At 42.4% G+C, this 102594-nt stretch overlaps 2 protein-coding genes and 1 pseudogene across 2 annotated transcripts; 1 reads left to right on the top strand and 2 right to left on the bottom strand.

Annotated features, from left to right (window-relative positions):
• Positions 1–6473: 6473 nt before the first annotated feature.
• LOC135526021 (mitogen-activated protein kinase kinase kinase 7-like) lies at positions 6474–23591 on the bottom strand. The gene is made up of 15 exons (XM_064954041.1): positions 23327–23591; positions 23126–23220; positions 22638–22748; positions 22309–22374; positions 22031–22076; positions 19427–19565; positions 19025–19153; positions 18734–18858; positions 16836–16966; positions 11943–12030; positions 11625–11752; positions 9938–10088; positions 9710–9771; positions 9351–9466; positions 6474–9049 (listed from the first exon to the last, which is right to left on the bottom strand). The coding sequence occupies exons 2-15, from the start codon at positions 23189–23191 to the stop codon at positions 8881–8883; spliced, it is 1527 nt and encodes a 508-aa protein (XP_064810113.1). The 5' UTR covers positions 23192–23220; positions 23327–23591; the 3' UTR covers positions 6474–8880.
• Positions 23592–30322: 6731 nt separating this feature from the next.
• Positions 30323–60771, top strand: LOC135526019 (rab3 GTPase-activating protein non-catalytic subunit-like). The gene is given in 35 exon segments (XM_064954040.1): positions 30323–31258; positions 32089–32171; positions 36139–36259; positions 36383–36464; positions 36699–36746; positions 36844–36919; positions 37013–37114; positions 37224–37323; positions 38321–38419; positions 39682–39830; positions 39995–40074; positions 40366–40455; positions 40626–40765; positions 40934–41123; positions 41201–41344; positions 41478–41560; positions 41666–41730; positions 41833–41923; positions 42006–42133; positions 44444–44657; positions 45075–45172; positions 45433–45538; positions 45849–45881; positions 45884–46008; positions 46078–46252; positions 54588–54755; positions 54845–54951; positions 55220–55286; positions 55363–55433; positions 55812–55847; positions 55974–56048; positions 57113–57328; positions 57414–57716; positions 57859–58023; positions 58188–60771. Coding segments are annotated over 35 exon segments (4092 nt in total). The 5' UTR covers positions 30323–31149; the 3' UTR covers positions 58341–60771.
• A 39-nt stretch (positions 60772–60810) lies between these two features.
• Positions 60811–70158, bottom strand: LOC135527201 (isoleucine--tRNA ligase, mitochondrial-like; annotated as a pseudogene).
• Between the last annotated feature and the right edge of the window lie 32436 nt (positions 70159–102594).

Below are 102594 nucleotides of genomic sequence, written 5' to 3'. Positions count from 1 at the left end.
ATATTTACGGAAGGCATATGACCCTCTATGTGTCTGAGCATGCAGCTAAAGGTGAGAATGCCACAGGCAGGAAACAGTGGGCTTTGACATGATACATGCTTGTTAGTCGCCTACACAGAAATCCTATTTCAAGATCATTGTTTCAGGCTGTAACACAGAATGTGTGTGAAATATCATGGCAAATCTCTCCACTGGACAAAAAAAACCTACCTACATTTCATTTGAATGATCAATTCTAGACAATAATCATCAACAGCCATTTGTTACATAATTAGACAAATACAATTCAGAGGTTACAGCAGACACGAGACTGTCCACTCCTCTGCATTATGCAGAAACATATTGGTTCAGTATGGAGGCCACTCTAATATAGGTTGAACAAGGCAGCAATCGTCAGGCAGAGAGAGTGTGTTTTCTAATATAGAGACAGCGTATCCCCAAGGAGCTTTGCACGCTATAACGTTTTATCAGGTTGTCACAGACTTGCTGCTCCTGGAGCCCATTTATTTTCCCTGTGTGGCATGGGCTGGCTAGGACAAGAATTCGGCCCAGGCATTTTATCCACACCAGCCGACATCAATGCGCACGCTGCCAACTCATATGCTCAGTGTGGTGGAAAGAGGAGTGTCTTTGTAGTGTATATCTTTGCTTGTATGTGTGTGTGTGGCAGGGGGGGGGGGCTTAAGGGTAGGCCTTGTCAAAGAGATTGGGCTGGCTTTAGAAAGGACTGAAAGTTGGGGATGGACTCAGAGTCACAGAGGGAGGGAGTTCCGGAGCCTAGGAGCAACCCTGGAGAAGGCCATGTCGCCGAAGCTCTGGAGCTTTGTCCTGGGGATGACAAGGTGGCCTGCTGTGGTGGAACAGAGTGCACGTGTGGGTTGGTAAGGGAAAAAAAGGTCTGAGAGGTAAAAGGGGGGCAAGATCGTGAAGGGCTTTGTAGGTCAGAAGGAGGGTCTTGTAATCAATGTGTTGGGAGACAGATAGCCAGTGGAGTTCACAAAGGAAAGGGGTGATGTGCTGCCAGGACTTAGCGTGGGTGAGGAGTCGGGCTGCAGAGTTTTGAACCATTTGGATCTCATGGAGAGAGCTTGAGTTGTTTGCCGGAGAGTACTGAGTTGCAGTGGTCAATAAGACGGGAAGAGATGAGTGCATATATGAGGATTTCAGCGACAGGATGGGAGAAGATGGGAGAGGGTGGACCTGACTTTGGCAATGTTGCAGAGGTGGAAGAATGAAGAAGACAGTCTGTCTCATGTGGTGGTCAAAGGAGAGGGTGGAGTCCAGGATGACGCCAGGGTTGTGTGTGTGGGTGGGGAGAGGAAGAGACTTGGGGAGAGGAAGAGACAGGGGTGTCAATGGTGAGGTTGCCAGTTTTGAGGAGGTTGGATTTGGTGCCTATGAGGAGGAGTTCTGTTTTATCACTGAGACCTTGAGTAAGTTTTGTTGCATCCATGTTTTTATTGTAGAGAGGCAGGATTCAGTGTGGGTCGGAGGAGGGATTTGGTGCTGTTGTAGAACTGGGTGTCATCGGCATAGTAATGGAAGTCAAGGTTGAAGTAACGGAGGATCTGACCAAGGGGGCTGATGTAGATGATGAAGAGTAAGGGACTTAGCACAGAGCCCTTGGGAACACCCTGTGTAACTGCAGCTGAATCTGAGGTGTGGACATTGAGGGAGATGTAGTGGGTCCGGTTTCTGAGGTATGATTGTAGCCAGGACAGTACAGATCCCTCAACACCTAGACCCTCAAGCCTGATGAGGAGGATCTGATCGCTCACTGTGTCAAACGCGGCACTCAGGTCGAGGAGAATCAGAATGTTTACGGCACCAGCATCAGCAGAGGTGAGGAGGTCATTGACAACTTTTGAGGGGGCGAAAGCAGACTGGAGGGACCCTACACACCCTACTTAGACACAGGCAGTCGTGCTGACCCATAACATTGGCAGGACAGTACAGCATTTCTCAACCTTTCCTGTACCAGTGACTGGCGAGACATGGTCCTCCTCATGTTTAACTAGCTTATGTTTAAAACCAATGCAAATTTGTAACACACTGGAGATACAACTCATCACTATAACTGGTCCTCTGTTCTAGCCATTTTGTTTAACTCCCTGTTGTGCTGTCTGTCTGTCTCAGCATCTTCTCTGCTGTCACTCTGTGCTTATTTTCTTCTCTGTGTCTGTCGGATACCTATTTTGCAACAAAGCCTCCTTCACTCATGCTGCCAAACATACCTTCGTAAAGCTGACTATCCTACCGATCCTTGACTTCGGCAATGTCATTTACAAAATAGCCTCCAACACACTACTCAGAAAACTGGATGTAGTCTATCACAGTGCCATCCGTTTTGTCACCAAAGTCCCATACACAGTACTACCCACCACTGCGACCTGTATGCTCTTGTTGACTGACCCTCACTACATATTCGTTGCCAAACCCACTGGCTCCAGGTCATCTATAAGTCTTTGCTAGGTAAAGCCCCGCCTTATCTCAGCTCACTGGTCACCATAGCAACACCCACCCGATGCACGCGCTCCAGCAGGTATAGTTCACTGGTCATCCCCAAAGCCAACACTTACTTTGGCCGCCTTTCCTTCCAGTTCTCTGCTGTCAATGACTGGAACAAATTGCAAAAATCACTGAAGCTGGAGTCTTCTATCTCCCTCTCTAACTTTAAACATCAGCTGTCAGAGCAGCTTAGCAACTGTACCTGTACACACCCAACTACCTCATCCCCATATTGTTATTTATCCTCTTGCTCTTTTGCACCCCAGTATCTCTACTTGCACATCATCATCTGCACATCTATTACTCTAGTATTAATGCTAAATTGTAATTATTTCGCCTCTATGGCCTATTTATTGCCTACCTCCCTACTCTTCTACAGTACATTTTCACACACTACATAGCATTTTCTTTTCTTTTGTGTTATTGACTGTACGTTTGTTTATGTCTAACTTTGTGTTGTTCTTTTTGTTGCACTGCTTTGCTTTATGTTGGCCAGGTCGCAGTTGTAAATGAGAACTTGTTCTCAACTAGCCTACCTGGTTAAATAAAGGTAAAATAAAATAATAATAAAAAAAACAAGTCTGTCTGTCTGCTTCATCCTTATACATTATAAAACCCAAGCAAACGGCTTAGGCTATATTTCAAATTAGTGCCTGTTATATGTGATCCCCCGAATCATTGCCTGAATCATCACCAACCCTCAGTGTTCATTACTATTACAGGGCTACAGACTAACATTTTCCCCTGGTGTCACTGGTGCCACTAACTTTTACAGTTGGTGGCACCAGGCCAGGACTTGGTTGGACCCAAATCACGAGTTATCATCTTACAAAGTCATTCACAGTTCTTTATTAAGAAGTGTAATAAATAGACTACTGATGTATTCAGGAAATAAGTTATTTCATATAACACGTCAAAGCAGGAATGCATGACTCAAGATATTTTGTGCAACCTAATCCAGAAATTGTCATGACTTTTGGGTTGACAATTAGACTGTAGTTGCTATATTATACTGTCAATTTCCAGATTTTTTTGTTCAACAGAGATTAATTCCATACATCTATATGTGCACTATCTAATATCATAGGCATATTAATTTGGGGTTACACATTAACTAGATCGCTAAATCTAAATATACTACTCACTGCTAGTAGGCTTGTATTTATCCAACAGTAAATGTAATGTCTTTAAAAAGCATTGCAGTTGTAGGCTACTACCCTTGAGACCTATAGGCCTATGCCCTCACAGTGGCCTGTGAGGGCCATTTCGTGTGCGTGCTGCTCCATATCTCAATGCCTTATCAAATATCTTGGTTGTAAAATAGTTGCTATTGAGCTGAATATTAAGAAATCAGTTATTGTACCTACAGAAAGCTGAGGCACTTCACTAGGGACAAGGGAACGAAGCTTGAAATGTTATATGATCAGAACACACTTATCTCTCGAGCGCATGGGGGAGAGGAGAGTGTCTCGCTCATTATAGCAGCAAGCCCCACAAAACAGGAACAGGGGCAGGGCGAGAATAATGAGAATAATGCTTTACTGTTTGACCAAATCATGGTTTTAGCCATCCAAAAATAGGATGTTTTGTGTGAGGTGACAATGTAGAATGTGCTGTTTCTGTATTCATAGGTTGCACCTCTGTCACGTCATGCCATGCCATTGTTATGAACATTCTCAAACCGCCCGCTATCGGTAGCGCCATAGTGGTGCCCTAAAGTGATGATAAGCCCAGTCATACCGAACAGAGGCTAACTAGCTACTGTTTAGTCTAAATTACACTATAGTGGAAATATGCCATTTCTAAAGTAGTCAAATATTTAGCAGGAAACAACTTTGCCAGCATTATCATGTTGTCAAATTTACTTTAGACAGATGGCAATGTTGTCATTAACTAGCAAAGTTTGTAAAAAATATTGTAATGAAACAGTCTAATCTTAGCTAGCTAGCTAGCAAATGTTATACTGCACCTAAAGTCAATCTGGTGACATCAAAATGTTTTTCTACTAATTATTTGCCTCCTTTTGAATGCCATTGTATTTCCAAGCCACTTCCAAGTATTTTTGATGAAATCTTCGTCATTGCTCATTGACGATGCATTGAGTAGAATGCTTTGTCGGGCATCAGTCCAAAACTAATTTTCAAAACAACATTGTGACGAAATATACAACCCATGAACCCTTTCCATTTTTACGATCCATGGTCTTTGCTGTCTAGCTGATGACAGAGTCGGACCAGGTCTCTTTGCTGATAGTTTTGAGATTTTTGCACAATTTCTCTGTTATAATAATCTATAATGAGCCTTTGGTTGATCAGAGCACAACGGCCGCCACCCTACCAAGTTGGGCCAGGCCCAAAAAATTCAAAATACATCTTAACAGGCCCATGGGCTGCCGGCTATGTCACCTTGTCATTTATTTATTTTTATATTTAAAAAAAATAATGTTTTTACTGTATGTCAATTTAGACCAGCCCATCTGGAATTTGCCAGAATTGCCAGATGTGCAATCCACCCCTGATGTGTGGTATTCAGATTGGCCCACATTTTTAATGTCAAGTGGTATAAATAACCAAAGCTGATTCTCACTGCAGATCTATCTGTTCAACAGCTGGACATGGTGTAATAAGTGGCAATGCAATGAGCCAGTGATGGGAAGAATCACACATTTTACACTTGCTTCAAATGCAGTGTAAAATTGACAATGAAGATACATTAGAAAATTATCAGATGTTGCTTTGCTAGTCATATCCCATATTAGCGACTGTCAAAAATGCATTTCTGAAACAGATAATGGAGACAGGGAGACACAATTACACACGGCCAAACTGACAAGTCCCCAGGAGGCCATGGCCTACACTTGAACATGACCTGAAATTGGAACAAAATGTTGCTGTCAATTCTCTAATTTCCTCTACTTTCTTTTAAAGGAGAGATTAAAGATGACACAGCAGTGACAGATCAGCTTGTTATTTTTCTTGATGGAAACATGTAGGCTACATTCCTGCGTGGGCAGGTTGGTGGGTGGGTAACTGGGTTCAAACTCAGTCCAAATGTTTTGTTTAAGACTGAGGGTTGTATGGAAGCATTCATACACAAAACATGAAATCGAACAACCTTATCAAATTGCCAGGAATCACAGTCTTTTTGCAGCCAAGATTATCATACTCATTTTGACCTAATTAAGCTACTGAAATAGCCTACTTTGGTAACTATGGAAACACTTTCAAGTAAATTGGTTTCGCAAACATTACGAACACAATATCTATCATACATACAGATGAAGGATCTTAATTTGATCACCCTGTTGCAGGAGAACTTGTAGTGTATTTGAGGTTTAAAAAGGCTTCCGAAATAATTTCTACTTTGAAGTTTGAATTGATTTTCTCTTATGAAAAATGTATCAACCCCTACAAAAAATAAATAAATACAATCCACATAATCATTTACCTTACCTGTTGCTGCAGGATTATTTTCCTGCTGTAGCAAACTGGCTCAAATTAAGATCCCACATCTGTACTGCGCAAAATAACATTTACATTTTTGGAAAGAACTTCATACTCAGAACAAGTCAATGTAAGGGTCAAAGGCAAAGCATACTCAACATGCAGGGAAAACAACTGTATGAAGACCAGCATTTTCACATTAGCTGAGCAGCTTGTAACAGGAATGCCAGGAATGACAGAGAGAGTGAGATCACCAGTCTTTTTCGCCAACACAAGCCAGTCATGTTAATCACTAGCCAGTGATTTAGCCGTCATATCCCCACTGCACTGCAGACAAAGCAAACCCCCTCTGTCAGGACTGAGCAAGCCCTTTGTCATCACACTGTTTCAACCGCGAAACAAAACATACTTCAGAGACATACAAACTGTTTCAAATTTGTTCCATACATTACTCATATACTTAATTTAGATGTAAAGGAGTTCATGACTTTACTCAGTATGTTCGATGAGAATGCAAATGGCCATATGCACATAAGTTTATTTTGAAGAGGGGCTACCAAAATGATTTGGTATGCATAAACGCATGACCAAGCACAATGTTTAAATAGAGGATAACAACAACAACAAAATAGTGCTCAAAGGGTGTCACCAATTTACAAAAAGGGGGGAACAAGTCAATTGAAATAAAGGACATTTATGCTGATATTATTCTACTTCCCCAAAACACTATCTGAATAAATATTTTTCTAAGAATATATCAAACCATTGAAAACATAGATAATAGGAAATGTTTTATGCACTTAAGCGTACAGGCGTTTCAGAACTGCCAAGTGACACACAAAGTGCAGATGAAATCAAAAAGATATGCTAGGGCAACAGATTATATTATATTCAATCACGAATGCCTTAATACCAAGAATGTAAAAGCAGCCTTGTCTTGTGTGCATTCACTTTTTTATTTCAGTACTTTTGAAGTTCTTGTGATATACATTCAAAAGTGCATTGACAACCTTTCCGATTTTGCAAGTCAAAGCGCTATTTAGAAAAATACAATACACAGTGAGATACAACCTAAGGCAACTTGTGAACACACACGCACACAAAGGGCAAATCAAGCAAACAAGTGTATAACACATTTGTGGAAGTACTGGAACAAGACCAAACTCAAAGTCCACAACCAGCACATACACATTTTAGGAGTGAATACAAAAAGTGAAATATTTGACAAAATGAACAAAATATAAACACAAATACTGAGTGGACTACGTGGTGGTGGTATTCTATGAGAAAATATATCGAAAACATCTAAGGCAGATAAGACTTGAGAAAGACCTCAAAATATAGGCTACATAAAATTACTAAAAACAAAGATCCTTTTGAAATATTGTCATTGCTTCTCAAGGAGCCATTGCATATACATTGAGAGTGCAAAACATTAGGAACACCTGCCCTTTCCATGACGTAGACTGACCAGGTGAATCCAGGTGAAAGCTATGATCCCTTACGGTTGTCACCTGTTAAATCCACTTCAGTCAGTGTAGATGAAGGGTGGGGAGACAGGTTAAAGAAGGATTTTTAAGCATAAAAGACAATTGAGACATGGATGGTGTATGTTTGCCACTCAGAGTGTGAATGGGAAAGACAAAATATTTAAGTGCCATTGAACGGGGTATGGTAATAGGTGCCAGATGCACCGGTTTGAGTGTGTCAAGAACTGCAACGCTGCTGAGTTTTTCACACTCAACAGTTTCCTGTGTATATCAAAAATGGTCCACCACCCAAAGGACATCCAGCCAACATTGGAATCAACATGGGCCAGCATCCCAGTGGAACACCTTCGACACCTTGTAGAGTCCATGCCCTGACAATCTGAGGCTGTTCTGAGGGGAAAAGGGTGTGCAATGCAATATTATGAAGGTGTTCCTAATGTTTTGTTTACTCTGTGTACGTAAAAAGGGAATACAGATATAAGAATGAGTATAAACATTTAAAAACACAACTTAGTCATCTATTTGTCATCTCCATACCAAGCTAGCTGTCACAGAGAGGCCAGAGTCAGACGGTGAAAACAAGCTGAGTCACTTCTTTTACAACCAGCACCTCTAGAACAGTCCTGGGGAGGGTATAGTGACAGTCATCTGCTACAAGACAGGAAACACCTCAAGTCATCTGAGGTGTTACTGCAAGTCACCCCCCTTCACATCATCAATCATTTTCTACAAAGCCTTTCTGATAATTCCTGGATGTCGAGCTATGGACAGAAGTTGCCCTTAGGCACAGGGGGAGGGTACTAAACTGACCCAAGATCAGTCTCTAGGGGCAACTGCATGTTCCTCTTGATGTCAATAGCTACAGTAGGAGATCATGACTTTACAGGGCCTCCAGACTTTCCTTGTTCAACTAGTCCAGTGTACCTCTGGCAGAATAGAATGACGTCTTTCCTGAAAACATGCATGTAAATTAACTTAGCTGTTCTTAATAGGTCTTGCACAACATTTCGCAACATTGTTGTACTGAACGCAGCTCTGGATTGAGACAGGTGGAGTATGTTGTTACTGTACAGCGCATTGGGGAGCAAGAATCTGAGGGGAGACATGCTTTGTGCAGTTCGCTGCTGACTGGATCAGTTGGGGATCTACAAAGCATTCATAATGACATGGCCTTCCGCTTTGGCCACTGATCCAGGAACAGCTTAAGAGCAACAGGGAAGAGTTCACTAAATGGCCAGTCTCTTGGGCTGCTCATCTGAAAACAGTTGATGAGAAATATGAAGCAGTCATCACAAATATGGCAGGTATATTTGGCTGCAAATCCCAAAACAGTTGAGGGTCTACAGAGGAGACCACACAAAATGGCCCCTTGACAGTCTATTTGGCTGCTGATGATCTGAGGACAGTTCTGGGGCAGCAAGCACACATCAAGAGGTAGTCTAACTCTTCTGTTGCTGACTCTGAATCCGCTCCAGCTTGTTCTTACAAATGTGGAAGTAGGTGGAGAGGCTCTTGTTCTCGTCCAACAGTTTGTTGTGCTCCTGAACCAGACGGGAAGTATTTTGCTGCTCCCTTTCATCCTGGTCCAGCTCAGAGATTAACTCCTTCCTACACATCCCCACGACAAAGGGAGAGAGAACATGTTTAGCATTTAGGTAGCCTACATTCACTGTCACTCTACAACTGATTACTGTATATTCTGTACAGGAAACTATGTTATTAGATTTAATTCTAATGAATGTATTCATGTTAAGAGTAACTGGTATCACAACAAATAGAAGTTAGTAAAACATCTTCGACACTAATTAATTAGACATAACACCAGATTACGGTGCCATCTTCAGTACAGTTTGTACATATTGGACAAACATCTTCTGCATAGGGAATACTGGGCTCATATGTGACTTACTTTCTCTGGGTGAGTAGGGCAATTTCAGTCTCCACTTTCAGGTACTCCTGGGCCATTCTGCAGTGCTGCTCAAACACAGCCATGGACTCGTTGGAGTTTGAGAATGGGGCCAGGGGCTAAACCCGACCCAGGAATACACACACCACCATCATGCACTTACAATTTACACACACATTCTTATAATGAACAGTACTTGACTTTTTAAACAAATGTAATATTTCAAGTGGAGGACACATGAAATCCAAACAGGGCAGTGAGTAGGCTATGGAGATGTAAGAATGTAAAACATTGCTCGTTGGTTATCAGTATTAGGATTTAGTATCTTTCAGGACTGAGGATGAATGGAGAAAGAACAGTACCTGCAGCTGGTGATCTAGTGTCAGATAAGCCATGGGGATGGAGCTGTCCAAACCATTAATATCTGAGGACATAGAAAACATCATGGTGAGCATATACTGTATGTTGTATGGTACTGCCCCCTGGTGAACACTGTAGTGACAGTGTCAGATATTCAGTAGGTTCCATGCATATACAATCGTTGGTAAACTAGCTCTATTGTTTCAACCAATACTAAATAGGGCCCATACCTGTGGGACTGATAGGTGCTCTCAGCTCTGGCCCTGACTGGCCAGCACATTGCCCTTTGACCTCAGTGGGGGCAGGGCTCTGGGTACGCTCAGGCAGGCTCTCCATACTAGGCCCTCTGGATAGGGGCAGGCTGTGGCGTAATGTTCCCCCCTGAGAAAGAACATGAACAGCATGAACATGGATGGGATGAGTTATTACTTTAGCTTTTGCAACAACTAAACTCAGCAAAAAAAGAAACGTCCCTTTTTCAGGAGCCTGTCTTTTAAAGATAATTTGTAAAAATCCAAATAACTTCACAGATCTTCCTTGTCAAGGGTTTAAACACTGTTTCCCATGTTTGTTCAATGAACCATAAACAATTCATGAACATAAACCTGTGGAACAGTCGTTAAGACACTAACATCTTTCAGACGGTAAGCAATCAAGGTCACAGTTATGAAAACTTAGGACACTAAAGAGACCTTTCTACTGACTCTAAAAAACACCAAAAGAAGATGCCCAGGGTCCCTGCTCATATGCGTGAACGTGCCTTAGGCATGCTGCAAGGAGGCATGAGGACTGCAGATGTGGCCAGGGCAATAAATTGCAATGTCCGTACTGTGAGACGTCTAAGACAACGCTACAGGGAGACAGGACGGACATCTGATCGTCCTCGCAGTGGCAGACCACGTGTAACAACACCTGCACAGGATCAGTACATCCAAACATCACACCTGCGGGACAGGTACAGGATGGCAACAACAACTGCCCGAGTTACACCAGGAATGCACAATCCCTCCATCAATGCTCAGACTGTCCACAATAGGCTGAGAGAGGCTGGACTGAGGGCTTGTCGGCCTGTTGTAAGACAGGTCCTCACCAGACATCACCGGCAACAACGTCGCCTATGGGCACAAAGCCACCGTCGCTGGACCAGACAGGACTGGCAAAAAGTGCTCTTCACTGACGAGTCGTGGTTTTGTCTCACCAGGGGTGATGGTTGGCTTCGCGTTTATCGTCAAAAAAAATGAGCGTTACACCGAGGCCTGTACTCTGGAGCGGAAATGATTTGGAGGTGGAGGGTCCATCATGGTCTGGGGCGGTGTGTCACAGCATCATCGGACTGAGCTTGTTGTCATTGCAGGCAATCTCAACGCTGTGCGTTACAGGGAAGACATCCTCCTCCCTCATGTGATACCCTTCCTGCAGGCTCATCCTGACATGACCCTCCAGCATGACAATGCCACCAGCCATACTGCTCATTATGTGTGTGATTTCCTGCAAGACAGGAATATCAGTGTTCTGCCATGGCCAGCGAAGAGCCCAGATCTCAATCCCATTGAGCACGTCTGGGACCTGTTGGATTAGAGGGTGAGTGCTAGGGCCATTCCCCCCAGAAATGTCCGGGAACTTGCGAGTGCCTTGGTGGAAGATTGGGGTAACATCTCACAGCAAGAACTGGCAAATCTGGTGCAGTCCATGAGGAGATGCACTGCAGTACTTAATGCAGCTGGTGGCCACACCAGATACTGACTGTTACTTTTGATTTTGACCCCCCTTTGTTCAGGGACACATTATTCCATTTTTGTTTGTCACATGTCTGTGGAACTTGTTCAGTTTATGTCTCAGTTGTTGAATCTTATGTTCATTCAAATATTTACACATGTTAAGTTTGCTGAAAATAAACGCAGTTGACAAATGCATCACCTTTGATGGTTTGAACTGAAGTGGAAATTTTTCGTTTTTCAGGGTGTCATCTCTCTCTTGACAGTTTGTTCCATGCTCCATGTTGCCTTCGGATCTGTAGCTGTTGATAGTGTTGTCTGCATTGGAACCTACAGAAGAGAAGATGGCTTTTTAAAATGTTTTTCCAGAAACTTCTGTAATAACAGCAACTTCTGAACTTCATTAATATGTATTTCCAAAGTTTTGACTCAATTTTAATACAATATATAGTGTTACTTGTCTTCAAATGTTTATATAATCCATAAACTTTCAAAGCGTATCTAAATCTATGGAACTCACCTGTGCTTGTGGCTGATGAGGAGCCACTCCTGCTGTTGCTTGGACACTGGTGGGGGTACTGAAGAGGCTCATCAGACCCTGGGAAGTACTGCAGACACATGGGAGGAAGAGTGCAATGAACAATGCTTACAGGAAATGTATACTGAACAAAATATAAAAACTTAACATGCAACAATTTCTAAGATTTTACTGAGTTACAGTTCATATAAGGAAATCAGACTATTTCAATTAATTAATTTGGCCCTAATCTATGGGTTTAACTTGACTGGGAATACAGATATGCATATGTTGGTCATAGATACCTTTATAAAAAATAAACAAAGTAGGGGTGTGGATCAGAAAACCAGTCTATCTGGTGTGACCACCAGTTTCCTCATGCAGTGCGACACGTCTCCTTTGCATAGAGTTGTTCAGGCTGTTGATTGTGGCCTGTGGAATGTTGTCACATTCCTCTTCAATGGCTGTGCGAAGATGCTGGATATTGACGGGAACTGGAACACGCTGTCATAGACGTTGATCCAGAGCATCCCAAACATGCTCAATGGGCGACATGTCTGGTGAGTATGCAGGCCATGGAAGAACTGGAACAATTTCATCTTTCAGGAATTGTGTACAGATCCTAGTGACATGGGGCCCTGCATTATCATGCTGAAACATGAGGTGATGGCGGCGGATGAATGGCACAACAATGGGCCTCAGGATCTCGTCATGGTATCTCTGTGCATTCAAATTGCCATCGATAAAATGCAATTGTGTTCATTATCCATAGCTTATGCCGGTCCCAGACAATCCCGCAGGTGAATAAGCTGGATGTGGAGATCCTGGGATGGCATGGTTACACTTGGTCTGCGGTTGTGAGGCCAGTTGGATGTACTGCCAAATTATTCAAAACAACATTGGAGGCGGCTTATTGTAGAGAAATTAACATTCAATTCTCTGGCAAAAGCTCTGGTGTACATTACTGCAGTTAGCATGCCAATTGCACACTCCCTCAAAACTTGAGACATCTGTTGGATTGTGTTGTGTGACAAAATTGCATATTTTAGAGGCCTTTTATTGTCCCCATCACAAGGTGCACATGTTTAATGATCATGCTGTTTAATCAGCTTCTTTATATGCCACACCTGTCAGGTGGATGGATTGGCAAAGGTGAACTGGATGTAAACAAATGTGTGCACAAAATTTAAGAGAAAGAAGCTTTTGGTGCATATGGAATATTTCTGGGATCTTTTATTTCAGCTCATAAAATATGGGACCAACTCCTTCAATGTTGCATTTAAAATTGAAGTCGGAAGTTTACATACACCATAGCCAAATACATTTAAACTCAGTTTCACAATTCATGACATTTAATCAGAGTAAAAATTCCCTGTCTTAGGTCAGTTAGGATCACCACTTTATTTTAAGAATGTGAAATGTCAGATTAATAGTAGAGAGAATAATTTATTCATATTTGATTTCTTTCATCACATTCCCAGTGGATCAGAAGTTTACATACACTCAATTAGTATTTGGTAGCATTGCCTTCAAATTGTTTAACTTGGGTCAAACCTTTCGGGTAGCCTTCCACAGGCTTCCCACAATAAGTGGGGTGAATTTTGGCCCATTCCTCCTGACAGAGCTGGTGTAAATGAGTCAGGTTTGTAGGCCTCCTTGCTCGCACACGCTTTTTCAGTTCTGCCCTCAAATTTTCTATGGGATTGAAGTCAGGGCTTTGTGATGGCCAATGCAATACCTTGACTTTGTTGCCCGTAAGCCATTTTGCCACAACTTTGGAAGTATGCTTGGGGTCATTGTCCTTTTGGAAGACCCATTTGCGACCAAGCTTTAACTTCCTGACTGAAGTCTTGAGATGTTGCTTCAATATATCCATATAATTTTCCTCCCTCATGATGCCATCTATTTTGTGAAGTGCACCAGTCCCTCCTGCAGCAAAGCACCCACACAACATGATGCTGCCATCCCCGCGCTTCATGGTTGGGATGGTGTTCTTCGGCTTGCAAGCCTCCACCTTTTTCCTCCAAACATAATGATGGTCATTATGGCCAAACAGTTCTATTTTTGTTTCATTCATTCTCCAAAAAGTATGATGCAGTTGCATGTGCAGTTGCAAACTGTATGTAGTCTGTCTTTTTTATAGCGGTTTGGACCAGTGGCTTCTTCCTTGCTGAGCGACCTTTCAGGTTATGTCAATAAGGTCTTGGCTGATTTCTTTTGAGTTTGCCATGATGTCAAGCAAAGAGGCACTGAGTTTGAAGGTAGGCCTTGAAATACATCCACAGGTACACCTCCAATTGACTCAAATGATGTAAATTAGCCTATCAGAAGCTTCTAAAGCCATGACATCATTTTCTTGGATTTTCCAAGCTGTTTAAAGGCACAGTCAACTTAGTGTATGTAAACTTCTGACCCACTGGAATTGTGATACAGTGAATTAAGTGAAATAATCTGTCTGTAAACAATTGTTGGAAAAATTACTTGTGCCATGCACAAAGTAATTGTCCTAACCGACTTGCCAAAAATATAGTTTGTTAACAAGAAATTTGTGGAGTGGTTGAAAAACTAGTTTTAATGACTCCAACCTAAGTGTATGTAAACTTCTGACTTCAACTGTATATTTTTGTTCAATGTAGATATAAAATCAAACACTCAAACTGTGGAACAAAGACACCATTTCTTAATAACTAAGGGCCCGATTCAGACTTCGGTCAGAAATTTATGCGCCTTTCAACGCATTTTGAATGAAGCACTTCTCAGTATTTGTTATTCAGACTTAACCTTATGCAGGTGCGCAACGCAATGTGCTCTGAATAAATGCAATTAAATCGCTGAAAAACCCTCCCACTTGCTGTCCAACAGATTTCCTCAAGGACTTTATTACATTTATCTAAAGCCATCCCTTTAAATACAGTGCATCTTTCATTAGAATTTTCTCGACAGACTCAATATAATATATAGGGAGAACGGGTTCAGAACGTTAGGGATCAATTAAAGAAAGCCATCTATATACAGTGGCTTCAGAAAGTATTCACACCCCGTGACTTTTTCCACATTTTGTTGTGTTACAATTGCTATTTTTTGTCAACGACCTACTCAAAATACGCTAATGCCAAACTGGAAGAAAAATTCTAACTTTTGTAATTAAAAATACAAGAAATAAACACTAATATATCTTGATTCGATAAATATTCAACCCCCCCACAGCGATTAAAACTGTGACTCTTTCTGTGTAAGGCACTAAGCTCTTTCCAAACCTGGATTGTGTTGTGCAAAATTTGCCCACTATTCTTTTCAAAATTCTTCAAGCTCTGTCAAATTGGTCAGGGCGTGAGTTGGGGTGGGCAGTCTATGTTTGTTTTTCTAGGTTGTTATATTTCTATGTGTTTGGCCTATTATGGTTCTCAATCAGAGGCAGGTGTCGTTCGTTGTCTCTGATTGAGTATCATACTTAGGTAGCCTGTTTTCCCCATTTTGGTTGTGGGTGTTTATTTTCTGTTCTGTGTTTTGATGCACCATTCAGGACTGTTCGTTTGTCGTGTATTGTTTTTTTTGTTTCAGTATTTCATTCTTTATTAAATTACAATGAATACTTACCACGCTGCACCCTTACATTTATCCTGAAAACTCCCCAGTCCTTGACGATTACAAGCATACTCATAACATGATGCAGCTTGAAAATATAGTCATACTCAGTAATGTGTTGTATTGTATTTGCCCCAAACATAACGCTTTTTTTTTACCCATCTACCTATAGGTGCCCTTCTTTGTGAGGCATTGGAAAACCTCCCTGGTCTTTGTGCTTGAATTTGTGTTTGAAATCACTGCTCGACTGAGGGACCTTACCTTACAGAACGTGTGGGGAACATAGATAACATAGTCTTTCAAAAATCATGTTAAACACTATTATTGCACACATTGCAACATATTATGTGACTTGTCAGTCTTGTCAGAATGTCAGTCTTGCTATAACAAGGGGGTTGAATACTTATTGGCTCAATATGTTTCAGCTTTTCATTTGTAACTAATCGAAAAACATAATTGTGTGTAGGCCAGTGTCAAAAAAATCTCAATTTAATCCATTTAAATTCAGGCTGTAACACAAAATGTGGAAAGTCAAGGGGTGTGAATACTGTCTGAAGGCACTGTATATGATACAAATTGTTTTTAAAAAACTGAGAAAAGACAGGGCATATAATTAAAACATTCTAGAGTGCATAAATCTACTTGGTAGGTTAGGCGCTAAATAAGCCTATTGTTTGGGTCTCCAAATTTCATCCCCCCAAATTACGAGGACATACAATAACAATTGTGAATAAAGGCACAGCTATTTACAGCCTACTTCACTGTGGAGAAGGGTCCGAAATATATGTCTTGTTGAAATGATTTTCAGTTTGCTTCCATATGACTGGTTTTACATTCGTCTCCAGCAATCATAAGGAAAAATATTTTTAAACAATTGCCATTTGTAGGCCTAATTATAATCCCTTTCTCCAAAAGGATAAAGAATTAACCAAGCTCTTATCAATTTATATATTTCAGTGCATGGAGAATGGTGTTATTTCTATAGGAAATAGTCCATGCGTTTCTACTTGGAAACGACAGGTGCTCGACCTTATTCATGATTTCCTGTAGAGATACCTCTGTCACACCTACATTTCTATGACTTCCACCTCAAACAAATAGCTGGCTGTGTTTCCTCATACTTAAGTTCAAGGTCAGAATACTCAGAGAAAAGGGAATAAAGTTCAATTTCCGCATGTAACTTGGGTATGAATTCCCCCCGAAGAGCGAAGTCTTGAAATTGCAGGTATTACTAACATATATGGGTTATTATTAGAGTTGTGAGTGTGAAGTTCTGAGAACATGGGTCTGTGGGGTTTTCCAGTACTGTACCTTCATGAGGCTTGCCATGGTGTTTCTGACCTCCTCCATGGAGGGCCTCTGGGCAGGGTCTTTGTCCCAGCAGTGTGTCATCAGGCCCTCAATGGGCTCCGGGAGGTCCTTTATCAGGGGTGGGCGAGTACCTGAGAACACATACAGGAGACTAACGTGTCAGTGGGTAATGTCAGTCTAAAGTGGCTTCCTCTACTCACCTTTTTTCCGTCATTTAACAAATAGGTGAGGTTTTCTTCAAACTTACACAATCGTTCAAAAGTTTGGGGTCACTTAGAAATGTCCTTGTTTTCCATTAAAATATACATAAAATGAGTGTCAAAATGAATAGTAAATATAGTGAAGATGTTGACAAGGTTATAAATAATGATTTTTAATTGAAATAATAATCGTGTCCCTCAAACTTTTCTTTCGTCAAAGAATCCTCCATTTGCAGAAATTACAGCCTTGCGGGCCTTTTGCATTCTCGTTGTCAATTTGTTGAGGAAATCTGAAAAGATTTCACCCCATGCTTCCTGAAGCACCTCTCACAAGTTGGATTGGCTTGATGGGCACTTCTTACGTACCATACAGTCAAACTCAATAGGGTTGAGATCCGGTGACTGTGCTGGCCACTCCATTATAGACAGAATACCAGCTGACTGCTTCGTCCCTAAATAGTTCTTGCATAGTTTGGTGCTGTGATTTGGGTCATTGTTCTGTTGTAGGAGGAAATTAGCTCCAATTAAGCGCAGTCCACAGGGTATGGCATGGCGTTGTACAGTGTTGCATCGAACCCACAAATGCTGATGCTCCAGATACTCAACTAGTCTAAAGAAAGACAGTTTTGTTGCTTCTTTAATCAGAACAGTTTTCAGCTGTGCTAACATAATTGCAAAAAGGGTTTTCTAATGATCAATTAGCCTTTTAAAATGATAGACTTGGATTAGCTAACACAATGTGCAATTGGAACACAGGAGTGATGGTTGCTGATAATAAACTCTGTACACCTATGTAGATATTCCATTAAAAATAATCGCTGTTTCCAGCTATAATAGTCATTTACAACATTAAAAATGTCTACACTGTATTTCTGATCAATTTGATGTTATTTTAATGGACAACAAATGTGTGACCCCAAACTTTTGAACGGGGGTGTATATTCCACCTCACTACACAGAGTACCAGTCAAAAGTTTGGACATACCTACTCATTCAAGGGTTTTTCCTTTTATATTACTATTTTCTACATTATAGAATAGTAGTGAAGACATAAAAACTATGAAATAACACATATAGAGTCATGTAGGAACTAAAGAAGTTCCCTTTTTTAAAGTTATTTACATTTTCCGGATTGACTGACCTTCATGTCTTAAAGTAATGATGGACTGTCGTTTCTATTTGCTTATTTGAGCTGGTCTTGCCATAATATGGACTTGGTCTTGGTCTTTTACTATTTGGTAAAAGACTATGGTATTTTACCAAATAGGGCTATCTTCTGTATACCACCCCTATCTTGTCACAACACAACTGATTGGCTCAAACGCCTTAAGAAGGAAATAAATTCCACACCTGTTAATTGAAATGCATTCCAGGTGACTACCTCATGAAGCTGGTTGAGAGAATGCCAAGAGTGTGCAAAACTGTCATCAAGGCAAAGGGTGGCTACTTTAATGAATCTCAAATATAAAATATATTTTGATTTAACACTATTTTTGGTTCCATATGTGTTATTTCATAGTTTTGATATCTTCACTATTATTTTACAATGTAGAAAATTGTAAACAATAAAGAAAAACCCTTCAAAGAGTAGGTGTGTCTAAACTTTTGACTGGTGCTGTACATTTTTCTCTTTCGGATTTATTCCTCTGTGCGTGTGTATGTATGTAACTAAGAGTCTTTTGCTCTGTGACCTCTCACCTCTGTGCACGGCCCACATGATGCAGAAGGCCGATCCTCCGATCTCGTCAAAGGGCTTCCTGCGAGTGATCACCTCCCACAGGATGATACCCCAGCTGAACACATCACACTTTTCACTGTAGTTACTGCCTGGACAACAGAGTCACAGAGAGAGATATAGGTGAGTGAAGGAATACAGGTTAGACTGAGACCCTAGATTATTCTATTGGTGAGACAGAGAGATTTGGTGCTCAGACCATTTTAGTCTTTTGCTTTTGAATGAAAGGAGGAAAGCGCCTTGATATAGAATACATGCCTTCAAACACTTCTGGTGCCATCCAGGCTGCGCTTCCTTTGTTGTTGGTCATGTGTGTCTGAATGTCACAGGCTGTCCCAAAGTCACAGATCTTCAACACTGTGCCCCCCTGTACAAGTAGCAGACTGAAACAAATGTCTATGGTTTAGGTTCAGAGAGTGCAACAACTTCATTAAATATGTAAGTACTGTAAACCGACTTGTGTTCATGAAATTCTGGTAACTTTCCCACAATTCCCCCATTTTCCAGAAATCCTGGTTGGAGGATTCCCAAAGTTCCTGCTTATTGCCCCGTACTTCCAGGAATATTCAGGAAAACTGGGAACATTTGGGAAAGTTTCCAGAATTTGTAACCCTAAAACAGACAGTTTAGGAACAGCACACACAAAAGGGTCATACTTGGGTGGTTTGAGGTCTCTGTGAATGAGGGCCTTGGGTTTCATGCCATGGAGATAGGAGACCCCCTGAGCACACTGCAGACACCAGCTCATAGCATGGGATGCACTGTACTGGGGCAGGGGCTCAGCTCCATGCAGCACTGGGAATGGACAGACACAACACAGTCAAAAAAATATGTATGTATTCTGTCTTATTTATGACACTTTTTTGGGGGCCAATTTTGGTCTTCAATAAAGGGCAAAAAGAAAAACAAGTTCCCTACCTTCTCCCCCTTCCACTTGCCTCCTCCATTTTTGTAGTACTGCTTTTATCAGTTGGTTGTAATTTTGGACAGAGTAAACATTTCCATATATGTTTGTTAGCTGCACATGTGGCATAACTACACCGTATATTTGAATTTAACTATATTATTTATTGGAATATTTGTTCTGTCTTTTCTGGAGGATAAAACTGAAATTGCAACCAGCTTTGTATGGCTTGTTTTGGAAAGGGCGATATTTTCAAAAAGGGTCAATTTTCATTGAACTGAAAGTGAGAGGTTGTAATCTGGATAAATGGAAAAATGTAATGTTTGAACAAGGGATGAGCCATTCTTAGGGCGGCAGGGTAGCCTAGTGGTTAGAGCGTTGGACTAGTAACCGGAAGGTTGCGAGTTCAAACCCCCAAGCTGACAAGGTACAAATCTGTCGTTCTTCCCCTGAACAGGCAGTTCACCCACTGTTCCCAGGCCATCATTGAAAATAAGAATTTGTTCTTAACTGACTTGCCTGGTTAAAAAAAAAAAATCTTACTAATCTACTGGAGATCCAATTTGGGTTTAAGTATAACTTTTGTAATACTGATCATATTAGTGAGAGGTTTAATGCTTTAATATTTAATAATTTTAGCCCCCACCGAACTCATATTCATTATATAAATATGCACGTTTAATTTTGTCTGGCTTGCCATTCCAAATAAAGTGAAATAATTTTTTTTAAATAATTTAAAAGACAAATCGTTTGGCATAGGCAGGGCCAATAGAAAATAGGCAGTGGTGTAAAGTACTCAAGTAAAAGTACTTGAAAGTACTACTTAAGTTGTTTTTTGAGGAATCTGTGCTTTACTTTACTATTTATATTTTTGACAACTTTTACTTCACATTCCTAAAGGAAATAATGTACAGGTAATTGATGCAGGTACCGGTTTGGGTTTTTACTTTACTTTCTATACCGGTATTTGAATGTTTGGTTTGTTAAATGTGATACGCCGTGTGTAAAGTCCATTTTTATAGTTTACTTCTCATCTCTCTCCACTCTATCGCTCCAAGCCACTTTCCACACAGACCAAGCCACGCCCCCTGTCACTCAAGGAGCGCATTTGATGTTCCTCAACCACAAGACACTTTCGTTCAGTCTGCATGGTCAATGCAGCACATACAACAATGTTCACTTTTCTTCTTAATATAAATCCACTATCGTTCTATAATGACACTATTAGTTTGTGTTTCTTACATCAGCAAACAGCTAGTTTGTCTTTTCTTAGCAAGTTGCCCTAAATCTTGTGAGATGCTGATTGTTAGCCGCTAATGCTAATAGCTAGCTAATAAATGTACTAAGAGCAAACGTAGCTAGCTAATAGAGACTGATTACCAGCGATGGTGTGTACCTAAATCAGCATGTTGTTTGTGCAACAGTATATTCTATATCAAAGAGGAATATGCAAAGCAATATTATATTTTAGCAACATGAAGTAGCTAAGAGAAAACATGCAATGTAGCCAAAACTTTTAAGGTCCCCTAGGAAACACTTATCAACAATTTAGTTCCTACCCTGTCGCAATTTTAATTTGTTGTCATCTCAAACAACACGTTATTCAAAGTGCCCACTATTATATTCTAACTATAGAATTAGAATAGTCAAATTTCTTATGTCTGAGTGTTGGAGTGTGCCCCTGGCTATCCGTAAATAAAAAATGGTGCCATCTGGTTTGCTTAATATAAGGAATTTGAAATGATTTATACTTTTACTTTTGATACTTAAGTATATTTAAAACCAAATACTTTTAGATTTTTACTCAAGTAGTATTTTACTGGGTGACTTTCACTTTTACTTGAGTAATTTCCTATTACGTATCTTTACTTTTACTCAAGTATGACAATTGGGCACTTTTTCCACCACTGTAAATAGGTAAACTGGGATATGACTAAAGAATGTAATAATTTTTCCACAAATAGGTATTTACCATTCCATGGTAGCAAGATCTTATCTATTTTTGCTAACTTTCTGTTAAAACGTGTTGCAGCTCCTTTATTTCTTTAGGGATATGAATACTGATTGTGTCCACATCCCCGTCAGACCATTTTATTGGTAAACTACACGGTAATGTAAAAGTTGCATTTTTAAAAATCCAATATGTAATATGGTACACTTATCCTAGTTCGAGGTCAGAAAAATTCCTCTGAGGTTGTGGAGGGATCCAGATTGCAGATTTAAGAGGACGTTTGAGTCGTTAGCATACAATGACACTCCTATGTATTATTGTTGGATCTGATTTTAATATCTAACATTTCGATGGCCATAATAAATAGATATGCCGTCAGTGGAGAGTTAAAGAGTAATTTCTTACCATTGTATAAAGAGCCACCTTCAGCGTATTCCATAACAAGACAGACCTGTATGTGAATGTTTCAATCATTGTGATCAAAAGGGGAAAACACTTACAGTAGACATACTGTATGAGATTGCAAATCTGGTGTCAAATTAATGTAGACGAAAAAGTGTAGACCAAGTAAATGAATAATAACTACTAATAATAACAACTAATAACGGAATAATGACTCTACAGTATATCGTTGAACACCAGGCAAATCATACTAAGAAGACAACTTTCCTGAATGTACTTACTGGATTATGACATGAACCATAGAGCTTGACAATATTTGGGTGATTTACTCTGGAAAGCTGGCGGAGCTGGATGAAGAAGAGACATGGATAAGGGAAATGGATCTCACCATCTAAACACGCACGCACATTTAATTTCCATTGTAATTGGATATCATTTGACTGCTGCTACCTAATATAAAATGTGTCAATAAATGTTTTGTGGTATTTTTTTTAAAGGATGGACATTATTGTGATAACAAGACAAACGCATTTCAACAATACACTATACCCAAAACCAGGCTTACACACACAGAAAAAAAAGTGATTTTCAGTCAAGGATGTAACTGTACCTCTACTACAAAAGCTTTCCTCTCAGATTCACTCTCTATGGTCTTGATGGCCACATCTTTGCCTTTCCATTTGGCCTTGAAGACAACTCCAAATGTTCCTCTGCCAACAACCTGGAGAAACAAATGTCACACACCCATAAAACACTGCAACTCGAGTCTAGTAGCATGTTTTCAAGGAAGACCTTGCATTTTCATTTCTGTCCCTTCTGTGAGTCTTGGACAGACATGTTTCAGAGTGGTGGTCTGTCTCGTTCTTTTCTGTATAGTCTACAAATCATTATTGATACTGTAGCTGGTGTTTTGAAATAGGTATCTTGGCTCCATAGTTGAAATGGGCATTCAGAAGTTACATGGATGAACACAAAACTAAACTTCTCTACTATTCAACTAGGCTAGCTAGTGTGATTTCTCTCACCCCTGCCTGTCTTCATTTTCTCAGTCATTGAAGGCTGATGGTTTGGTATGTATAGCTATCATACGACACTTACCTCTTCAACTTCTATATCCTCATATTCTATCTCTTCAAATGGATACCCAGGAGGTGTCTCAAGCATCTTGACGGCTTTAGACTCCTTACAATAAGCTAGAAAACAACAACATATTGTATTAGCGTACTGTCTGTCGTTAAAACCTAGTTATTTCATGTCACAACCCCTCCGTAATCGTTTCCATTCGCTGTTGAAACATACATCAGAACAGGAAGTATGAGTTGGTTGTCCGTTCCTAGACCAAGCCGCTGTTTCGAACACTCAGGACGAAGAGTTACATTTTATTAAAAGCGATACACTATGAACAGCTGTTTATCAGCATTATGTCTGAGTAAGTTTGTTACAACCGAAGTGGAAAACCCAATGGAGTGAATAGCAAATTAGTATGAGTTTTATAGGTTTAATGTCAGAGAAGAGTCCAAACAAATGCCGTTTGTTCCATAGTTTGCGCAGTGAATGTTCCCAGCCTTGGGGTGCATTCAAGAACAGTAAACTCTTACATATTACCAACATTCGGTGCGGGACTCTCAAAATACATCCCAGGCTCAACCCCAGATTGAAAAGAGGAGCACCTCCAACAAAGATCTGATAGATATAACAGATTATTGTTGTAGAGCGTAAGCGTATTTATTTGGGTTGTCAACCTTTACTGATCTTAAACAAAGCTCACTTTTATTGTTGCATCTGCCTTCCTGGGCGATAGAGGGCGACATACACGAGAGCGCATCTGTATATACGTGCCTGTTTTTTTTTTGAATGGTTAGCGATGTGTCAAAGTACGTGTCATACGGCTGAGAAGTGACCAAGAATAAGCAAGACCTAGCAATAAATAACGACGTGACCTCGGCGATTTCGATTCAAAATAAAAGTTCCGGGAAATGACGATATGAAATTTTACAAATGGTCGGAATTCGTAAAATGTTATTAGGAAATGTTAGCAGACTTCGAATTGATCACAAAAGGTCAATAGTTAATGGCTTTAAAAGAACACACAATAGCATTAACATGAATGATTACAAGATAGATATTATGGTAACATGGGGAATTATGGGGAATTAAAAGCCAATTGGAAGTCGGGGAAGATTAGGTGACCATGATGTTAAGAGGGCCAGACAAAAAGTATGTATAATGCAACTGTTAATATTAATAGCAATAACAATTTTAATATAGAAATAATTATATATATATATTATTAGTTATTATATTATATTTATAATTTAAATCACATTGTTAATTAACACATTTGTATTGCACAATGTTACGTACACTCTTCATATTGGACACAGTGCATTCGGAAAGTATTCAGACCCCTTCCCTTTTTCCAAATTTTGTTGCGTTACAGCCTTATTCTAAAAATGGATTTAATTTTTTTTCTCATCAATCTACACACAATACCACATAATGACAAAGCAAAAACAGGTTTTTAGATATTTTTGCAAATGTATTACAAATAAAACACTTATTTAGATAAGTATTCAGACCCTTTGCTATGAGACTCGAAATTGAGCTCAGGTTCATCCTGTTTCCATTGATCATCCTTAAAGTGTTCCTACAACTCCATTGGAGCCCACCTGTGGTACATTCAATTGATTGGGCATGATTAGGAAAGGCACACACCTGTCTATATAAGGTCCATCCGCCCCAATTCAGATTATATAATTTTCAAAGTCATGGCATGCTATTGAAGATTGAAAGCACAAAATAATTTTAAAAAATGACTAAATATCTTTTTTTAAACTAATGCCGTGGATTTTTGTCCATCCTCTCCTGATTCAGAATGTATCATTTTCATAGTAATGGCACGCTTTGTGTAAGAGCTATTGAAGATTGAAAGCAAAAAAAATAAAACAATTCAAGATATTTTAACAACAAAAAATAGCAGTGGATTTGTCTCCATGCTCCCCTGATTCAGGATATATAATTTTCATAGTCATGGTACGCTGTGCAAGCGCTATTGAAGATTGTAAGCACAAGAAAAAATATATATACAGAATTTGACACAAAAAGCTGTGGGTTTTTGATCATCCTCCCCCAATTCAGAATATATACTTTTCATAGTCATGTGTCACGACTTCGTTGCCTCTCCTTGTTCGGGCGGTGCTCGGCGTTCGACGTCACCGGTCTTCGAGCCATCATTGATCCATTTTTCATTTTCCATTGGTTTTGTCTTGTCTTGCCACACACCTGTTTTCAATCCCATTCATTACCTGCTGTGTATTTAACCATCTGTTTCCCCTCATGTCTTTGTCAGAGATGTCTGTACCGTTTAGTGTTATGGAACATGTTCTGTTGACATTTATTAAAAGACTCCATTTCCACTTCATTTTGACTCTCCTGCGCCTGACTTTCCTGCCACCTATACACACGACGCTGACATCATGGCACACTTTGTGTAAGAGCTATTGAAAATTGAAAGCAAGCGCAAAAAAATATATATTTATATATATGACATTTCACAATTTTGTCCATCCTCCCCCGATTCAGATTGTATAATTTTCATATTCATGGCACTCTTTGTGTAAGAGCTATTGAAAATTGAAATCCCCCCAAAACAAAAATGATTCCAATAAACTAAAGCCATGGATTTTTGTCCATCCTCCCCTGATTCAGAAAACATAATTTTCATAGTCATGGCATGCTTTATGTAAGAGCTATTAAAAATGTAATCAAAACAAAAAAAATATTACGACATTTCACACAAAAATAAGCCATGGACTTGAAGATTGAGCTACTGAAGATTGAAAGCAAAACAAATACAAAATACAGTCAAATAACTAAAAGCTGTGGATTTTCGCTACGTCGAAAATCTCTTCACAGCTATATTTCAATCTGTTAAGCACAGCTGTAAAAATGTTGGTCCTAAAATGAAACTAGTATACATTCTTATTTATCACAATTTTCTTTAACCAATTTTGGTCTTTAATGCAGGGCCCACGGACAAGATCCTTACTTTCTCCCCGTTCCCCTTGCCTCTTCCATTTTTGTGGTAATGCTGCAATTCGTTTGTTGTAATTTTGGATAGAGCAGACATTTACATATATTAGCTACATGTGTGACATAACTCCAACACTCCTTTTTATAATATAATTTACAAAGGTTTTACCATTATAAAACATTTTTTGGGATCAATTATTATATTTGAGTTTAACCATAATATTTGTTGTAATATTTGTTCTGTCTTTTCTGGTGGATTAAACTGAAATTGCAACCAACGTTTGCTGGCTTGTTTAAAAAATTGCAATATTTTGGAGAATATTTCATTTTCAAATAACAGAAAGTTAGAGGTTGTAATCTGAATAAAGGGAAAAAGGCCATTCTTGAACATGGGATGAGCCATTCTTACTAATCTGCTATAGAACCAATTCGGATTTAAGTATAGCTTTTCTCGACGGAAGCCTTTAGTGAGAGGTCTAATGCTTTAATAATTAATCATATCTTTGCTCTTGCCATTCCAAATAAAATTTAATATTTTTTGCTCATATCATTTAAAAAACAAGTCATTAGGTGTAGGCAGGGCCTTAAGCAAGATATCTTCTATGAGGCTATGGAGGGATCCAAATGGTGGATTTAGAAGAAACTGGAATCATCAACGTACAATGACACCTTTGTTTTTAAGCCCTGGATTTCTAGCCCCTTGATATTAATAGCAAACATTTCGATGGCCTTAATAATAAACAGGTATGCCGATAGTTGACAACCTTGTTTTACTCCTCTTGACAGTTTAATACTTTCTGAGAAGTAGACATCATTTAATATTTTACACCTCGGGTTACTATACATAACTTTAACCCATTGTATAAGAGATTCTCCAATACTGACATATTTCAGGCATTTATATATAAATTCCAGTCACACTTTATCAAAGTCAGCTTGAATACCAGGCCTGGTTTCTCAGATTGGTCATAGTGTTCTATTGTTTCCAGTACTTGTCTTATATTATCTCCAATGTATCGTCTATGTTAAAAACCTGTCTGATTACGATTATAAATATCCAACAATACCTTTTTAATTCTATGCCCTATGCATTTTTCTTGAATTTTTGTGTCACAACACTGAAGTGCAAGGGACCTCTGTTTTTTTTTTAAATGGACTGGATCTTTATATTTAGAACCTGGGTTTTGTTTCAGTAATAGTAAAATCAGACCTTCTTGCGGATCTGATAATCTACCATTTTTATAGGAGTGGTTAAAACATGCTACAGTAATAATGGTCCTCTGAGTACATCAAAAAAGGTTTGATATACCTCAACTGGTAGGCCATCCAGCCCTGGAGTTTTCCTGGAAAATTCAGACCCCTTTACCTTTTTCAGATTTTGCTACGTTACAGCCTTATTCAAAAATGTATTACAATGTTTTTTTCCTCATCAATCTACACACAATACCCTATAATGATCAAGCAAAAACAGGTTTTTAGACATTTTTGCTTATTAAAAAACTTAAATATCACATTTACATAAGTATTCAGACCCTTTACTCAGTACTTTGTTGAAGTATCTTTGGCAGTGATTACAGAGTGGGGAGTTTCTCCCATTCTTCTCTGCAGATCCTTTCAAGCTCAGTCAGGTTGGATGGGGAGCATCGCCACACAGCTATTTTCAGGTCTCTCCAGAGATGTTTGATGGGTTCAAGTTCGGGCTCTGGCTCGGCCACTCGAGGACATGAAGAGGCCTGTTCCGAAGCCACTTATGCGTTGTCTTGGCTGTATGCTTATGGTTGTTGTCCTGTTGGAAGGTGAACCTTCACCCCAGTCTGAGGTCCTGTGTGCTCTGGAACAGGTTGTCATCAAGGATCTCTCTGTACTTTGCTTCGTTCATCTGTCCCTCAACCCTGACTTGTCTCCCAGTCCCTGCCGCTGAAAAACATCCCCACAGCAAGATGCTGCCAAGACCATGCTTCACCTTAGGGATGGTGCCAGGTTTCCTCCAGACGTGAGTGACTCTTGGCATTCAGGCCAAAGAGTTCAAACTTGGTTTCATCAGATCAGAGGATCTTTTTTCTCATGGTCTTTGAGTCGTTTAGGTGTCTTCAGTAAAAGGCTGTCATGTGCCTTTTACTGAGGAGTGGCTTCCATCTGGTCACTCTACCATAAAGGCCTGATTGGTAGAGTGCTGCAAAGATGGTTGTCCTTCTGGAAGGTTCTCCCATCTCCACAGAGGAACTCTAGAGCTCTGTCATAGTGACCATCGGGTACTTGGTCATCTCCCTGACCAAGGCCCTTCTCTCCAATTGCTCTGTTTGGCCGGATGGCCAGCTGTAGGAAGAGTCTTGGTGGTTCCAAATGTATTCCATGTAAGAATGGAGGCCACTGTGTTCTTGGGGACCTTCAATGCTGCGTTAGTGTTTTGGTACCCTTCCCTCGATCTGTTTCTCGACACAATCCTATCTCGGAGCACTATGGACAATTGCTATGACCTCATCGCTTGGTATATAGATAGACCTTATATATACAGCCTTTCCAAATCATGTTCATTCAATATAATTTACCACAGGTGGACTCCAATCAATTTATAGAAACATCTCAAGGATGATCAATGGAAACAGGATGCACCTGAGCTCAATTTCAGCATCTCCAATCCAAAATTAAATCTAGAATCAGTTTCCTATTTCGCAACAAAGCCTCCTTCACTCATGCCACCAAACATGCCCTCGTAAAACTGTCTATGCTACCGATCCTTGACTTCGGTGATGTCATTTAAAAATAGAGCCCAACACCCTACTCAGCAAACTGGATGTAGTCTATCACAGTGCAATCTGTTTTATCACCAAAGCCCCATATACTACCCATCACTGCGACCTACCTGTATGCTCTCGTTGGCTGGCTCTCACTACATATCCATCGCCAAACCTACTGGCTCCAGGTAATCTATAAGTCTTTGCTAGGTAAAGCCCCGCCTTACCTCAGCTCACTTGTCACCATAGCAACACCCACCCATAGCACGAGCTCTAGCAGGTATATTTCACTGGTCATCCCCAAAGCCCAAACTTCCTTTGGCCGCCTTTCCTTCCAGTTCTCTGCTGCCAATGACAGGAATGCATTGAAAAAATCTCTGAAGCTGGAGTCTTATATCTCCCTCTCTAACTTTAAGCATCAGCTGTCAAAGCACCTTACTGATCTCTGTACTTGTACACAGCCAATCTGTAAATAGCACACCCAACTACCTCATCCCCATATTATTACTTACACTCTTGCTCTTTTGCACCCCAGTATCTCTACTTGCACATCATCATCTGCACATCTATCACTCCAGTGTTAATGCTCAATTGTAATTATTTTTGCCTCTATGGCCTATTTCTTGCCTACCTCCCTACTCTTCTAAATTTGCACACACTGTACATAGATTTTTCTATTTTTCTTTTCTTTTGTGTTATTGACATTACGTTTGTTTATGTGTAACTCTATGTTGTTGTTTTTGTCGCACTGCTTCGCTTTATCTTGGCCAGGTCACAGTTGTAAATGAGAACTTGTTCTCAACTGGCCTACCTGGTTAAAAAAAGGTAAAGTAAAATTGAGTCTCATAGCAAAGAGTCTGAGTACTTATTTCTGTTTTATATTAAGAAATAAATTTGCAAACATTTCTAAAAAGCAGTTTTCGCTTTGTCGTTATACGGTATTGTCTGTAGATGGCTGAGGATGTATCTTTTAAATCCATTTTAGAATAAGGCTGTAACATAACAAAATGTGGAAAAAGTCAAGGGGTCTGAATACATCTGAAGGCACTAGCAATAGGCTATAATACAGAGACCTACATATATCACACACACCCAACTCTCTTATACCTTCCCAGTCATTGCAGGTATGTAACTGTATGTTACAACACAATACAATGCAACAGAGCAACAAACCATATGTCCAGAGTTAAATATGCAAAATGTACTGCATTTCAACTGAGTTGCTACTCTTTAATGGCCACAAAATGATCAGTGATAAGTGAATTGTGGTGCTTAACGTTTGCTTAAAGTTTTGAAAAATGAGCCATTTTAATGATCTGTTTAGATTTCTGTGCTTAGACTTGTGAAAATGTACCACATACTTGAGGAAATTGCTCTAACTTCATAAAACAAAACGGTAATATGTTTATCTTTTAATCATGTTTATTTCCTTCCTTATTTCCTTTCCTTCCTATCTTATGAAAACTGCACTTCAATTGAAAGTTCTCCATTGTGGCACGGTCTCATATGAGAAAAAAAACTATTCTGATTGGGCTCCTGAGTAGAGTGGATCACCCTTTTTAATTTAACACAATGTACAGGAAATTGTGTACGGTGCCAAAGGCCTATGTATATCCAATATGAAAAACATACAGCATTAAAGCTGATCCCCACAAAAAAAAATTGCAGTCAGAGTGCCGTTTAACTGCAGTTATTCTGCAATTACTGCATCCAAAATACCACAGTTGACTGCAGTTACTACACTTTTACTGCAGTTTCAAAACGTCAATGTTTTTTTGTAAAATTATAAATTATAGGAGTAGACCTACACACACAACAAAACATTATTGACCATTTAGGCTTGAAAAGAAGAAGACAAATCACAAAATATCTTATAGAAATACTTTACATTATTGTTTGTATGATAACGTGTCCAAAATGTATTATGATAATTGTGCACATTTTCCATCATTTTATTTTTTAACCTAATTATCAATTTACAAAGCATACAGGACGGAACTCTTATTCTGAAGTAGCCTATTCCAAAAATCCGTGACCCGAAAGTGTTGTTATTCTTGCCTGTTTCACAACGGTATGTGTCGTCACCAAAACACTTCAAGTAAAGAGTGGAAACGGTGCAAATAGTAACGAAAACCACTGACAGCAACAGCCTGAACACTTCATTTTCTACCGATATTCCTGGGAACGTTACAGATATCAACACAACGTATCGCCGAGGACTCTAGTCTTGTTTATTGTATAGATTAGCGAAAACTTAATCGTACTGCAACGTTGTTTACCCCCTGTTGGACTGTAGCTGCTAGCTAGCCTAGCTGGCTAATTCCCTGTATCCGTCCTGGTCGGGACTGCATCGAAATGTCCTGCTGCCTGTTCGAGTACTGTCGGGTCCAAGAACTCAAAGCAGTCCGGGAGTTCTTGTTCCAGAGCCAGCAAAACAACAATTCCTCGGCGGACAAGAAAGGAGGTAGCTAACGCTCACTTCTGGGAGAGAGAAGTTGCTGTTTATGACCAGCTTGTGTGCATGCTTTTCAAAAAGAGACTGCAAACGTTAATGTTTTAGCTATGGGCGAAGTCACCTATCGTCTCGTGTCTGCAGAATTTGCCAGCTCTCGAAGTCGCACTTTTTGTTCGTGTTCTAGATGTTAGAAATGCCAGGTGCACGGAATGTAAACAATGCATCTCTTTAAATCCTTGGCCTGTCACATAATGAATAATATAATTAGAGATTATAGCAGTTAATATGCGCAAGGTGTAGTGATGGTGAGCCGGAGAGTTGCTTCGCTCCGCAGTGACAGCGGGATGCAGACAGGGATGGAAAGGGGGAGGAGGGGAGTTTTGCCCTTTGTCGTGTGCAATGAGTCATCCTACAGGAGGGCATCTGAACAGATTACTGCATGATACTGGACAAAAGAAGACACGCACACAATCCACATGCATGCTCTTAACCCTGAGCCTGTGTGCATGCATGTTTCAGTAAGACCATAGCAACAGGCGTCTCCTTGGCTGTCAATAGGAGTTCTGTCAATAGCTCTCCTCCCACTCATTGATATTTATAGCATCTCTAACTTCATCCATTTTCTCTCTTGTGTCAAGGGAATTCTCTTGTCCTTCATGCTCTTCTCTCTCTCTGCTTTCTCTGTTAGTGTGACCCCACCAGTTTGAAATATGTTGTACAAGTCTGTGTGTGTATCATCACCTGGTCTGAATAAATGTTCAACATTATAGCCTTTAAAACTGACAATTGATTCTGGATTGCACCTTCAAATAATTTGTGATTTCCTTTCTCCCCCTCAGAGAATGAGCTGGCCTGGGACGACTCCAACTGGGGGTCATGGGATAACCCTGAGGCCAAAGAAGTTGGAAGTGGGGAAACCACGGTCAGTTTGTCTGTCTCTTACGCTCTTGTTCTCTGTAGTGGCGATTCCCTATGAGAAGCCACTGGCACAGAAGAGAGCTATCCATAACATGTCCTCAAATCAGGTTTACAAACATTAATCTTTTTGGCTGAAGTTCCAATTTATTGCGCATATATAAATAGCTTAAACACATTCCTATACTAAAGGTAAAGAGATGCATTCTATAAGCTGTATCTGTGATACGGTGAGAACGGTACGTGCTCTCCTCTCAGCTCTGCTAACCCTTCCTGGTCACCTGCGCTATCCCTTCCTGGTCACCTGCGCGCTATCCCTTCCAGGCCACCTGCGCACCTCCAGGCCACCGCGATCCCTTCCAGGCCACCTGCGCTATCCCTTCCAGGCCACCTGCGCTATCCCTTCCAGGCCACCTGCGCGATCCCTTCCAGGCCACCTGCGCGATCCCTTCCAGGCCACCTGCGCTATCCCTTCCAGGCCACCTGCGCTATCCCTTCCAGGCCACCTGCGCTATCCCTTCCAGGCCACCTGCGCTATCCCTTCCAGGCCACCTGCGCTATCCCTTCCAGGCCACCTGCTATCCCTTCCAGGCCACCTATCCCTTCCAGGCCACCTGCGCTATCCCTTCCAGGCCACCTGCTAACCCTTCCAGGCCACCTGCGCTATCCCTTCCAGGCCACCTGCGCTATCCCTTCCAGGCCACCTCCCTTCCAGGCCACCTGCGCTATCCCTTCCAGGCCACCTATCTATCCCTTCCAGGCCACCTGCGCTAACCCCAGGCCACCTGCGCAGGCCATGCGCTAACCCTTCCAGGCCACCTGCGCTAACCCTTCCAGGCCACCTGCGCTAACCCTTCCAGGCCACCTGCGCTAACCCTTCCAGGCCACCTGCGCTAACCCTTCCAGGCCACCTGCGCTATCCCTTCCAGGCCACCTGCGCTATCCCTTCCAGGCCACCCCTTCCAGGCCACCTGCGCTAACCCTTCCAGGCCACCTGCGCTAACCCTTCCAGGCCACCTGCGCTAACCCTTCCAGGCCACCTGCGCTAACCCTTCCAGGCCACCTGCGCTAACCCTTCCAGGCCAACCCTCCAGGCCACCTGCGCTATCCCTTCCAGGCCACCTGCTAACCCTTCCAGGCCACCTATCCCTTCCAGGCCACCTGCGCTATCCCTTCCAGGCCACCTGCGCTAACCCTTCCAGGCCACCTGCGCTAACCCTTCCAGGCCACCTGCGCTATCCCTTCCAGGCCAACCCTTCCAGGCCCCTTCCAGGCCACCTGCGCTAACCCTTCCAGGCCACCTGCGCTAACCCTTCCAGGCCACCTGCGCTAACCCTTCCAGGCCACCTGCGCTAACCCTTCCAGGTCACCTGTGCTTTCCAAATGCCTGAAAGTGCCACGTTCATCTGTACAAACAATAGTACGCAAATATAAACACCATGGGACCACGCAGCCGTCATACCGCTCTGGAAGGAGGCATGTTCTGTCTCCTAAAGATGAATGCACTTTGGTGCGAAAGTGCAAATCAATCCCAGAACAATAGCAAAGGACCTTGTGAAGATGCTGGAGGAAACAGGTACAAAAGTATCTATATCCACAGTAAAACGAGTCCTATATCGACATAACCTGAAAGGCTGCTCAGCAAGGAAGAAGCCACTGCTCCAAAACCGCCATGAAAAAGCCAGACTATGGTTTGCAACTGCACATGGAGAAAAGTCCTCTAGTCAGATGAAACAAAAATGGAACTGTTTGGCCATAACGACCATCGTTATGTTTGGAGGAAAAAGAGAGAGGCTTGCAAGCAGAAGAACACCATCCCAACCGTGACGCGCAGGGTGGCAGCATCACGTTGTGGGGATGCTTTGCTGCAGAAGGGACTGGTGCACTTCACAAAATAGATGGCACCATGAGGGAGGAAAATTATGTGGATATATTGAAGCAACATCTCAAGACATCAGTCAGGAAGTTAAAGCTTGGTCTAAAATGGGTCTTCCAAATGGACAATGACCCCAAGCATACTTCCAAAGTTGTGGCAAAATGGCTTAACGACAACAAAGTCCAGGTATTGGAGTGGCCATCACCAAGCTCTGACCTCAATCCTATAGAAGATTTGTGGGCAGAACTGAAAAAGTGTGTGCGAGCAAGGAGGCCTACAAACCAGACTCAGTTACACCAGTTCTGTCAGGAGGAATGGGCCAAAATCCACCCAACTTATTGTGGGAAGCTTGTGGAAGGCTACCCAAAACGTTTGACCCATGTTAAACAATTTAAAGGCGTTGCTACCAAATACTAATTGTGTGTATGAAAACTTCTGAACCACTGGGAATGTGATGAAAGAAATAAAAGCTGAAATCTTTCTCTCTACTATTATTCTGACATTTCACATTCTTAAAAAAAGTGGTGATCCTAACTGACCTTAGACAGGGAATTTTTACTAGGATTAAATGTCAGGAATTGTGAAAATTGTGAATTTAAATGTATTTTGCTAAGGTGTATGTAAACTTCCGACTTCAACTGTATACGCAACACATAAACAGGCCAAAACGTCTCCAACACACTCCTTCTGTCCAGCTCTCTCCCAGTAGTCTTTCTTATAAAATAACGTCAGGGTTGTTCTGGATCAAAAAGGGCAATGGCCTTGGTCTGCCAGGCGGTGCAGCTAAATTGTAGGGAAGATATTAGAAGCCCTCACCTTGGCGGTGTTGAGACAGTTTAGCAGTTTTAAAGCAAATTTCCTGCAATTCTATGCATTTTGTAACAGAGAAGGCTGTGTATTTACTCAAACATAATAACAAAAGCAATACTACTAAATGTATTGTTTTGGGCATTTTCACTGCCTGTCTAGATTTTATTTTGGTGATTGTTAGTTCTCGAAGATTACATTATCTTAAATAATATACTCCTTAAGTGGTTTATTAGGTACACCACCCTGTTCACGAAAACATTTCACTCCTACAGACAGTGAGTCACGTGGCTGTGGCTTGCTATATAAAGCAGGCAGACAGGCATTCAGTTACTTTTTGATTGACATTAGAATGTGCAAAACAAGTGACCTAAGCGACATTGAGTGTGGTATGATCGTCTGTGCAAGGCAGCACCGATATCTAAGAAACGTCTGGCCTCCCGGGCTTGTCACGCACGACCGTTGTCTAGGGTTTACCGAGAATGGTGCTTGAAACAAAAAACATCCAGCCCGCGGCAGTCTTGTGGGGGCGAAAACGGCTTGTTGATGAAAGGTCAAAGGAGAATGGCAAGAATTGTGCAAGCTAACAGGCAGGCCACAAACAGGCAAATTACGGTGCGGAACAACAGTGGTGTGCAGAACAGCATCTCGGAACTCGTCAGTCCTTGTCACGACTACACTGGGTTCCACTTCCATCAGCTAAAAACAAGAAGAACTGGCTTCAGTGGGCACCCGATCACCAAGACTGGACAATTTAGGAGTGGAAAAACATTGCCTGGTCTGGCAAATCCTATTTCCTGTTGCGTCATGCTGATGGCAGAGTCAGGATTTGAAGTAAGCATCATGAGTCCATGGACCCATCCTGTCTGGTGTCAATGGTACTCGGGGTGTAATGATGTGGGGAATGTTTTCCTGGCACACGTTAGGCCCCTTGATACCAATTGAGCAATGTTTCCAAGCCCCAAATAATTAATTCTGTTCTGGCTGCAAAAGGGTTGTCTGACCCAGTACTAGATGGGTGTGTATAGTTTATATCTGGTTTTAGTTGTTTAAGTTTACACTGAAAGCGTTTTTCCATCCCAAATGTTTATTATTTAACTGTTTAGACTTAGGCGACCCGAGGGGAAAAAAAAACAAACAAAAAATGCGGCCCGCCCAAGGATTACAATGGCAGAAAAATCCCTAAAGATCCTTCATTATGCATTTTGTTCTATGCACAAAAATCAGATATCACTCTTCTATAGCTGTCTGTGATCTCTGAGGATTGGTCCTGTTGTGGTGTGTTCCTCAGGGGGTGGAGGAGGACACTGCAGCAGTCAGCGCCCCCTGGCTGCAGGACTGTGTGGTGTCTCTGTCTCCCTGCTCAGACCTGATGGTCGTCGCCAAAGGCAGCAAGGCTGTGTTTCTCTCAGGTATGTCTCCCAAAACAGACGCTCACGTTTAATGTACACACGCGCACATGCACAGACATGACACAGACACACTGCTGTTGATTGTGGGGGATGTGTGTTGCCTTTTTCTCTCGTCTCCGACAGCGAGGTGGCAAACCGATGACGGAGGCAGAGAGGGGATGACGCTGGCTGTGTCCTGGAGTGGAACTCTCAGCACCAACGAGGGGTGAGAGAACAGTGCGAGGAGGGGTGGTAGAACCCGGGGGACGAGAGGGAGGAGGGGAAGAAACATGGGGGTGGATGGATGAGACAGGGAGAGTTACAGGGGGAGGAGGGCGTGGGAGAACAGGGGGATGAGGGAGGTGGGGAAGAAACATGGGCGGATGAGAGAGGAATGTGAGGAGAGGAAAGGACACCGAAAGAAGACGTGATTCCAGATTCACTGTGCGTCTCTCTACAGGGAGAGTGTGAGCAACGTCATCTGTATACCTTTGGCCAGCCAGAAGAGGTAAGCCACCAAATGTGTTCACTTCTGTGCACATATCAGTGTGTATCTTCAGTTTGTTCTATTGATGAGTATTAACCTTCTCTCCGTCTGCGTTCAGGAGTTCCACGGGTCGACCAGACTGGACATGTGTTGTCGTGGGCTTCTCATCTGGCTATGTACGCTTCTACACCGAGGTATAGCAGCATTTACCTCCGTGACCTGGAAGGCAGAATCTCATCAGGAGTCTGGCTGGTGTTCATCTAACGGTGGTGTGTGTGTTTTGTCAGAGTGGTGTCCTACTCCTAGCCCAGCTGTTGAATGAGGACCCTGTCCTGAGGCTCAAGTGTCGCACTTATGAGATCCCCCGCCACCCCGGTGTCACCGAGCAGGTACGACTATGGCACACCTTGAAACACTGACTGCTCTCTGGGCCTGGAGACCAAGGTTCTCTTGGTGACACTTTGTATTTGTGAGTCTCTCTCTTTGTCTCTGTGTCAGCATGAGGAGCTGAGTATCCTTTACCCAGCAGCCCTGGTCACCATCGACGGCTTCAGTCTCTTCCAGTCTCTACGGGCCTGCAGAAACCAGGTGGCTCGAGGTACTGCTGCATGTGTGTGTGTTTTTGTCTGTTTGTTAAAGTACTATAGTAGCAGGACAGGTATGGTAGTAGTAGTTGTAAAACTAGTTTTAGTAATGCATTAATGGTGCTATGGTTAAGAGCGTCTGTTAAATGACTAAAATGTAATTTTTTAAACAATTTTTGCATTGTCATTTCAGAAAATATCCATAATATATCTGTCGCTAGTAGTGTAATGATGTTAGTAGTGTAAATAGTGTTTCACAGTATTACTTACCCCCCCCTGTGTTGTGATTGGCTGTGGTATTCGCCTATTGATTTCTGCCGCCGGAGAGGCATCTGTTGTCAAATTGGGAAAGCTGTTCTGACTTTGAGACTGTTATCTAGTGGAAATCACTAAGTCATTTCCTGGTTGCAAAAATTCTACTCTGTTCGCTCAATTTCAGTTTATCATTGTGCCATGTAAATCTCTGAAATATATTTTCAATAAAAAATATATAATTTTTTAAAGCTCATGGTAAGTTACTTTCCGTTTTGGTCCACTAGCTTCAAACAGCTGTACAGAGGGTAGTGCGTACGGCCCAGTACATCACTGGGGCCAAGCTTCCTGCCATCCAGGACCTCTATACCGTTACTGTTATTTTATTGTTGCTCTTTAATTATTTGTTATTTAGATTTTTTTGATTCTTCTTCGGAAATTTCAATGCAAAAATTCAAAGAAGTCCTATGTTTTAATAGAACCATCTTCTCTATTTGCTGGCTGGGTTCGCCAGAAAGGATGCAGGTACTGACACGCGCACACAAGCTAGTCTTTGACACTTAGCATAGTACCTGTAGTGTGTTTTGTATATTTCGTGTATTGTAGCTTGAGGTGATATACAGTATACTGGAATTCCATACCATTTACTTTTTTCCTCATCTCCTCTTTCGCTCTGTCTACCCTCTCTTCCTCCAAAACCCTTCCCTTTGTCATTATTCTTAACTTTCTATGTGCATGTCTTCTTTCTCCCCGCCCCAGCGGCGGCAGCAGGCAGTGAGGTGGTCCAGCCTCCTCCTCTGGCCTATAAGAAGTGGGGTCTACAGGACATGGATGCTATCGTAGACCACAGCAGCGTGGGTGAGAGACAGGAGGGAGGGTTGGATGGATGGATGGATGGCTACAGGCAGTGGGAGGGCTGGAGGGGGAAGGAGGACATGGGGACGGACAGGGAGGGGGGGGGCTGGAGGGGGAAGGAGGACAGGGGGACGGACGGGGAGTGGGAGGCCTGGAGGGGGAAGGGGGACGGACAGGGAGTGCTGGAGGGGGAAGGAGTACAGGGGGACGGACAGGGAGTGGGGGGGCTGGAGGGGGAAGGAGGACAGGGACGGACAGGGAGTGGGGGGGGGGGGGCTGGAGGGGGAAGGAGGGGGGGACGGACTGGAGGGGGGGGGGGACGGACAGGGAGTGCTGGAGGGGGAAGGAGGACAGGGGGACGGACAGGGAGTGGGGGCTGGAGAGGGAAGGAGGACCTGGAGGGGGGGGGACGGACAGGGAGTGGGGGGGCTGGGGGGGAAGGAGGACAGGGGGACGGACAGGGAGTGAGGGGGGCTGGAGGGGGAAGGAGGACGGACAGGGAGTGGGGGGGGGCTGGAGGTGGAAGGAGGACAGGGGGACGGACAGGGAGTGGGGGGGGCTGGAGGGAGGACAGGGGGACGGACAGGGAGTGGGGGGGGCTGGAGGGGGAAGGAGGACAGGGGGACGGACAGGGAGTTGGGGGGGCTGGAGGGTGAAGGAGGACAGGGGGACGGACAGGGAGTGGGGGGCTGGAGGACAGGAGGGGGGACGGACAGGGAGTGGGGGGGGGCTGGAGGGGAAGGACAGGGAGTTGGGGGGTTGGAGGGGGAAGGAGGACAGGGGGACGGACAGGAAGTGGGGGGGGCTGGAGGGGGAAGGAGGACAGGGAGTGGGGGAGGGGGAAGGAGGACAGGGAGTGGGGGGGCTGGAGGAGGACAGGGGGACGGACAGGGAGTGAGGGGGAAGGAGGACAGGGAGTGGGAGGGGCTGGATGGGGAAGGAGGACAGGGAGTGGGAGGGGCTGGAGGGGGAAGGAGGACAGGGAGTGGGAGGGGCTGGAGGGGGAAGGAGGGGGGAGGGAGTGGGAGGGGCTGGAGGGGGAAGGAGGCAGGGAGTGGGGGGGCTGGAGGGGGAAGGAGGACAGGGAGTGGGAGGGGCTGGAGGGGGAAGGAGGACAGGGAGTAGGGGAGGGGGAAGGAGGACAGGGAGTGGATATGAAAGGGGGAGATGATCATGAAGAATCGATTGGATGGATACTGGTTGAGTGAAAGTGTAGCTATGTTCTCCAGTCTAACTGTGCTCTCTTTCTGTACCTCACTACACAGGTATAATGACCCTGTGTGTGTTTGACCAGATGAGGAATGCGTCTATCCTGGGGGGTTTCCATGCCTCTGTGAAGGGCAGCCTCCCCGCCATGAGTCAGTACATAACTGTGGGGGGAGGACCCTACACAGGCTTTTACTATGCCATAGAGGTGTGTGTTTGTGTCTTGCTGCTGTCCATCATTTTCTCACCTCACACATGTCTATTTATCTCTGAGAGAAAGTCGTAGTTATTATCGGCTAAGAAAACAGTCAGCATTTGTTCAGACCAGTAGCAGGGATTCCTGACTCTCCTATTCTCTCTCTCTCCCTCTAGGGCAGCTCTCAGCCTCTCCTCTCCCACGTTGCTCTGGCTGTGGCCAGCAAACTCACATCGGCCTTATTCACCGCCGCCAGGTGTGTGTGTATTTCTCAGTGAATGTTAGGCTCGGGCGGTATACCATGTATACCGGGGTATTTTGAAATACTCACGGTATGATTGTCAATACCCTCACGGGGGTGGGTGCTATGATTCTGCTTATAACCATGAGTTTAAATATCTACGATTTCCTCCAGCTCAGGGCTCCGTCTATGCATTTGGTTTGCCGTGTATTTTTCCTATTCCTTTCTCTTCTCACTCTTTCTTCTGCATTGCCTCTGTACCCTTTCTCTTCCATCTAATTTTCTCTCTCTCTCGCTGTCTCTCAGTGGGTGGCTGGGGTGGAAGAAACAGAATGAGGAGGAGCCAACTCAGAAACAGAAGCCTAAGGTGGAACCGGCCACGCCCCTGGCAGTCAGGTGACATCACGTCCCTCTTAGAAGAACTAGGAAATTGTTTCTTCTGCACATTTACTCTGACACAGTCAACTTGCCTAGTTACCTTACCACTTTCACTTGTTTTCCATTTCTAAGTGAACTGATTACCTAGCCCATCCTCACCCTGTCCTTCCTCTCTGTCCCGGCCCCAGGTTTGGTCTCCCAGACTCACGGCGTCATGGGGAGTCCATCTGTCTGTCCCCCTGTAACACTCTGGCTGGGGTCACGGACGACTTTGGCAGGGTCATGCTGCTCGACGTGGGGAGAGGCATCGCCATCCGCATGTGGAAGGGTGAGAGGGAGAGAAATAGTTTCCCTTTGACACTCAACAGTAACAATAGTTTATTTTTGGTTTATTCTAAAGACAGCAAACATTGTGTAGGGTTTAGTTTTTGTTGAATTGGAAATAGGCCCTGGTTATACATCTAGTTCATCTAATTCTGACTGTCTCCTGCCCCAGGCTACCGGGACGCCCAGCTGGGTTGGGTACAGGTGTCTGAGGGGAGGGGCGAGTCCTCCCCGGCCGCGCCCCTCCCACGGCGCCATGCTCAGTTTCTGGTCATCTACGCCCCCAGGAGAGGCATCCTGGAGGTGTGGGGCACACAGCAGGGCCCCCGAGTAGGAGCCTTCACTGTCGGGAAACACTGCAGGTACACACACACATACACACAGTTCTGATTTAAAGCAGTTGTAACCAGTAACCATTCCCTTCTCTTGTGTGTGTCAGGTTGCTGTATGCAGGCTACCGGCTGATGGGGGTGAACAGTGTGACCAGTCAAGGCTGGCAGCTCCACACACAGCAGGTGTGTCTGTTCGACCCTGCTACTGGAGCACTACGCACTGTCACTGTCCCCTTCCATCTGGCCCTCAGGTGAGTACATACACACACTTTGAATCAGGGGTACAATTATTTGAACGTGAAAAGCTATTTCGAACACTGTGGTCTCTCGATTGTCATACATGGCAAAGATACACACGCAAAACAGTGTTGACTCCTGTTTCAGTGATAAGAAGAGTGAGAGAGCAAAGGATCTGCACCTGCTGAAGAGACTGACCACACTACTGAAGAGCAGAGAGTTGGAACCAGGTGAGATGGAGGAGGAACATGAAGAGGTTGAAGGAAGCCCTTTACAGAAATATTTCGACAGGGCAAACGACGAGCTCTTTCTTACCTTTGACCTTCTCTCCTCAGATTACCTGGAGAGCGAGGCCCAGCGTGTACTGCTGGACATCAAACACCCTGCCATTAAGAAACAGGTCAACGAGCACACACACCCAGACACAGATGGGGGGGGGGGGGTCAGCACACCCAGGGAATGTCGTTTCTTATTACTTGCTGCTCTCTGTCCTGCCCTTTAGGCCCTGGAGTCTCTGCTAGCCAATAAAAATGCTCCAGTCTCCTGTCTGACCAACATCACCCGACTCTTACTGGCTAGTCTCAGGGGGAAAGGTACTGTGCGTTTCTGGACATTCATTGAGAATTAATATCAAAACCATGTTTTTGTACAAATGTGTGTGTGTTGTCCCTGCAGACCCTGAGGCGGTAGATGAAGCATTGCTCCAGTTGTGTTCCTCCCAGCTGAAACTGCTCCAGCTCTACACTGACATCCAACAGCTGCACTCTACTGTGGAGGCTCGCACAGATGCACACACTAAACCTGTGAGGGCAGAACCACTACGCATTCACACGCATTTTGTTCTTCTATCCTCGTTGGGATCTAAAATTCATTTCCATTCAAAATCTAATTTACCCTTCCCATAACCCTATCCCGGCAGGTAGCCTATTGGTTAGAGCGTTGGGCTAGTAACAGAAATGCTGGATCAAATCCCCGAGCTGGCAAGGTAAAAATCTGTCGTTCTGCCCTTGAACAAGGCAGTTAACCCACTGTTCCCCGGTAGGCCTTCATTGTAAATAAGAATTTGTTCTTAAATGACTTGCCAAGTTAAACAAAGGTTAAATAAACTAAATTGAATCAAGAACCCCTTAGCCTTAATTTAATTCTAAACTTAACCCTAACCCCTAAGTTTAAAATAGCCTTCTCCTCGTGGGGATGTGGAAAATGTCCCCACGAGGGAGAATTTTCCTTGTTTTACTATCCTTGTGGGGACTTTGGGGGATTTTGTATTTATTATGGATCCCCATAAAGGCAGCAGCTCTTCTTTCTGGGGTCTGGCAAAATTAAGGCAGTTATACCATTTTAAAAACATTAATGCATTCATAACAGATTTCACAACACGCTGTGTGCCCTCTGGCACTTACTCCACTACAATATATCTACAACACAAAATCCATGTGTACGTGGGTGTATAGTGCCTATGTTATCGTGTGTGTGCATGTGTTTGTGCCTATGTTTGTGTTGCTTCACAGTCCCCGCTGTTCCATAAGGTGTATTTTTTTATCTGTTTTTTAAATCTGATTCTACTGCTGGCGTGAGTTACCTGATGTGGAATAGTGTTCCATGTAGTCGTGGCTCTATGTAGTACTGTGCTCCTCCCGTAGTTTGTTCTGGAGTTGGGGACTGTGAAGAGACCTCTGGTGGCATGTCTTGTGGGGTATGCATGGGTGTCTGAGCTTTGTGCTAGTCATTTAAACAGACAGCTCAGTGCTTTCAACATGTCAATACCTCTCACAAATATAAGAAGTGATGAAGTCAATCTCTCCTCCACTTTGAGCTAGGAGAGGTTGACATGCATATTATTGTTTCCTCTGTGTACATCCAAGGGCCAGCCGTTGACAGTCCCTCTTTGTGGCACCTGTCTACACGAATGAACAGTAGTCCTGGTGTGACAAAACTAGAGCCTGTAGGACCTGCCTTGTTGATAGTGTTGAAAAGAAGATAGAGCAGCGCTTTATTATGGACAGACTGTTGTCTCTGTTGTATCAATGTTTTTACCATCACAGTTTACAATCCAGGGTTACTCTGAGCAGTTTAGTCACCTCACCTTGCTCAATTTCCATTTTATTTAATACGAGATTTAGTTGAGTGATTGATTTATCCCAACTACAATGCTTTGAGTTTTAGAAATATTTAGGATGAACTTATTCCTTGCCACCAAGTCGGACACCAACTGCAGCTCTTTAAGTGTTTCAGTCACTGTAGTAGCTGATGTGTATAGTGATGAGTCATCCACATACATAGACACACTGGCTTTACTCAAAGGCAGAGGTATGTCGCTAGTAAAGATTTGAAAAAAGTAATGGGCCTAGATAGCAGCCTTGGGGAATTCCTGATTTCTACCTGGATTATGTTGGAGAGGCTTACATTAAAGAACACCCTCTATGTTCTGTTGGACAGGTAACTCTTTATCCACAATATAGCAGCCATAACGCATACCTTTTTCCAGCAGCAGACTATGATCGATAATGTCAAAACCCGCACTGAAGTCTAACTAAACAGTCCCCCAAATCTTTTTATTATAAATTTCTCTCAGCCAATCATCAGTGCTGCATGCTGAAAGTCTGTTGTTAATTTGTTTACTGTGAAATAGCTTTGTATCTGGTCAAACAATTCTTTTTTTTGGCAGTAAAGGGGGCTTTACTATTCTTAAGTAGCGGAATTACTTTTGCTTCCCTCCAGGCATGAGGGCACACACTTTCTAGTAGGCTTAAATGGAAGATGTGGCAATATCGTCTGCTTTTTATCCTCAGTAATTTTCCATCCAAGTTGTCTGACCCCGGTGGCTTGTCTTGTCAATCATTTTTTTTCACCTCTTCCACACTCACTTTACGAAATTCAAAATTACAATTTTTGTTTTTCATAATTTGGTCAGATATACTAGGATGTGTAGTGTCAGCGTTTGTTTCTGGCATGTCATACCTACAATATGTTTGCTAATCTTGTCAATGTAAAAAATGTGGGTCCCCACAAGGATAGAAGAACGAACCCATACACACATACACACCCTAAACCTGTGAGTACAGCATTCTGAACTACTCTTCTTTTCTCTTTTTCTTCCTCTTCCTATCCAGATGGAGGTTGCCGGTGTAGAGGAGGAACTAGCCCGTGTCTCCCTCATCCTGCAGCGCTACACCGAGCTCACCTCCGGCTCCCGCCCCTCCGTCTCATTTGCCCAGGACTCCCCTGACGCATCACTTCCTGTACGCGGCTTCCTGTCCCAGATGGAGTGTGAAGGAGAGGAGATCAGGGTGGTCCCAGGGCCTGACGCAGACTGGACACAACTGGGTAGGAGGAACGCATGCACACACGTCACATTACCCCTATACAAATCTACCTCTATCACTCCAGTATCTCTTGCACATTGTAAATATGATATTGGAACTGACTGACCCTATAAAAAGTATTCTTGCTTTCTCGTGTTATTTTTGTATCTTGTGTGTTTTTGTTATACCTTTTTATTTGTAGTATTACATTGTTATTGATTACTGCATTGTTGGGGTTAGAGTTTGCAAGAAAGGCATTTCACTGTACTTGTGCACGTGACATTGAAAATGTGTAAAATTGCAGGAAATTAGCTTTAAAACTGCTACATTTTTCCCTTCGCTCCATGGCAAAATGTGTAATTGTGCCCGCGACATTAAAACGTGAAACTTGAAACCTATGAGTATAAAGGGTAAGACTGTGTTGTTGTTTACCCTGTAGGGAGCTTTCTGTTCTGGGGCTGTCTGATAGGAGACAGCCCTCTACAGAAAGTCTGTGACACACTACAGGAGACCGGCATCAGCCCACAGCATTTACTGGTGAGGAGAGGAAGGAGGGTGGTACGGCAAAAGGATGGGAGTGTGACGTGCACTAATATCCATTCTGCATGCAGCACATGCTTTTTACCTGTGCTTCAGTGCAGGGACATTTCTTCATCTGCCCAACTGTATGTATTCATCCATCTTTTTTGATCCGTACCTCCGATTCAAGGAAGGGGAGATTTGGGTATGAGAGGAATAGACTCAAATAGACAACATGGATGAGTTACATTTCCTTATGTGTGTGTTCTTTCCCTCAGTCTCTGCTGCTGAGTGTATGGCTGCACAGAGAGAAGGAAGTATTGAAGAAACCAAAGGCCGTCAGACACCTACACACACTCCTCACTGCCCTCAGCTCCATGAAAGGTGTGCGATCACATCGTATTTTGTAAGGTGGTCTGTGCTGTGATACAATTGAGTTAGCAGTTGGGTTGTGGTTAGATAATAGGTAGTGGAGTCCACAAGAGGCTAGTGGCACCTTCTTTGGGGCGGACAGGTTTGTGGTAATGGCTGGAGCAGAATTGTGGAATGGTATCACACGTATGGTTTCGAAGTGTTTGATGCCATTCCATTTGTTCTGTTCCGGTCATTATTATGAGCCATCCTCCCCTCAGCAGCCTCCTGTGGTGGACTTCCATTGGCTTTCAGAGACGTCTGTGTTTCCTCCTCTCCTTAGGTGCGGTGGAGTCGTCGTGGGACATGCAGTGTGTCTCCCCTGGTGGCAGCAGGTGCGGTCTGCGTGTGTCCAGTCACACAGTGCTGCTGCTGCCCTGCTGGCTGCAATAGTGGCTCACCGTGCTGCCAAGGATAGCATCACCAGCCTGGCTGAGACTAAGGTAACACACACACACACACACTGATGTGTGTGTTTCATCACTGACTCTGTGTGTGTGTGTGTGTGTCAGTTTCAGTCAGAGTGGGAGGCGGTGTCATTGGAGCTGGAGCAGTGGGCGGTGTGTGTGAGACAGCTGGAGGACGTGCTGGCCCTGCAGACGCTGCTGTGTGTGGCGCCTCTTAAAGGAACACCAGGGGGCGCCACACCACACTGCTCAGTCAAAACCCTGCTGGAGGGGGGCCGAGGTACTGAACGAATACTTAACCTCTCTATTCGGGACGGTAGCGTCCCACCCCGTCAACAGCCAGTGAAAGTGTAGGGCGCCAAATTCAAAACAACAAAAATCTCATAATTAAAAATCCAAACATACAAGTATTTTACATCATTTTAAAGATATAGTTCTCGTTAATCCTGCCACAGTGTCTGATTACAGCGAAAGCACCACAAACGATTGTTAAGTCACCACCAAGTCACAGAAAAACAGCCATTTTTCCAGCCAAAGAGGAGTCACAAAAAGCAGAAATATAGATACAATTGATCACTAACCTTTGATGATCTTAATCAGATGACACTCATAGGACTTCATGTTACACAATACATGTTTTGTTCGATAAAGTGCATATTTATATCCAAAAATCACAGTTTACATTGGCGTGTTATGTTCAGTAGTATCCAAAAAATGTGGTGATTTTGCAGAAAGCCACATCAATTTACAGAAATACTCATAATAAACATTGATAAAACATACAACTATTATACATGGAACTTTAGATAACCTCTAGCGTCGAGCAATCCCGTATCCGGGAGCGTAATCATAGCCTCAAGCTCATTAGCATAACACAACATTAAATATTCATGAAAATAGCAAATTAAATGAAATAAATATTGGCTCACAAGCTTAGCTTTTGTTAATAACCTCTTGATGCTATGGGGGCGCTATTTCATTTTTGTATAAAAAGACGTGCCCGTTTTAAGCGCAATATTTTGTCACAAAAAGATGCTCGACTATGCATATAATTGATAGCTTTGGAAAGAAAACACTCTGACGTTTCCAGAACTGCAAAGATATTGTCTGTGAGTGCCCCAGAACAGATGCTACAGGCAAAACCAAGATGAAACTTCAACCAGGAAATGAGCAGAATTTTTGCGGCTCTGTTTTTCATTGTCTCCTTATATGGCTGCGCAAGGAATGAGCCTGCCCGATCTATCGTTTCCCCAAGGTGTCTACAGCATTGTGACGTATTTGTAGGCATATCATTGGAAGATTGACCATAAGAGACTACATTTGCCAGGTGTCCGCCCGGTGTCCTCCGTCGAAATTGGTGCGTCATCTTCAACTGCACGTCTTTTTCCAAGCGATTCACCGGAGAAAGGAGACTACCACGAACGATATATCAATGAAGAGATATGTGAAAAACACCTTGAGGATTGATTCTAAACAGCGTTTGCCGTGTTTCAGTTGATATTATGGAGTTAATTTGGAAAACAGTTCGCCGTTTTGATGACTGAATTTTCGTTTTTTTTGGTACCCAAACGTGATGTACAAAACAGAGCGATTTCTCCTACACAAAGAATCTTTCAGGAAAAACTGAAAGTCTCCTCATTGAAAACATCCGAAGTTCTTCAAAGGTAAATGATTTTATTTGAATGATTTTCTTGTTTTTGTGCAAATGTTGCCCGCTAAATGCTACGCTAAATGCTACGCTAGCTATCAATACTCTTACACAAATGCTTGTTTTGCTATGGTTCAAAAGCATATTTTGAAAATCTGAGATGAGTGTTGTTAAGAAAAGGCTAAGCTTGAGAGCTAGCACATTCATTTCATTTCATTTGTGATTTTCATAAATAGTTAACGTTACGTTATGCTAATGAGCTTGAGGCTATAACTGGATACAGGTTTTTTTCATAGCCAAACGTGAACAAAACGGAGCGATTTGTCCTACACAAATAATATTTTTTGAAAAACTGAACATTTGCTATCTAACTGAGAGTCTCCTCATTGAAAACATCTGAAGTTCTTCAAAGGTAAATTATTTTATTTGAATGATTTTCTTGTTTTTGTGAAAATGTTGCTGGCTGAATTCTAGGCTTATAGCTATGCTAGCTATCAATACTCTTACACAAATGCTTGTTTAGCTATGGTTGAAAAGCATATTTTGAAAATCTGAGATGACAGTGTTGTTAACAAAAGTCAAAGCTTGAGAGCAAATATATTTATTTCATTTCATTTGCGATTTTCATGAATAGTTAACGTTGCGTTATGCTAATGAGCTTGAGGCTATAAATAGAATCCCGGATCCGGGATTGCTCGACGCAAGAAGTTAACAACACTGTCATCTCAGATTTTCAAAATATCTTGTTCACGCTACACGTTCCCCAAGGGCACCCCCCCCCCACACCCCCTCAACTCAAAAAGTGGTGCACAGAATGCAAAAATATTCTTAGAAATATTTAACCTCCACACATTGACAAGTCCAATAGCTCAAATGAAAGATGAACACCTTGTTCATCTACCCAGCGAGTCAGATTTCTAAAGTGTTTTACAGCGAAAACATAGCACATATGTATATCAAACCACCACAAAGACACAGACGATATGTAGCCATTTTGTCAAACAAAAGATGCAATCACAAACACAGGATTAAAATTAAAATAATTCACTAACCTTTTTAAAATCTTCATCAGATGACAGTAATAGGACATGTTACAGTACATTTGTTTTTTTCAATAATATGCAATTTATATCCATAAATCTCCGTTTACATTGACGCCATGTTCAAAAAATGCTACAAAAATATCCGGAGAAATTATAGAAAACTCCGCCAGATAACAGCAATACGCATCATAAACTTTGACTAAATATACATGTTCTACATATAGTTAGAAAGATACACTGCTTCTTAATGCAATCACTTTGTCACATTTCTTTTTCACGTTACAGAAATCGCTCACTATTCAATAATCTGAGACGGCGCTCAGACGTAAGCAATATTTCTCCGCTATGTTGGAGTCAACAGAAACACAAAATTACAACATAAATATTCCCTTACCTTTGATGGTCTTCGATCAGAATGTAGTGGAAGGAGTCATACTTACCCAAAACAGCGTTTGGTTTCAAGTCGTGTGTCTTTGTGTTAGCCGGAATTTGTCGCGTTTGCTGAAATGCAGCCAAAATTAACTCTGGTCTCGAGGGGTTGCGCATCAAAACTTCAAAATTACATATTATATGTCGACTAAACTGGTCAAACTAAGTGCAGAATCAAGCTTTAGGATGTTATTAACGTACAAAACAATTCTCAAATCGAACAGACAAACTGACATCGTCTCGTGCTTCTTGGAACAAAGGGCACTCGGAGCGCAACGCATGCCGGAGAGTGCATGTATTTTCTCGCGACACCCAGTATTTTGCCTGCCAAAGGGTCGAAGCTCGCGGGATTTGCACAATGAAACACTCTATTAAAAGAAGACATAGAAACTGATCCCAGATCCATAGCTTGTTGGGAAGGGTGGGGGCGATGACGTCAAAGTTGGCCCAACTTTCCTGATGAGAGAAATAGTTTGGGAGATTGGCTGCCCTGTGAGTTCTGCTATACATACAGACATAATTCAAACGGTTTTAGAAGCTTTAGTGTTTTCTATTCAATAATAATTATTATATGCATATACTAGCAATTTTGGACAGATTTTATTTCAGTTTACTATGGGCACGCAATTCATCCAAAGGGGGCAGTATTTTCCCGAGCCTTAACAGGATATGCTTTTCAACCATAGCTAGCATAGCATTAAGCCTAGCATTCAGCAGGCAACATTTTCACAAAAACAAGAAAAGCATTCAAATAAAATCAGTTACCCTTGTTTTCAATGAGGAGACTCTCAGTTAGATAGCAAATGTTCAGTTTTTCCAAAAATATTATTTGTGTAGGAGAAATCGCTCCGTTTTGTTCATCACGTTTGGCTAAGAAACAAAACCAAATTCAGTCATTACAACGCCAAACTTTTTTTCCAAATTATCTCCATAATATCGACAAACATGGCAATCGTTGTTTAGAATCAATCCTCAAGGTGTTTTTCACATATCTATTCGATGATAAATCATTCGTGGCAGTTGCCTTTCTCCTCTGAACCTAATGGAAAAGTGGACGCAGCTGGAGATGCGCAATAATTGCGCAATAATTTCGATGGAGGACACCAAGCGGACACCTGGTAAATGTTGTCTCTTATGGTCAATCTTCCAATGATATGCCTACAAATACGTCACAATGCTGCAGACACCTTGGGGAAACGCCAGAAAGTGTAGGCTCATTTCTGGCGCATTCACAGCCATATAAGGAGACATTGGAACACAGCGCATTCAAAATCTGGGGCATTTCCTGTATGAAATTTCATCTTGGTTTCGCCTGTAGCATTAGTTCTGGGGCACTCACAGACAATATCTTTGCGGTTTTGGAAACGTCAGTGTTTTCTTTCCAAAGCTGTCAATTATATGCATAGTCGAGCATCTTTGTGACAAAATATCTTGTTTAAAACGAGAACTTTGAAATTATGCTTTACAGCGAAAGCAATCCAAGCGTTTGTGTAAGTTTATCGATCGCACAATAAAACATTAAGTACACATCAGGAAGTTTGGTCGCAATCAAATGAATTGTTTACCTTTGATGATCTTCAGATGTTTTCAATCACGAGACTCCCAGTTACACAACAAATGTTCCTTTTGTTCCATAAAGATTATTTTTATATCCAAAATACCTCCATTTGTCGCGTTATGTTCAGAAATCCAGAGGAAAGAGCAGTCACGACAACGCAGACAAAAATTCCAAATAGTTTCCATAATGTCCACAGAAACATGTCAAACGTTTTTTATTATCAATCCTCAGGTTGTTTTAAATATATATAATCGATAATATATCAACCGCAAATGTCTTTCACAGTAGGAGAGGGAAAAGCAATACCTATCCAAACTCTGTTGCACGAGCAAAACTCATGTGACCACTTGACGCGATGTTATCGTTCTGGCTCATTTTTCAAAATAAAAGCATGAAACTATGTCTGAAGACTGACACCTCGAGGAAGCGATAGAAAAAGGAATTTGGTTCATATCCCTTTAAATCCAGCAAAGGGAGGATATGGAACATGGAGTTTTCAAAATAGAAGCCACTTCCTGTTTTGATTTTCCTCAGGGTTTCGCCTGCAATATCAGTTCTGTTATATTCACAGGCAATATTTTGACAGTTTTGGAAACTTCAGTGTTTTCTATCCAATACTAATATGCATATATTAGCAACTGAGACTGAGGAGCTGGCCATTTACAATGGGCACCTTTTCATCCAAGCTACTCAATACTGCCCCTGCAGCCATAAAAAGTTAATGCAACCGCTGTGTCAGATTTCAAAAAAACTTTACGGAAAAAGCATACCATGCAATAATCTGAGCATGGCGCTCAGAGACCAAAATAGCCAAAGAGATATCCGCCATGTTGTGGAGTTAACATTCACTTACCTTTGATGATCATCAGAATGCACTCCCAGGAATCCCAGTTCCACAATAAATGTTTGATTTGTTCGATAAAGTTCATAATTTATATACAAATACCTCCTTTTGTTAGGGCGTTTGGTAAACAAATCCAAACGCCCGTGCAAGTCCAGCCGAAAGGTCTGACAAAGTCCAAAAAGTTATTACATGTCGTAGAAACATGTCAAACGAAGTTTAGACTCAATCTTTAGGTTGTTTTTATCATAAATCTTCAATAATGTACCAACCGGAGAATTCCTTTGTCTGTAGAAAAGCAATGGAATGCTAGCTAACTTTCACATGACCGTTCGTCATGAGCTCTTGGAAATCTGCCAGAAATCTGGCTCAATCCCCTTTCATTCGGCCCCACTTCACAGTAGAAGCATCAAACAAAGTTCTAAAGACTGTTGACATCTAGTGGAAGCCTTAGGAAGTGCAACATGACTAATATCCCACTGTATCTTCAATAGGCTATGAGTTAAACCTATAAACCTCAGATTTCCCACTTCCTGGTTGGACTTTTCTCAGGTTTTTGCCTGCCATATGAGTTCTGTTATACTCACAGACATCATTCAAATAGTTTTAGAAACTTCAGAGTGTTTTCTATCAAATTAATTATATGCAGTTTCTAGCTTTTATGGCTGCGTAGCAGGCAGTTCACTCTGGGCACCTTATTCATCCAAGCTACTCAATACTGCCCCCCAGTCACCAAGAAGTTAAGAAATAAACAAGGCCGTGGCTGCGAATCCGTAGGTTTGCCCCACGTCTCACCCCCCTAGAACCCAATGGAAAGATCCGGATCACGTTCTGCGCATGTGTTACTTGGCGCACAAATGTGTGTTCACCCTCCCTTCACTTTTCTCATTGTCAATCGTGAATGATAATTATTTTTTGGAGCGAACCTTTGAGCAGATGGTGTTAACAAACTGCAGCATACCTGTGTTTTGATTCAATCAAAGCACATGCATTACGTGACCAAAAGTATGTGGACAACTGGTTGCCAAATATTTCATTCCAAAATCATGGGCATTAATATGTAGTTTGTCCCCCCTTTGCTGCCATAGCAGCCTCCACTTTTCTGGGAAGGCTTTCCACTAGATGTTGGAACATTGCTGTGGGGACTTGCTTCCATTCAGCCACGAGCATTAGTGAGGTTGGGCACTGATGTTGGGCGATTAGGCCTGGCTCGCAGTCTGCGTTCCAATTAATCTCAAAGGTGTTCGATGGAGTTGAGATCAGGGCTCTGTGCAGGCTAGTCAAGTTCTTCCACACCGATCTTGAGAAATAATTTCTGTATGGACCTCGCTTTGTGCACAGGGGCATTGTCATGCTGAAAAAAAGAAAAGGCCTTCCCCAAACTTTTGCCACAAAGTTTGAAGCACAGAATTGTCTAGAATGTCATTGTATGCTGTAGCGATAAAATTTCCCTTCACTGGAACTAAGGGGCCTAGCCTGAACCATGAAAAATAGCCCCAGGACATTATTCCTCCTCCACGAAACTTTACAGTTGGCACTGGGGCAGTTCGCGTTCTCCTGGCATCTGCCAAACCAAGGTTTGTCTTTTGTACTGCCAAATGGTGAAGGGTGAGTCATCACTCCTGGAACACGTTTCCACTGCTCCAGAGTCCAATAGCGGCGAGCTTTACACCACTCCAGCCGACACTTGGCATTGCGCATGGTGATCTTAGGCTTGTGTGTGACTGCTCGGCCATGGAAACCCATTTCATGAAACTTTGACGAACAGTTCTTGTGCTGACGTTGCTTCCAGAGACAGTTTGGAACTCGGTAGTGAGTGTTCCAGTCGAGGACAGACGATTTTTACTTCGCTATGCGTTCAGCACTTGGCGGTCCTATTCTGTGAGCTTGTGTGGCCTACCACGTCGTGGCTTAGCTGTTGTTGCTCCTAGACATTTCCACTTCACAATAACAGCACTTACAGTTGACCGGGGCAGCTTTAGCAGGAAAGAAATTTGACTAAGGTGGCATCCTATGACGGTGCCACGTTGAAAGTCACTGAGCTCTTCAGTAAGGCCATTCTACTGTCAGTGTTTGTCCATGGAGATTGCATGGCTTGTGTGCTCGATTTTACACACCTGTCAGCAATGGGTTGTCCAATTTAAGAAAGAAAAAAAATATATATAGCGTATTTTTGCCCAGTGGCGCGCTGTGGCCGCATGAGAGAGAAATGCCACCATTCACACGTCATCCTGAGATCTCATAAGAAATGGCCGGAGAAACAATGTCCATAGGGGGAATAGCAGGTAAGTGAGAGTTGAGGGTGTGGGGGTAGTCTGACGGTAGAAACTATTTGCCAGTCTGTTTTTTGCCATGTACTGCCCGCTTCTGAGTGATTGAATCGGGGAGAACAGGGCGTGGCTGGGGGTCCCTGATGATCCTCTTGGCCTTCCTGCAACACCTGGTGTTGTAGGTGTCCTGTAGGGTAGGTAGTGTGCGCCCAATGGTGCATTCGGCTGCACGTATCACCCTCTGAAAAGCTGTGCGGTCCACGGAGGTGGAGTTGCCGTACCAGGCTGTGATGCAGCACGACATATGCTCTCAATGGTGCTCCTGTAGAACACTGAGAGGGCCCACAGGGACAGGCTGAATTTTTTCAGCATCCTGAGGTTGAAGAGTCGCTGTCGTGCCTTCACTACGGTGTCTTTATGGTTAGACCATTTCAGCTTCATTCCAATAACGGTATACTATGCTATTATAAACTGTGATCTTGCAGACATTGATTCAGCTTTGATCGACCGGTAACTATTAAATGAGCACCATTTGCCAGAGTAGCCTGTTCTCTACGAGTAGAGCAGAGACTGTGTGTGAAGTACAGAATCCCACACATGTGCAGAAGCTTCTAGACCTTTAACCCCCAGGAAGGAAGATCTAGAAAAGTCAGATCCGCAGCCACTTTGAATAAAAAGCCCATAATCCTTACCTTAAATCCTTGAAGGAATCTCAGATCTGAGAGGCTTGGGATTGGTGAGAGTGGTAAAGTGAAACTTTGCTTTCACCAATCCAATCACATGAACAGTAGATCCCTTTTTCTCCCCCCCCCTTTTTTTCTCTCAGGTGGTATAGCAGACAGTGTGGCTAAGTGGGTGTTCAGGCAGGACTTGGCCCCTGAGCGGCTGAAGGACATGCTGCAGAGGAGGGGGGAGGCCCAGAGAACAGAACAGCCCTCCCAGCCAGTGCTGAGGGAGAAAAGCCAGGAGGATGCAGACTTCAATAGGGCAGCAGGTGAGTGGGTACTCTATGGTCGCTAAACTGATTCCTCTATAGGAAGTGTGGTTATTGTATTAAAGAGTGTGTTTTCTGTGTTCCTCCAGAGCTGCTGGTGTCTGTGTGTCAGCGTTTCCCAGACTCCCTCTCTCCTGACCTGCTCTTTGCCCACTGTTGCTGGGAGTACGTGGTGCAGTGGAACAAATACCCAGAGGTTTGGCTCCAAACAGTACCAGCACACAGACACTCACATCCATACACATTTCAGTTGAATGCATTCAGTTGTACAACTGACTAGGTTATCCCCTTTTCCCTTACAGACACTCACATTAATACACATCTATATACACACACACACACACACACACACACACACACACACACACACACACACACACACACACACACACACACACACACACACACACATCCATACACACAGTTTAAGGTGTAAAATCTAATATTTTGTTCTCTCCCTGAAGGAGGGGCGGTATCTGTGTTGTGCAGTGGAACACCTGAAGCTCGTCTCTAGTCCTCACATCCAACTGGGTCAGACAATACAGAATCATGTTTAATATTTACGCTGTGTGTCCCTTGGTTTGTACTATAAGACTTTCTCCTGCAGGCATCTCCTCAATGATGTGGAACACGTTCATCGTTAAACGTTTCTCAGCTGCTGCTTTCCTTATGGAGAAGGTGAGCAGCAATTTCTTTCTTTTTTTTGTGTTTGTATGTGAAAGAGTTCTGATGCATGAAACGTCACGATCATAATTATTTTTTATAATGCTCTTCACTTGTGACTACCTTGCCAACTAAAGGCGATAAAACTGACATTTCACTTGTGTAGAAATATGATTTTACATTTAGTTTGGTCGAAGTTGTAGGGTTTTCTGCAGACATCAGCTGAAATGTACCAATATATTTGCATAGCTGAACATTCTCACGCTATTACAACTGTCACAAGATTAGTATTTCATAGAGTGGGACTCAAATGGGTTCTGTTTTCAACACAACAGAAAACTGGTGTCCTATATTTTTGTTTCATGAAAGATTGTTTGTGTTTCCTCTCCACAGGTGGGGAAGGCCCCTAAAGACCGCCTGTGTCGACGGGTGAGCAGAGCCCTGCTCTATTCAGCTACACGTCTACCTCTCTGATTGGGACTTGTTGAGCTTGGGCTGTGAATAGACGTGCACATAACGGTATATAACATTTGTGGTGTCTCTGTGTGTATTCAGGATGTGGGAATGGGAGACGGTGCCACGACATCATTCCTGGGCTCCTGTGTTGCACTGCTACAGATTCTGATGGAGGTACACACAAATAGATGGATGGATGCATACAGTTAGGCAGATTAACTGCAGCACAGGTAAAAAGCATGTGCAGCATGCAAAGTGGATGTAAGTACAAGAGGATTTGGCTCAGCAATGATGTACCATTCAGGGCTCGAAATTAAGGGCTTCCCGTCTTCCCGGGCACAATAAAAATTAAATTAAATTCTGTGATAGTTCAAAACAGACGTTGGGACGGTTCTAAATAGAAGTTGGGGGACCATAGGCCAGAAAAATATAAAATGCATACAACACTGGTTCCATACTAAAATGTTTAAGCACAAAGACGAGGCTGCTGAAACAGATCACAACATTTAGCTTAAAAGTTGCTAAACTGAATAATTCACATTACAAGAGCAGCAATGTGTTCACTCCTCTCAGCCATATGCGTGAATGTTCCAAAATGTTATTACGGGGGAACAGCATTCCCAAACGTGCACCTGATGCCAGAGGTTTTTAAAATGCGATGGATATTTGATTTATTTAACCTTTTTTATATAACCGACTAAAATGTACAAAAAGTTATGTAAGTGGTGGTGCTCAGAAAGGTCAAGGCCACCATTCTTCAGTGACTGAAGAGGGAAGGTGAAGCAGAGAAAGTGAAGGCTGGGGAACACACATTCTTTATTGTATAGGCTATTGTTGTTTTAATGGGGCAGCTGGTGGTAGAATGTAATGTCGCTAACTTAAGTTTATTCAATAACATAGTTCTCTTAGATAAGATGCTCAACATTTTTTCTCTTAAATAAATAATATAGACTGTATCTGTCTCAGAAATACACACACACAACAAAATCACTGCAAATGACCTAGACCCATGTTGGCATATCAAAACCATTTAAAAAAAATAGTATTTTAATTTTGGGATAGTTCAACTTCAGTTTGGGACAGTTGAAATTGCACTTCGGGACGGTGAGGAAACAAGTTAGTCGCGAGCCCTGGTACCGTTGAAAAATTACTTTTGAACTAAAGCATTTGTAGATTGATAGTGGCAAGTGAGGCTTTTCCTTGGTAACTCTGAACCCCTCCCACCCCCTCTCCTCCAGGCAGACTCAGGGATAGAAGAGGTGACCCCTCCAGAGCTGTGTGTGGAGGAGGTGTGGGAGGGAGCGGAGGGTCCTGCCTCCATAGTAGAGTTAGCCCTGGAGCAGAGGGGAATCCACTACCCCCTTGTACAACACCACTGTCTCCTGGCCACTCTACTACACACTGCTATGACCTTCAACCTCCGGGTCAAACCACTCAGTCTGTTCGACAGCAAGGTGAGACAAACACATGTGGCGTAAACCACAAAGTACACACATGCATAACACCTACAGTATATTCACTGCAAGTCTTTCCTTCCAGGGTAAGAGTGCCTTCTTCAGAGAGTTGGTGTCCATCCAGCTGATGCCCAGCGGAGATATGGACCCTGGACTGGTCTCTCTTAGACAGGAGTTCCTGCTCAGGGTGTTGACAGGCTGGGTGAAGACCCAGAGTGAGGCAGGGATGGCTCCTGCATCCACCCGGCTGGACCTTGACTCAGGGGACGAGACGTGGCCCTCTCTGTGTCTGGACCTGGGGACCCTGCTGCAAGTCAACCCAGACATCCTGCGCAGACACCTGGTGTGTGAGCTGTACAACCACGGCCTGGACCCCCGGGCAGAGCAGGTAGGTAGTCATAAACACCAACAACTCCCTCAATACAAAATACATATTACATTATACACACATTAATCAAATGAATATGATCACTCAAAGTATATTAAAAAAGTGGAAGCTAGCGTGTGTGTGTGAGTGTGTTATCTTTCAGGTGATGTTGGAGGTGGAGGATAAGGACGTGTTGGGTTCTCAGCTGTTGGTTCTAACAGGCCAGAGGCTGAGCTACTCCCTGCTTCACACCCAGACCCAGACCAAGCCCGCCATGGAGCTGCTGGCACGCCTCCCCCCCACACTCTGCACCTGGCTCAAGGCTATGGTAAGACCAACCTCTGTGTTACCTTACAACATGCTAGAACAACTGTCTCAGGGTGATTAAAAGCATCTCTTAGCCTAATTCAACCCCCTAGTGTTGCCTGGTTTACTGATGGTGTTTGTATTTATCTCTGCATGTGTGTGTTTATCTGTGTGTGTTATCCCCAGGATCCCAGTGAGCTGGTGTGCCTGTCGGTGCCCCTGAGCCAGACCAGCAGGCTGGTGAGCCGCCTCATAGAGATCCTACCTGAGAACCACGGCCAGTACAGCCTGGCACTACACCTACTGGAGGCTGTGGAGGTCCTGCAGGGAGAGGACTGAGTGAGAGGGGGGAGGAGAGCAAGAGGCTCAGGAAGAGAGATGGCCTGTGTGCAATTCCGTTCCTGCTGTCATTGCTAGCATCCAGGATAGGAGTGAGAGAGTAAACTGTTGAAGTAGGAAATATATAGGATTATACAACTATCATGTACAGGAAGGAGATGTCAGGGAAATGGCCACCCTGTTTGAGAGGAGGCTCATGTGTTCAGTTGAAAAAATCTAATTGTAAATGAAAGATGGAGGGATAATTGTTTTGTTTGACGTCTGCATTTCTGAAGGGGATATGCTACATGAGCATGGTGTTATGTATCCATTTGTTTTTGTCACTTCCTACTTATTTTTTTAAAAACTTTGTCTGTCAGCTATACCTAGCAGCCCCTGTACTGCCCATTCTAACAGACTTAACGATCCAATCAAAGGGGGTTGCAGGGTGTGTTTGTGTGCCATATCATTGTTTAGTAAGCATCCCTTTCTCTTCACCTGTCCCTCAGATGAGTAATGATGATGTATGATAGACAGAATGGATGATCTGGTTATTTATAGACGCTGCAGTACTGTACTAGCTGTGCCTGTACCCTCTGTACTGTTCTACACCCTGGCTGAGGAACCCCACTGGGGGCAGACAGAACAGGCTGAATGCTCAGCATAGTCTAGCTTTGGTCTCTTTCTCTCTGGGTCTGGGGTAAGGGCAGTCAACGCTGGTCATGGTGGTACTTTGCATTCCGTATTCTCTCCGGACCATTCAGGTAGACTGTTTAACGTTTTGCAAACATTTGACCCTAATGAGTTTTTTTTCTTGGATTTGTACAGTAGCTCACTGACCTCATCCAGAGGGTGATGGGAATCACCAACTATTTGATTACTGTAAGGTAGCGCAATTCCCAACATACCATATCTGGCTTCCATGTGCATTATGTTGATCAATTTTCAAACTAAAGTAAATAATTATTTATTTAATGAGTTTGGTATAGGAGTATTATACAGAGGTTTGCATTTACAAGTAAAAATATGGAAGAACAATTACCCAAAACCATAATCATCATAGTTTGTTAAAAACGTCTTAGGGCTGAAATCCCGTCAAAAATCTCATAATTAAAAGTCCTCAAACATACATGTATATCTTATACCGTTTTCAAGGTAGTCTTGTTGTTAATCCCACCACAGGGTCCGATTTCAAATAGGCTTTACGGCGAGAGCACCACAAACGATTACAAAAAGTCACAAAGAGATCAAATTAATCACTAACCTTTGATGATATTCTTCAGATGACACTCATAGGACTTCATGTTACACAATACATTTATGTTTTGTTTGATAAAGTTAAATATTTATCAAAATATGAGTTTACATTGGCGCGTTACATTCACTAGTTCCAAAAACATCCAGTGATTTTGCATAGCCACATCATTCAACAGAAATACTCATCATAAATGTAGTTGATAATACAAGTTATACACATGGAATTATAGATATACCTCTCCTTAATGCAACCGCTGTGTCCAATTTCAAAAAACTTTACGGAATAAGCAAACCATGCAATAATCTGAGACGGCGCTCAGAAGAAATAGTCACAATAGCCGCCATGTTGGCATCAACATAAACAAGAAATTACATGATAAATATTCCCTTTGATGATCTTCATTAGAAAGCACTCCAGGAATCCCAGGTCCACAATAAATATTTGTTTTGTTCGATAATGCCCGTTATTTATGTCCAAATACCTCCGTTTGGTATACATATCCAAACGCTCATTCTGGTCAGAGTTACGACCGGACAAAAACTTCAAAAAGTTATTACAGGTCGAAGAAACATTTCAAACTAAGTACAGAATCAATCATTAGGATGTTTTTAACATATAGCTTTAATAAAGTTCCAACCGGAGTATTCCTTTGTATCTTGATGAGCAATGGAATGCAAGTGGATACCATGAGGAATGAGCGTGATCAGAAAATGACTGACTGCCAGTCACCTGATAGATTCTGCTCTCATTCAGTCCCACAACACAGAAGTCTCATTCAAATTTCTATGGTTGACATCTAGTGGAACCCCTAGGAAGTGCAACATCATTAATATCTCAATGGGATTTCATTGGGAAGTGTGGTGAATACATACCAAGCTCAGATTTCTCACTTCCTGTTTTGATTTCTCCTCAGGATTTTGCCTGCCATATGAGTTCTGTTATACTCACAGACATCATTCAAACAGTTTTAGAAACTTTTGTGTTTTCTATCCAATACTAATAATAATATGCATATATTAGCAACTGAGACTGGGGAGCAGGCCGTTTTACTTTGGGCAACTTATTCATCCAAGCTACTCAATACTGCCCTCCAGCCATAAGAAGTTTTAATGAACTCAAACATCTATTCTTTACTTGTCACATTATGACTTCCATTTCAACATTAAACTTGAATAAAAACCAAAGCACTCAGAATTGTACCATCCCCTATATATCCTCTCAACGCACACACAAACTTGAATCTGACTTCATGTCTGCCCTTTGACTTGATTATCTCAGTAGGTATCTTACTGTACTGTGTGCCTCATAGGAGTGATTCAGAAGTAAATACGTTTCCCTTTCCAGGGAACATCACTGATGTGCCCTTTTTTGGGAGAGGTGTCGTATCAACCCAAAAGGACTGCATAGCCCTTACACCAGATGAGAATTCTCTCCTTTCTTAAATAAATAACACAAAATGAGTGCTGAACCAGCCATCCTCACTCTGCATGCAGCAACAACATGCCAGAGTCAATGTCACTTAAAGTATTGTGGGTAATGTAGTTTTGGCACTGCTAGACAGTGGCTGTCACTCTGTTACCCCTCTCAGTACTGTTGCAAAGCAGGGTGTGTTTCTTTGTTGACCCCTGGTTGTCCGGGCTAAGTTCATGCAGATTGACCGGATCAGAGGGTCATTTGCAGGTTGTAATGATGACGGGTGAGGGTGTCACTGCGCCCTGTTGAGGATGGTCTGTCAGGGGCAGTCCGGGGAGACTGAGCTGTAACGGTGGAACCTCGGGCACCAGACCATAGAGGTGGGCGCTGCCGCTACTTGGTAAGCACTGTCCTCACGGATAACCCCATCGGATTGGACAGAGGGAAGGAAGCTTACCAAGGTCGTATTCATTATTGCACACCGTAGTAAAACATTTTGCAGCAGAAACACTTCTTATTTCAAAAGATCAGGTAGCTACTCTCTGTTTCGGTCCATTTTGTTCTGTTTAGTGTCTCTAGTGGTGAATATGACCTGGGTTACTATATGACCTCTAAAATACTTGGGTCTTTTGAACTCATGTTTAGTTATGGAGACAGCTGCCACAGTACTGTCAATTTGTTAGTGTTAGCGGCTTGTCTGGGTCTCACCCTACAGGTTGATGAGAAAGTTGACCTTGCTGATAAGGGCATGTCTCTGGGCAGGGCGCTGTTCAGGGTGGTCCATGATGACAACATCAGCTCCGTTAGCTGGGCGTAATAGGAAGTAGGCTCGTCCTGGAGAGACGAAGACGGAGAGAAAGAGAGAGAGTAGATAGGTACAGTTAGTGGCAGGACTGTCACTTCCATACAACTACAGCTCAGCCGTTTGTGGTAGTGATTATGAGGACATCAGAGTGCATTCTGCCCCCTTTCCTGAATGAGTTCGAAGAGTAGGCCAGGCTCAATCTCTATGGTCAGCTCATACTCGGCTGCGCTGCGTCCTGGGATAGAGGACAGGAAGGAATCTCTGATAGCACATGCTTCCGCCACACAGGACTGCTCTTAATCCAGCCACTCCTGAACAGGGTCTCCCCCTCTGGAGATACAGAGATTTACTTTGAGTCACTAAGACACACTCACACGTACACACAGGGCCGTTCATTTCCTGGGGTGTGTAGGTAGACCTCCTCAACCAGGTGAGACACGATGGGAGCGATGGAACGTGTCACTGCGTCCAGAATCGCCTCTAAAACCATCTGACAGGACCGCCGACCCAACGAGTCCTCAGGTTCACAGTACAGCCTGGGAGGGGGAAGAGTAGTTGTATCAGACTATTCATTAATGACAGTGTATTAGTAGTAGTGTTCTATTAACGGTGTAATCGAGTCAGGGCCGGTCCTTGCCGTTCTGCCACCCTAGGTGAGACCAAACAAAATGCCTCCCCGCCAAACTAGAATAGTCCCAGTAAGCAAAATGACATTGAAAAGCTGTTTAAAAATACATTTTCCAGATGTTGAAATCAGGCTAATTTTTGGTTTGAATGAAAGATGAAAATACATAATTTATAGATGTCTATGTTTGGGCAAAATCAAGACTGGTCCAGACCTGACAAAATCTGAAACCAAATACACCATTGGTTCAGATTTGGATGTGGAAATCAATGCTGGTCCAGACAGCACCAAAAAAAGATGTCCAAAAGGCATCTGCCCGTGCCCACTGAGGTGTAGCCTATAGTGTTGCCTGAAATTGAATTTTATGAATGCCCATCTGTGGTAAGCCTGACATTTGTAAAACAAACAAAAAAGACATCTGGTCTGGACAGGGCCCCCAAAAAAGACGTTGGCTCGTGTTTACTGGGGTGTAGCCTACCATGTCGGCACTCAATGGAATTTTACGAATGCCCATCCATGTGGTAGGTCCGCCATTTGTTAAACAGGCCGTTGCATTGGCATTACTCCTGATTCCTGTGACTAATCAATTTGGCTCTGAATATCAGCTACCCAACTTTATCAGGAGTTATAGTGAGTCTAGTCTGTTTACACAGCAGGAAATGCAGAAGTATTTTTCACTATGATCAGCTTGTCAAAAATTGACGGATACAAACTTGAAACCACTGATTATGACAAAGGGGTGAAACTCCTGGACAACAGTTGTGATTGTCCATTTAACTTTGACCTGTCCTGATTTTAGGATGTTTGTTAACATGACAGCACATTTTTTTTATTTGATTGGGCGCCATTTAGATTAGGCTATTTGATTTGAGAAACCTGCACGATTTAAAAAGTGTCTGTCTCATTACATTATCATCCATTTTATCTCCAGCCTGTAGGCTATAGAAAAGGAAACTTACCCTTTCTGCTACATGATTCATGTGAGATGATTTCTTTGACGGAACGTTGGTGGAGCGCCGGAGCAATGCGTCTCTTCAACTGCACCCTGGGACAAAGTGAGCACTGCTTATCACAGGGTGGCATCAACCCTCACCTAAAAAACCCTCATGCCACTGGTTGAGAGAAATTGTCATTGTTTTGGGGCAGCATTATGTGAGGTTTTGTGTTGTTGTTGGAGGTGCGTCTTGGTCAGTTTAGCTCAGTTAATTCCGCCCTCGTCAATCTGCCGCCATGGGCCGCCGCCTATTGCAAGGAGAGACACACTTCCACACAGACAGACATATTTTCAGATGAATTGACAGACAGACACAGAAGACACCATGAGATACTCACCTTATCGATGTTGTCTCTGGCTGAGTTGAGCACAGTCGAGCCGATCTGGACCTCAGAGAAGACGTTGGACTTTGCCACTCACCAGAGCAAAACATCCACCTCATAGGCAGGAGACACACTGGGGTCCTGAGAGAGAGGGAACGAGACAGAGAGATTGGGGCCTTACCACTCCGTGAGTGTGCATCTGTTGCTCCAGTAAGTGGATCTCATCTGCTAAATTGTAATTATTTTGCCACTATGGCTTATTCATTGCCTTACCTCCCTAAACTTAACATTTGCACACACTGTATATAGACTTTTATGTGTTATTGACTGTACGTTTGTTTATCCCATGTGTAACTCTGTGTTGTTGTTTGTATCGCACTGCTTTGCTTTATCTTGGCCAGGTCGCAGTTGTAAATGAGAACTTGTTCTGAACTGGCCTACCTGGTTAAATAAAGGTGAAAATAAAGTAATAATATCCACTGCCTCTCACCTTCCCACCGTGGATGGCTGAATCTGGGTCTACTAAGTTGCCTAAAACCTCTCCTTTCTCACTGACCACAAAGTCATGTACCACTAGAGCCCCGAGAGAGAGAAATTACTAATATGTACACATTTTCGTCATGGAAAGAGCAGTTCCTCATGTTTTGTACAATCATCCTCACCATCAACAATAAATACTTATGTACGGTGTCACAGTTTGTGTTCCACAGGGAGACTAAGCTAGTTGTTGATGTAAGAGGACTAAGCTGCTACATACTATGTAGAGATAGAGTTTAAGTAATTGCTATTCACAATGATCAATGTGGCAAATAGAGAGAGCATTACCAGGCAGTTTGTAAGTCTTCAGTAACTGCGTAGTGCAGTAAGGAGACTTAGCATTACTGGCTGTGTGAGTATAGGTAGGCACTTACCAAATTGGGATTTAGCTAGCCCTAGCTAAAATGACGCAACCTTCAGAAACAACCTTGAATTCTAAGAAATTAAAGTAATCGCTAGTGTAAGAATACTTAGTACGTAGTAGTACGTAGCAGTAGTACGTAGCTTTGCCAGGGTAGCTAACACCTTCCAAAACAGCAGCCCAGGAGGTTCCACTGACAAACCAGATGTCCAACACATTTTCTCCACGCTCATAGTCTGTTACCTACTCCTGCTTTACTCTGATAAACACACAACATGTTATCCTTCACACACGGCGCTAAAATCATCTCCGAATTATACAACTGTATTTACTGACTTGTGAGTGAATGTAGCAGTTACAGTGCCTTCAGAAAATATTCACAACCCTTGACTTTTTCCACATTTGTTGTGTTATACAGCCGGAATTTAAAATGGCTTAAATTAAGATTGTGTCACTGATCTACATACAATACCCTATAACGTCCAAGTGGAATTATGTTTTTACAAATTAATTAAAAATGAAATGCTGAAATGTCTTGAGTCAATAAGTATTCAATCCTTTTGTTATGACAAGCCTAAATAAGTTTGGGAGTAAAAATGTGCTTAACAGGTCACATAATAAGTTGCATGGACTCACTGTGTGCAATAATAGTGTTTAACATGATTAAATCTACCCCAACACTGTACCCCACACATACAGATAATTGTAAGGTCCCTAAATCGAGCAGTGAATTTCAAACACAGATTCAACCTCAAAGACCAGGGAAGTGTTCCTATGTTTTACAAAGGGTAGATGGGTATATAAAAAAGCAGACAATGAATACCCTTATAGCATGGTGCAGTTATTAATTTGACACTTTGGATGGTGTATCAATAGACCCAGTCACTACAAAGACACAGGCGCCCTTCTTAAATCAGTTGCCAGAGAGCAATGAAACAGCTCCGGGATTAAACTATGAGGCCAGTGGTGATTTAAGAGGTCATGAACAGTCAAAATCATGTTTTCGTGAAATTGGGTGATATTTGGATGAAACCATATCAAAATATAAAAAATTACTGGTTTCAAAATTACTGGTTTCTACAATGACAGAGCCAAGTCACTTGGCTCTGTCATAACCTCACATGGTCTCTCCTATCATTGCTATGCAGACGACACACAATTAATCTTCTCCTTTCCCCCTTCTGATGACCAGGTGGCGAATCGCATCTCTGCATGTCTGGCAGACATATCAGTGTGGATGACGGATCACCACCTCAAGCTGAACCTCGGCAAGACGGAGCTGCTCTTCCTCCCGGGGAAGGACTGCCCGTTCCATGATCTCGCCATCACGGTTGACAACTCCATTGTGTCCTCCTCCCAGAGCGCTAAGAACCTTGGCGTGATCCTGGACAACACCCTGTCGTTCTCAACCAACATCATGGCGGTGGCCCGTTCCTGTAGGTTCATGCTCTACAACATCCGCAGAGTACGACCCTGCCTCACACAGGAAGCGGCGCAGGTCCTAATCCAGGCACTTGTCATCTCCCGTCTGGATTACTGCAACTCGCTGTTGGCTGGGCTCCCTGCCTGTGCCATTAAACCCCTACAACTCATCCAGAACGCCGCAGCCCGTCTGGTGTTCAACCTTCCCAAGTTCTCTCACGTCACCCCGCTCCTCCGCTCTCTCCACTGGCTTCCAGTTGAAGCTCGCATCCGCTACAAGACCATGGTGCTTGCCTACGGAGCTGTGAGGGGAACGGCACCGCAGTACCTCCAGGCTCTGATCAGGCCCTACACCCAAGCAAGGGCACTGCGTTCATCCACCTCTGGCCTGCTCGCCTCCCTACCATTGAGGAAGTACAGTTCCCGCTCAGCCCAGTCAAAACTGTTCGCTGCTCTGGCCCCCAATGGTGGAACAAACTCCCTCACGACGCCAGGACAGCGGAGTCAATCACCACCTTCCGGAGACACCTGAAACCCCACCTCTTCAAGGAATACCTAGGATAGGATAAGTAATCCTTCTCACCCCCCCCTTAATGACTTAGATGCACTATTGTAAAGTGGCTGTTCCACTGGATGTCAGAAGGTGAATTCACCAATTTGTAAGTCGCTCTGGATAAGAGCGTCTGCTAAATGACTTAAATGTAAATGTAAATGTAATAAAGTTACTGGTTCACTCTCTCATTTCAAACATTTGGATTTAGGAGGCAGGATTTTTAAGGGGATAGGGTGACATCACCCTAACTCTCATTTTTAATACACCAATGGTAACATGATATTCTCTTACTTAATCTAAATAAGTACCCCCTTGTAACCAACAGTGGAAAAGGTGTGTTTGGATGGGCATGGTTTATATAGCTAGATATCTACTCTGCTGGTGCCAAAATGTTACTTTAGGATGTTAGCAAATATAATTATGTTTACACTATTCATCTATAGCAAATATACTTTTGTCTGTGTCTGGTGTTAGCTAGTTATTGGCTAACTAGGTCTTCAGTCGGCATGGAACAAAAGGGGGGAGGGTCATTCAAAACTCTGACGCAGTTGTCATGTCAACACATCCATCAGTGCTATCAAGAGACATGCCAAATGGGAGATGTATATTTTAAGAAATGCAACCAATTTTGTTTGAGTTGCTTTGTGCAACAAAAAAAAGCTATCAATTTTGTTTGAGTTGCTTTGTTCATTACCAAATTTGCTTGAGATTATATTACTGCTCACTGCATCCAAGTTTCTTAACATAGGCGTTTCAAAGATCTGTCAGTCAAGGCGAGCTCATGAACATAAGCTCCCCTCCCACTCAGCCTGTCTTTTCAAACTTCCTGGTAGTTAGCCATGAGATAAAAAGAGTACTTTTTCAAAAATGTTGAGCATTTACATCCCCCCCCAAAATATTATGGGTGATATTTTAGTCATTTAAAAAGGCTATTTTACATGGGAATTAGAATGACTGATTGGGACCTTTAAAGACAGTTAGAGTTTAATGGATGTGATAGGAGGTAATGAAGGATGGCTCAACAACATTGTAGTTACTCCACAATGCTAAAATAAATGACAGAGTGAAAAGAAGGAACATATTCCCAAACATACATCCTGTTTGCAATAAGGCACAAAAGTAATACTGTAAATAATATGGCAAAGAAAATCACTTTTTATCCTGAACAGAATGCATTATGTTTGGGGCAAATTCAACACAACACATCACTGGGTATTTTCATATTTTCAAGAATGGTGGTGGTTATGCTTGTAATCAGCAAGGACTAGGCAGTTTTTTAGGACAAAGTAAACAAAATAGAGCTAAGTACAGGCAAAATCTTGGAAGGAATTATTGTTCAATCTGCTTTCCAACAGACACTAGGAGACAAATGAACTTTTCCGCAGGAAAAAATCTAAAATACAAGGCCAAATATACACTGGAGTTACTTACCAATGTTCCTGAGTGGCCTAGTTACAGTTTTGTCTGAAATCGGCTTGAAAATCTATTGCAAGACTTGAAAATGTCCGTCTAGCAATGATCAACAACTTGACAGAGCTTGACACATTTTTTCAAGAGTAATGGGCAAATATTGTACAATCCAGGTCTGCAAAGCTCTTAGACTTAACCAGAAAGACTCTCAGCTGTAATCACTGCCAAAGGTGATTCTAACATGTATTGACTCACTGGGTTGAACACTTATATAATCAAGATATATTAGTGTTTTTTTTCCATTCATACATTTTTTTTTAGAACTTTTCTTCTACTTTGACAGAGTACTTTGGGTAGATCGTTGACAGAAAAATTACAATTCAATACATTTTAATCCCACTTTTTAACACAACAAAATGTGGAAAAGGTCAAGGGGTGTGAATACCTTCTAAATTTATCTCAGTGAGAACTGAGAATCATATGCTGTTAATAAGAGTTATTCCCAGTGTGCAACTCCTACCTTGGCATTGTCTTCGAGGCTGGCGGTGTTGATGAACCACTATTTGCTGGGTCTGATGACTATAGGCTGTTTACTCCCCTGGTCATCCGGATAACTGTGGACACACTCCTCCTCCTTCACTAGAGCACCGACCGCCTTCAGCATGGAAATCACTGACACACACACACACACACACACACACACAGAAAACAAACAAAAGAGTGTACAGAGAGGCAGAAGCTGAACTAGATCTCTTTGTCGCTCACACACATAGAGTTTCTTCCTACCCATGTCGTTTCCCTCCCCCATCACAGACAGATTCTGTAGCTCAGGCCCAGCTAGCTCATTGAACCTACCTTCCTCATCCGCCATACACTTCTGGAACAGGAGAAACACACACAGCCGTACATATATCATTGGAAGTTCATAAAGACTTACAACCTACTGTATTAGCCTGGACGCCAGACTGTTTCAGGAGGAGGCTCATCAGAAACTAACTGGCATCCAAGCTGGTGAACTCACTCAGCTCTGTCAATCTAGCTGCTATATCAGTCAACTAAAAGAACACACCACTGTTAGTTCAAATTGTGAGACCACACTGTAGTTCTCCATCCCATGGGCAGGAGCTGTGTGGACCAATCCTGTTCCTTTTCCCATGGTCAAAAGATTAGCTGGAAGCAATGGAACCTCCTTCCCGGAAATGGTGGGATGCTGGCAGACTCTGCCCTCAAGTTCTGCACCTAGAGGTGGGGATGGGAAGAAAAAGCTTTAGAATGACAGGTGAGTGTTTGTATAGTTTACCTGTGAAGGTGCCAACTCTCTCCAGCTCTGTGCCTTGCAGTTGCCAGGCTTGAAATGCACTCTGTGGCCAAGTCAGTTAAGAACAAATTCTTATTTACATTGATGGCCTACCCTGACCAAACTCTAACCTGGACAACACAGAGCCAATTGTGCACTGCCCTATGGGACTCCCAATCACAGCCAGTTGTGATACAGCCTGGAATTGAACCAGGGTTTGTGGTGACAACTCTAGCACTGAGATGCAGTGCCTTAGACCGCTGCGCCACTTGGGAGCCCCAACATTTACAACAGATAGGAGATATACCTTATCATGTTAGTGATTCTAGTGAACGTGCAGTCTGGAGGTAGTCTGTTGACAGTGGCAGATAGCCTGGTTGGCTGGGATGGTCCATGGTTGGGTGGTCCACACCAACACAGAAATGTTGCCCAACTCCCCCTCAGCTTCTGCCATCTTAGGGGGCAGGTTGACCAGGGCGAAGGTGATGTAGATTGCCTTGCACACATGCTGGGGGTTATACTCTAGTTCTGCCTCCGAAAGAGCTGTCCTGGAGAGATAGAAGGTAGAGGAAGAAATAAAGGTATGGAGGGGGAGAATGGAAGGAGGGGTGAGAGGGGGGCTAAGAATGAGGAGAGACAGAGAAAGCCACCAAAGGTGTGTAGCAAAGACTTGTGACATCCAGAAGGCACTCAGTGCTGCCTACGGGGAGGAAGGAGACTAGAACACTGGTGTATAGTCCCGGTCGATCAGCCCCTGGAAATGACAACACAAGAACAAACAGTCCGATCCTGAGATGAACGGCGGCTGCAGACTGAAAGGTGCATTTGTTGGAGCTGACATTTTGACATCAGCTGGAGTTGAAAGAGAGTGCGGGGGGGGGGAGTAGGGCGCCTCTCCGGGCACTCGGTCACCATCTCACTACGGTCAGGCTCACTGCTAAGATGCGACACAACAGCATGGAGAGGCAAGCACTTTGTAATATTCAGATCGAGCTACCAAAATTTTTAAAAAGAGACCGTTTGGTTGGTTTTGTTGTTGTGATATGGTCCTCCAGAAGAGAATTCTACGGACACTATGAAGGGACAAATTAATTGAATTGCGTTGTGGTAATTTGTTTATTTTTAGCGCAAGAGGTGGCCATAAGAACTGTTTATGTGTAAAACATTTATTTGCCATTTAAGGCAGACTGTCATAATAGCTAACATTTTTAACACCATAGGCTATAACCTATTATAGTATTGTAGAAAATTCCCCCATCATGTTCAGGGAGAACAACCGTGATACATCTTAGAAGGAAGGGAGACCCTAGCCTAATATGTCAAGATCTCCAAATTATAAACCTGTGAATTAATAGGGATATTAATTGACCTTACAGGCATATAGGCCTAAAAAAAGCCCATTATTAATAAAACAAAGGCAAGTATTTGTATTGCTGAAAGTCACATCCTTATATTTTGTCAAAGAAGAGCTCTTAGTGGTGTGGTTTATGATGAGGTTTCGGATAAAGTGTAGGTTTCCATTGGGGGATAAGACAGGTGGTTTTGGGGATACGCCTTTTTGACCTGACGTCACATGGTGGGGGTATAAAATCCCTTAGATTTGTCCTCCAGTCATTCACTGTGAAAAAGCCATCGACAGGACAGTGACACTAAGCGGCTGAGAAAGAAACCGTCAACAAAATGGCTAAAATGTTGACGGCTTACATTGGATTCATTCTCCTTGCCTTGCCTTGTTCATCACAGGTAGGTTAAGATCTTATAAATTGACTTACTCTTTACCATGTTTGTTTCTAATCTGTTTTAATTAGGGTGTCCATTGTGTATAATAAATGCATTTCAACAGGTGCAACATTGGCTTTTGAAACCATAAATGGATCATACTGAATCTAAATTTAGGGTTTATTGGCAACTGGTGGGTTTTCTCATTGAGAACCTAATGATGGCGTGGTTACTTCTCCTCAGATGAGTCTTATTATAAAGCCAAAATGTATTCGAAATCTAACGTGCCTTAGGCGGCGCAATTTTGAATCCAGGAATGACAGTTGACCTATATGCTATGAACACATTTCCAACAAGGTGAGGGCTCGACTTAATTTAATGACATTTTATTTGAAGTGCATTTTGTTTGGGAAACATATTTGCCGTGGGGTTATTTTCTTAAGCACAGGACTACCTACACCTTATGTAGGCTAGATCTTAACTTTACGCATGCGTTTTTTGCAGCTTGACATTAGTCTGACGAAAGTATGATGTATTGGGAATTGTGCCGATTTGTCAAATGTTTCATTTAATTTTTAAAAGTTTCACATGTGAACTTTGTGGCCAATGCTCAGTCAGTGACGCTCCCATGCTTGTTTTAGGTCCACGCGCAAAACACTACCACAAAGTCCCCTGCCATGACTGCTATGACCGAAGCTGGCGGCTCGAGTTCCAACATGACCAAGATGCCCGATGTTGTCGCTACCAAGAACATCACCATTCCCAAAGGAGCCAGTGTGTCCTTGCTGTCCAGCTCGGTCACGCTCTTTTCCATCGCCTTGGCGGGCGCTCTCCTACACAGCCGCTTCTAGAAGGCTCCTGTGCACTGAACAGACACTGCAATGATTAACATTAGCGGCCTAGATGGGGAAATTGTTTTAGGAAGAGCACACTTTTATAACTTAAAGGCAGTCGTGTTCACCTAACCATAGATTGAGTGCAATTAGGCTGTTGCAGTGCTGCAGAACATCTTTCTAATTCACTGATGGGATTTCTTATTTGGGCTCACCTCCCTGGCCACTTCAAACCAGTAGGCCTATACAACTTGTACACTGGCCATAGGGCCTATGGTGTGGACCCCTCCATGGCGGCAGGCCATGACGAGGATGTGTGAAACTGGACTCTTTGACTCGTTTGGTCCCACTGGTCTTGTGTAGATGGCAGGGTCGTTTTTTTTTAAATGTATGAAGTGTAAATTTGTGCAGTGTTTGGGTAGTCTACTAATATAAGGAAGTTGGGGTGCATTGTGGAACATGATGTATCCAGTAGTCTGATCTTTGGCATGCATAGGTGTAGTATTTCTTAACCTGCAATGGACACTAAAGCTTGGTTATTTGAAGTATCTTTTTAGTTTAAATTGGCATGTGTTAACTAATTATTTGAAATGTACTTGTGACAATGTTCTTGTAGGCTACAATAAAATGACATGGGCCTAACTGATTTGTGTCTCTGTAGTCTAAAGCTTGACGTGCCAACTAATTGTCTCTGTTCCATTTGTCTCCAGACCTGGCTAGGCTATCGTGGTCTACTAGGAACGGCGCATACTGAACACCTCGTTTGATACTTTATGCAACGATCTCTTGGTTTCACCAATTTGACCGAAGTGTGACGGTGAGACACATTTTTCAGTGTTTGACACCCTGAGTTGCCTCCTGTGCGGTATTCAGTTTGTCACCTTTTGAAGTTTTGGATATGGTTGAAACACTACGTTTAACAATTAATTTTCAATGTTAAAAGGATAAGGTTTGATGGGGTTAAAACAAACGGGTACCGCGAGGCTTTAACGCAACCTTCAGACTGGAATTATTTTAGCTAGCGACTATTAGCATTGCTAGTTAGACAATTTGCTAGTAATTAACATCGCCATCTCTAGAATTTCACATGGCAGTGTCCTAATTTGCTTTTAGCAATGCCATCGTACAGTGTTTCCCATGCCACTAAGTGTAATTTGACAACTGTCACATTAGCCTGGGGTGCAACCAATGTCTAGGGCACAAATTGAATGCAGCTATGGTGGTACTCATGTCTGACAAGTGTACTGAGCAGCAAAACTAACCCAGGGCCATAGCAAAACATGTCAGATGGTGTCACTGGCCTTAATCTAATCCAATCAGGAACCAGTCTACATTTGTAAAGCGTCACATTAGCTTCCAAAAATTGTTTCTTGAGCTATTTTTATAATTGGAGGGATGACCATTGTTTCTGTTAGTGCACAGTTGGGGATCAGTCTGGCACCCATTTCTGAATGGATGCCGGGACCTACCAGATTGCCTGCTGCAGTTATTTGAAATGTCCAGTTTGCAGCCCAACATGCTGGTCTTCTCTAGGCTGCAAGGGGGCCCTCATCAGAATCATGCAGACATGCCCTCGCTGTGAGCATTCCTGTGAATGGAACAATCGGCCGCTTGTTGGCCAGCAACCTTCACCTGTCAGTGGCAACTGCTTTCACAGGCTCATTTGTACAAATACAAAAGGTAACATTGACTTGACATTTAACCCAATAGAAAAGACATTTGATTATTTAGATGCATATACTGCCCTGCCAAGCAAAAAGGCAGTAACTGCTCATTTGGTCAAATGCTACATTAAATACATGCTTAATCATGTGGACAAGTATCCTGTATTGTTTTGGAGAAAATGGGGTCATATTGGCAGTAACTGTAAATATATGATAGTGATACAATCATCATTGATTTATATAGCCCTTAGATCAGCTGATTTCTCAAAGTGCTGTACAGAAACCCAGTCTAAAACCCCAAACGGTAAGCAATGCACTCCAACCAAATTCAAGTCTCACTGGCTCACCTCCCCTGCCACTTCAAACCAGTAGGTCCACAAACTCCTTGTGCACTGGTCACAAGCTCATAGGGCCCACAGTATGGTGCCCTCCATGGAGGCGGGCCACGATAAGGATGTACAAAACTCTGCTCTTTGACTTGTTTGGTCCCACAGTTCCTGTGCAGTGGGCTACAATAAAAGGCTAAATTAATATGGGTCTAACTTGTCCGGTTTCTGTATTAATGCTTGACCTGCAAACTAATTGGCTATGCTCAATTTCAGTCTCCAGATCCTACATACTTTAAGCTAGGCTATTTAGGCCTAGTAGGGATTTTCAAAGTTAAAACTGGTTTAACTTCCCACAATTAGTTATTATACTTTAGCTTTACTATAGTGTTGTCATGTTTACCATTCTTCCTCAGGCAGTCATTTTTCAGCCTTTGTCAACTAAATGTGACCACCTAGCCTAGATCAACTTTCACTTTCATGGCACTTTGAACATATACAGTGTCTTCATAAAGTATTCACACCCCTTGATTTCCACACTTTGCTGTTTCAAAGTGGGATTAAAATGTATTTAATTGTCTTGTCCAAAATCTACACAAAATACTGTAGTCAAAGCGGAAGAGAAATGCAAATTAAAAAAATGGACAATAAAACTCTTGATAAATCAACCCACTAAGTCAATAGATGTTAGACTCACCTTTGGCAGCAATTACAGCTGAGTCTTCCACATTTTGTGCAGTATTACTTTGACTCATCTGAACTGGGTCCTGGACTTCCTGATGGGCCGATCCCAGGTGGAGAAGGTATGCAAGACCTTCGCAATGCTAATTCTAAACACGAGGGACCCCACAAGAGTGCATGCTCAGCCCCCTCCTGTACTCCCTATTAACCCATGACTGCATGGCCATGCATTCTCCAATTCAGTCTGCAGACGACACAAGTGGTAGGCCTGATTACCAACAACTTGACAGTGCAGAGTGGTGCTAGAAAAATAACTTCTCCCTCAACATCAAGTATATGGTCTCCCTATTTTACTGCTGCTCTTTAATTACTTGTTCCTTTTATTTCTTATTTGTATTTTTTAAACTGCATTGTTGGTTAGGGGCTTGTAGATAAGCATTTCACTGTAAGGCTTACCTACACCTGTTGCATTTTGCGCATGTGACTGATACAATTTGATTTGAGTATGTTGATAAAATGTGTACATATGCTTTGATGGCAGGTTTGAAACCTGTTATCAAAATGGATATTGCGGGGGTAGTGGACCAACATTTTTCATTGGGATGAAATAGTAAAGGAGGTTTTGAGAATGGAATCAAATACAGCCACAATGAAAGTCACCTTGTTTTAGGTGTGGAGCCGTTGGTCATTGCAAAAGTGAGTGCAGTGGCAGTAGAGCTCGAAATTGGCTTAAATTACGACCGGATAAGTATTATATTTAGTGGGGTTACAGGAAGAATCGAAAGCGATACAGCTACTACCTATATGTTTTGAACATAGTTCCAAAACCCAGATCATTTTACACGATGACGGAAGTGGAGACAATTTTGGGCTTTGATAATCCTTGCCAGAATCAAAGAAAGGGGATTCTAAAAGGCAACAAGTAACAATTGGCAGTATGCATGGGTGAGAGCACAAATGATGTTTACAAATAGTCCAACTTTCTATCACGCCGCATTTAAACAATCGCTAAAGGGGGCACATTTGAGGGTTCTGTGTTGGATCAGTATGTAGTTAATTGGCAATAAAAGACAAAGAAACTCATATGCCAGATGTCACCACATTAGTAAACTATTTGGCAGAGCAGGGTCACAAGGCATCATATGGGAAAGTACAACCAGCGAAAGAAGAGAACATATTTGGGGGTTTCGATTTTGGACGTCACGAAGCACATTACAAGTGATCGAGTAGGAACAATGCATTCTTTGGAATGAACAAACAATCCTTGCAGACTCAGGAAAACCCTAGGGGTTTTTTCAATCTTGTGAGACACTATTCATTATTCTGAAATAGCTTTATAGAATTGACAAAAGGGAGGAGGGGTCACGAGACGTTAGAGTGGAGTTAATAGTGTGAGGAAGCGTTGGGTCAGGCTCCAGCATTGGGGTTGCCAAACCTAAAATTACCTTTTACATTTTAGACCAAAACGATTAACAAGTGGCACAGCACAGACTAGTGTGAACTGTGACAAAACGCAGTTATACTGTTGAGCTCTCATACTATCAACCTCATTCTATCTTGATCTGCACAGACAAGCCATTCGCCTTTTAAACTATGTTTTGAACCTGTTTCCACACATCTGCTAAACTGCCACGTAGACAAAAGAGGATGTACCTTTCTATAAAATCTGAGACCCAACTCTTGTTCGATGGGCTTTCAGCATTGAACTACTTGAGTGATGCTGGTTACTCCATTTTTGCTAATCTTATAAAGAGTCTACATTCTCTCTCTTCTTTAGAATTTCCCCACACCCTCCAAGCTCATCACTAAGTTCAGGACCCTGGTAGTCCCTCTGCAACTGAATCCTCAACTTCCTGACATGCCGCCCCCAAATGGTGAGGGTAGGCAACAACACATCCGCCAAGCTGACACTCAGCATGGGGGCTCCTAAGGGGTGCGCTCTTAGTCCGCTCCTGTACTCCCTGTTCACCCATTTTTGCGTGGCCACGCGCTACTCCTACACCATCATGAAGTTTACTGGCGGCACGATGGTGGTTGGCCTGATCACCAACAACGATGAGACAACCTACAGTTGAGTGCCAGCTTGGCGGCAGGGTAGCCTAGTGGTTAGAGCGTTGGGCTAGTAACAGGAAGGTTGCAAGTTCAAATCCCCGAGCTGACAAGGTACAAATCTGTCGTTCTGCCCCTGAACAGGCAGTTAACCCACTGTTCCTAGGCCGTCATTGAAAATAAGAATTTGTTCTTAACTGACTTGCCTAGTTAAATAAAGAAAAAAGAAAAATAGGCAGGAGGTCACTGACCTGTGTCAAGATTATTAAGGAATTGTTGTCACATTGGTATGAAGAGATTCGGGAGACAGGTGCTTGAATGCGTAATAGTTTCTATATATTTCGTATATATTTTTAAAATATTTTTAACCTCAGTTTCAACATACTCTCCTGCAACCCTCCTCACCCAATGTGGTATGGATCTGCTATTTTCTATACTTTAGCACCGGAACCCCCAACAGAACCTAGCCAGCTAACTAGCTAGTAGTCAGTTAGCCACTGCTAGCTGTCATCAGCTAACCTTAGCTTGGCCAACCCTGGCAGTCTACACAGCGGATTCAACCCAGAGCATACCGGACTGCTTTTTCTCCACATCTCCGGATTCCTATCTTTTCGCCTGGATTCATCTCTGATTCCCTTTTCGCCTGGATCATCGCAGCTAGCTAGCTGCTATTCGAGTGGCTACCCCCTGGCTAACGTCTCTGTCCCTAAGCAACCACCAGTGAGCCTGGAACTAGCCTCATGCTAGGCCCATCTCCCGGCTAGCTGAAGAGGTCCATCAGCCACGCCTTGGGCTACAATACCTATTTTGCCAATTGGCCTGGACCGCTTTTACTGCCGACATGGAGCCCCGCCGATCCATCACGACTGGTCTACTGACGTAATCTGCCCGAGGGGTTTCAACAGGCTCCTCCATCGCGACGTTCCCTGAAGGCCCATCCGCTAGCCTACTAGCCGCGGCCAGCTAGCTGTCTAGAGCATATCGGACTGCTAGCTGAAGAGGACCATCAGACAATTTCTTGGGCTACAATATCTATTTTGCCGATTGGCCTGGACCCTTTTACTGCCTACACGGAGCCCTGCCAATCCAACACGACTGGTCTGCCAATGTAACCGTCCAAGGGGGCTACAACAGACTCTTCCATCGCGACATCCCCCTAAGGCCCTTCTGCTAACCTGCTAGCCCCGGCCCGCTAGCTGTCTGAATCGCCGTGTCTCCAGCTCGCCTAGCTACCCACTGGTCCCTATGATCACTCGGATACGCATGCCTCTCTCTAATGTCAATATGCCTTGTCCATTGCTGTTTTGGTTAGTGATTGTTGTCTTATTTCACTGTAGAGCCTCCAGCCCTGCTCAATATGCCTTAGCTAGCCCTTTTGTTTCACCCCCCACACATGTAGAGACGTCACCTGGTCTAAATGATGTCTCTAGAGACAAAACCTCTCTCATCGCCACTCAATGCCTAGGTTAGCTCCACTGTATTCACATCCTACCATACCCTTGTCTGTACATTATGCTTTGAATCTATTCTTCCACGCCCAGAATCCTGCTACTTTTGCTCTCTGTTCCGAATGTACTAGACAACCAGTTCTCATAGCCTTTAGCCGTACCCTTACCCTACTCCTCCTCTGCTCCTCTGGTGATGTGGAGATTAATCCAGGCCCTGCAGCACCTAGCTCCACTCCCCAAAGCATCCTGTGGCGTACAGCATTAGCATCGAATAGCCCCCGCAATATGCAACTTTTCAGGGAAGTTAGGAACCAATATACACAGGCAGTTAGGAAAGCAAAGGCTAGCTTTTTCAAACATAAATTTGCATCCTGTATCACAAACTCCCAAAAGTTCTGGACACTGTAAAGTCCATGGAGAATAAGAGCACCTCCTCCCAGCTGCCCACTGCACTGAGGATAGGAAACACTGTCACCACCGATAAATCCACGATAATTGAGAATTTCAATAAGCATTTTTCTAAGGCTGGCCATGCTTTCCACCTGGCTACCCCTACCCCGGTCAACAGCCATGCACCCGCCACAGCAACTAGCCCAAGCCTTTCCCATTTCTCCTTCACCCAAATCCAGATAGCTGATATTCTGAAAGAGTTGCAAAATCTGGACCCTTACAAATCAGCTGGGCTAGACAACCCTATTACTAGTCTTGTTCAACCTCTCTTTCATATCACCTGAGATCCCCAAAGATTGGAAAGCTGCCGCGGTCATCCCCTTCTTCAAAGGGGGAGACACTCTAGACGCAAACTGTTACAGACCTATATCTATCCTACCCTGCCTTTCCAAAGTCTTTGAAAGCCAAGTTAACAAACAGATCACCGACCACTTCAAATCCCACAATACCTTCTCCGCTATGCAATCTGGTTTCCGAGCTGGTCATGGGTGCACCTCAGCCATTATCGGCAGACTCAATAGCCTTGGTGTCTTAAATGACTGCCTCGCCTAGTTCACCAACTACTTCTCAGACAGAGTTCAGTGTATCAAATTGGAGGGCCTGTTGCCCTTTGGACACTGTGTGAACTAACCTCCAGACGAGCTTCAATGCCATACAACTCTCTTTCCGTGGCCTCCAACTGCTCTTAAATGCAAGTCAAACTAAATGCATGCTCTTCAACTTATCGCTGCCCACACCCGCCCGCCCATCCATCGGTTCTGACTTAGAATATGTGGACAATTTCAAATACCTAGGTGTCTGGTTAGACTGTAAACTCTCCTTCCAGACTCACATTAAGCATCTCCAATCCAAAATTAAATATAGAATCGGCTTCCCATTTCGCAAACAAAGCCTCCTTCACTCATGCTGCCAAACATGCCCTTGTAAAACTGCCTATCCTAACGATCCTTGACTTCAGCGATGTCATTTACAAAATAGCCTCCTACACTCTACTCAGCAAATTGGATGCAGTCTATCACAGTGCCATCCGTTTTGTCACCAAAGCCCCATATACTACCCACCACTGCGACCTGTATGCTCTCTTTGGCTGACCCTCGTTTCATATTCATCGCCAAACCCACTGCCACCAGGTCATCGTAGTCTTTGCTAGGTAAAGCCCCGCCTTATCTCAGCTCACTGGTCACCGTAGCAGCACCCACCCGTAGCACGCACTCCAGCAGGTATATTTCACTGGTCACCCCCAAAGCCAATTCCTCTCTTGGCCGCCTTTCCTTCCAGTTCTCTGCTGCCAATGACTGGAACGAATTGCAAAAATCGCTGAAGCTGGAGACCCATCTCCCTCACTAACTTTAAGCATCAGCTGTCAGAGCAGCTCCCAGATCATTGCACCTGTACATAGCCATCTGTAAATAGCCCATCCAACTACCTCATGCCCATATTTTTATTTATTATTTTGCTCCTTTGTACCCCAGTATCTCCACTTGCACATTCAACTTCTGCACATCTATCACTCCAGTGTTTAATTGCTCAATTGTAATTACTTTGCCACTATGGCCTATTTATTGCCTTACCTCTCTAATGTTACCTCATTTGCACACACTGTATGTAGATTTTTTTCTATTGTGTTCTTGACTGTACGTTTGTTTATTCCATGTGTAACTCTGTGTTGTTGTTTGTCACACTACTTTGCTTTATCTTTGCAATGTTGCAGTTGTAAATGAGAACTTGTTCTCAACTGGCCTACCTGGTTAAATAAAGGTGAAATAAATAAAATAAATAAAAAATCTATGGCTACATATATTGATATGGGCTATTTTCATCCCTTTCCTGTGTTGCTTATCAGAGATAGACATAATAACTGGGATCTTTGCCACAATCTGTAACAATTATGAGGAGCTCGGTGCTCTACACAGTGAGCTACAGTTGAAGTCGGAAGTTTACATACACTTGGAGTCATTAAAACCCGTTTTTCAACCACTCCACAAATTTCATGTCAACAAATTATAGTTTTGGCAAGTCGGTTATGGCATCTACTTTGTGCATGACACAAGTAATTTTCCAACAATTGTTTACAGACAGATTTATTTCACTTATAATTCACTGTAATCACAATTACAGTGGGTCAGAAGTTTACATACACTAAGTTGACTGTGCCTTTAAACAGCTTTGAAAATCCAGAAAATTATGTCATGGCTTTAGAAGCTTCTGGTAGGCTAATTGACATAATTTGAGTCAATTGGAGGTGTGCCTGTGGATATATTTCAAGGCCTACCTTCAAACTCAGTGCCTCAATGCTTGATATCATTGGAAAATCTAAAAAATATCAGCCAAGACCTCACGAAAAAAAATTGTAGACCTCCACAAGTCTGGTTCATCCTTGAGAGCAATTTCCAAACGCCTGAAAGTACCACATTCATCTGTACAAACAATAGTACGCAAGTACAAACACCATGGGACCACACAGCCATCATACCGCTCAGGAAGGAGACTCGTTCTGTCTCCTAGAGATGAACGTACTGTGGTGCGAAAAGTGCAAATCAATCCCAGAACAAAAGCAAACGACCTTGTGAAGATGTTGGAGGAAACGGGTACAAAAGTATCTATATCCACAGTAAAATGAGTCCTATATCGACATAACCTGAAAGGCTGCTCAGCAAGGAAGAAGCCACTGCTCAAAAACCGCCATAAAAAAAGCCAGACTTCGGTTTGCAACTGCACATGGGGACAAAGATCGTACTTTCTGTAGAAATGTCCTCTGGTCTAATGAAACAAAAATAGAACTGTTTTGCCATAATGACCATTGTTATGATTGAAGGAAAAAGGGAGAGGCTTGCAAGCCGAAAAACACCATATAAGCACGGGGGTGGCAGCACCATGTTGTGGGGGTGCTTTGCTGCAGGAGAGACTGGTGTACTTCACAAAATAGATGGCACCATGAGGTAGGAAAGTTATGTGGATATATTGAAGCAACATCTCAAGACATCAATCAGTCAGGAAGTTAAAGCTTGGTCGCAAATGGGTCTTCCACGTGGACAATGACCCCAAGCACATTTCCAAAGTTGTGGCAAAATGGCTTTAAGGACAACAAAGTCAAGGTATTAGAGTGGCCGTCAGAAAGCCCTAACCTCAATCCTATAGACAATTTGCGGGCAGAACTGAAAAAGCATGTGCAAGCAAGGATCCTACAAACCTAAATCAGTTACACCCGCTCTGTCGGGAGGAATGGGCCAAAATTCACCCAACTTATTGTGGGAAGCTTGTGGAAGGCTACCCAAAACATTTGACCCTAGTTAAAGAATTTAAAGGCATTGCTACCAAATACTAATTGAGTGTATGTAAACTTGTGACCCACTGTGAATGTGATGAAAGAAATAAAAGCTGAAACAAATCATTCTCTGTACTATTATTTTGACATTTCACATTCTTAAAATAAAGTGGTGATCCTAACTGACCCAAGACAGGGAATTATTACAAGGATTAAATGTCAGGAATTGTGAAAAACTGAGTTTAAATGTGTTTGGCTAACGTGTATATAAACTTCCGACTTCAACTGTATATGACCATCCAGTCAAACACGTGATTAACGCCCTTTTCAAGACAACCCAGAACTCAGAAACTCTGAAATATCCTACTTGGAAAATATCAGAAACGACCAATAGGAAGCAATACTCAAAAAACGTATGTACATTTTAACTCAGAGTTTCAGAGTTGTATTGAAACTCCCTACTAGTTGGCGTGATTATCAGAACATGACTTCTGCTCTCATGGAAAAGTTTTCGAACATGTCCATCCAGATACTGAATAGGAAGCAAGACATCCCAGTCCATATACGCCTTTAGGTGGCGAAAGGTGGAGAACGTCCTCTCTGAGGACACGACAGAGATCAGGAGATGGAGGCAAAGTTTAATTAGGGTTTCTACTTCTCTGAAGAGACCTCTTGTTTGTGGGTGAAGTTGGGCGAGTTGAAGTAACCCATGGGACAGTGCTGCAAGGGATATTTTTTTGTGATTTCTCCCAACATGTGGAGTTGGAGCAGCAGTCGGCCTATGTCTAGCTGCATGGGGAGGTGAAGGGAGTCAAGGGACTGTGCATCCAGTTGAGTTGTGCTTCCTTTTGTTGCGGCAATTATGGTTGTCTCTTATTTTGCGTATATCCCAAGCCTTGCCTGGTCAAATCTTCTCTCCGCTTCTGATTGCACCACATCCACTGCTTCAAAGAACTCCCATGTTTTTATCTCTCCCCTACTCCAATCTCATTATTATTTATATAAAATATGCAACAGAAAAATAGTTACAATGTTTTTTTAATGTAACAACACAAATTCTTACCTCTTCTGCAGGGGGTGCTGGCGTTTTGTCAAGTCACCACAGAGGGTATTGGAGCTCCGCTATGGAGGATGGACTTTATCCCAATGCCAATTACAAGAACACAGTGATAGACATTTTAAATGCTAGTGCTCTTTAACATTTCAGGTACAATCATTAAAAAAACATACAAAATTGATAAACTTTTATAAATTAGAACTATTCAAATTTGCATGAATTAGCATAAAATAACACACAGTAATATTATAGGCCGAACTCTAGAACCGTTTAAGCTAGAGACACCCAACCAACTTTCACCTGTTCCAGCTATCCTATTCTATCAATCATATTACCTCAAGACAAGCTAGCAAGCACACACATTTACTTCAGGAAATGTACTATGAGTTTTTACTTGACCTTAGTTCCCACCAGTGAAGTGTTGCTTCTATGCAGTGGCAGATTTAGGTATAGGTGACATGAGCAGCTGCCCAGGGCGTCATCTTGCTGGGGGCGGCACGGGGCGCCCACGCATTTTTGGGGGGAATTGTGACATTTGCACGATTGGTTTTCTATTGCTAATTTGCACGTTACATCAATGATATCATGTAACCGTGTGAGACTGTAGGTCAATTAACCGCTACTGCTCGGGTCTCTCACTCAGAAGTACGAGATGGGGACGGGTCAGGGGTCGGTTGACCTCAGGTCTCCCCACTGGAAGCCCGAGGTAGGGGGGCGGGGGAATCTATCAAATAGAGCACCTCTAACATTGTACAGTACTAATGCAATTAGTAAAATCAGTCACACTACGAAATGATACCAAATTAAACCACAATTCATTCATTTTACTGTGAATATATAGTTTCACATACATATTGTTGCATTTTTGAAGGAGGGGTTCACCCAGGGAGCCATACAAGCTAGAACCGGCTAGAACCGCCACTGCTTCCATGTGAGACCAGTATGCCTACTATTACGGATGGGGAAGGGACATAATGTATGAATCGAATTGTATTGTGGTAAGTAGTTTCTATTGTTTTTATTTCTTTACTTACCTATTGTTCACCTAATACCCTTTTTGCACTATTGGTTAGAGCCTGTAAGTAAGCATTTCACTGTAAGGTCTTCCTACACCTGTTGTTTTCGGTGCGCGTGACAAATAAACTTTGATTTAATTTGATTTACCTCAAGAGGTCGCTATAAGACCTGTTTATGTGTAAAACTTTTCTTTGCCATTTACCAGGCAAAATATCTTCCATAAATATATGTTGAGCACCATAAACTAAACTACCTATAGGAGTAGTATTGTAGATGTCCCCATCATGCTCATTGAGGTCCACCTTTTCTGAGGAAGGTTAGTCTCGAACTTCAAATGATTTGCCTGTGAATTTGCCTAATATTCACTGACATTATATAAAGAAAGACAATAATTAAAAACACAAAGGATTTTTGTATTGCTGACAGTCCCCCCTAAGATGATATATATATGAAGAGGTCTCAGCCCTTTGGTTTATGGGAGGTTTCTGTTAAACTGTAGGTTTCTATTTGAGGGGTAGGCCAGACAGTTGGTTTTGGGGATGTGCCCTTTTGACCTGACGTCACACTCTATGGGGGTATAAAATCCCCTGGATTTGTCCTCTTGTCATTCACCGTGAGAAAAGACAGGACAGTCACACTACGGGTAATTGAGGTTGAGAAAAAATAACAAAATGACTAAAATTGTGATGGCTTATATTGGATTCCTTCTCCTTGCCATTCAGCTTTCATCACACGTAAGAACTTTTTTAAAGATTACTTACTCTTTAACATGTTTGTTTCGGTTGAACAAAGTATTTAATTAGGCTTTCCATTCTGTAGAGTAAAGGCATTTCAACAGTACAGTTGCAACATTCAATATGGATTATTTTTGATAAACCATAGAAAATGAATCGATGTAGAATTTATTTAGACTATCGACGGGTGTTCTCATTGACAAGCTAATGATGGCGCGTATAATTGGTATCCGCTGTTTTCTGTCTGACTTGCGAAATCTAGCGTGCGAGCGCGATATGAAACGGTGACGCCTCCCATCAAATACTGAATCCTTACTATAAAGTTACTTCAAGATGCATAGGCTAATGTAACTTGAGAGCGACGGTAGCTTTCTGCTGTGCAATTCAAATGCAGGGTATTGGCAGTTAACATTCCCACAAGGTGATGGCACTTATGACATGTCTCAAGTTTTGTAAGGCGCATGGCAATATGTTCTCCGAACATAATGCACATGTTTTTGCCGCTTGGAATTAGTCGGTAGGTATGTAGGCCTATTTAGAATTGTCCTGATTCGTCAATTGCTTAAGCTTGACTTGTTTGTAACATGTGAAGTTTGTCGCCAATCCTCAATGACGCGACCCTCTGCTCTCCTTTTTAGGTCCACGCGCAAAACGCTACCACACAGTCCACTGCCATGACTGCTCCGATCAAAGCTGGCGACGTGAGTTCTAACATGACCAAGATGCCCGATGTTACTACCAAGAACATCACCATTCCCAAAGGAGCCAGTGCGTCCTTGCAGTCCAGCCCCGTCACGCTCCTCATCCACATTGCGGTGGTGGGTTCGCTCATACAGGGCCGTTTCTAGAGTACTCATGTGCACTGAACACACAGCCAGGATTATCATCGGCGGCCTAGCTGGGCAAACTTTTTCACAAACCAATTTTAAAAATTTCTTTGAGGACCGTCCTGTGCGCAAAATGGGAAGTACTGGACGAGAACACCTTTCTACTTCACGCATGGGAATTAATATTTGCGCTCAAACCAGTAGGCCTATCCATTCCGTGGACACTGGCCCCAAGCACATATGGCCTAACGTGTGGTCCACTCTGTGGAGGCAGGCTATGAGGATGTACGAAACTCCTTACTTGTTTGGTTCCTGTGTACAGACAGGGGTCGTTAGTGATTGTTTTGCAGTTTATGCAGTGTACATTTGTTGTGCTTAGGGGACAATGTTGGTTGACGCTTACTCATCCATTTATCTGACCTGTTGCATGTGTCCATACAGTGGTATTTCTATTCCTGCAACTGCAAAGGATACTTTGTCAGAGGGTTGATGTACACTTGTGATTTTAATGTAGTATAACGTTTATTGTAAAAACATCATGATATAACTGTTGCAGCCTAATATGCTCATAGATTGTTCAATAAAGTTTTGACATGTACTTGTGTCAATGTGTTTCCACTTTCTCATAAACTACAATAACATTTGAGGTGAACATAGTCCTTCGTATTTTAAAGCTTAGCTGCTCAGTAATACTTAATCCACTTCCCCTAGTGCTAAATGATTACCTAAAACACATTTTAAAATATAAGGTGTAGTGTCCCAATATTTCATGACGCATCCTTGACTTGGCTAGTAAACTTTAAACCGTCTTTGCAGATGACGTTTTTTTTGCCTCAGTTTCGCACACATTGATGGGCTTTCACAACAATACATTTGTAGACGTATCTACTCTATTCACACATTGTAAAGTCAACCGTGGTCGTGTCAAAAAAGCTGTGCTTGGACCCTTTCTGCTGTCACTAATTGGTGTTTCACTATTGCGGAAGCATAGCTGTGGGGGTGCTATGTTTCGTACGGTGTTTCACATCAGCTAATTATAGTCTAATTCTCCGCTACTCATCTGCCGTTGGAACAATGCATTTTGATAAAGTAACAGCATCAAGCTAAAATTTTTGCAAACAGCTGCTGCTTTGACCACTACCTCAAGTTAGATAAAGTTACAAGGTATGTAATTGTCTACTTTGTCTGTTCACCGACTCAAAATATTGACCACGGTACTTGCAGTACAGCTGTTTTAGTAACTGCATTACCACATCTTCCAACTTTGCCAGAACTGCCGTTTTGACCACTAACGCAACAAGGTAGACATTTTCAAAGATATGAAACATTCCCATGCTTTTCAAATCTGGATTTGGAATCATATGTACCAATCTCTAGAACGCTGTTTTAGTAACCCATTTCCTGTTATCTTCAAACACCTCTGTCATTGAGATTCCAAAATGGAACTGTTGCTAGGATACTCAGATTCCATTTTAAACCAAGTGTCTGTCTACCTATTTAAGCATTCACCTTGCGCTAGCTGTATCCTGACTGGTAGTTCATACTAAATATGCTTCTCTGGTAAAATATTTAGAATGTGACTCGAACATTTGCTTGCTCTGTTTAGCCTAGCAACCTTGCCAGCAGCCATACCAACTAAAATAGTTAGACAAGCTACTCTAACTTGATAGCCTAAAATGGCTTGGTAGCAAGTTGAGGTACTGTTTTAGGATCCCCATTATCTGTTGCAAAAGCCTACACCAATACATACACACAAACTATCAAGGTCAAATAGGGGAGAGGCATTTATGAAGTGTTCATCTGTTTTTAAACCATGTTTGTTCATTTGAACAATATGAGATGAAACTGAGTTCCATGCAATAATGGCTCTATATAATACTCCACTTGAATTTGTTCTAAATTTGGGGACAGTGAAAATACCCCTGGAGGCATGTTTGGTTGGGTAAGTGTGTGTCAGAACTGTATGTAAGTTGACTATACAAACTATTTGGAATTTTCAACACAATGTTTCTTATAAAAATAAGGCAGTCAAGTCTTATCCAAGAGAGACTGGCATGCGTAGTATTTATATCAGCTCTCTGATTACAATGAAGAGCAAGACGTACCGCTCAGTTCTGGGCCAGCTGCAGCTTAACTTGGTCTTTCCTTGACGCACTCGACTGGACTATAATCAAGAGAAGACAAAACTAGAACCTGCAGGACTTGCTTTTGGGAGTGTGGTGTCAAAGAAGCAGAGCATCTCTTTATTACGGACAGACCTCTCCCCATCTTTACAACCATTGCATCTATATGTTTTGACCATGACAATCTAAGGTAAGTAATTTAGTCTCAACTTGTTCAACAGGTATACCATTCTGTCACGACTTCCGCCGAAGTCGGTCCCTCTCCTTGTTCGGGCGGTGTTCGGAGGTCGATGTCACCGACCTTCTCGCCATCGCTTTTTCATTTTTCATTGGTCTTGTCTTCCTTCACACCTGGTTCCAATTACATCAAGTACATGTGAATTCAATCCTCTGTTTCCCCCTCATGTCCTTGTCGATGATTGTTTGATTGTATGTTATGTGCAAGTTATGTTCTAGTGTGCGACGGGTTTTGTACCCACTTTAATTATGTATATTTTGGTATTCTGAGTTTTGTGAGCACTTTTTAATTAAACGACTCCGTTTATACAAAGTTTGTTCTCCTGCGTCTGACTTCCCTGCCACCAGCACGCACCCATTACACATTCATTACCAGATTCAGCTGGGGTCTAGAGCTTAGGGAATTATTTATACCAAATACAATGCTCTTAGAGATGTTGAGCGCCAGTTAATTATTGGCCACCCATTCCTAAACAGACTGCAACTCTTAAGGGTTTCATTTGACTTCAATAGCTGTGGTTGCTGATGTGTATATAGTGGAATCTTTTACATTTATTTAACCTTTATTTAACTAGGCAAGTCAGTTAAGAACTGAATCATCAGCATACATGGACACATATGCTTTGTTTAATGCCAGTGGCAGGTCATTAGTAAAAATAGAAAAGAGTACAGGGCCTAGAGAGCTGCAGTACACCACGCTTTACATGTTTGACATTAGAGAAGCTTCCATTAAAGAAAACCTTTTGAGTTTCCTTTGGGAAACTTTCGATCTAATAAAACTCAATCTTCCAACCAAATTATCTAGCTGGCAAGCTAAAGCCAACTTCATGAAATTGCTAGGCGGCTGGTATTACAGAGAAACAATTTTTTATTTTTTTGTATTTATTCAAGAAGATATCAAAAGCTTAATCAAATCAATTTACAAACACACCTCCTGCAAGTCCTTCCCATCACCGGCAGCTAAAATCAAATCAAACGCTGTGTGTGACACTACTGTAAGGCGTCTAGGTGTAGCAGGTAAGACGGTGTCAGGCGCAGCACACAGAGATGAGTAATAAATGTAACTTTACTCAAAACAACAAATATTCCAAGAAGGAAAAATAAACAAGCTCACAAATGAGACCAACTTACAATGAACAAACACACACAAAACCATGGGGGAACTAGAGGGTAAAATAAGGAACATAATTATGGGAAGAGAAACCAGGTGTGTACAATGAAGACAAAACAAATGAAAAAATGAAAAGTGGATCGGTGGCGGCTAGAAAACCGGTGACGTCGACTGCCGAATGCCGCGCGAACAAGGAGAGGGACCAACTTTGGTGGAAGTCATGACATTATACTCCCTCTCCTCCTCCACTGACGATACTGCACACACTAGAGTCTATCCATTGGCCTGCCTAGCATTTCTATGCTGAGTGCAACTTGGAAATAATCACTTACTAGGGAGAATAGGGGGGTCCAGTTAGTGTGCCCCCTCCACAATAATTCTGATGAATTATGATAAAACATGGACTTAAAAATTAAGTTTAGTAATTATTTTAAGATAAACAGGACAAATATGAGTGGGCACATGCCCTTGTGCCCCTTATGGGCATGACGCGACTGTCCATGCTAGATGCTGGGAGGATTCTATCCTCCCGGTCAAGGACAGAGGACAGAGTCAAGGAGAAGGTGGCATAGCCGCGGGAAGAAGTTTTGAGCAGGGGGTGCTGACTGAAAAAAATGGTCACCTTTATAATAAAGCACTGCATGCATGATGCATCTATGCAGGCTAACAAAATCTAATTCCTTATATGATGAGTAGCTTAAGCATGGGACAAGATTCGGTAGCAGTATCACTGCAGTCTAAATGCATTTAACTCATGGCTATTTGCAAAACAACTGTGCACACATTTCTTTGTAATACATAATTACAATAGGTGTGTGTAAGAGAGCGAAAACGAGATGGGGTGTTGCAACTAAATTAGTAAACACAAGATGGTGCCTAATAAAATAGAGCACAAAAATAAACAGTTTCAGGACATTGCCAGCCAACACGGAGAAAAGTGCCTACCTAGATCCAGCACCGACGGGGTCACACCCTGTGTTGCTTCATAGTAGGCCAGTAAGTCTACGTGCTTGACATGGGCCGGAGCAGGCCGGAGAGCTGAGGGCAAGAGAATGCCATGTTCCTTACTTGATATTATTCCCATTCCCTTTTCTTCAAGTTTAGAATAGTAAATTCATAGAAAATCGAAGTGAGACTATTGTGAGCACTGGGAAGAGAAGAGAAAAGAGAGAGGGGGGAGAGAGGAGGGTGAGAAAGAGACCTGACTCAACTCAAACCCCCACAACTGAATAGATAAGAACATAAATATCAATGCATAGTCACTTTACCCCTACCTACATGTACAAATTACCTCGACTAACCTGTACCCCTGCACGTTGACTCGGTACCGGTACCCCCTGTACATCGTATCATTATTGTTATTTTATTGTGGGACTCACTGTGTTTGTCAAACAAATGTCTCTTGACTGTAAAGTTTCTGATAACTCTTTCAACTCCTTTCACGCATCCATCATGAGACCCATATACTTCATAAAATGACCAAATAAAATAAAATGTTACTTGTCACATGCGCCGAATACAAATGCTTACTTACAAGCCCTTAACCAACAATGCAGTTCAAGAAACAGAGTTAATCAAATATTGACTAAATAAACTAAAGTTTAAAAAAATCAAAAAGTAACACAAGATATTTACATAACAATAGCGAGGCTCTATACAGGGAATACCGGTACCGAGTCAATGTGGGCGGGTACAGGTTAGACGAGGTAATTTGTAAAGTGACTATGCATAGATAATAAACAGCGAGTAGCAGCAGTGTTGATCTTCACTGGCAGTACACAAGTCATTGTAAAGTGCGCCATGCATCGACCAGACTGCTTTAGTAGTTCTATATGATGACGTCACCCATCATACCCCCAAGACATTAAACTTGACATTAAACACCTTATAAAGACATTACAACTTGTCTATAAAACATGTTAAGTGATTGATTTCTGTACAACACTTCACTGCATCCCTAACAGACATCTCTTTAGACAATTTAAACAATGCCAGCCAATCAGATGTGGAAACTGGCCTTATGTCAGTTTCCAGTTGAGCGTTGTATTTGTGACTCTCCAGTTCCAGAACATCTGGGAAAAAGGTCAGTGGTTCTGAGTTGTGTGTGGATGTTCTAAGGTAGACAACCAAACAATACCTCTTGCTAAGATAAGTGCTCTCATTGATGAGAACAGTGAGTTTTGGCCTAGTGCTTTTGATACTGGCCACCAAAGCCTGTCTCATCTCTTTTGAAATGAAATGTATATTGTCTGAACATGTTACGTTTGAATGTAGGACTCGACCCATGTTACCACCATTGACCCTCTCTAGGTCTATCAGCCCAGGATGGTCCGTGAAGGGACGTTTTTTTTTAGGTCACATAGAAAGCCGTTCTGAAGAGATTTGGTAGAAAAAATATGCTCTTAAAAAGTGAGCATCCAGCTCTTTTGCAGCCCTTTTTTTGTGAAGAATTTCATGTGCAAGTTTATGGCTCTGTGAATCGGTGTTCATATATTTTATTTTGCAGAGATCCCATTTTTTTGGCTTTGCCTGCACAAATGGAACAACTCTGTCTATATATCCCAAGTGACCCCACATCCCTACAGGAGTTACATGCTAGCTTTTTGTCCTTTACCAAAATTAATGGGAATCTTTTTTTAAGTGCTCATATTAAGACATGTTGTGGGCGAAATTACAATATTTTGTATTAATACTGTTTTTTGCATCAAATGGTTGTTTTATGCAACAGAATATGGGGATCTTAGAACAATATTGTGTCTGTATTTTTCTGAGTTGGGCCTCTGGAGGCTTAATGCTGATAGTGGATTTTCGATGCCTTTGGGTGATAAAAACCGCATTCCATAGCATGAGTTGGTGTTTGTGTGCTGGAAGGTACCAGGGAGAGATGGCTAGGGTATGGGTTTCTACACAATGAAAACAGTCTTTACAATAGATACTGTCTGCTGTGACTTATTAGTGTCTTTCATACAAATCCTAACCTTGTGACCCATTTCAGTCATTAGTTGTTTGAAATGAAAATTCAGGAGGATGTACTGTGCTATAAAATGTTGTGGCTCAACTCCAATTGTGGGGCTCTCAGCGAATCATCTAGGGTGGTTTGTCGACCTGCTTCATTATTGCAATAATTAATCAATGTTATTAATACGTTTTGAATAAAGTAATATTCTGATTGGTGATTGACCTTGTCTCTCCTCTTTATTGATTAGTATTTCCACGACAGACAGTTTCCAGCAGTATGGCAAACTTTGCAGTGTCTGGGCTGTGTTGATTCAATCTGACTTTGCCAACTCCGACTTCAGGAAGTATTCACACCCCTTGAATTTTTCCACATGGATGGATTAAATATAAACATTTTGTCACTGGCCTACACAAAAATACCCCATAATGTCAAAGTGGAATTATGTTTACAAATTAATAAAACATTTGTCAAAAGTATTCAACCCATTAGTTATGGCAAGCCTAAATATGTTCAGGACAAAAAAGTTGCTTAACCTTTCAACCCATCAACAACATTCCGCTGAAAAGGCAGCGCACGAAATGTAAAAATATTTTTTAGAAATATGTAACTTTCACACATTAACAAGTCCAATACAGCAAAGAAAGATAAACTTCTTGTTGATCTACCCTCCGTGTCCGATTTCAAAAAGGCTTTACAGCGAAAGCACAACATATGATTATATTAGGTCAGAGCCAAGTCACAAAAACACACAGCCATTTTTCCAGCCAAAGATAGGAGTCACAAAAAGCAGAAATATAGATAAAATGAATCACTAACCTTTGATGATCTTCATCAGGTGACACTCAATACACAATACATGTATGTTTTGTTCGATAATGTGCATATTTATTTCCAAAAATCTCAGTTTACATTGGCACGTTAAGTGCAGTAATGTTTTGATTCCAAAACATCCGGTGATTTTGCAGATAGCCACATCAAATCCCAGAAATACTCATCATAAACATTGATAAAAGATACAAGTGTTATTCACAGAATTAAAGATAGACTTCTCCTTAATGCAACCACTGTGTCAGATTTAAAAAAAACTTTACGGAAAAAGCATAATCTGAGTACGGCGCTCAGAGCCCAATCCAGCCAAAGAAATATTCACCATGTTGGAGTCAACAGAAGCTAGAAATACCATAAAAAATATTCACTTACCTTTGATGATCTTCCACAGAATGCACTCCCAGGAATCCAGGTTTGACAATTCATTACTGATGTTCCATAAAGTCCATCATTTATGTCCAAATAGCCACTTGTTGTTAGCATTTTCAGCCCAGTAATCCATCTTCATGAGGCGCGAGCACTACGTCCAGACAAAAACTTGAAAAGTTCCATTACAGGTCGTAGAAACATGTCAAATGATGTATGGAATCAATCTTTAGGATGTTTTTAACATAAAACTTCAATAACGTTCCAACCGGAGAATCCCATTGTCTGTAGAAAAGCACTGGAACGAGAGCTAACTCTGTCGGGACCGTGCATCACGAGCCTGTGACACTCTGCCAGACCACTGACTCATTCAGCTCCAATTCCCCCCTCCTTTATAGCAGAAGCCTGAAACACGTTTCTAAAGACGGTTGACATCTAGTGAAAGACTTATGAAGTGCATCTTGACCCCATAGACACTGTGTATTCAGTAGGCCAAGCTTTGAAAAACTACAAACCTCAGATTTCCCACTTCCTGGTTGGATTTTTCTAAGGTTTTCTTTTTCCATGTGAGTTCTCTTATACTCACAGACATCATTCAAACAGTTTTAGAAACTTCAGAGTGTTTTCTATCCAATACTACTAATAATATGCATATATTAGCATCTGGGACTGAGTAGGAGGCAGTTTACTCTGGGCATTCGCTATTCATCCCAAAAGTTTTAAAAATTGCCAAAAGTAAAAATGCCCCCTATCCCAAACAGGTTTTAAGCACGCTATTCAGCCAAAAGTGAAAATGCTGCCCCCTGTCCCAAACAGGTTTTAAGCACGCTATTCAGCCAAAAGTAAAAATGCTGCCCCCTATCCCAAACAGGTTTTAAGCACGCTATTCAGCCAAAAGTAAAAATGCTGCCCCCTATCCCAAACAGGTTTTAACAAGTCACATAATAAGTTGGATGGACTTTGTGAGCAACAATATTGTCTAATAACATCATTTCTGAATGACTACTTCATCTCTATTCCCCACACATACAGTTGAAGTCGGAAGGTTACACACACATTTAAACTCAGTTTTTCACAATTCCTGACATTTAATCATAGTAGCATTGCCTTTAAAATGTTTAAAACGTTTCAGATAGCCTTCCACAAGCTTCCCACAATAAGTTGGGTGAATTTTGGCCAATTCCTCCTGACAGAGCTAGTGTAACGGAGTCAGGTTTGTAGGCCTGTTTGAAGGCTGTGAAGATGTATACAATATCAGAGTGGAAGACTTTTGCCATTATCTCAAACCATACAAATTACAATATATAAATAATAATACGTGTCACATGTCAGTTTGCAAACAATGGAAAAATATATATATTTGAGGTAATCAGATGGACGTCTGTGGATTAGGCGAAGGAGGGGTTGAGGTCAGGTCAGATCCCCTGAAGGTGGTCATAAGGGTTCCTTTTCCTGTGGAACCATAAGATGTAAGTATTGGAGAGAAGGAGGAGTGTCTTAAGTGCGATATATATATATATATCTGTGATGGTGAGAAATGTTTGTGTCACGACTTCCGCCGAAGTCGGTCCTTCTCCTTGTTCGGGTGGTGTTCGGCAGGTCGACGTCACCGGCTTTCTAGTCACCATCGATCCATGTTTCAGTTTCGTTTTGTTTAGTCTGTATTACACACACACACACCTGGTTTCTATTACATATCACGTTCCTTATTTAACCCTCTGGCATACATTCCTGTTCTGTCCGTGATTGTTTATGTCGTTAGTGGTTGTGTTTTGTGCTAGTGTTTTTGTATGTTCCTATTTGGAATTTTGCTTGATATTTTGAGTAAACTCAGTTATGTTACTCAATACCTGTGTCCTGCGCCTGTCTCCGCTATAACTCTGTACCCAATCACTGACAGTTTGGCTGTCTGAATGCAGCTGTGTCGACCCTTTGGGAAGAATTAAAATTGGTTAAGCTTCTCTAGTGTCCGTGAGTTATTTACTCTGAAAAATAAGAACCTAACAGCGGAAAATATGGAGTATCGGGGTTGGTGATGTTCTCTAGTTGCATCATTGGACACAATATCACATTATATCTACTATAGTTTTAATTGGACAGATCCTGTCAACATCATACTTTCAGAATCTTAGCTAGCAAGCTAGCAGTCATCATTATGAATCAAGCCGACAATCTACTGGCAAATCCTTTTCAGTCCTTGTCATATGAAGATAAATTATGAAGATAAATTATAGATAAAACATATCAGTGCTCATCGGCCATTGCACATAAACATTACACAACAAGTTGGATATCTTATATTCAACAATGAGTGTTTTGGAAGGAATCAGCGGCTGACTGCAAGCAAGCATTGGAGTGGGTGTGTGGGTGTGTGGTCCAAGTCTGGGTTTAAGGGTCTCTTTTCCAAGCTCAAATGGATCAACATTCAACATTGGCCATCCTGTCAATCCAGCATGATTTCTAAAGGCATTCAAAACAACTGGAAACTCGGAACTGGGAAATCTCAGACTTCAGTGAGTTCAAGACAACTGGGAACTCTGTAAAAAATTAGCTCCAACTGGGAAAATAAGTTTTGAATGGTTATCCAACTCGGAATTCCATGTCGGGAATTTGGGCCTCTTTCTTGAGCTCTGACCTGAAGATCACTGACATCATGATTCAAACTTATTTTTTCCCGAGTTGCCAATTGTCTTGAACGCACCATAAATCCAGAGAATCCCAAACTTTGACCACAAAGTTTGATGACAAAACTTGCCCACGACTTCCTGTTCAAGTGAGCACAGCACAACAAGGTGAGTCCAAAAATGTATTGTGTGCTGCTGCATAAATTATGTAATATGCCAGGTAGATATGTATACTATAGCTAAGAGAGTAATTCTAAGTGTATGTTGTGTAGTAAGCTGTTAGTAGCCCATGTGCCTCACCCTAATAATTTGGTCCCTATTCACCTCATAACGTAGCCTAACGTTCTGACTTGGTGGTGCACATAGCCTGTTTTAGAGAAATGTCTTCAAATATTGTAAGAGCTTTCATTGTCTGCTATTATACCCCCTTTATTTATCCTACGTTTCTGACTTGGTGTACAGAGATAATACTGTAAGAACGGCCCATGTTCTGAATTCTGTCGCTGTACATTTCAAAAGTGCTGAACAAATAGTGATATAGACTACGTCCGTCCTAGCTCGCTCATTAATGTCTTAATCGAAATTATAGATTGCCTCTATTCCGCTCGTCGTCCCTTTATGCCATGGTTTGTACATCTCAATTGTCACGATTAAACACATTTGTTCAAGAAAGTCAGCCATATCAGCTATGTTTTTTATAGGCAGTAAATGAGGCTAAATTAACTGTTTTGCTGCCAGACAAGGCTCTGCTGATAGCCAGGTGTAGCAATGGTAAGGGGTTGGGAATGCTGTTGGGACTATGGTTGCCCTAACAGTTTGTGAGCATTTGTGAAAATGTTATTGCAATATAGAGTGAGAAATTGACTGTGCGTTTGGACAATTAATAGACACTGCAAAGTCTACAAAGAGAGTGCACAATTTTGCTGGTTATGAGGTTGGGAGATAGCGAACCTATCTAGCTGTCTAGATAAAGTCAAATTCATGAAATTGCTAGGTGGATAGTATTAAGGAGAAACAACAAAACATTTTGGTTTTATTTTTTGATTAAGAAGGAATCAATAGGCTAAATAACTTAATCAAATGAATTTACAACATACCTCCCTCGAGTCCTTGCCTGGTAATCCTTGCCTGATCCAGTCAGTGTGCCCACTCCGCAAAATACCACTGACAGATCTTTTCTATAAATAATTACGATAGAAATTAAGTTTACTGATTCATTTAACATCTGAAAAATAATAAAAAATGGACAAATCTGAGGGGGCACATACCCTTGTGCCCCATATGGGCATGATTCCACTGTCCACACTAGCCACTGGGAGGATGCTCTTGTGCATCCTCTGCTGAAGTAGGTAATTAATGGGAGGAGGACACTCCTTTGTTCACCTACAATCATTTACACTATCCTAGACCCCTCGACGACTTAGTGGTTTACGAGTTACGGAGGAGAGGAGGACGGAGGAGTCAAGGATAGGATGGCATAGCTGCGGGAAGATGTTTTGAGTAGGGCGTGCTGACTGAAAAAAAGTCACCTTTATAATAAAGTTACTACTTTTCCAATATTTCTCTATTTTCTTTCTCTCTGCATTGTTTGGAATGGCCCGTAAATTAGCATTTCACTGTCAGTTCACACCTGTTGTTTACGAAGCATGTGATGAATAAAATTTGATTTGATTTCAACTCCATCTCCATCTCCAGCTCAGCCCCAGCACCCCTACTTCCTGCGGCTATGGAGGATGGGCTTTAGACCAATAGAGAATCTCCCAATGCTAACCATAAGAACAGTGATAGACATTTTAAATGCTACTGCTCTTTCACCATTTCAGCTACAAACATTTTCAACATTTTCAAAACTTTATAAATGATAATTATTTACATTTTCATTAATTAGCATAAATAACCCACCAACAGTAATATTGTAGGCCTAACTCGAGAACCGTTCAAGCTAGAGACACCCAACCAAATTTCACCTGTTCCAGCTATCCTTTCTATCAACCATATTACTTCAAGACAAGCTAGCAAGAACACATATTTTCTTTAGGATAAGTACTTTTCGAGTATTCAGTTGACCTTAGTCACCGCTGGTGAATTATAGCTTCCATGTAAGACCAATAGGTCGACTACTACGGACGGGGAATGAACATATGAACCGAATTGCGTTGTGGTTAAAAGCTTATATTTACCGCAAGAGGTCGCTATAAGAGCTGCTTATCTGTAAAACATTTCTTTGCCATTTACCATGCAAAATATCCCCGTAAATATATTCTGAACAACATAAACTAGACTAACTGTATCATTATTATTGCTCGAAAAATGTCCCCATCGTTCTCATGGAATCAACCTTCTCAGAGGAGGAAGGTAGAGAGAATAATTGTCTCAAACTCTTCAAATTGTAAACCAGTGAATTCATATCAAAAGACAATGATTATAAACACAAAGGCTATTTGTTTGCTGACAGTCACATCCTAAAACGTATAAGAAGAGGTCTCAGAGGTGTAGTTTATGGGATGTTTCTGATAAACTGTAGGTTTCCATTTGATTGGAAGGCTGAACAGGTGGTTTGGGAGATGCGCAGTGTTGCCCAACGTCACACTCGGTGGTGGTATAAATTCCCTGGGTTTGTCCTCCAGTCATTTATCTTGAGAAAAGCCTGAGGCAGGACAGCGACATTACGCGCAATTGTTGTTGGGAAGATCCCGTTAACAAGATGACTAAAATTGTGATGGCTTACATTGGATTTCTTCTCATTGCCATGCATTTTTCATCACAGGTAGGAATTTTTCTTCTAATATGTACTTTTTACCATGTTTTGTTTCAGATTAACCCAGATTTTAATTAGACTACCCATTATTCTGGAGAGCAAATGTATTTCAACAGGACTGGTGCTACTTTCATTGTGGCTTTTTAATCAGGCCTTTGTTACCAAAAGTGTATGATTTTTGACATTGACAATCGAATGATGGCGCGTATAATTGACCACAGATGTTTTCAGTCAGTATGATTGACAACATGTTGGCAAAATCGAGCGTGCCAGCGCAATGTGGAACGGTGACGCCTCTTCAGATAGGTTACTGAATCCTTGATCTAAAGTTACGTCATGCGTTGGCTGGCTAATTGTAATTTAAGCGTGACGGTATTTTTTTAAAGCCTACCCTGCGCAATTCAAATTCAGGACGTTGCCCATTATCATATAAACTATGGAAACCGTTGTCCATAAGGTGATGGCACTTACAACATGTCTTAAGTAAAGGTGCATATTGTTGGAATATATTTCCATAGGGCTATTGTGTTTTTACTGCCTAGGCTACTGTGTGCCAAGATTAACGTTTGCCCTTAAAAATGAGTCGTACGAAAGTGAAGTCCTATTGATAATTGTCCCGATTCGTCAAATGTTTTAGGTTTACCTGTTTCACATGTGACAAGCCCCTCTGCTCTCCTGTTTTAGGTCCACGCGCAAAACACTACCACACAGTCCCCTGCCATGAATGCTACGACCCAAGCTGGCGGTGCGAGTTCCAACATGACCAAGATGCCCGATGTCACCAAGAACAACAACATTCCCAAAGGAGCCAGTGCATCCTTGCAGTCCAGCTCGATTGCGCTCATCATACCCATCATGGTGGGGGGCTCACTACAGGGGCGCTTCTAGAGGGCTGTTGCGCAGTGAACAGACACCGGCAAGACTTGAACATCAGCGGCCGAGATGGGGCAAACCTTTTTACTAAGAGCTCATTTTGTATTTACTTTTCAGAACAGTCATGTGCGCTCCTAACCGAAGAGATTCGGTGGAGTTCCGTGCTGGACGAGAACCCATTTGTACTTCACTGATGGGAATTGTTATTTGCCCTCACACCTTCAAACCAGTAGGCCTTCACACCTCGCACACTGGCCCCATGCCCATAGGCCGAACTGTACGGTCCTCTCCATGGAGGCAGTCCATGATGAGTATGTACTGTACGGAACTCTGCTCTTTGAACCGTTTGGTCCCGTTGTTCCTGTGTAGACATCAGGGGTAGTTTAGTAATTTGTTAAGAAGTTAACATATCTAAAGAAATGTTGGTTGAGGCACTTCGAAAATAAGGTATAAATGAATCTGTGGCACATGCACGGACAGTAGCATTTCTGCACCTGCAGTGAGTACCTTGTCAGAGGCTTGATGTACACTTGTAATTTAATTGTAGAATATGGAATTGTATGGGTTAGCATGTGAGATTTAATTGTATAAATCATGATGTGATATGCTTAGATTTGTTTTTAAGGCCAGGTTCAATTAACCTTTAAAATGAAGTTTACTTGTGACACTTTTCTTGTAAAATAAAAATACTTTAACATAATGTTTCTCCTCCTGTCTCTAAATTCTAAAGCTTGACCTGCCAAGTAATTTGCTCTGTTCCACTTGTGTCCAGCCCCTTTATTGATCACATAGCTCAGCCCATTGATTTCATAAGGTAGACTAGTTTTGATGTGCCACAAATGAAATCCTTATTTCAGAATGAGTTATAGGAATGTTCACCTTTGGCCAGTTGTAGCATTTATGCCATATCAACTAGGACATGACTTGTCTTTTATTCCTTGTGGCCAAAACAGTTCAGTCACTTGCAGGCTGCTTGCATTAGATTTACTTTACCCCAGCTACATTGACCTGTGACCAGTCATTTACTAACGAGCCGACAGATGTTCAGGGGAAGGCTGGCTGTAAAGTATATTTGAATTGACACTGGGCCTTGCTGGTTGGCTCTCCGCCAAAGGGATGCTTAACATTAGACTGCTCATCCCATAAATATAAGCCAGGGGTTTCTAAGCTATATTGTGTTACAAGGATATTTTTCCAATTTCACAACTCCTTGACTCAATGTAATTATTTGTGATGAGCCCATAGTTTGTTCTCTGTCCTTGCTAGATCTGGGAGATCAGGATACATTTCTGGCATCAACTGATACTGTGGGACCTTCAAGCGATGTTTGAGTCTGACCTTTCCAGAGGAGTTGTGTGTGTAGACTGTTCATATGCTACAGACAAGTTAGGAATTTCAGACTAGTCCCAAGATGGTTGTAGAGAAAATGTTTGCGTTTGCTAGGAAGTGAGTAGACTGGTTTTTGGGACGTCTCATGGTCTTACTAACACCTTACACACAGGCAGATGCGGGTGGATTGAGATGCATCCAATGCAAAAAAACATCTTAAACTGAGTTTGGTGGGAATTTAATGCTAATCGACCTTAGGGGGTTTGAACCGATGCTGTAGATTGGTCATTTTCAATTTGTTTTTGGGGCTTACCTGTTTTGCATGTTTGGCATTAATGTGTCGAAGTTTGTAAAAATAAATATTTATTTAAATAAGCTGCATACAAACGTGGTCTCTTTTGCTTTCTTGAGTAAGGCAGATCCAAAACGCAGGTGTTTCAGCCAAGCTCAGTGCTTTCTGTGGTGGGGTAGCCAGCGGAAATATGTAGTGCGTGTCGGTAATGTTCTCTAGTTGCACCATGATTATCTCTGTTCTGTCATTTGTGGGGAGGGGAGACCTTGAAAATTAAAGCACCTTTGGTGTTGTCATAGTTACATAAGAAGTGTCCATCCGAGAAGGCTCAAGGTCATTGGCCACAGATGAAAATTATGTCAAATCACGTTATCTACAGTAGCTTTGATTGGAATGTCAACATACTTTCAACATCTGATCTAGCAGTCATGAATCAAGTCGACAATCTGCTGGCAAATCCTTTCTAATCCTTGTCAAATTAAGAGAAATTGAGTTTGAGTTTATTTTTATTTTTACAGGGACAGTGCACATTAATCAACGTTTCAGTAAAAGTGCCAAGTTTTAACCAGCCTAATTTTCAACCGCAGTCCCTGGGCAGGTTATTAAAAACAATTACAATATAGATAATAGCAACATAGAACAAGCAAGACATAGCATACAGACAGAGCAACATAGAGCAAAAAGCAGCAAGACAAAATTCATAAAAGCAACAAAGTGTTTCCACACCTCACAAGCTACAGACAACAGACAACAAATGATAGTGCATCGGTGCTCATTGGCCATTGGACATAAATATACAATTTAGTCAGCCAAAATTGGTGGCTGACAATACTTTTTTGCCCCACTGTACTTCCTTCCTAGAAAAATGATACGAGGGGAAAAAGTCAGTCAAATCAAAGTTTATACGTGCCCCAAAAACAACAGGTGTAGTAGACCTTACAGTGAAATGCTTATACCGGTTCTAACCAATAGTGCAATTTTTAAGTAAAAAAAGGTATTGGGTGAACAATAGATTAGTAAAGAAATAAATACAACAGTAAAAAAAGACAGTAGCGAGGCTATAGGCTATATACAGTAGCGAGGCTATAGGCTATATACAGTAGGCTATAGGCTATAGGCTATATACAGTAGCGAGGCTATATAGGCACTATGCAGGCTATGAGGTAGTATGTACATGTAGGTATGGTTAAAGTGACTATGCATATATGATATGGCGGGACACGGGACACAATGCAGATAGTCCGTGTAGCCAATGTGTGGGGGCACTGGTTAGTCGGGCTAATTGAGGTAGTATGTACATTAATGTATAGTTAAAGTGACAATGCAGATATAATAGACAGACAGTAGCAGCAGCATAAAAGAGGTGTTGGGGGACACACACAATGCAAATAGTCTGGGTAGCCATTTGATTACCTGTTCAGGAGTCTTATGGCTTGGGGGTAAAAACTGTTGAGAAGCCTTTTGGTCCAGACTTAGTGCTCTGGTACCGCTTGCCATGCGGCAGTAGGAATTTCTCTCTATGACTGGTGTGGCTGGGGTCTTTGACAATTTTTAGGGCCTTCCTCTGACACCGCCTGGTGTAGAGGTCCTGGATGGCAGGCAGCTTAGCCCCAGTGATGTACTGGGCCGTACGCACTACCCTCTGTGGTGCCTTGTGGTCGGAGGCCGAGCATTTGCAGTACCAGGCAGTGATGCAACCAGTCAGGA

This window comes from Oncorhynchus masou, chromosome 32, assembly GCF_036934945.1.
Source record: "Oncorhynchus masou masou isolate Uvic2021 chromosome 32, UVic_Omas_1.1, whole genome shotgun sequence".
Taxonomy (NCBI): Eukaryota; Metazoa; Chordata; class Actinopteri; order Salmoniformes; family Salmonidae; genus Oncorhynchus; species Oncorhynchus masou.
Note: the sequence above shows the minus strand (reverse complement) of the source record. Positions and strands in the feature narration are given on the sequence as shown.

Excerpts from the sequence above, each read along its gene's own strand:
- LOC135526021 (XM_064954041.1), bottom strand. The coding sequence starts at position 23,191 with ATGCTTGAGACACCTCCTGGGTATCCATTTGAAGAGATAGAATATGAG. Across the intron at positions 22,749-23,125 it reads AGGATATAGAAGTTGAAGAG|GTTGTTGGCAGAGGAACATT; the intron begins GTAAGTGTCGTA and ends TTGTTTCTCCAG. Across the intron at positions 19,566-22,030 it reads AGGTGGCTCTTTATACAATG|TGCTGCATGGAGCTGAGCCC; the intron begins GTAAGAAATTAC and ends GTCCATTCCCAG.